The sequence below is a fragment of the Clavelina lepadiformis genome, chromosome 1, assembly GCF_947623445.1.
Source record: "Clavelina lepadiformis chromosome 1, kaClaLepa1.1, whole genome shotgun sequence".
Lineage (NCBI taxonomy): Eukaryota > Metazoa > Chordata > Ascidiacea > Aplousobranchia > Clavelinidae > Clavelina > Clavelina lepadiformis.
In genome coordinates, this window is record NC_135240.1 from 27,481,050 (window position 1) to 27,588,122 (window position 107,073).

The following is a 107,073-nucleotide window of genomic DNA, read 5'->3' on the forward strand; positions in this document are numbered from 1 at the left end:
TACGATTTTGAAAAATCATCCATTTCAACTCAAAAACTTTTGCCAAAATGTAAGAGTTTGCTTTATTTAACCTAGCAAGGAAGCTAGTCAAGTTAAATAAAGATAAAACCTGCTCCATTTCTTTGAGGATTACCATGTAAATTTACAAATCGATATAAAATGATTTAATTGTGTTTTTAAAAACATCCTCAGAAATAATGCTGTGTTAGGGGAAACACCTAAGCCAAAATTCTGTAACAGATTGTTATTTTGGTCTGTTCATTACATAAAAACATTTCATGCAAAACGTTATTTTAAACGAGTAGCAATGGATAAATTCAACTCTGGAGCAATCACCTTAAAATATCTCGCATTTTTGGAAGTAATCAACTCTCAATGCTTGACCACTCCTCCCGTTTATTCGAATCTCGAGAAATCTTTTAAATCTAGAACAGCGTGGGCCAACTGCAGGCCCGCGGGCCAAAGTTGGCCCGCGAGCACCGATTTTTTGGCCCGCGAACTGATAGTCAGCTTGGATAGTCGCTATTGTCGAGGAAGAACCTCGACCGCAGATGTCATATTGATCAGCATTTAATAGCTAAATTTTGAACTATTCTAATTTCAGTTTTAATAAAAAATGAGAACTTTTTTCAGTTCTAATTTCAGTTCTAATATCAATGTCACATTGTTTTTCAGTTCGAATTTCACATTTCTTCAGTTCTAATTTAAAAACATTAGCCCGCAAGATAAAAAAAATTTCTGATTTTGGCTCGCGATGAAAAGAAGTTGGACCACGCTGATCTACAAGATCAGAAACAGTAACGGCAAGAAGGCAGAAAGGTCGTTGCGGGAACCTTGTAGAAGTTTAGCTGGAGTTGAAACAGCTGCTTTTGATTAAACGTGTCTGTGAAGTGAACATTTATTTCTTTACAAGCATGTATCGTATGTATATAGGCAGCCTTTGAGAGATAATAGTAGTACGTTTGTTTTACTTGCAAACGATCCAAAACGCTATACCACGTCTAACTAAACCCAACTAAACCCTTTATAATACCTACGAACCGTAATACAACTTTTATTACTAAACAAAGCTAAATGCATAATTGTCTACCGATTTAATGGGCATGCGGCAATTAGCAAGTGAGACGCAGTGGTGGGTAACAAAACAAAAGTTTTTCAAATGAAAGCAAAGAATAGCGTTTACTTTGCGTCCAGAAGTGCAAACAATAGGAGTGGGAAATATTTCTTTGTTCTTGGAACTATACGCTATTTCTGTTTTATTTCACCCATCTCTTTTTTGTTTCACAGGTTTCTACCCATATCAATCTTTCAATCTTTATCATGTCTCAATCTGCTGGTTCCAATGCCACATCTCCCGACTCTACCCCCACCCGTCTATACCCGACTTTAAATTTCCCTTTCAGCTACGAACAAGATGATCGTGCAGATATGCGGCCATAAGGAGAGGAGGTCTGGCTGAACAAGACCTTTGAAACTGCTATGGTTCGGTTCCAGTCTGTTATGACTAGGGCCCGCAAAAGTCAATAAAGTCAAAAATTTTTAAGGACCTCGTCTGACCATGAATCAAAGAATAAAGTTGTTTTCAGCACCTAGGGGATTGTTTCTAAGAAGTTTATAGGTCAAAATAAAGTCAAAATTTACAATAAAGTCAAAATTTTCAATAAAGTCAAAATTTGTCAAAATATGGCTTTTTACAAAGTTTTTGTGTTTCTTGAGAGTAATTCTTGTAAAAATCCTCGTGGAAGCATTGTAAATCAGGAACTGCGACACAATTTAACAATATTAACCCATAAAAGCAGGAAATAAGTCACATTGCCCACTTGGATCAGCAGTAACTTTTATCGCAAATTGTCCATTGTTTATTCATTGTTACGTATTTAAATAATTCGTATAAAACATTTCCTTTTCATAAACGTGGTATTTTCGAAGATCAACAGTTTGGATTTTAGGAATAGCCTACTGACATTCTGTAATACAAAAATGCCTAAGCAAGCTAAATCGTCTTCAGCAAAAGTTAGACAGATTTGTCGAGATTTTTCTGATGAATTTAATGCAACTCCCGGGGGTGATTTAAGGTGCAATTTTTGCGAGGTTATAGTGAAGTGCGATAAAAAGTATTTTGTTGAAAGCCACAGGAAAAGTAAACGCCATCAAGCTGGATTGGAGCAAGAACAAGCATTCCCTGTTTAATTTGCTGTTTATTAGAATTTACCATGCGGAGAAAATCGAGGCAAAGTGCCCTTTTCACAAGGACAAAATAACACAAGCTACCTAAATTTATTGCCAAAAAACACGACGCACTTTTTATAATCCATAAAACACCTTGACTTTTCGACAAAATATTACGTTTGGGTCTGAAATCGACAAAATATTATGTTTGGGTAACTGGAGGAAGAACTGTGGCCTCTACAAATAAGCAATTTCGTTAGGTCAAAATAAAGTCAAAATTTGATAAAAATAAAGTCAAAAAAAAATTTTTTTAGGTCAAAATAAAAATGGCCCTAGTTATGACGTATCTGAAGGTTAGGTAACTTACGAAGTTGTAAATGAAGCAAAGCGAAAAGCGAAGAAGAGTTGTAAATGCGAAGAAGCGAGTTGTAAATGTATTGCAACTTAACAGTAAGTTGACATTCTTATTAGACCTATGTTCCAGGCAAAAATAGGCAACTAAAAATCAGGGCAATTTATGTCTTACATTTCAAATGAACAGGAGACAAACCGCGATATCCCACCGTCGCAACAACCATTAACATCGGTACCATCGTCTCGGTCTGGGTTGCCTGCCCCCTCCCCTTCCGATGAGGCCCCCGTACCCAACCCTGCTTTCCAGTCTCAACCGCAAGCCCCTCAACCGTCTGCCGGTACTAACCACTTAAGCCTGTTTATTGTCCCGTTTCATACTCAGTCGTTAAACAGGCTGAAATATTATTACAGCCGCAGTCCCAATGGAGTCAGGTTCCTCGCAACCCAATTCGCTGCCTCCGAGTGCGGCCAGGAGCAATGTGATTGGGAGTCCCAGTCAACGTAAGTTACGACCACGCAAGAGGCGAAAATCTCCCGTTCACACGTAAGTTTTAATTCCCTGAAAACACAATTTATTCATCAGTAGTTGCTAAGAGCTTTCATTTACCAAACAACCTACAAAGCAGATGCATTTTATACGTTTTTTTTTTTTCAGACAACCAAAGCGACAAAGATATGTTCGTCCAGAGTCGCACTGCTCGTATGATAGCAGTTACGTTAATGAAACATCCAATCATGATCGTTGTGGTTTCATGACGCAACAATGCGTCCTTTATTTAAAATGTTCGTTCTTTAACCTTTCAATTTTCAGGTGTTTAGCCGCAGTTGCCCGCCCTGCTCAAGCACAGGCAGTACAAAGAGCGCCTCGACCGGAAGCTTTGTAAGAAGTATTTCAAGTTTTCATTAAAATCATTTTTAAAAAGGTTTTATTCGGCGCAGGACGGAGTCAAATTTTTTTTAAATCAGTAATCAGGCTTCAAACCATGAATCTTTTTGTCCAAGTAAAATGACAATTTTAATAAATAATGTTTAGATGCATGGTAATTGATGGTACTTAGGTTGCAATCTCACTGCGGCCGAGTTTTACAAATTAACAATCTCATCCATCAATTAACGTGAGGCATTCTATTGTTTGTAGATGTAGAGGCCATATATCGGAGAATATTTCGTTCACATATAGACGTGGCAGGACCAAGTCGTTCGATGGTGTAAGTTTGAACGAAGATAACCAGATAATTTGGTTGGCCGCCATTATTTCATTGACAAAAATCGTACGTTTGAAGCTATTAACCTGCTTTCAGCATAGCAACCTACGTGAAACGGTGAAATTGCCACACTCGATATTTCGTAGACTAAATTTCATAAATCCCAAAAAAATGTGTCGAAGGTTTGTTTCGACGTTTCAGTAAACTAGTTAATTATATGGTTTTAATTTCATATCGACACCAATCGGCGACAAACAAGGACCTCGGGAAAGATTTCTAACTCAAGTAGAAATTGTCACTGTTTGCATTGCGCGGATGGTCAGGTTTTCTATCGGGCTTTGCCTCTATCCAGATGTCCAATTCGTGACATGGCTTTAAAATGTGAATTATGACTTGAATGTTGCATGATTTTAAAAAGTTTTAAATTTATTTTTTTGGTTTTATAGGAGTTAAAACTTAAGTAACTTTCCCTGAAGTCAAAAGCTCTTAAAGAAGAGGTCTTAGACGGACTGAGCCGAAGCTCAGCAACCTACAAAGAAGGTAACCAGTAATTTCTATATATACAGTAGTTTTTGTTGGCATCTAGAGTCCTAATGACTCAAGTTTGTAACTCTACTCGGATCCTGTTTTAAAAGAGTCTTGACCAGAGTCTCTTTCACGGAAATTACAAAAATGGCGAAATTGTATTGGCTTGACTTCCTTAAACCCGATTCGAGTTACTCTTAAAGACTTGATTTTTGAATCCCTTTGAGAAACTTTAAGAATGACGACTTTTGACTAAATCGGGAAATTATTTACGAAACGGTATTTTGCTTTCAATATATGACTTGGATTCAGATAGCTACTGGGAAGGCAAACAGGCCTCATGCGGTCTGCGAAAACTTTTGCTAGCCTTCACTGTATAGTCTAGTGTAAAATTAGCTGTTAAAATACAACAGCAGACTATGTCTACTGTAATAAGCAGACAAGTCAAGACCACGATTTATGGTTTTAATTACCTTAAAATAGAACATACATCTAAAAACAAAAGCTTACCAGTTATTACACTAAGCGTACATTTGTGATCATTTATTATACACATTATTCATTTCAAATGCATCTACTAGGGATGGGATGTAGTTGAGACTACGAATGCTTTTCTGTGAAAAAGAATGAGAATAGCAGTAAACTGAATGTGATGTGAATACAGAAATATAAAGAAACTGGAAAAATTATTACATCAATTCAAAAACATTGCAAACAACAAAACTCAAAACAAAATAAGACAAACATCCTCAAATGGTTCATATTTCGTAATGTGACTTTTGCAAATGTTTAACAATAGAGCAAAACATAACAATCATTGGCATAAATAACAAATCACCAAACTAGTTTTATGTGGAAGAAAAATTAATACTAACATTACTATAACTCTGAAAGCAAACAAAGATCAAAACATTGTCACATCAACATTTTATAATAGATCTGATTAACACCTAAACTTTTATTAAAGGGGCTCTCCAGTGTGGACTTTCATATGACGTTGCAAATGGTTGTTTTGTGAAAATAATTTGAAACAAACATCGCATTGATATGGACGCTCTCCAGTATGGACTTTCATATGAGTGTGTAAATTGCTGTTTTGTGAAAATAATTTACAGCAAACATTGCATTGATGAGGGCGCTCTCCAGTGTGGACTTTCATATGCGTTCGCAAATTGCTGTTTTGCAAAAAGGATTTGAAACATATTTTGCATTGATAAGGGCGCTCTCCAGTATGGACTTTCATATGACGCTGCAAATGGTTGTTCTGCAAAAATAATTTGAAACAAACATCGCATTGATAAGGGCGCTCTCCAGTGTGGACTTTCATATGACATTGCAAATGTTTGTTTTGTGAAAATAATTTGAAACAAACATCGCATTGATATGGACGCTCTCCAGTGTGGACTGTCATATGAGTTTGTAAATTGCCGTTTTGTGAAAATGATTTGCAGCAAACATTGCACTGATAAGGGCGCTCTCCAGTGTGGACTTTCATATGACTTTGCAAATGGCTGTTTCGTGAAAAAGATTTCAAACAAACATTGCATTGATAAGCGCGCTCTCCATTGTGGACTTTCATGTGTTGCTTCAAAGTGCTGTTTTGTGAAAATGATTTGCGACAAACTTGACATTGGTATAACTCTATACTCATGTGAGTCTTTAAATGAATTTTCATGTTTGCTTTTTGTGTGAAAGATTTATCACAAACAGTGCAAGAGAATTGCTTCATTTTGTCATTTTCAACAATTCCTGAACATTTAACTTCTTCACTATTGCTCTCACGATTCGTTATGTTTTTATCAGAAAATTTTGTAGCCAATTTGTTATATTGCTCATGCGAGTTTCTTTCCTTCAAGCTTTCAGAATCAACAACTTCATCATCGGATGTTGTATTTCCTTCATTCTCTGGCTGAGGGAAAACATTATTTGACATGAGAATAAATGTGGCATCTGTCTCATTCCGGAAAATCTCAATATCCTGAAACAAAAAAGATTTTTCTTCAATAGCTTCAAGATGAGCTACAACTGATGCCTTCTCTGAATGAACTTCCTGAATACAAATGCTAGTATCAGACTCAGACTGTTTAGATGATGGTTGCAATGTTTCTTCAAATGGAATTGTATTGTTTATGGTTTCAGTTCTCTTCGTTTCTTCAAGAAGCTTTAAATCCATGTCTTCCATGTTTTCTTGCACCTTTGCAAATTCCATTTTCTTATGATATCTTGTTGCATTGATTTTAATTCTTGCAAAATAAGATCATTCAATGTTTTTAAAACAACCTCAAGTTGTATACGACCTGGTTGACATTCTGTGGTTGCATATGATACTGTTTATACTTATGACCTATACACTAAGTAAAGGAAGATAAATGTTAAAGCTTAAAAATGTAAAAATACAAAAAACGTTTTGACAAATATTGCAATCGACAATAATCAAAATAAAATGAGAAAAACAAATTCCTAAAGTTAATTCATGCAGTGTAACTGTTGTGAATGTTTAGAAATATGCCTGACAAATGTGCTTTCAACTTAAACGACTTCTCACAATGAGAACACTGGTATGGTTGCCCACTCGTGTGAATTGCCAAATAAAACTGCAAATGGCTGTTTTGTGTAAAATGATTTGTAGCAAACATCAAGTGAAAATGATTTGCAACAAATTTTGGATTGAAAAGTATGCCCTTCAGTATGAACTTCAGTGTGAATGTTTATATGATACTGCAAATTCCTGCTTAGTAAAAATGATTTGCAGCAAACATTACCCTGATGATAGCGCTCTCCAGTGCGGACAGTCATAAGTTGCTTTAAAACACTGTTACGTAAAAGCGATTTGCAACAAACTCCACATTGATGTGGCCACAAGTACACAACCGAATTTATTTTACTCACAGTTATCACCAAGATTGGAAACATCCAATTAAAATTGTTTTAAACATAAAAGCATTTCCAACAACAACAACAGCATGAATATCACAGCATAGTAAAACATTTCCATACCACCTGGATGACACTTCATACTTTACACTGTAATGAATCAAATAATATAAAAATTTGGCAACAGATTAAAGAAATGAAAAAGCTAAAAAGGATTCACAAAAATAATTTATCAGAGTGAATGACACCAGAAAAATTTTCAATTAAATAAATTCACTTAAATATTTTATCACAGAGTTTACACAAGTATGGTCTTGCAATGCTACGATTTCCATAAACCCCCCACAAATGTGATTTCAACTTCTGTCTTTTTACAACGAGAACAATTTGTGTAGTTTTATCTAGTGTGGATTCTTATGATACAGAAAGTAACAGCTTTGTAAAAATGTTTTGGAACAAACCCGTGATTGATATGGCCGCATGTCCGTGTTTAAATGAGTTTGATTATTGTGTAAAAGATATATCACAAAGAGTGATTGTCGCAAACAGTAACAAGCCGACAATGATCGAAGAATGCTCAGCCTTTTTGGTAGTATTGGTTAAATCACATTTACTATGTATTTTTCAGGAAATTCATTAGACAATAAGTTATATTCCACACATGACATCATATCTTTACCATCAAGTTGTCAGAAACAAACACTGTGTCTTTGGCTGTGGCATTTGCTTCATTCCTTAAACGAGGGTCAATATTCTCTAACATGGTAGTAGTTGTGTCATTGTTCTTGCTCTGTGATACCTCCGGATCTTGCAAATACGAAGCCTTCCAACCCTAAAATGATGATATTCCTTCATCAGTAGCTTTAAGCCGAAGAAAAAGTGATACTTTCTTTTAAAGAACTTTCTGAACAAGTGTCAATGTTAAATTCTGCATCTGATGTCAATGTTACTTCAATTGGCGTTGAATTATTTATGATTTCAGTTTTCTCGGTTTCATCTTCATCTTCATCTTCATAACTTATCAAGCATACTTTAATTCTTGTGAAATCAGATCACTGATTGCTTTTAATACAACGTCAACCAATCAGCAATCTGATTGACACTCCATAGCTGATACATGGTGTGGTTTAGACTACGACTTATTTTCTAAAAAAAGAATGAGAATAGCAGGAAACTGCATTTGATGTGAATACAGAAATATAAAGAAACTGGAAAAATTATTACATCAATTCAAAACATTGCAAACAACAAAATTCAAAACAAAACAAGACAAACATCCTTAAATGGTTCATATTTCGTAACAGGACTTTTGCAAATGTATAAAAATGAAACAAGATTTTTACGGCGCAAAACACAACAATCATTGGCATAAATAACAAATCACCAAACTAGCTTTATGTTGAAAAAATATTAATACTAACATTACTGCAACTCTGAAAGCAAACAAACATCAAAACATTGCCACATCAATATTTTATAATAGATCTGATTAACACGTAAACTTCCATTAAAGGCGCTCTCTAGTGTGGACTTTCATATGACGTTGCAAATGGCAGTTTTGTGAAAATAATTTGAAACAAATATCGCATTGATATGGACGCTCTCCAGTATGGACTTTCATATGACGCTTCAAAGTGCTGTTTTGTGAAAATAATTTACAGCAAACATTACATTGATAAGGACGCTCTCCAGTGTGGACTTTCATATGACTTTGCAAATAGCTGTTTCGTGAAAAAGATTTCAAACAAATTTTGCATTGATAAGGACGCTCTCCAGTGTGGACTTTCATATGACTTTGCAAATGGCTGTTTCGTGAAAAAGATTTCAAACAAACATTACATTGATAAGGACGCTCTCCAGTATGAATTTTCATATGAAGCTGTAAATTGCTGCTTCGTGAAAATGCTTTACAGCAAAAATCGCATTGATATGCACGCTCTCCAGTATGCACTTTCATATGCGTTTGCAAATAGCTGTTTCGTGAAAAAGACTTCAAACAAACATTGCATTGATAAGGGCGCTCTTCAGTATGGACTTTCATATGACTTTGCAAATAGCTGTTTCGTGAAAAAGACTTCAAACAAACATTGCATTGATAAGGACGCTCTCCAGTGTGGACTTTCATATGACTTTGCAAAGTACTGTTTCGTGAAAATGATTGACAGCAAACATTGCATGGATAAGGGCGCTCTCCAGTGTGGACTTTCATATGTTTCTCCAAATCGCTGTTTTGCGAAAATGATTTGCAACAAACATCGCATTGATAAGGGTGCTCTCCAGTGTGGACTTTCATATGTTGCTTCAAAGTGCTGTTTTGCGAAAATGATTTGCAACAAATTTTGCATTGATAAGGGCGCTCTCCAGTGTGGACTTTCATATGTTGGTTCAAACCGCTGTTTTGTGAAAATGATTTGCAACAAACATCGCATTGATATGCACGCTCTCCAGTGTGGACTTTTATATGTTGCTTCAAAGTGCTGTTTCGTGAAAATGATTTGGAACAAATTTTGCATTGATAAGGGCGCTCTCCAGTGTGGACTTTCATATGTTTCTTCAAACCACTGTTTTGTGAAAATGATTTGCAACAAATATCGCATTGATATGCACGCTCTCCAGTGTGGACTTTCATATGTTGCTTCAAAGTGCTGTTTTGCGAAAATGATTTGCAACAAACTTTACATTGATAACGGCGCTCTCCAGTGTGGACTTTCATATGACTTTGCAAATGGCTGTTTTGTGAAAATGATTTACAGCAAACATCACATTGATAACGGCGCTCTCCAGTGTGGACTTTCATATGTTGCTTCAAAGTGCTGTTTCGTGAAAATGATTTGCAACAAACTCGACATTGATACAACTCTATACTCATGTGAGTCTTTAAATGAATTTTCATATTTGCTTTCTTTCTGAAAGATTTATCACAAACAGTGCAACAGAAATGTTTTATTTTGTTATTTCCAACAGTTCCTGAACATTTATCTTCTCTATTATCGCTCTCACGATGAGCTACAGCTGATGCCTTCTCTGAATGAACTTCCTGAATACTAATGGTAGTATCAGATTCAGACTGTATAGCTGATGGTTGCAAAGTTTCTTCAAATGGCATCGTATTGTTCATGGTTTCAGTTCTCTTTGTTTCTTCAAGAAGCTTTAAATACATGTCTTCCATGTTTTCTTGCACCTTTGCAAAATCTATTCTTTATGATACCTTGTGGTGAAGATTTTAATCCTTGCAAAATAAGATCATTCAATGTTTTTAAAACAACCTCAAGTTGTATATGACCTGGTTGACAGTTTGTAGTTGATTATGAAACTGTTTATACTTATGACCTATATGTTAAGTAAAGGAAGATAAATGTTAAAGCTTAAAAATGTAGAAATACAAAAAACGTTTTGACAGATAATGCAATCGACAATAATCAAAATAAAATGAGAAAAACAAATTCCTAAAGTTAATTCATGCAGTGTAACTGTTGTGAATGTTTAGAAATATGCTCTGACAAATGTGCTTTCTACTTAAACAACTTCTCACAATGAGAACACTGGTATGGTTGCCCACTCGTGTGAATTGTCATATAAAACTGCAAATGGCTGTTTTGTGGAAAATGATTTGTAGCAAACATCAAGTGAAAATGATTTGCGACAAATTTTGGATTGAAAAGGACGCCCTTCAGTATAAACTTCAGTGTGAATGTTTATATGATACTGCAAATTCCTGCTAAGTAAAAATGATTTGCAGCAAACATTACCCTGATGATAGCGATCTCCAGTGTGGACAGTCATAAGTTGCTTTAAAACACTGTTACGTAAAAGCGATTTGCTACAAACTCTACATTGATATGGCCACATGCCCACAGCTGAGATTATTTTACTCACAGTTATCACCAAGATTGGAAACATCCAATTAAAATTGTTTTAAACATAAAAGCATTTCCAACAACAACAACAACAGCATGAATATCACAGCATAGTAAAACATTTCCATAACACCTGGATGACACTTCACACTTTACACTATAATGAATCAAATAGGCCTAATATAAAAATTTGGCAACAGATTAAAAATATGAAAAAGCTAAAAAGGATTCACAAAAATAATTTATCAGAATGAATGACACCAGAAAAATTTTCAATTAAATAAATTCACTTAAATATTTTATCACAGAGTTTACACAAGTATGGTCTTGCAATGCTACGATTTCCATAAACCCCCCACAAATGTGATTTCAACTTCTGTCTTTTTACAACGAGAACAATTTGTGTAGTTTTATCTAGTGTGGATTCTTATGATACAGAAAGTAACAGCTTTGTAAAAATGTTTTGGAACAAACCCGTGATTGATATGGCCGCATGTCCGTGTTTAAATGAGTTTGATTATTGTGTAAAAGATATATCACAAAGAGTGATTGTCGCAAACAGTAACAAGCCGACAATGATCGAAGAATGCTCAGCCTTTTTGGTAGTATTGGTTAAATCACATTTACTATGTATTTTTCAGGAAATTCATTAGACAATAAGTTATATTCCACACATGACATCACATCTTTACAATCAAGATGTCAGCATAAAAAACTGTGTCTTTTAATGTGGAACTTGCTTCATTCTCTGACCGAGGGACAATATTCTCTAACATGGTAGTAGTTGTGTCGTTGTTCTTAGACTGTGATATCTCTGGATCCTGAAAATACGAAGCCTTCCAATCCTGAAATGATGATATTCCTTCATCGGTAGCTTTAAGCCGAAGAAAAAGTGATACTTTCTTCAAATAAACTTCTTGAATACAAGTGTCAATGTTAAAATCTGCATGTGATGTCAATGTTAACGTAAACAAAACCTACATAAACCGCACAGGGTGGTCTTTTTGCCTTGGGAAGACAAAATTTTTGCAACGTTACAATCATCTTTCAATACAAAATCGTAAAACAAAGTTTTGCACAACAGCTCGAATTACAACGTCAACCAACAGTGCTTATTCAGAAATGAGACAGTTAAGGGTATTTTTGGTTCAGCACTGAGTGGCCAAAGCCCAGGAATAAAACGCGAAGAAATTCTAATCAACAGGGAAGCTGGCGGCACCGCTCTTACGCGTAGAAAAATCTGATAATAAGTTTACAATTTCATTTGAAAAAAAAAGAAAACTTTCCACAGTTAGACCAGTGGTTCCCAAACTTTATCTACTCGCGTACCATTTTTATGGTTCATGTAGCGTTCGCGTACCACCTACATTGTAGGTGGTCCGACAAAACTCCAGAATTCACAAATAAAAAATGATAAGCAAAATGTTTACTAAAGGCTCGTGAATATTAAACAAAAATTAGTCGAACTTTTACTGCCCTCGCTACAGTGCCACAGCATAACTAACCTATTACAAAAACTAACTTCAAGGATTTGTTATGTAGTAATAAACGACGTTCTATTTCGTCTTAAAGAAACCCTGTTTTACAATCCAATGCGTCAATACCCTAAAAAATTAGTATTCAGTAGGGAACATGGCATGAAATTTCACGCTCTACCTAATTTATGTGAATTAAATTAATGTCGACGACACTAAAAGATCTTTTGTGATCGTTTAGTGTGAATTTGATAAGTTGCTCGCATACCACCTGGAAGACCTTCATGTACCACTAGTGGTACGCGTACCATAGTTTGGGAACCACTGAGTTAGACAAACTCAATTTAAGTGAATTATAAGTCGCCAAATATGTTTAATTATCTTAGCAATCCCTATCGTACTTTGTATCTTTTGGTATATGATGTCATAATGTTTAACATCTTAGGTTTTAAGATCATAATCTTTATCATATGACTGAAGCTAACTTGGAATTATTACTTTAGGAAACAACTTTATCAGTAGCACAGACATAACAGTCATTAGGCAGAATGAACACAACAGCCAGAACAATAGAAGTAAAAAATTGTTTAAATATATTTACTGTGGTTCTAGTTCTTGTGTTCGTATTGCGTTGTATATTTTACACTTCATTTAATGATGATTGAGGCGATTGTGACTCACAGTATTGCACTTTTGAAAAATGCTCTTTGGTACCTTCACATTGCTTATTCATACAATAGGTTATTAGGACGCAGATTAGCTTAACCGCTCGTCCATTCTTTTCGATTTTAATTATTTCGACATAATTCCGCTATCTGTTACTGATCATAATTTACGTAATAGGTACTGTTAATATCGCTACTCTCGGGATATTATTAATTGATCTCAGTCGATAAGACGTTCGGCAGAATCTCTTGTAATTTAGAAAGCCATGAACATGAACGTAATCCTCTACAGTCTACACCAATGTTCCCTCTAATTTTTCACGAGTCTGAGCAAACGAAATTTTTGACCTAAAAATTGAAAATTTTGACGTATAAAGAACTCAAGTAGTTAAATTACGCATTATTTGTACAAAAATTTAAAATTTATTGTAGTAAAGAAGGTCAAAAATCTGAACACAGACCTAGTCTATTCTGAAAAGGGAATTGAGCTAATTACAAATCACTGCCAAAAAACTGCAGCTAAGACACAACAAAAACTGTTCAATACATTTTAAATTTCAAAACACAATTTCAAAAATCCCCAAAAAATCCCTAGATCATCAAAATACCAAGACTTGTCCCTAAAAGGGGTTAAAAGTTCCAATTTGGAACAAAATCGCTAAAAGTGAGAGCGCTTCATGGCGGTAGCATGGCCAACATAGAAATGTTAACAAGTACTTCATACCTGTCAACAGTTACGGTATTATACGTCTTTATCAATGAAACTTGGTAACTTTAATTTCCATTTGCAATAAAACAAATGAACGTAAACAATACAAATAAGTATTGAACAACAACAATTTGTTGACAACAGTTGAAACTGAAATTGATGCACAAAACGATGCATGCAGAACCCAGGGCGGCGAAACTACCTAGGACGGCCGGCAGCTCTCCTAAGATCCCTCATTAAATTACAAAACCAGAGAAAACTGAATTAAAGATATAAATTTTAATCATGTTATATAAACCGTATTTCTCTGAGCGTGTAGGCTATTTATGGGTTCTCTGTCCGAAAAAAGTCGACAGTAATTCGGGATTATGAAAAATCATACATACAAAGAATTTTGTTAAAACTTTAATGTTTGCTTCATTTGACCAAGCAAGCAAGCTAGTCAAGTTAAATAAAGATAAAACCTTCTCGATTTCTTGGAGGATCCAGTCTATTAAAAGGCTTTAACAAGATTTAGTTTATTATCATGTTAAGTTCCAAATCGACATAAAATTATTTAATTAAAAGTGTTTCAAAAAAGCATCCGAAGTAATACTACGTTACGGGAAACACCCAAACAAAAAGGGTCTAGGGCAGAAGTGCACAACGACAAGATACATTTGTATACTATTCCTCAATCCTCAGCGACTCAAGTTGAGATGTCATTTACTTTTGCACTATACCCAAAAAGGCTATCTCACTTTTTTATTTATCTTATACAAGTAATTTCTGATGTTAGAAAAATAGCAAAATCTGATTGAAGACTTCCGTAGGCTAGGCCTAGTTGTTTGCTTGGTGTAAGCCTATAGTCCTAGAATTTCATTGCACCAGGCTGACTTGTGTTTGAGCTCAATTTGCTGCAGTTAGGATAAAATCCCGGGTGTGCCAGATTGCAGACTATGACAGAAACACACCCGAGATTTTTTTGTTGAAACTGTATAGGCTAACTCCCCACTCACCAGGAGAAGAGTGATCCATGAGTTCCAGTGTAAAATTAGTTCCATTCAATTAATTCTTCGAGATTGATAACGTTTTATACTTTTCTGCCCATAAATACAACGTCTAATATTAATTAAAAAAAAACTTGTTTATGTTTAATTCAAAAATGAAAACTTGTATTTATTGTCATGAACACCTATTTTAACACTAGAAGGACGGGGCGCGTCAATTGACACATTTTCAACATAAGTGCATATATAACTTTTAAGTGGTGCATCGCACAACCGTGATATTTCCTGACTTTTCCTATATTAGTGTTAGGTAACTAACCCATGAATATGAAGTTTTTATTTTACCAGTAGAGATAATTAACGTGGTCACTACCTAGAAGGACGGGGTGCGTCAATTGACGCATTGTTACTTCACACTACAAAAACCAGTTCTCGCAATAGAGATTAGAGAGCATTGTTTTCTTTCTGCTGATAATTACAGATTTATCGAATTAGGTCACAGCTGCCAGCACAGAGGTGTGACAAACGTGTCGAAATACTATGCAATTCAACTTTTCCGCAAAACAGAGTAGTTTCATCACAAGCGCAGCCTAATATCGGAATTTTTGAAGTTTATCGAAGCGTAAATGTAGTAAGAGTTTCTTAGTTAGATAAATTTGTCGGCTTGGTGGTTGCTCGTGGCGTGATAGGAGGGCGCAACTTTCCTGTGAAGAGTTTGTGGGGATGTTCGATGTTTTCCCAAACCATGGCAAGAGACAGGTTTCTGGAGTTCATACAATTCCTTCGCTTCGATCTGAAGACGGAAAGGCGTAGGAATCTATTGCATGATAAATTTGCACTCGCTTCAAAACTTTGGAACAGTTTTATATCAAACTGCCAAAAAGCATTCATTCCACAGTGGAAGATAACTGTGGATGAGCAACTATTGCCGTGTAAGGCACGCTGCAAGTTCATCCAATATATGGCCAATAAACCAGACAAGTTTGGTCTAAAGTTCTGGCTGGCAGTTGACGTTGAAAACAAATATTTATTCAACGGTTTTGCTTACGTTGGAAAAAATGACGCAATGAGCCCCCACGTGAGTGTGCCCACCGACGTTGTATTGAAACTCATGGCTCCGCTTTTTCAAGGAGGTTACAACGTCACTTGCGATAATTTTTTCACCTCACTTGACTTGGCGTTGCGACTTGCGGAAAAGAAGTGCAACCTCGTAGGGACAATGCGCCAGAACAGGAGAGAAGTCCCGGAAGAGTGCAAAAAGAAAAAGGAGTTACGTGAAACGGAAGTGTTTAGGCATGACGACTTGTATTTTCAATGCGATTGCTTTTGTTAATTAAAATGCACAAAGCGGACATGCGATAGAAGTAGTTTTTTCGGAGCAACAGCACAGTTTTCTCAACAAAAAACGTTAGATTTGGGCCGTTTCGACCTTTTGCGTCAATTGATGCACTCCGTCCTTCAGTATACGAAATTTGCCGTCCTTCTAGTGTTAAGCTCACGTTATGTTTATATCCCCATTAGAAATTTTGCTTATGGTGCACCTGACAGGCTAAGTATGCTAATGATTGTAATGCCAAAGTTCGCGACCGCTAACGTAATATTTACAATTACTATAGAACATAAGGTAAAACGGCAACTCTCTGTCAGAAAATTGGCTCATAAGCCAACTTCGGCTTATACCATGCAAACTATCCAGTTGAGTTTTTGTCTTATAAATGAAACACATTTCACCAACCTCGATAGATTTAGACAACTTAACAAGACTTGTAAAAGCTTTTGCCTATGACTGTGTGAAAAGCTGAAACATTACGATTATCCAGAGCAAGGAGCAAATCTTTTTCCTGAAATGGCGAGGAGCCGTTGCTGAATGTTGAGGAAAGTTGCATGCTACGATTTTTTTCAGGATGGACATACCATTGTTCAGAGCTGGACACAAGCGAACTCGATTGAGTGCACGCTCGTTTTTTGTGAGCGGTCGCATGGACAACACTGAAATCACGTTTGCGAATGCACCCAAATTTATTTTTTTTACGCTCGCACTCGGTTACTCGTCACAAAATGCGCTGTGAGCACCATTTGCAGCTTACAAATTATCGATTTCTATTTATTGATCTGACAGTAGTTGTAATTTTCGGGTGATGGTGGTGTAAAAACTGAGACAGTGACGTATGACACGGAATTAGTCTATTTAAGTTGACTTTTTCAAACATGATCTAGATATGAACGACACTGATGTATGTAAAAAACTTGTTTGTATATATGATGTCTATAATCCAGTATTGTAAATAAAATGAAAATTAATTCCAATAAAAATACTATAATTCCAATAAGATTTCCTGGATGTAGGACGATTCACTACCGCGTCAATAACTTGCTCATGCTGCCCCTGGAAATATCAAATTTGTTTTAATGTTATGATGACAACTTACAAATGAAACAAGTCCTGCATTAGAAAATGCAATGGAATTGTTTAGCGAAAATATCCAGAAGAGACTACATAGCTTTTACCATAAAGAATAGGAGCTCGTTTGTGTCTTTTTTGTGGGTGCTTAATTTTTCATTCAAGAACGTGAGTGGAAGCGACTCTCGATTTTTCTAAATTATTGATGTCTCTGGATACTATTCGCTTGATGTCTACAGACTGAGTTTGAGTTTTTTTTAAAAAAAACATTGGCTTAAATTATAATTCATCTACAGAATTGTGATGTAATAATGGTTATGGCAAAAGACCTGTTTGGCTTCACTTTAAACGATTTTAAATCATGGAAAACTTTTGCCACCCTTCTTCACCAAGCAAGAGATCCATCTATTCTTGCTTATACTCGAATTGCATTTGGTAAGGCTGATTTTGCAACGAAGTTTTATCTAAATAATAACTGCGTGAACCAGCTCAAAAATGAAACATATTAAACTTTCATCTTTATCGTAGTTGCAGTGATTAAGCACAATAGTTTGTAATAATATTGCACAATTTTCACTGAAACTTATGATAATAATTAAACATATATTTTGTGTTCAAATTAATTGGATGAGACTTTTTAGGACTTTTAATGATCATTGACATCCCACAAGAAAGAGGAATGACTTCAGCCGACATCAATTATGGAGAGGATGGAGAAGAATTTTGTCGATTTCCTTTTTTCTCCTTCCTAAAACCACTCCCTGCCGACTTCATGATTTTGTTGTATTTCTTTATGTTTCTTGGTAAGACATCATCCTCATCTGTTCCAAAGCCTGGTAGATATTATGATGATCAAACATTGTTCTTATGAACATATGAACTAAATGGATATTTTTCTATGAATGTCAACATCACGATTCAAAAGCAATGAGCAGATAACCTCTTGCATTGTCACATGAATATGAATTAGTCAACCAGCTCACTTACAATTGACGAAGCGATTCAGAGTTTATGAAAGTTGACATATCAGTAAAAATCGCCCGAGCTGGTTGTCCACATCCTATTTGTTCTTTGTTTAACAATAGGTGTTTTTAGGAGCGCTTGGGATTATGTTGGGTTGCTGTTACAGGCTTAGTTGTCTCGTGTTTACTCTCGTTTACTGGTATTTCTTCCTGCTTGACAAATCAACTTGGAACAACCATTCTTATCTATACGGGCTTCTCGGATTTCTATTTCTCGTTACTGATTGCCACAGATATGCGTAAGTGTTTGGGCCTAGTTGTTGTTTACTCAGGTTTGTCATGATTTTATCGACATGAAAAAATGTTTCAGATCCGTGGATGGCTTGCTCAGGAAAGAACTGAGAGATAGCCATGTGCCACTGTGGAATTATGCATTATTCCGCTTTCAGGTATTCTAAGATTGGCTTGCTTACACTCTACACAAAGGATAATTGTATCTTTGAATCAGTCAATTACAGTCAATTATTGTAAACAGCAGTTGAGTTGTCACAAGTATCACGTGATCGATCACTTACATTTTAATCTCTTTTCTCTTTCAGATATTTCTGGTTTATTTTTATGCCGGCTTGAAAAAGACTAACTTTGATTGGTTGAGTGGTTATTCAATGCACCGCCTTTCCCGTCACTGGGTCTTCGACCCAATGAGGTAACATTCTGTGACTAGAACGCCCAAACCTTTGACAGCTGTTCCATTGCCTGCTTATTAATTTAGTTTGTTGATGTAATTGTGTCAAGTAATAAACCTTTGTCGATACAGAATCTTCTTAGATGATGCCAACATGGACTTCATCATTGTTCATCTCGGGGGATTCACCCTTGACATATCGGCCGGTTTCTTACTCTTCTTTGATCGGACAAGATACATTGGTTTTCTGCTCTGTGGGATGTTTCATGCCATGAACTCACAATTGTTCAACATTGGTACGCTTGTGCCGGTTGTAACGTCATCTTATTACAACAACGGGACGGATTATTATTTATTCTTGTTCATGTTGTTATTGCTATTAGAGTCATGTGACCTCTTGTCTGTAAAATACGTCACGAATTATGGAATATATTGAAATATGGAATCTGGTTCCTTTGCGCGAAGTACATTAACCAGTTTCTTGGCATTTGCAACTTTGTCAACGAGGCGTCGTGTTATTTTCTGTGCTATTTTCTCCTAGGTATGTTCCCTTACGCGATGATAGCGACCATGTTCTCGTTCTGTCCTCACAACTCATTCAAGGTGATGATGTCACGGTTGCCTGGCAACCATCACACCTCCCCTGCCCAAAAGAATGAAAACTGTATCTATGAAGACTCAACGAAAAAGAAAACGAAGATTATCAACATAAGGTGCAAAATGGTTTGTGACCTTTGATCTAAAATTTCATTTCTTAGTTAACAGTGTTGTATTAATCGTCAGAAAAGGCATTGGTGTTTGGTAGAAGATGCTTTTAAGGTGCTATTTATTTTCTTTAAGCTGGAAGCAAAGTTTTGCAGCAATTTTCACTTCACTGTACATCATTGAGCAACTTTTCTTGCCATACTCACATTTTGTCACCAAGGTGAGCCGAAACCTTCTGTGGATGAGCTCAGCTTAACACTTAGTCAGGTTAACGTACAATGGCAGCTATTCAGCTGGTTTTTCCTTCCAGGGGTACAATGGTTGGACGGAAGGTCCATATGGTTATAGCTGGGACATGATGATACATTCATTTCAAAACCAACACACCAAGATAAGATACGTCGATGGGTTTGGTGAAGAGGGCTACTTGAAGCCCGGGGTGAGTTTATTTAGTCGCATCCGTGATTTGTTAGAGCTGTTGTTAGTTGTCTATTCTTTTGCGTTGAACTTCCTGGAGGTATTTGAAAACTCAAAAGATATCATCAGAAGGTTGGATTTCATGAAAGCTCTAGAGGAAGCCTTTCAACGAGCCATCTGCTGACATGAACGCAGCATTTTGGTGCTGATATAACGTAGCTGGGCTTTGCCATGCTAATGAATGATATTTCACAAAAATAAAATGATTCCATAATTTATTTTTTAAAACGTTCATCGTCAGCTCAAACTTCCTTCATACTTTTGACAAACTCAAATAATTACCTGCACATGCTTGTGATGACCAGACATTGCTCAATTTTTCGCGATTTTTTTTGGGTTTATTTGGTCACAAACAAGCCAAATTCAATTAACTTGTGACGAAATCGTCGTCTTTTTCAGGCCTTTCTTAACGCGGGTCGCAGGAGGTGGTCCGCCCACCCTGATATGACAGTGCAGTACGCGAGATGTCTCAAAGATAGACTGGCTGGGATTGGGATCGAGAACGCTTCGATTTACTTCGACATCTGGAAGTCGATGAATGGAAGGTTCCAACAGAGGTCAAGTTCAAAACCAAAAAGTTCAAATAAGTGCAATTGAAATACTTTCGATATCGGTTGACTCGTTTAGGATGAACACCAAGTCTGAGGCTTCGATCTTGATATCTTGTTACAAATGTTGTCAATGTTTGTTGAATTTACCACAATATACCTCTTGATTTTATAAATTTCTATTTTCTGTTTTGTTAGGGTTGTCGATCCGCGTGTAGACGTGGCGAGTTATGATTGGTCCCCGTTCAAGACGGCGACTTTCGTGCTTCCGGTTCTCACGGAACTATCAAACTGGAGAGAGAAACTGAAGTCGATTCGAAGCGAACACAAAAACCAGACACTGAGTGTGGTGTTTGTAGCAGACTTTCCAGGTACGTCTGCTTATAAGTCAAACATTTCTCTTCAAACGTGGTAGTTGTTGTTCTTATTCCAAGGCATGGAATTGGAGAATTTTGTCCACGAGGATTTCAAGAACACCACTGTGGAAGTATTGAAGGGAAGAATCTCGGTTCATCTTGATTCGGACAAATCGAACTTGACACTGTCAGAGGGCAAGAGGTTTAAGGTTAAGCAGATACCTTTATTTTATGACAAGTTGATGTATCCGTGTTCACTTTACTGGTATAGTACATGCAGTAGCAGCATGCCGTAGCACTTCAAAGCTTTGGTTTGTTCAACCATTTGCGAGCTTGAACTTGTTAAAGTTTAACAATAGGAAGACCTCCAAGTCATTGTCATTAATATTTTCCTGCACGTTTTAAGCTTTTCTGGCTGTGACCATTTTTCCCGTGCGTTGATGCATGCTGATAGCAACAGGCTTTGATTTTTGTCCAGCGCGCCGATGGCCAAAAATAAAGAATGACGATGATAAAATCTCATTCAAATTAACGAGCTACCTCATTCTACTTGTGATTGATGTTTATAGATTGAAACAATCGCAACAGCCGACTTATGACGTATGTCGTATAACATCATCGTGATTGTTGCAGGTTCCCGGTGGTGATTATCACGTCATTAGAACAACGTCATCATCTACGTCATGCTACGTGTACGTGTACCACAACTCGACCGACGTTGAGATACATGGAAAGGTGGAAGAATATAGGAAAAGGATCAGCCAATCAGAGAACGGTGAGAAGGTTTCGTCATCACAGTCAGAACTTCATTTTAATGATGTCACAATTCTTTAACTGACTGTTTTTGACGTAATTAGATTTCTGGTTAACTCAGTCAATGGCAGACGACGAAGACCAAATGTAAGTAAACTTTTGCTTATGGTCTCATGCGCTTGCAGCTTGGTCCTGTTCAATATCTTCGTTTAAAACACTGCCGCAGGGTGTCGCAAGAGAGCTACTTATAGTAACAGAATTTTCTGTAAACGCCACTATACGACTTGTTGCCAATTCTTCCGCTAATAGGCGATGGTGTTCACAATTATGTAATCACTAGCACTATGGAGGAACTAGACCGTAGACAGACTTCTTCATTGACCGAAACTAACGTTGTAAAACAATCTGTTTCGGTTGCGTTATGTGGCGGCCTACCCGAGCTGAAATTTTCTCAATTTTTCCCCAGGATAGTTGAATTGTATTTGCGGGAAGAAGCGAAGAAAAATTCCCGAAAAATTAGTTTCTACAACCGAAGTGTTCGGTTTGTCCTTAAGAAATGCGCCATTTTCAGACGAAGGTGAAAGTCTACTGAGATGTATCATCAGGTTAACGCGTGTGTTATCTATTTCGGGCATTAAATGACGTTTTTTTATTGTTTTCTATTTTCAGTTTCCTTCTGTCAATTTACAGCGTCAGGAATATCTTGTTTGGAAGACCAAATCAACAGCAATTAAGTTTGGAAGTCGAACACCTCGATCGCTGGTTTTCACAAACGCAAGTTTCTACTTTTTATAATTGTTTAATCGTCGTCGTGTCGGTGATGACGTCATTTCACACACTATCTTTGTGCTTGTTGTTCAAAACAATGGCGAAATAGAGATATACGAATCGTTTATGTACATTGTGTCACAACCTGAAATCTTTCCAGGTATGCTCGTTTCAAGCCCGCGAAAGAAGAATCGGCGAAACCGAGTGACCGAGAAAATTTGAAAACCGAGCTGTGAATTTTTTTGCAAAATGTTGAAATTATCCTGATTGCCTGAAAAGATTTCAAGATACTTTGCATAGAATCGATCAACTATCTCAGGTTATTTTGCCGAGAAATTGATGTTTGGTTGGTTCGGAATATTTTCCTCAAGCAACAAACTTCTCACTTTCTTACCTTGGCCATACTTAGTGTCTCTGTGTAAGTGCGTCGCAGAAACTAAGTTTTGTAGCTTTGCCAAGATTCTGCCTCGTTTTACAGTTCTTTTATTTTCGTTTTTTTTTGCCAAATCAACACATGTCGTTTTCATTGTTTTTGGTTTATAGTGTTTTTAGAATATGTGCTACGGTTGTTGCGATTTTGGAATTTCACAAATCACTTGAAAACTTTTCAGTTTTGAATGTTTCGTTTTCTTTTATCTGCCGATTTTCTGCTGTCGCATAAGTATGAATTTTAACAGTTCGTTGAATAAACCTAAGAGACCGTTTCGGTTCCCAAAAGAATATTTGCTGTCGTAAAAAATTTGAACTGCTTTGTTTCACTAGTTAAGAATTTTACAGCGATGCCTCATAGTAATAGCATGTGACGAAATAATCAAATGGGAGAAATGGTCGGTGAAGTTCAAATACCAGACGTTGTTACGTAATATTTCACTTTGTTCTGCCTTTCCGGTTATTTTTTAGAGGGAATTTAAAAAAACTTTGGCCCCAGTTTCTGTTATATGAGCATGCGTCACAAAACTCAACATGAGAACAATATCACGTTGTTTCTCTTCTCAGTTATTAGAGGTAAGCTTTAAGGGGATTTCCCAGCATACAATGAACCAGGTGAGCCTTCTCAGCTGTTGTCGTGAAAGTGATAGCGAAGGAATACGTGGAAGTGGAAAATATTGATTTGGGTTCCAAAAACGCCACAAACAGCAACATAAAAACGAAAAACATGGTGAAACAAAAGACAATATTTTCGGTTTAGATCCCAAAGTATACTGGACTATGGTGCAGCGTCATCTCGTATACTGCTATTGATTTTCTGGTGGAAAATCGCGCAATGAACTGTTGTCACAATCATGCACGTCATAGGTGAAGAAATATAAAACAACTATTGCTGATAACCAATGTTCCCTCTAAGCTGCGCGCGTGCGCAAATGCGCACTGCTGACACGGTCTCCGCGCACAGAAAATCTGTGCTGCGCACAAGAAAAAAATCCAACCTGAATTGAAAATAAAATAAACGCATAATAATGGCCACAGTGCGCACGTGGAACGTTTGATGTTGCTCACAGTGGTCCAACGGACCGCTCAGGGAGTTAGTGTGTTTGCTCAGACTCGTGAAAAATTAGAGGGAACATTGCTGATAACGCAACTGGTGCCAATATTGCACCAACTTTTAATAGTTGTTTTAATAAAAACTTATTTCTCAGGAACTATTTCTTGTTACTATAACTTTGCTAACGGTAAATAGCTCCCGAAGCATTCCTGTGCAGTTGTTACGCATGATCTAGCAAAATGGGTTTATTGGTGTCACGGCATGAGTGCGCATTTCTTTTACACTTTGAAAATCTCAAAACAAATTGTATGACTTTTGTTTTTTTTGACCATGTTTTGCGTTCGAAACAAATCAATAAAAGCAACGTTTACGACTTCCATAACCTACACAGGGCTGGAAATATTTGCAGAACAAACATACAGCAAGTTAAGTGTTAAGACAAACAAAGCTCGACTTTTTACTTCTCGAATCGATTGACGCGCTTGATTGTTGACATCTAGTGACGGAATGATCAATTTACTAGAATTTAGTCTAGTTACACATATAGACTATTTACGTCAAAACTTTTCTGGGAACAAACTGCTTTCGTCAGCAGATATATAATAAACAAACACAGAAGACTTTCTCCCAAGCCCAGGAACCTTCCTATGTTGCGAAACCAAGGCCCTGAACTTTCACCTTCTTAAACTAGGAATGTCATAATCCGGCTTATAAAATGTTAGTGGCCGTGGATGGTCACGTTCCGTCTGGATCATACAGATTCTTATTTGTTAATTGATTGAAAGTATTTCCTCGACTTTGCTAATTAAAGGACAAAAATAAAAACGCCATCATAGTGCAAATTTGTTGACGCCATCAGCATAAACCGATCTTACCACCTGAGGCCGAACCACGAGACGCAAATTATGAGACAATGTTGTTTGATCCTCACTTCAATAGTTTGAAACAATTTGCCTTCGATTGTGAAGAAAATGTAGGATGTGCTTCTTTACTAAACACATTCGTGATAAAAATTTGAATCAAACTACGATGACAGACTCAGACATTATCAACTGCACAGCTGGTAGCGGATGTCACTACCGAAGCAGGCAAACCGATGCTATATGAGTGGGATGTATATTGTACCGCTGCATGTCTAGGCTATACAGTATATGAGCCTACAGTACAGGAATTGTGGTCAGATGTGAGGGACAACTCGGTCGATTGTTAACGCTTTCAATTAAAAATATGTGATAGATATTTTGTGAAATGTATAAAAAGAACTTATGACTTCATACATGTGCATTGCTGTATATACGTCCTGTAAAGTTTGTACAACTCTTACGTCTAGTCATCAGCTAACAAGGGAATTTTACCAAGTTTGGAAGACTATAGGAACACCATCTTACATCGTACAATATAACCTACGCATACGATTTAGGCTACATCATGTGAGAGAAAGTGCAACTTGCTAAGTTCAGACCCAAACAAGGTCGGATAACGACGTGTTTCGGTAAAAAGCTACTCCCAGTCCAAGACAATCTTGTTTGGTTTGCGTTATTCGTCAACATCATGTTTAACGAAAATGTTAAGCCAGTTCGTGTGTGTTAAGTTTATTTTATTTAACATGCTGATGCACCGCGACTACGAGTCACTTTTTCACGGGTTATTTTTACTACAATCTACAACTAATTTCTACAAACTGTAGATATTTCATACTGCTATGTAATCGTTGTGTGCCCACTGCGTATTTCTATTATACATTAGTTATATAATGACGTAGGTGTCTATTCCAACCTTTTATAAACTGTGCACCTTGTTTGTTTATGACTTTGTTCAACTTGTAAACAGTTTGCAGGTTACGTCATCAAACGTAAAGCGACTAGCAACTGCTCAAGCTTCCATCTCGAGAAGTTAATTTAGACTCGTTTTAAAAGCATTAGGCCAGGAGGAAGTTTAACAGTATCTGTCACCAAGAGGGAAGATAAAATTCTTCGCACACGTCCTAAAGCTTTTGTAAATGCCCCGCTACCGTTGTGACGTATAAGGGAAATTGTTTTCAACAAGACTGCCGTTGAATAAATACTGTATAAACTCATTTTATCGCACAGCGCACAAAATCCACTCTGCGCAGTACCTATCGAATTACCGATGACGCATTACAAATTCTTCGTAACATAACCTGATTCACTTAGGTACTTAATAACACACTTGTAATCATGTTTTCCCTTTCAGCACCCATTGCACTTTCTTGATAGCGACTCATATTTGCCTAATTATGCTATTCTGCCGCAAAGAGAGAAATATACAGTGTGAGGTAATTTTAAAAACTACCTTAAAGTAAACTTCTCTCGTCAACTAGTGGTTAGTCTTGATAAGAACCTACTTTCTTACTACACGGTATCTTGGCCCGGCATCATTAACCCGTTTTTATAGAGCTTAAGAGTGGGTGCTGATGTAGCCTACCGAGGATTATTAAGCTGTTTCATGCATGATGCAGTAATTGAATTAAAAAAGTTAGCTTCGAGTTAATGTAATGTTAAGTTCAACTAATTATTACAGCAGTTTACTTGGACTTACTTGCTCGCTATAAATAACCACTCAATACTCGAAGCGGTCGTGAATGAAAGAGTTCAGTGAAACACGCCGAAGGCGAGAACCTTCTTTCTTTCCACAATTTCTCGCGAGTTCTCTCGTTTTATTCAATGACCTTCTTTGTAAAGTTAACAGGGGCTTATATAAGCCAAAGACGAACTGAAACAACATTCCATTCAAAAGTATCTGCCTCAAATCTGCAGCCCGCATCAGTGAAAGTTAATCAAGTGAAGTTTTATTCGAAGATTAGAAAATGTCAGATAGCGGATGTCAAACTCAGCTTGCAGGGATAGAATGCGATGGAAGAATGATAAGTATGGCAAGAGACCCACCAGGTCAAAGAAGCGTTTACATTCCACCAGGTAAGTTTGATTGTGAATGTTACATTACATATATCGTTTGGTAGTAGTAATGGACAGTAGAAGGTATTCAAAGGTGGAAAATAAATTATTTGGCAGCGAAGCAGACAATCACCAAAAATTTGTTAAAATAACTTTTGTTTCTTCGTTTAATTGTTTAAAACCGCTGCGCAATGCTCGCCATGTTGTAGTCAGTGCTTTCGAATCAGACTTAATTTTGTTAAATCGTTAAAGATATCACGAGATATGTCTATGAAACTTTATTCAGCTTTCGTCACAAATAAAATTGAGTGTCGTAATAATGTGAATACAACAAAGTTAGCTTTTGTTGTAAACTACCGGTTTTTTTGTGCGGAAAGCTTATTTTGTAGGGATAGGTTTCCTTTGCGCTTTGTGTCGTCCCCATTGTCAATTGCTTTTTTAACGAGATTGAATGAAAGGAGTCGATCAATCGGAACCAAAGGGTTCCCCATCACCTAATTTCTATGCTTAAGTCGATTTTTAGTTTTATCAATTTTTTTTTCTTTCCAGGGGATCCTCATCGAGAAACTTATCGACTCTCCACCTACAAAGACTTTCCGACAGATTGTCAGGTTGACGTCAGGAGATTGGCCAGGAATGGATTTTACTTCACTGGGTTCAAGGACCGCGTCAAATGCTTCAGGCGAGTAAAGTTCATAGACAACATTTCTTCATCACGAATCTTTTACAAATATGGAAAACTCAGAACAATTAAGTATCAAAGTCACTTCATAACCTCCTCTTATTATGTAATAATATTACAGTTGCGGTCAGTGCGTCCAAGACTGGACAATCAGTGACAATCCTGACGACCCCGGTTGGCACAGACACGATTGCCAACATGCACGAGGTCAAGATACGTCAAACGTTCCAATACGTAAGTGATATTTCCTTCAATTCCTTGTGTGGTAAATATAAATGTATCAGGGTTGTAGTTTCAATGAATAAGTCATGAGAGCGACAGTTTGGCGACGTCTATGTAAGGAATTCGTCTGTACCGAATTACTTCCCTGTATTGTGCTGAACAAACGAGAGTGTATTTCTTACTCTGTATCTCGTAGCCAGATTGCTTCCTCCTATTAAGTATGAAGGAGGTTTTTGACCTCAAGTACAAACTATTATAGTACGAAGAAACATACGACAAGCATACGGATTAGCATGGTTACTATGACGTACGAAACTTTCTTAAACGAAAAATTTCCACGTCTCTGGATATTTTTCTCGTTTTTCATAAACTCGATAAACTTATTTATTTTTATTTCACAGTTTCAATCATTCAACGGTTTGGTCAAACGGAAGGTGCCAAGCCCCAACCCCAGTCACTTCATAACAGACCACCCACACGTCCCAGCCATCCCAGCGCCGGGGAGATTCTAACCCATGGGTTGGATTTTACCGATGAACCTGTAGAAGTGAACACAACTAGCGCTTACCAGACCGCAACGGTTGCCCAGGCAACCAGGGTACCGCCACCTAGTGTGGTTGTTGCAACCAGGGCAGCTGAGAGAAATCCACCTGATCACGTGATAAACTCTACGTTGGGAGAAATCGAAAGATCGCGACCGACGACGAATTCTTTGTTTCCGTGTTCGAATTCTGTGAATCCCCACATGAGGAGCGAGGAATCTCGTCTTCAAACTTTCCTGGATCACTCATCATCGTGGCCTGCTCATAGGATTCGGGCAACTCCCAGACAAATTGCAAAGGCAGGAATGTATTACTTGGGTGAGTGGATCTGATGATGTACTGGCTCGATAATATAATGTAGTGTAATGTATGGGTTATGATATTTTAAACAAGACTTAACAGATAAAGTAGAATTTGTTTGTTAATGCTACATTTACTTACTTTTTGTATAAAGTTCTCTGTGTACTTCTCCAGGTGTAAGAGATCGAGTAAAATGTTGGTATTGCAACGGAGGATTACAAAATTGGGAGAGAGATGACGATCCATGGGAAGAGCACGCCAAATGGTTTCCAATGTAAGTTGAACGCTAAGTTCGAAATACAAAAATTTCGTTTAAAACTGTTGATATGTTGATGTTGATATAATGTTGATATAAACCGACGTTGTTGATATAAAAAATGATTATTATAATGTTGATATAAAAAAATGTTGATATAAACCGACTTTTTCTTCGCAATAAATTTAACCTCAAGTTGTTTTCATCTCAGGTGCGAGTTTGTTCTTCAAAGGAAAGGAGTTGATTTTGTTCACAACATCGTGTCCAGGTTTCCTAATCTAAGGAGACCGATGATACGAAATCCATCCAACATCGCTCAAATAAACAGGATAAGAAGAGCGCTGGATATACCTAAGTAAGTAGAATTTATGACTTATGTGGTCTTCAATTAACGATATTTTGCTTGTTTGACTGTAACAGTTTATTGTAGTCATCATATATCTTTACCAAATATATTTCATGAACTAATACAACAAATATCTTGCAGTGTCCAGCAATCTCCATTCCACTGTCAAAGGCTGCAAACGAGTGGTCCTGTGATCATTGATCCTCGCGAGGAACAAAGAGAGCGGAACAGAAAAATTGATGAGATGATGACAACATCCGAAGTTGTGTCCAACGCAAAGCAAATGGGATTTGAAGAGAAAACCATCAGAGCTGCGTTGAGGAAGTGAGTTTTAAGGAAAATTACTTGGTAAAAGTTTACTGACGCAATCAATATTCCATTGTGATCTAATAATGATATTATAATTCAGACGACTGGAAAGTTGCAACTTGCCGTTTTCAACTTTGGAAAACTTGGTTGATGCGATCCTTGCTCTCGATAGTTCAAATCTTCCTGAAGATGTAGATTCCACAGAACCCGAGCCTGAACCCGGAATAGAAGCTTCTCCATCGGTCAGCAACATCACCCGGACACAAGGAGTTCGGGAGATTCGTCGTTTGGAGGAGGCGAGGATGTGCAAGAGTTGTCACCACGACCAAGCTAACATGGTCTTCATGCCTTGCGGCCACCTCGCATGCTGTACATCGTGTGGAGGAAGTTTGGAGAACTGTCCGGTGTGCCATTCAACTGTTCGGGAAAGAGTGAGATCTTACATCGTATAATGGGTCAAGAGTTCTTAACACTAGAAGGACGGGACGCGTCAATTGACGCATTTTCAACCTAAGTGCATCTATAACTTTTAAGTGGTGCATCGCACAACCGTGATATTTCCTGACTTTTCCTACATTAGTGTTAGGTAACTAACCCATGAATATGAAGTTTTTATTTTACCGGTAGAGATAATTAACGTGGTCACTACCTAGAAGGACGGGGCGCGTCAATTGACGCTTTGTTACTTCACACTACAAAAACCAGTTCTCGCGATAGAGAGCATTGTTTTTTTCTGCTGATAATTACAGGTTTATCGAATTAGGTCACAGCTGCCAGCACAGAAGTGTAACAAACGTGTTGACAAACTATGCAAGTCGACTTTTGCGCAAAACAGAGTAGTTTCGTCACAAGCGCAACCTAATATCAGAATTTTTGAAGTTTATCGAAGCGTAAGTGTAGTAAGAGTTTCTTAGTTAGATAAATTAGATGAATTAGATAAATTCGTCGGGTCGGTGGTTGCTCGTGGCGTGACAGGAGGACGCAATTTCCCTGTGAAGTGTTTGTGGGGGAATTCGTGGGGATGTCCGATGTTTTCCCAAACCATGGCAAGAGACAGGTTTCTGGAGCTCATACGATTCCTTCGCTTCGATCTGAAGACGGAAAGGCGTAGGAATCTATTGCATGATAAATTTGCACTCGCTTCACAAATTTGGAACAGTTTTATATCAATCTGCCAAAAAGCACTCATTCCACAGTGGAAGATAACTGTGGATGAGCAACTATTGCCGTGTAAGGCACGCTGCAAGCTCATCCAATATATGGCCAATAAACCAGTCAAGTTTGGTCTAAAGTTCTGGCTGACAGTTGACGTCGAAAACAAATGTTTATTCAACGGTTTTCCTTACGTTGGAAAAGATGACGCAAGGAGCCCCCAAGGGAGTGTGCCCACCGACGTTGTACTGAAACTCATGGCGCCGCTTTTTCAAGGAGGTTACAACGTCACTTGCGATAATTTTTTCACCTCACTTGACCTGGCGTTGCGACTTGCGGAAAAGAAGCGCAGCCTCGTAGGGACAATGCGCCAGAACAGGAGAGAATTCCCGAAAGAGTGCAAAAAGAAAAAGGAGTTACGTGAAACAGAAGTGTTTAGGCACGACGGCTTGTATTTTCAATGCGATTGCTTTTGTTAATTAAAATGGACATAGCGGACATGCGATAGAAGTAGTTTTTTCGAAGCAACAGCACAGTTTTCTCAACAAAAAACGTTAGATTTGCGCCGTTTTGACCTTTTGCGTCAATTGACGCACTCCGTCCTTCTAGGTATACGAAAATTGCCGTCCTTCTAGTGTTAATTCGAATTCTTAATCTTGATATTTTAGCAATGCATTCATTTTTTAATTGTTGTCAAGTTCCAATGCAGTTAAATCCATACTACCTGGTGCATTTTGCGCAAATCAATCGTGGAAATCTTGTTTTTGTGGTGCCCAGTGCTATATCTTTGCAGTGTTAACTGTTACACGATGCTATTAAATTACCTGTATACGTGCGCTTCGCTTTAAATAATGTTGAACAATCTTTTGTGTGAATGAGAAATACGAAGCAAAATAATGTTATACATTACCGTGTGTTTTTTTATCAAAGTTGATTGATTTATTACGTTTCGAAAAGTCTATTTTTATATCATATAATATTTATTTAGCTATATTTTTTGTATTTGTCGACTTACATTTTATTTATTTGTTTTTTTTGTAATATTTAACCGTTTTTAAAAGGATTTAAATCCTAGGTTTTTTACTTTATCGGCTCGACAGCAAATACTTCGTTGCTTCATGTCAATACGTTTTATTTGTCGTAATAAAGTCTAACATAGAAAACTAACATTAACTGGATTGAGTGAATTTTGTTGCTAGAAACAATATTTGAAAACAAAGTTGATGAACAACATAAAAGGTTAAAAGGGGAAATAATTCTCAAACACATCACCATAACAACCGTTTTGCTTGATTTTTCCATGGTCTATAGAATTTCACAGCAAGTTTAAAATGTCAATATATAAGTCGACAGCAGTTCTCCACCAAAATCCCAGTTTGAAAGGTTTTGGAAGGCGAATGGTTGAACAAATAAAACAGTTTGAACAAAGCCATCGTCGGATCATAAAAGCAGCAAAAACGTTAAAAATTGTGTATCTGTGAAATGGAAGACAAGTTTAAAACTTTAAATACTGAGTTAAATTGGGCAGAAAATGCGACAATAACATTCGCAACGCTTGGTCAGTGAATAATGCATAATTCTAAAAGATGACTCTTAATTTGTCCCACTCAGACTCAAGATAACATCCATTTCTGCAATGATCTCGTCGCAAGCGGCATTAGCACTTCCCGAATACAACTCTCAGGAAACGAACTGCTGGACAATTTCCTGTTTCCATTCTCGCAGTGCGTCATCGTGTTTGCTTCTTGGTCGCATTCTCTGAACTGTAGCGCAAGTACACTAGACTTGAGATCTTCCATTTCAAACCAGAACATGCAGATTGGTATATTGTTGGCACGCTTGACTTGACATTGTCACCAAGGATTCTAAAAACCTCAATCTGGTTTTGGGCGATGCTTTTAAGATTGATGCAAATCGCTTCGGTTGAAGATTGGTTGATTGACTCAAAGCACTCTACCCATGAACCTAAGTCTTGATGACGATCATTACTGAGATGCTTCTCCTAAAAAACGTTCTAGTCCTGAAATTTGTTCACACTGGAAAGTCGCATGGAACATGTTTTATTTAGAAGTTTCATCTTGAAAAAATTCGTGTCATTCAGTGACGGGTTTTATACTTTTATGTCAATTAGAACAAAACAGCATCATCAGGGGAACATGTTCGCGTTTCTTTTCTTAATACGGTCTTGGTCTTATCACATCTGCTATTAGTTTTATCCCAATAACATGGATTTTGATCTGTGTTGTTCTTATTCGTTCCATGAAATAGATATATGGACGCCAACGACAACATATTTTTTAGCTTTTGATTTTTGGTCTGACTCTGTCGCTTAATACAGTAAACAAATGATGTAATGAAATGTCGATAATATTTATCAATCTCGTAACAGCGTATGATAATCTCACGAGATTAAATACAAAACATTTGCAGCAAATATAATAATGAAATAAAATACGTACCGAACAATAAAAAGGGAAATGACGCAACATAGCCCACACAAACTGTTACGATGCAAATAAATGGTTCATCATTATCATTTCCTTGTGAAGTATTGCAATTTATGACCAGAACGAAGCTAATAAACGTGATGCCAGCCTTCAAGCGTTTGTGCGAGTTTCCTTTTTAAGACTTTGATAATGTGTTTGTTATTCTTGATAAACTGCCGATTACCTTGTAAGGAAATTATGACGTGTACTAGTCGCAGCGTTTACCGAAACCAGTTTTATAAACCATTGCATTGCAGCACGAGTGTTGAATATGTTTCCAAATATGCTGTTAGCATCGTTTGAGCTGAACATATCCGAATAAACTGTTATACACTGGGCCCGAGAGTGAAAGCAAATATTTGCCGAATTAAACACAAAGTAAACAAATCAAACTGAACTGGGCAATAGTCCAAGTAAGGATGATAACGCAGTTGTATTGACGTCCTGTGACTGGCACTTCCTGTAAAATCAATTCTTGTAACAACATTTTATCGGTTGGATAATTATCTATTAGAACATTTTCTCCACACAAATTACAGGAAAAACAGAGCATAATCAACGTAAAAAGTTACACTTACAAATAAGGACGTGATGTAATGTTTTAGAATAAAAAACGCTGATCAAGTTATTTCTATTATATGTTACTTTGATATTTACTAAACGGTACCACTTTGTATTTCGTCAACAATATGCTCAAACTGTGGGGCCTTTTGTTTAGTTCCTATGCTCTGGGGCACTAAAGAAATATGCGATGAAAAGTTGGTCAGATGAAAAGAAAAATCGGTCACGAGTATTTGCAGATTAGTGAAGCGATGTTGTAGAAACAAAGGATTCCAATCAAATCCACTTTGGGGAATTTTTTATTTCCCTACAATTTCGGTGACTTTATGAGTTTTAACGTGTTTCCATCCCTTTATTCATGAACGAAACTGTAGACAACGTTCAACGTTGCTGCGAAAGGTCGATCTACTTTTTGGAAGCTTTAACAAAACAAGAACTTTGACGTCATTTAAATCAAGTTGCTTATAACTTTTGTAAATATTTTAAGTGGATATTGAGATCACACAAAATTAATTTTAGGTAAAACTTTGTAAATTGGAGAGCAATCACCATTCTGCAGAGTAATTCAATTTTGTCGGTGCCTCGATTTTAAATGGATTAAGATAGATAAATTTGGTATAGATTCGGTTTTTTTCTGTCTGAGTTCATCGATGCAATTTTTAAATTCCTGTCGTGTAGTTAAAAACAACACTATCTACACCTTTTACCACAGCAGCCAAATCGTGGCCAGCTAAGTTCAGACACAACCAATATGAGAAAATAATGAGGTAACTTGCTAACTGCGCATTAAAATGTGAACGTTTGATAAAAACTTGGTTGATGCGATCCTTGCTCTCGATAGTTCAAATCTTCCCGAAGACGTAGATATCACAGAGCCCGAGCCTGAACCCGGAACAGAAGCTTCTCCATCGGTCAGCAACATCGTTCGGACACAAGAAGTTTGGGAGATTCGTCGTTTGGAGGAGGCGAGGATGTGCAAGAGTTGTCATCACGACCAAGCTAACATGGTGTTCATGCCACTTGCGGTGGTGTTCATTGCGGCCACCTCGCATGCTGTACATCGTGTGGAGGAAGTTTGGAGAACTGTCCGGTGTGTCATTCAACTGTTCGGGAAAGAGTCAGATCTTACATTGCGTAAATCAGTAATGCTAAATCACGCCAGTATGTTTTATTAATTGCCCTGATTTTTTGGTTAATGATTTTGTAACCGTCAATTGCATAACAAACATGCGAGAAAAGTTGTGTATTGTCGATTTGTACTTTTGAAATTTGCGAATATTTTTTGCATCATTTTCTATACAAATTTGATTAAATTGTTGCCACTTTCCAAAATTTTTTAAATTTACCTCATTGTTTCTTATTTATTTGCTTTTTCCTTTGTTTTTTTACTGATATATTTTTAGCTTTGAATTAAATCGTTTTATTTATTTAAAAATATATTTGTTTATTTATTCCAATTTTTATATTATAAGCGAATCATATCATCGTTCACGCCCATAGCTTCGCAGTAATAGAAAAAATAAACGAAATAAAACCGAATTATGGTGTCATTTTTTTTTTATAAAATGCTATTTAGCCTATCTCCGTATAAGCTAATTTTCTTGTAACACATCCTGCTTATTTTACAAACTTGGTATTATTTTTAAATATCTTGTTTTATGACACAAGTCTTGCAATACAGCGACGACCGAGTTTAAGTTTGTTTAAATTTTCACGTCTGTGCAAAGTGTTTCCCTAGTTCAAGCGATTTCTATATATGGAAGATGTCACTTGTCTGAATTGCACGATAATGATAACCAAAGAAATATATTCATTAATTTTTCACCAATTAATCATCGAAAATAAAAGCATGATGTTGCCGAATTGCTTTAAACATTCAAATTTTAACGACGCAAAAATGTATTGTTATTCAAGATACCAGTATTGTGACGTGGCAATATAGCATAAAAGTAAAACTTTCTGACTTTGCTTCTGTATTTTCTGAAATTGAAATACTTATGAATCGGAGAAACTGTTTTTACGAGCAACGTCACAGATGAATCAGGGAATTTGTCATAAGTATTTCCAGTAACTCTACGTCATTGGAGGGAGATTGTTCGGGGACCAGGAAAATACCCAACTGACGCCTGATCTTTAGGTAATTGTGTTTAGTGCGATAAGATACGATGTTTCTCGTATCTTATTGCTTTTAGAACTCTCAGGGTAACCCCCTCGATAAATCCCCTGCCGTAAATAGGTTTCCATATTTTCTGAATGAATCACTTGCTTGCTGTTTCCTTAACGAATTAACTAGGCAAATGACGTATGACAAACATTGATCGGGAATCAACGATGCGTAAACAGCAAAACAAAATGAATAACAAAGGAGAATAATTTCGACTCAAATTGACGTAAAATTACGACAATCCCATCATTTGTGGGTTTTGTTGCAACATTAAATCATCATTTATAATAATTATTTCAATATAATGGCAAATTATCTTGATTCTTTCATACATAGAGACAGCTTACTCATGTATGAAACCAATAAACATTGACCACGCTGACGCATTTCGTGGCGAACAAACACTTAACAGTTTGTTGATTTTCTCGCCGAACCTTTCCGCATTGCAAAGTGCAAACTCAAGTATAACGGGTTCGTTTGCTGTCTTGATATTCCACATTACACTGGTCACTGTGGGAGCGAAAACATGGTGCCAACTATGCTAAAAAAAACGCTGACATCAAAGGGTAAGCGGTAAATAACAAAAAGGGGAAAAGTAGAAAAGGATAAAAAATCTTTATTACAACGGTTCTGTAACAAATGTATTATAATTAGAAATAAATTCATTGAAAAAATAAGACAAAAATACGAATTGTTTCTTGACTTGAAATAAATGAGTTTGGTTAAGTTAAGTCGCCCTCAGTTTGCGTCGAAAAGAAAGAGATATTTGATATTTACTGTACAAAGGTTTGTTGAACAAACAAAGATTCGCCGAACAAAGACTTGCGAGAAATACGGTTGAGACTAATGATCACAACACGGCTGATTGACGCAAATGCATTGTCTCTTTAACCAAAGCTGTAGACGTCAACTGGATAAAGAAAAATATTTACTTGACAAAGTTTAAAAATGCCAAACTTTGTCATTTTAATTTCCTAAACTAAAAAGGGATATTATGAAAAGCATATGTAACTTGTATATTGTGTGTATATTACATATAACTTGTGTATATATTGTGTATATATTACATATAACTTGTGTTGCTCGCACAAACCACAAGCCAAGTTAGCTTCCGAAGTTCTCTGACTATTTACGGCACTTAGTCAACCAGAATTTGCATTAAAATTCCTATTTGTATTCTTTGCTTCGTTAAAAATGGTAAACTCTGGCAAAAATCAAAATCATAAAATAAAACACCTTTGGATTTATGCTTCAGCGCTTCGCTGCATATGATATTTCGCTTCGACGACCTTCTTCAACGTATAAGTTTCAATACTACCGAGATTTGTCTCACTTTGAAAACACAAGTAGCCTACGTCGTCAATGATCCGTTAACTCCATGAACTTTTCCAGCATTATAAACCACATGAGCAACTACAATGTACGTGATATCCACAACTTAAGTACATTGTACAGGTATAACAAGATCGTCATAATGTATTTATTATGCTATATTTTCCACATTGATTCGTTGGGGATAATGACGTAGTTATATAAAGCTTTTAAATATTTGTCTTTTTGCCCTTCATTGCATGGAACTTATTTAAAGCTTTTTAGTCAGGAATTAGATAATTTGAAGTGACAAATGTTTTCCTGTTTGTTTGTGCTTCACAGAAATAAAGTGCAAAATAAAATCCACATCATGCAGTCTTCGTGACTAAGGCGCAATTGCGTTAAGGAAGCGGATGTGACGTTTTACCCTTAATTTATGCATTGGTCATAATAAACTTATGTGACTTTAATACCGTCAAAGATTAGGTAACAAAAGCTATAAGCATCGCAACAAACGGTGATGTAACGAAGCGAGCATAGAATGGCAACTGTATATATCTTCTGTTCTTGCTCCATGCACTCACCGAGAGCATTGTGCAAAGCAACGTGTTTAATTGGAAGCTTTGGTCAAGGCAGTTAAAGACCAAATATAATAAATAGCAAACATATTTGAGGCCGAATTTATTCAGTGATGAGTCTAAGGATGGCTAAAGTTAGTCGGCTTTAGAATGAGAATGCAATGAACGAAATGCGCGAGTTAAAACTATAACAAAAAATTTGGAATTTGTGACGTCGTTCGAAGCCTAGGTGCTGACCATCCCCTTCGAAACGGAGAAGATGATTTTACCGAGCTAGCCCTTGTGCAAGTTCCAATTGTTACATATTTTTTATTTGTTTTTTAGATTATTTCAATCTTATTGCACAAATTTAGAACTGCCCATTGAAAAAGAGCATCTGTTTCGTTGATGCTTTGCTCAGGAGCATTACAACGGTAACGCGATTGTATATAGAACACGAGCCGCATTAATGCGATTCCAGCGCTCTGTGTGGTTCTCACTCTGAGGAACGCATACCACTTGCGGCACACGAGCTTTTCAAGTGGCATTTCAGTAGCTTTCAGAACATGCCAAGCTTTTTGTCGAATGATTTTTGGGAAGTTTATTGTTGCAACTAAAATACTTTTAATAACGTATTTATAATAATAAGTAACAATGGTAATACAGTGGTAGTAGCAATAATAAGTACAATTAAGCAAATTAAGGTTATATAGAACCAGTTAGCACACAGCGTAGTAAAAACACAAGCGGTACGTCGATAGTAATGAGAAAAACTTTGCGGAAACACTGGCCTTGGTGAAGAACAGAAACGTTCGACAAGTTGATTTAACTTAATTAACAAAGATGGCTAGCAAACATGGCAACATGGTTTTAGGCTTTAACGCCGCTTACAATGGTATGCTACAGGTTATTGTTGTCAATACATTATTTTTTCTTTAAATCTGTTTGAGTGTGGATGTGATCACCCGGTCACTGAACAAGAGTAGCTTTGTATTGTGTGACCGTATTTTGCATGTTTTTTCTCTTCCTCGGCACCTTGCACACGTGATAATTAATCAGCGAATCAACTCCTTGACCAGCTGCATGCTTAAAATAGACAGAAACAAACCGAGAAACGAAATCGCGGCTTGTAATCGTACTTGTGATTGGCAGCTGGGTGTCATGTAGCAATTTAATGAACCAAAACGCTTAAAGGGATACATCTTTTGACATCTAATTTCAACTTTTATTCTGAGGTAACTATCAATTTCAAGGACGTGATTTGGCGAAACTATTTTGACAAATAAAGTAAAAACCGACCAGAAATGTCCGCGGCCGGAGTGAGCAACAGAGGTTGCCATACCAACCGATGATGACGACGATGACCATCACAATTTGCGTCAAAGATCGCCTAATAGAAACACTAAACGCGAGCGATATTGGTATCCAGCAACTTTACAACCTTAACATGAAGGGCGAGCGCCCAGAAAACTCGATCTCAAACCAAAGAATAATTGTCTGCAAATATACCGGAAAAGAAATTTTTCGTTAATATTAAATGATTAAGCAATTATTGCCGAAAATGCATTGCAAATTTACGGCTGTTTATGACGGAGGTAGCAACGATAACGACGTCACCATAGGATTCAAGACGCTTGAATGCAGGCGTTAAATGAAGCTAGTGTTTGAACGCCGAACGTGTTTTGGATGGAATACGACCACGAACTTAAGGGACAGAGATGATCGGAGTCCGGTTTTTAGATCCTGCTCCGGTAAATCATAGCAACACCCGATCCTACTCTTCCTTGAATTAGATGTTCATCAAAGAACTCTTTGGCAATAAAACTGAGAACACGGACTTTTTGCAAAACAACAAACATTTGCGGAACCAGATAACTAGCACCTGCCAACATATCAATCAGCCAAATACCTTAGGCCCTGATAAAAACGTGCAAATTCCAACCAGAGTCACATTTGGTAATTTAGCTCCGTGTTTAACTCTGGTAGGCGATAAGCTGCAGTTGATGTTTATATTTAGCATAGAAATGTCGCAGATGATAGCGCTCTGTGCTATGGTGAAGCATTCGTGTCTTTACCGCAATTACCGGAACCGAACCTAAATGTTCTTCACCATGAATAATTAGGCCCAATTTTCTGCAAATTAGGAAATATACCTTCTTTACAGCAATGGCCACTTTATAAAACTCAATAGTTTTAGTAACACAAATGACATCCATTTAAAATAATGAGAAGGATTAGACAGACCAAACCCTCGGTTGTTTTGGTTTTGACCAAGTTAAAATTTCAAGTCCAAATTTGTAAGACTCTGGCCGTAGTACACAGAGTTTTTTGTGTAAACTTTAAGTGCGTGAACCTCGTAAACACAAGCGCTGTATAAATATAGAAGAGAAAGCCGAACTTTGATCTGAAGGGAGCAACAAATGAATGTTCGAGTAATACGAGAACCTTCTTCTCGCCTTTCTCTCTTTTTCTAAACGCTTTTGCGTCAACAAGCCCCGGTACTTATATACGCTTTGCTCACTAGACCGCCATACAGAGGAAACAGCTGCAAATAAACTACAAGCCATATAAGGAAAATTTGTTTAACTGAATTCTGCAAACAAAGTTTTATTCGAAGATTAGAAAATGTCAGATAGCGGATGTCAAACTCAGCTTGCAGGGATAGAATGCGATGGAAGAATGATAAGTATGGCAAGAGACCCACCAGGTCAAAGAAGCGTTTACATTCCACCGGGTAAGTTTGTATCAGTTTCATGAGTTTTGCTACATGCTATACAACATGTGCAAATAAAGATTTAAATTGCTATCATATTAAGTTTTTGCTTTTGCCTTTCCCGAAAGCAATAGACAAACAATCTAAAAACAACATTTGATTTGCAAGTTGTGATGCTAACTGCAATATAAACGCAAGCACATAAAAACCTCGTATGAACCACTGTATTTCTGGCTTGGTATTGATCGTTTGTGAAATTAACGAAGCACCAACGCTTGTTCTCTGCTCGAGTTCTATAATTAACTAATTTCTATGTTTAAGTCGATTTTTAGTTTTATCAATCTTTACTTTCCAGGGGATCCTCATCGAGAAACTTATCGACTCTCAACCTACAAAGACTTTCCGACAGATTGTCAGGTTGACGTCAGGAGATTGGCCAGGAATGGATTTTACTTCACTGGGTTCAAGGATCGCGTCAAATGCTTCAGGTGAGTAAAGTTCATAGACAACAGAAAGGAACCGACTTTGTGTTCATGAATATTTTATGTTGTGCGCTTGAATAAAAGTGCGCTATATTCTTACAAAGCGGAGTCATCAGCTCTGCAAAGTTTTCATTTTCCAACTTTCACTTTTTATAGTTGCGGTCAGTGCGTCCAAGACTGGACAATCAGTGACAATCCTGACGACCCCGGTTGGCACAGACACGATTGCCAACATGCACGAGGTCAAGATGCTTCAAACGTTCCATTACGTAAGTTATATTTCTTTTTCATTCTGACGTATTGGTGCAATTGTCATACAAGAAAATTTGTTTCAATAATTAATGAAAGAAATGTTGGAAATGTCCAGCAGAAAGCAGTCTAAGCTTGCAAAGTGTGTTCAAACTACACCGTAGCGTTACAACAACCCATTTATAGCATCTCCTTTATATCACGTTTAGCAAACGGTAGTAATACAACATACGGGAGTGCTATAGGATATATTTAATGATCTTCATATTGCTAATAACTAAATATCGCGAAGTAAATTGAAGTTCTGTTATTTCACTTAACAAAACGAAGAAGCAATTCTAAACCAATATGACGACAGAGTTGTTTAATATTTGTCATTCATTTTCCATCTATTATTTTGTACCTTGCGCTTCTTTCACAGTTTCAATCATTCAACGATTTGATCAAAGAAGAAATGTGACACCCAAGCCCCATTCGTCCCATAACGGCCCCATGCAACGTAGCAGCCCTCCCAGCGCTGGAGAGATTCTAACCCAAGGACTAGACTTTATGGAAGAAACCGGACAACCGAACACATCCACCTATCAGACTGCGTCGGTTGCCCAGGCAACCAGAGTACCGCCACCTAGTGTGGTCGCTGCAACCAGGGCAGCTGAGAGAAATCCTCCTGCTCACGTGACAAACTCTACGTTGGGAGAAATCGAAAGATTGCGACCGACGACGAATTCTTTGTTTCCATGTTCGAATTCAGTGAATCCCCACATGAGGAGCGAGGAATCTCGTCTTCAAACTTTCCTGGATCACTCCTCATCGTGGCCTGCTCATAGGATTCGGGCAACTCCCAGACAAATTGCAAACGCAGGAATGTATTACTTGGGTGAGTTGATCTGATCATGCACTGGCTCATATTTTCAAGCTAAAGATTCAGGCATTAAAGGCAAATATTTGTGACTTTTCTAACTTTTTTCCTTTCTTTTTTCCCAGGTGTAAGAGATCGAGTAAAATGTTGGTATTGCAACGGAGGATTACAAAATTGGGAGAGAGATGACGATCCATGGGAAGAGCACGCCAAATGGTTTCCAATGTAAGTTGAACGCTAAGTTCAAAATACAAAAATTTCGTTTAAAACTTACTTAAATGTTGATATAAACCGACTTTTCTTCGCAATAAATATAACCCTAAGTTGTTTTCATCTCAGGTGCGAGTTTGTTCTTCAAAGGAAAGGAGTTGATTTCGTTCACAACATCGTGTCCAGGTTTCCTAATCTAAGGAGACCGATGATACGAAATCCATCCAACATCGCTCAAATAAACAGAACAATTTTCAGAGGAGCGGGGAATGGATCAAAGTGAGACTTTTTTGCATGCAGTGTTGTTGAGTTTTGTTGCTATTTCGATTGTATTTGGTATGACTGCTGTTACAGTACATTTCTTTCAAATTGATTTTCCTAAATTAATAAAAAAATTGTCTTGCAGTGTCCAGCGATCTCCATTCAACTGTCAAAGGCTGCAAACGAGTGGTCCTGTGATCATTGATCCTCGCGAGGAACAAAGAGAGCGGAAGAGAAAAATTGATGAGATGATGACAACATCCGAAGTTGTGTCCAACGCAAAGCAAATGGGATTTGAAGAGAAAACCATCAGAGCTGCGTTGAGGAAGTGAGTTTTAATTGCAGATTTACGTCTCGAAATGATTAACCACAAAATCAACTTTTGACCGGTTTCTAACGACTTATCATTGTTTCAGACGACTGGAAAGTTGCAACCAACCGTTTACAACTTTGGAGAACTTGGTTGATGCGATCCTCGCTCTCGATAGTTCAAATCTTCCTGAAGATGTAGATACCACAGAACTCGAGCTTGAACCCGGAACAGAAGCTTCTCCATCAATCAGCAACATCACCCGGACACAAGGAGTTCGGGAGATTCGTCGTTTGGAGGAGGCGAGGATGTGCAAGAGTTGTCATCACGACCAAGCTAACATGGTTTTCATGCCTTGCGGCCACCTCGCATGCTGTACATCGTGTGGAGGAAGTCTGGAGAACTGTCCGGTGTGTCATTCAACTGTTCGGGAAAGAGTGAGGTCGTACATCGTATAATAACACGTACAAAACCACTTTGAAAACGAGTTTCAAGTCACGTATAACTCTGTAATATTTGTCTGGTTGTCTGTAATTGTGGAACGTCAAGTGCGTCTGTAATTATTGTATGGTGCAATGTTGTTCTTGAAGAGTCGTAATTGTTTTTGTTCAGGCGTCTATGCTATGCTGCCACGTTTGTTTATACACTGCCTGGTGATTTACAAAATATATAAATGAAGTGTTTTAGCTGTTTTACCTTTTTGTAGAGCAATGTTACCGTCACTGTGTACGCTGTTAGTGGTTGTTTGTTCTATTGTTGTTCATCATCAATTACACGACACGTGCAGTTCTTTTGTTAACTGCACGATTTTTATTGAGTTTTAATTAACAGAATTAACTTTTATTGTTCACTGCATTGTATAATGAAATATATTTTTATATCGTGTTCTTTATATATAGTTTTATTTATTGAGGTGTTGTATTTATTTCATGCTTAATATTAACAAATATTGTGCTTCGCGTCTTGTGATGGTGATGTCTTTGATGTTTAACTTGACTGGTATTTACTCGACATAAACCTTCTTAACGAAATAAGCAGTTTAAAGCAGCTGGTAATTCGAGATCACTCTTTGTTTGATTTTTTAATGATGTCATCAATTACGTCATGCTGATGCATAAGCAAAATAGTACGTGACCACACGTAGTAAGGGTATTTTCGTACGTTGGCTACAGCACAATAAAAGATTTGATGTTAGAACGAAACTGTCACGTGGTACGATACGCTGTTTCTAAATCTTTCTCAGTAATAACCAAGTAAGTCTTGTTGATTTCGATTTGCAACATTTCATTTATGACGTTCGAGCTATTTCTGATAATGTTGCCGACAACAACAAGTTTATCAAGAAAAACCGTTGCGGACGAATTTCGCACAATGTACAACCCAAGTGCCTTTGAACTAGGGCTGTTGAACAATTACTTTATGACGCACATTCACTTCCAGGAAAACTCGCGTTACTCTCTCTTTGTTGACAACGACGTCACAGCGAAACCGCACACACATGTCTGGACGTGATTGACGTCATGCGTTGAACAACAAAGCAACAAAACAGAGCTGTGTGTTCGTGAGGGGAGGGCTGAGTGTTTATATCAAGTATTAACGTCTCGTGGGAAAATGAAATGGGGGTTTGTGTACAACGGTTCGTTCAACCTAAGTCTGTTGTTTAAACTGGGGTTATGTGGAAGGTTGTCAGCCCGTGGGTCGCTTTCACAAAACCGAGGTTTGATAAATAAAAATATCTCGCATAACACAAACGTGAAAACGTTGATCCCACAAAAATCCCCAAGTTGATCCGATGCTTATGGTTGGAAATACCTTTGTAGTCGGGACTTTATCATCGGGAAAAGTGTTTCAGGAATGGTTGCGGTGCATTAGCCCATTAATTTAATGTAAAGCCATACGTCTGGAAATTTTCTTGTCAATTTATATTTTCGATAACTTCACCATGGCGTCATATTACGCCCAAGTAATCGCCAAAGTGGAGCGCGCCCATTTAAATATTTAACCAAATTAGGCTTAAATCTCGCTGAAATGGCCCCGATTAGTTTTGGTGCTACTCTTACAGAAGTTCTGTGACTGCAGTCTTAAAGTAAAGCTATTGACGCGAATTGTCTAATTGGCTAACTTGTTGGCCCTTATACCGTATGAAAAAAAATCAAAATCGTCTAAACGCACTCACCAAAAATATCACAAAAGGTTGCCTCAAATACAATAAGTTTATGAAAGATTTGCCAAATATTGCCAAAAGTGTCCATTAATTTTAACATCAGACAAATCGCTCAATATGGGTGGTTTCAAGTTAAAATTGACTGTTTTATCTGCGCTGTATTTCATTGCACAACACTTTCTGAAAATGTTTTGTCTCATTTCTGCATCTGAACAGCAAAAAACTTATCAATATGCGATCAAAAGTGGACAGTGATGACGTTCCACTGTGAAAACGTTTTCCAAGTTGAAAGTATTCACAGTATTTTAAGTTGAAAGTATTCGCAGTATTTTAAGTTGAAAGTATTCACAGTATTCTAAGTGTACAGCAAAATTTGCAATCCCATTCGTCAGACGCATTGATAATTTTCTTTTCTTAAAACAGGTTATATGGCTAAAATGGCCAATAAAACGCTTTTGCATGAGCTCAACCAATCAAGACCGTCCTTTGCCCAGTCAGCCGTACGTAGAATGATCTCATCCAATCACTATTCCCATCTTGACACGTGACACGGCAAAGCAACCAACGGGTGGAAAACGAGGTAAAAAGTTAGATTCTAACCAGTGATTACTCGTGCAAGCAAACATAAAAAATTCTAAACTGGAGCAGAAATCAAATACAACGCAAACGTCAACTCACTATGATGCAGAGTATAAGTGCAATAAAAAGAAGCAAGAAATGCGATTGGGCAAAACAAGCAAATAATATTAAGTTATGTGACGTAGCCTTATTTTTGTTGATCAAGCTAAAAAGGTGCAGTTGGCTTATTGTAGAAATTAAAATAAGAAAATAAGCGATAAAACAACGCTAAAACCGAAATTACCGACCTATGATATGATAAAGATAAAATTAAAATATCTCGTTACAGGAGTATACATCAGTATCTGAACATTACTGGAACCATTATAACCAAACATTTTCTTAACCAGGAAACTTCCCGCTTGACAGCTAGTCAATTAGCTCTTTTGCCTCACTAACTTTTAATAACATATTCATCGATAAAAACACCCATCTTACTTCTATAAAACCAAAAGGTAACTGAAATCAATAGTCGACCAGCACTTCCCAGCCGAAGGCAACACCACACCAAAACAAATTCCACGCAATGAGACAATCAACGTGGGACGCTAAATACTAATTAGGCCCTCGGGGTAGCCCCCATTTCTGGCCCACGATTTATAACGCATGATTGTATGACGTCTTAATCTCCGCCGATCATGTCACTATGGACATCAAGCTTATAGTAAGCTTTTTTGTCAAATGCCGAGATAATTCTGCAACCGCACTCTTTGATACTAAATGAGGTGTTTTTTTTTTCACAAAGTCCACTGGAGTTTTACTTCGACAAAAGTATCCTTCGACTTGTTTTGCTTCACTGAGCACAAATTTCTGAGGCGGATCATAATACTGATAACCATAGAAATGTTAACTTGTTGTTCATATTCGAATCAATTAACTTTCTTGTATGATGTGACATGTAACATGTATACACACATAGGTACATAGATACATATATATGATGTATAGATGTATACGATTTGAGTTTGTTTTAAACCGAGTTGTAGCCTATCCTGAGTAAATTCCGATTTAACAGTTTTTAGCCAAGAAAATAACTAAACTGGAGATGGCAGCAAAGTTCTTGTTACATAACAATGCAACTTTGTACGCATTCTATGTCGCATTTCAAATCAACGCAACAACTGATCATTCAAGTGACGACCACTTTCACTTGGCTCCATACAAATACTTCTAAGCTTTTCGGAAAGAAAGCTTTCACATATTTTTTATAAAATATTATTAACAAAAGAAGTAGGCTGTCGCTATTTCACCGAAAACATCGTACGTTCGAAGCTGATTTTCACAGTTTCTTGTTAATCCAATTTAATTGTTATAACATAGCTATCAAAAATCTACCTCCTAGTTTAAAGCTCACTTGAATAAAACCTTAAATAGCTAAAATCAAGTTTTTTTCATTTTCCCGTCTCGTTTTCCTAACAACCTTACCTGACCTCTTTATCTTTAACAAAAGGTTGTGTGACCTACTTACCGTAGAATAGTTACTTTCAGCGCCTTCAATAGCACCTTCTCACTATTGAACACATCGCGTGCAATGGAATGTCGAATATGTAACTTGAGATTTTTTGGGTTACACAACACCGGTATGAAAACTTTCCTTTTGTAAAGAAATTGTTTGTTTTTGTTGTTTACATTATGACCAAACAAAGCAGGACAAAGGTGAAAGAGGTGACGCAACAATTTCCCAGATACTTATTACAAACTTATGGACCAATACTTTGTACTGTATTTTCTGATAAAATTCATAATGCACGTGATTGATGAATTTATTTATAGAATTTTGATTTCTGGGGTCACCAGTGCTAACATTTTGTTGCAAACAAACGATGATGTTAAAACCAGCTATAGCGGCTATAAGAAAAATTACTGAGTTGGTTTCGTGACGTGTAAAATGTGCGATGCACATTGGTTATTGTTTTAACATGAGGAAACTGGTCTACAGTATACGTCAAATAAAACGATGAGGCAATTGTAATTATAATCACCCACTGCAGTGTGCTTAGCACAGAGATATAGTCGCTTCTCTAAGAGTGAGTATACACCATGCATATTCATCAACGACAAAATTATGTAAGTGCCTGCGCATATATATAAGTCTATATTTATCATTTAACGTGCGCGGTCATTAGTCATATGAAAATATGCGCGGCATAAATTGATGGCTGTGTTACGCACTTGTGTTGCAATGACGCAGGAAAAAACTCGTGTGGTATAAACCTGACAACATGTTGAGGATTGACGCCACTTCTAGTCGGTAGTGATGTGAAAGGTTGAATGTCTTGTATTGAGAATGACGTAAATCTTCTGAAGAATGTGGTGCCAGATGGGAGGTTGGTGAGGAACGGGAGGGATCCTCCAGGACAGAGAAGCGTTTATGTATTGCCAGGTTAGCAAAAAGCAACTAGATTGTAAACTAAATCTGTTTTATGTCATTTGGAGTTCCTTCTGAAAAAGTTGGTGAAAGGAATTATTGGTTAAAACGATAAGAAAGTAGCAATTGCGTAAAATAACTGCGTTTTACAGGAGACACAGAACGCGAGACTTACAGACTAGCAACGTTTAAAGACTTTGCGAGCAATGTCCCGGTGGATGTTAGAAGGTTGGCATCGAGAGGATTCTACTTTACTGGTTACAAAGATCGAGTCAAGTGCTTCAGGTACAAGTTAATTTGTTAAGTTTTTGAAAAGTTATCACCTACCAAGTTAATATAAATTAAATTTATAAAGGATTCTAATGTCAGCTAATCTTTTCAGTTGTGGCCAGTGCGTGGAAGATTGGAATGTAGAAGACGACCCTACGTCACACGTTTGGCATAAACCTGATTGTGACCTCATAACTGGGAGAGATGAAAGAAATATTCCAATTGGTAATTAATTAAATTAAACTTTAACAATAATTCGAGTAACTTGGCTTCTAATGATGCTCATTATAATGAGTGATTGATTCATTTTGCAATATCATTAAGTGTCTCGTTAATTTGTCTCATTATACTTCCGTTTATGCTGTCATAATAGAACGAGTTACGTGGGTGATTAGCAATTACCTGTTCATATGACGTCACATCAACCGCATTGTAAATATTGGTAAATTCTAGATTCCTTTATTCGTCAACTTGGGCTTACGTCACCCCATGGCCATCGAAACGCGACAAGTCCAGCAACACGACCTCCAACATCTGGGGATCCACAGGCTTCAGAAGATCAAAGAAGACAAATCACAGCAGGAGAAGTCATTACAAATGGCATTGGCATCAGATCAAATTCACCAAACGCCACGCCGGCAGCATTGTTTCAAACAGCAACATTTAGGAATAGTTCGTGCACCACACCTCCACCTAGTGTGGTTGCATCAACCATAGCAAACTCACATAGAAATCTTGCAACTAATTTGGGACACAGGAACTTGTTCCCATGTTCGAATCCGGTGAATCCTCACATGAGGAGCGAGGAATCTCGTCTTCAAACTTTCCTAGATCACTCCTCATCGTGGCCTTCTCATAGGATTCGGGCAACTCCCAGACAAATTGCAAACGCAGGAATGTATTACTTGGGTGAGTTGATCTGATCATGGTCTGGCTCGTATTTTCAAGCTTAAGATTCAGGCATCAAAGGCAGATATTTGTGACTTCTCTAACTTTTTTCCTTTATTGCCCAGGTGTAAGAGATCGAGTAAAATGTTGGTATTGCAACGGAGGATTACAAAATTGGGAGAGAGATGACGATCCATGGGAAGAGCACGCCAAATGGTTTCCATTGTAAGTGGAATTTTCTGTCTCAATGAAAGGATTTCTCAGATTTTGCGTTTTATGATATCTATGTTTAACAAACTTCTATCTTTTGTCCGCAGGTGCGAGTTCGTTCTTCAGCAAAAAAGTCCAGATTATGTTCATGGGATCGTTTCTCGATTCCCTAATCTAAGAAGACCGATAATTCGGAATCCAGCAAATCCGCTTCAACTCAGGAATGTTCAATCAGGACCATTGTAAGCTTTGTTAAAAAGCATCTAGAAATTTTTCTTATTTCAATTAAGAATTTTTAAACTTTTGAAGCATTTACACTTGTTTTATTTGTAATGGTTTTCTCAATTTATTTGGTACTTTAAGTTTAAGTTGGTTCATCTTGAAACATGTCCGTTTGAACGTTCGTCTTTTAACACAAAATAGACCCCGAAATGCATCTCCACCAATCATTGACCCAAGAGAGGAGGCAAGAATACGAGAGAGGAAAATTGATGAGGAGATGTCTTCATCACCGCTGGTGGAGCAAGCAAAGTTGATGGGATTCGACGAACGAGAGATAAGAACTGCTCTTAAAAAGTTAGTTTCTAATCCTCTATATACGGCGGATGATGAAATATTTTGCACCATATTTGCTTAAAAATGTTTTGCACTACCTGATGAATTTCAAAATATGGTGACACTGTTATAAGACATACTTTTTTGTTTTTGCAGGAAATACGAAACCACCGATCGGGGTTTCCCCAATTTCGAAAGCTTGATTGATGGAATTCTAGCAGCCACAACATGTCAAGAACATGAGCCCATAACGTCTTCCATGAGTTCTTCTGCATCAACCAGCAATCTATCTACAACATCCGGACTTCAAGAGATTCGTCGTTTACAGGAGGAAAGATTGTGTAAAGTGTGTGGCAATGAACAAGTGAGTGTTGTGCTTATTCCATGCGGACATATTGCTTGTTGTGTTGGTTGCGCTGAAAATGCATCGACTTGTCCCATTTGTCGATCGAGTGTTCGCGAAAGAATCCGATCTTTTATTGTTTGAGTTTCAGAAATAGCAGTAAAAACACAACGACAAAACATCCCAAAAATGTTGAAGATTTGTAGCATTGGCTGTTGCTAAAATGTTTTGTTTTGAAATTTATTTTAAAAACAAATTTTTATAGTATTGAAATTGTTTTGACAATTTTATATATCTTCCAGTGTTAATGATTTAAGTCTTTTGTCTTTATTCTTCAATAATTGCACATTGTTTTATTCCCTATGTTATTCTATTTCACTGCAATGCATTAGCATGAAAATCGCAGTTACCGTATTTTACGGACCATAAGGCGCAATCTAAATCTTTTTTTTCCTTAAAAGTTGATCGTGCGCCTTATAAGCCGGTGCGCCTAATGTATGGATCATAATGCGTATGCGCATGCGTGCGCATGCGTGCAACGTATTTTAATGAGCTTTATACGGTAACCCATACTCCTTATAATCGGGTGCGCCTTATGTATGGACAAAAAACTAATCAAAGCAATTTATTGGCAGTGCGCCTTATGGTCCGTAAAATACGGTAATGTGTTTGTAAATTATTTCAGTTTTAAAAATAAACGCATTTTAACTTTTAACGTTAAAAACCCAAGTTAATTTCTGTGCTTTATTTTGTTATATTCTACTTCTTGTTTCGTTTTGTTTCGCAACTTGTTTTTGTATTGTTGAATGCCGTGTTATTCCCGACGCTATATTTCTATTAGTTAACAATTTGTAACGTTATTTAAAGCTAATTAACTTATATTGCTTTCTTGTACAGACATGTTTTTCGTTTGTTTGGTTTTGAATGCCAGAATGTGGGAAAATGGTAATTCCTCAACATTCCTCAACGACGAGTCACTATCACGGAACAAGAGTCACATGACAATTTTATCATCGTTTTTATTGGAAGGACAAAACATTTCAACTAACATTGAAATTATAACAGGCGTGATAATAAAATACATCCAGTAAATTACTTTCAACGCGTTAAGGAGTCACTTCCCAATAAGAAGTGGGAATAAAATTTTAGGAGTATTTGTCGTAATATTTTAAGCTCAAAACTTGCTGTAAAGTTTAGAATGTTGTTATAGAAATTTGAGTACAAGGATTCTATCCAAATTAAGACTGTAGGCAGTCCTAGCCTAAATCTCGTAGAAAGCCAAAATTCAGGGGAAGTTTGAGATGTGGTTTTGCGATAGTAGTTTCTTGATTTAATGTACTTTGCATTGAAAAGCCTATCGCTTTGTATTGGGTCATGACCTCTCATGCTATATTAAAAAAACTTCAATTTTTTCATTACTCACAAAATATATCGTACAATAAATTCAAAACTTAATCCACAATTCCAATTAAAACATTTCGCTTTCATCAAGTTTTGAGCAATAAAAACAAAGGCATGACTTAATATATTAAAATATCTCAAAACTTACATAAAAATATTCCGAACAATAAAAAAAATTATTTTGAAATAAAGTACAACCTACGTCAAAATTGTAGTTTCTTCAAAACTAAGATTAGAGCAATGATAGAAGTAACTGTTTCCACGTTAAAATTTACGGCTTTTCTATTCTTGCCGGACAACTTACTGAAACATCAAAGCTCTTGATTGTTACATGACAAGTAACATCAGGTTTGTCGCAACCTACAAGACTTCGTCGCAAGCACGAGCACCTTTTTCCCTTCACACATTTTTCTTTCTTTTTCTTCCATTAACGGCCGGTTACAAACGTTGAAGTACCACTGTGTTACAAGTCTATTGTGCGCTGAATACTTTCATGTCGACCCTTAAAGTTTTCACTACACACGTGTTCCTAAGAACGGTGCTTGCGCTCATAGTTTTATTTGTATTCGTTTCTCTGTTCAAATTAATGAAAATTGATAATTTTATCTGTTGCGTCATAGTAGAATAACAATACAATATATAGTAATGTGTAAAGTACGTGTGGGAGTAATAGTGGTCGTAGCCGACGTAGCGGATAGCTCGTATTGAATTAAGCATATGAATAATCTCTCGATTAAATATAAGTATTCATTCATTCCTTTAAATTCAATTCACAAAGAAATACGTAAACATTTGTCAAGTTTCTGGTTTCAAGTTTATCGGCATTCTAATAGTTACGTAATAAAACAAACTAAATCGTCATCAAAAAATCAAAGCTATCTTTGCTAAAGCGCAAATAACAAAACGACACTTCTAGGTTTTTACGTGAGTGAGATTTGTTGCTGTACTCTTCTGCTTCTATGTCTAACATTATCCCTACCTGCAGCCTAATGCTGTAGAGTGTAGAACATGTAAAAAAATACAGTGATTGCAATAGATTGAATAGATCGATGGTTGATTTGTAATTTTCTATTGCTATTGTTGTGTATATTGAATCAACTATTGGTGATAATTAATAATTGTTAAGAATTCACCAAACACATGAGTTCACAAAAGCCGCTAAATTCAAGCTTCGTGTATAACCTGGAGGTATCGAGGCTTCCTGGTTAATAAAAATACTCCACATCTGTAACTTTCGATTTAACCCGTTTAATTTGTGACGTAATACAAAATTCTAATAAATCCACGGACAACATTTCTATTGATAAGAAAGTTCTTCCAGATGTTACAGATTTTCATATGCCAGGTACGTTTTCTACCGCTTTCACGGCCCACTCAAAACCAACGAACGTTGTGCAATGCAGCTTCATTGTATTCTCATGAGAGATTAAAACTCATTTCCGTTTGGGACTTAAAGTTACGAACAGACATGTAAGATAAGTTGGTAAAATATAATAAAAACAGCAACAGCCGAGCCGCGAGACCAAAAAAGAACAGGTCCTCGCTCTGAACACTCGAACATAGACTGACTCCGCCACTGTTTGAAGCAAATGCGGGACGCCAATCGAAAAAGGACACGCAATGATTACGCGTTCAACCACATCGAAACACTGAGGCGCCAAAAAGAACAAAATCAAATAAGACATTGGACAAAATATATCAAGGTGATACAACATTAACAAAATAAAAGCTTGGGAAAACACACGAAAAACAAATAAACAACGGTGCGAAACATTATTTTGCCACACAGAAAAAACGAAAACATCAAGGACTCTGCCATATAACATTACCCTGGAATGACGCAATACCTGTTACACACACGGCCTGGGGCGGATGTATCTTGTTTTCGTTATGACGTCAAAAGGTCATTCATCGTAGCAGCAACAACAAACTCTTCGTGTGACGTGCACAATGAAAACACTGAAATGTAAACCGGATGTCGCTCACTCTAGCTTGCATTTATATAACCTACACACAGCCTAATCATAGCCTACATATGGCGGATGTTGTTCTTGTCAACACTTAAAGCTGAGTACCCATGTGGTGTGTAAGTTATTTTTCTCATGACAAAAATAACTTCTTTTCAGGTTGTGGACGATAACGATCATTTTGGCCTGGTCATTGTAAATGTTGCGTGAGTTCAAATCATTTGGAGAGCTCTTTCTTCTTCTTGTACAACCATTCCTTCACCTCAGAAGAGATGTTTAAAAGAGGGCTTCCTTCAATGTTAAAGCATGTTAACCAAATAAAATTCTTCTAGAAACCCCGTCTGGAAAGTTGTAATGTCAAGACTTGATGTAATGAAACAATGACCGCATGTCTTGGAACACTTCCACACGACGTCATTCTATGCATGATGGTAGCCTGTCAACTACAAATGCTTTGAAGGTTATCAATCATTCATTTTATTGTTCGTCAAAAGTGCGGTGGGGACGAAAAATCAAGCCAGTTATTACTAACACGCGCCAATGAACAGGAAAAAGTGACAAAGCCGAAAAGGCTTAAAACGTGCTCAAGAGAAATAACGTTGGTATTTGCTGGTAACAACTAGCACGGCCACTAAGCCTATAATTAGTTAAATCCATAAAACATAAGTTTTACGACCGAAGCTGTTTTGTTCACTACAGAAAAAAGGCGATCTGCGTGTGTGAAAAAAGGCTTTAACCTCGTCATATCACATCAGCCTGTTCATTTCCAGAACGATGTTGAACGCGATGTTCCTTTTTTTATTTCACCCAATGCCCAATGTGCCCTGTGGTTTGCCAAGCAAGTCGGATTAACGTTGAGACTGACGGAAGGCGGATAACTCAGGAAGGGGATCCCCCTGGACAGAGAAGTGTTTATATTTTACCAGGTAAGTTGGGTTAGCAATGTCCTGCTGTTAATTTATAGGAATATGCGCACGAGCGCTTAAACATTCTTTGCATATTTTCGAACAGACTTAGTCGTGTGCTGATATTGGCGGCCGTACACGGCATCGCGTAGAATCGTGCTGCTATTTGCAGATACGTGCAGCTGTGTGCAAATGCAGATCTTATATCTGGGCACGTCTGAACACGTCTATAATTATAAGCGTTATTACTATAACGTAAGTTCCTCTTTCGATGCGATCGCAGCAACTTCTAACAAGACAATTCCAGATAAAGTGAAGCGAAAGTACACGCCTCAGTAGTTTGGTGAAATGCTGCAGACTTAAACATCTTATTAAGAGGCGTTTAAGAGCTCAACGGGTTACTTTCCGTCACCGAGCGTTTGTTTTGATTGCAACGACCAATAGGGTTGCAGAGTTGTGTTTGCAGACTTCCGGGCTTTGTGTTGAGCTGGAGCTGTAAAAGACTCTGCTTTTGTTCAATTTTGAATAGAAGCATTGAAAACAATTTTGAATTGTTCTTAAACGACTTGGGTCGTACAGTGGTGTAATAAAGAGAAACGTTACGCAACAACGCGCACTTGTTATGAGGTGAATTATGGCTTATTGCGAGCTGAGCTTTATGCAATGCTAGCTGCTTTAAACGTCGTTCATTTGGAACAAAGAATTTGTATGCCTGCCTAAAAAACCTGCTTTTTACTGCACCAGTATGTCGCGATGTTGACTTATTCTGCTCCAGCTCATGTTACATAAGAGCTCATCACATGACCACAGTAAAATTACAAGTCATTGACATTTATGGTAAAAGTCATCCGTGCTAAGCAACATGTTTCTTGTGCAACCTGGCAGCCACTTTCCCTATATCAGTTACATGGATCTAAATGTATGTCGTCTCTATGTGCGGGAAGTGTAGCAATGTCGCAATTCATGTTATTATGAGTTCACAGACATTCATTTCATTTCACGATTTTCAGGCAACAGCGCGCGTGAGACTTATCGGCTTTCGACATTTCAACACTTTCCTTCCACTGCTCCGGTAGATGCCCGTAGACTGGCAGCTCATGGATTTTATTACACGGGCTACAGGGATAGGGTGAAATGTTTCAGGTAAAATAATTTAGTTCGTACAAAACGCGTTTTAACCGAGTATTTACAGTACAAGATGCATCTTTATTTTAGCTGCGGGCAGTGCGTAGAACAATGGATGGAAAATGATGATCCGACATTAGTTCATTGGCACCAGAACGATTGTCAGCTTGCTAATGAAACGGATGAGACAAACATACCAATAAGTATGCGGTAATTTTTGTAAGATGTTGCAACGACAATTATTGCAAAAATATAATTCCTATTTACCGATTTCAGTGTCGATATTGGAACGAAGAGGTGTGGCCCCCGATTCTTTGACTCGAAATCAACACGTGAGTCAGCCAACTTTATCATCAAGCCAATTTGAAAACACTCAAAACCGAACAACACACCAGCCTTCCACACACCCATTGTATGACGAAACCAGTCAACAAAACAACCCAGTTCTGTCACCGAGTGGGCACTTTACATTCCAAGGAAGCCGTCACAACGTGGCGCAAGCCTCACAGCAACAGTTACGCACTGCTCAAACGCCAAGGTACAGGAATTTGTTTCCGTGTTCGAATCCGGTGAATCCCCACATGAGGAGCGAGGAATCTCGTCTTCAAACTTTCCTGGATCACTCTTCATCGTGGCCTGCTCATAGGATTCGGGCAACTCCTAGACAGATTGCAAACGCAGGAATGTATTACTTGGGTGAGTTGGTTTGAAGCAGTATTCTACAATTAAGATTCAATTTTGAAGCCTGCTTAAAGGCCAAAAACAGTAACTCCATCCTTCTTTATAAAATCGACGTCCAGGTGTAAGAGATCGAGTAAAATGTTGGTATTGCAACGGAGGACTACAAAATTGGGAGAGAAATGACGATCCATGGGAAGAGCACGCCAAATGGTTTCCACTGTAAGTCGAATCTTCCGATTTATTATAATCTTTCTTACTGTTATAAAATTTTAATGATTTTCTTATTTCCAGGTGTGAATTTACTCTTCAGCAAAGAGGTCCGGATTTTGTTCATTCGATGGTTTCGCGTTTCCCAAATCTGAGAAGACCGATTCTCCGGAATCCAGCCAATCCGCTTCAACTGAGAAGATCCATTGAGAAGTATGAGAATTCATAATTGATGTTGACTCAAGTTGTTAACACTAAGATTAAAAAATTACTTATTCCGACTTTCATTTGCGCTACGTCCCAAAGCAATACAAGAGGTCCGGAAATAATTGATCCAAGGAATGAGGCAAGATCTCTAGAGAGGAAAATTGATGAGGAGATGTCTTCATCTGAGTTGGTTGAGCAAGCAAGGTTGATGGGATTTGATGAAAGAATGATAAGAACTTCTCTAAAAAGGTGAAATCCTGAAAAAAATTGATGTTTCTTTAAACAAGTCGCCTTTTTAGTCGTAACTAGCTCAGCTTTTAAGTATTCATGTTGGTTGTCATATTAAAGTTACTTTTACAGAAAATACGAAACCACTTGCAATGGATTTTCAAGGCTGGAAACTCTTGTTGAGTCCATTCTTGCCATGGAGGAAATATCTGCTTCGAATAGATGCGAAGAAGGAGGATCAGCATTCGCAACCAATGAAGCAACTCCGTCAACATCAACCAGCAATTTATCCACAACATCCGGACTTCAAGAGATTCGTCGTTTACAGGAAGAAAGAATGTGTAAAGTTTGTGGCAATGAACAAGCGAGTGTTGTGCTTATTCCATGCGGACATATTGCTTGTTGTGTTGGTTGCGCAGAAAATGCATCGATTTGTCCCATTTGTCGTTTGCGGGTTCGCGAAAAAATTAGATCTTTTATTGTTTGAGTTTTTTCTTTGTAAAATAAAAGATCTATCACAGATGTATCTATCACAGATGTTGCGAAACATTTGTTAAATTAAGTTTAACGTAACACAAATCTGATGGATGAAACAACGCACTGTTTTTGCGAAGAAAGTTAAAATGATACATCAGACATGTTGTATGGATTCAGGGATACTGAGCATCGAATGCATCTGCAAGTGGTTACAGTACAAGCATAATAATGCAACTTGTACTTTGTGCAATAAAGCGATGAGACATTATGTTCAAGACAATGCCAATCCATCGTCACTTGCATGTCACACCAACGCTTGTTTCGTGATATAGCCTAACATTGAAAAGATTGCAACCTTTGGTAAGCAGTTTGAGCTACACTTTGGGGAATCCATACCTGAATCCTAAAAGGTTTATCTACAGCGTAAAAGCGCTGTTATTGCTGCTTTGAACATAACGTATGTCATTGCCCGGGCCCAGGAAGTTTGTCGTCAGGAGAATCAACGCTTGTTTAACAGGCCACAAGGCGTCGCTCTTGACCAAATTACAGGCACTTTTTAACTCAACTTGTCGGTTTCGTGTCAAAAATTTCCAATTATAGTTACGGCATGACTCAGCGTTTTTCCGCTCGTAAACTTCCGAAATTGCCCTCGAGTTCAGGAAAAGCTCACAGGGTTCCAATTTAATATAAAAACAAGTAATTTATAAACATCACATACGGAAACACAAGGTTTTAGATTGAAAAAATTGCGATAAGTCATGCAACATTTTTACGTCACAATGACCGGAACAAATTTGACTCAAAACCGGAAAACCAATCAAACAATTCTGTGGTCGATCAACGGATAACTGCTGGCAGGTCGCCACGCATCGAGTTCTCAATCTTTTCCTTTCCGCAAAAGGTTCCTTTGTTTATTGGGAAATCCACTGGGAATCTGTTATAGCTCCACTGGGTAGTTAACATTTTACACGTTTTAAACCATCCAGTCTTTGCCGTATGAGAATATATTCGTTTTACTGTAAAGGTCATCACCTTCTTTTTTGCTCCGTTCAGTCAACAGCACAAACTAAACAATACGAACTCGAGAGTCATCGCTCTTTATGGCGAGTATAAAGAACCAGCTTAAAGAGCTTGCCGCCGGCGACGTTTTTGCCGCCGTTGATGCGTTTATGATTCCGCGGCGAAATACAAGTGAACAAAATCAAAGGACAAGATTTAACGCTGATTTCTACCACTCTGATTGCTCATTATTTATGTCTGTGTGGCTCCTCTCAGGCACAAAGAAAAGCCAATTTTGATTTTGTATTTGAGTAAATAGCTCGGTATCACTTGTTATTCTATTTCAGGCCGCGCACTTTCAGTTACTGCCATTGGATCACTTGTCATCTTGAATTGAAACTGAACAGATAATGAAATGAAGATAATGACAATAACAATGACTGGCAAGATTGTTTTTCACAAGGATAAAGATTAATTGAGCAATCAACATGCACATACAGAGAAACAGTTACATCAGAGGCAAGAAAAAGTTGCTAAATAATTTATTATTGGGCCACAAACAGGATCGCTTAGCAGCCAATTTCATCTGTCATAAAACAGTTTTAGCAACTTGTATACATGTCCTACGATATTTTAATAACTGAAATATGATTTTGAACAAATGAACACTTCCTCAAACAACAATTCATCTTCATAAATGAATGGAACGGAGATCAAACAAATTTCAAACTACACCGGTGTTTGTGGTACCCGTCCGCATTAAATGTATATTTTGATTTAAAAAGAAAAGTTAAAAAACTTAAACGTATCTTGGCCGTAACGAGGAACGTAAAACGTAAAAAACACAAAACGTAAAAAACGTAAACGTAAAGAAGAAAAGTAAAAAGCACGAAACAAATGTCACAATTCACATTAAAGCAAGAACAAAACGAGAAAGTAAAAAATACGGTTTATGCTTCATTAACAGAGAGATAAAATGTCAAGCAGCGTGGGTCTCAGCACGTGGTCAAACATAATAAAGACCAGAAGTAACCTCCCTTTACTTAGAATTTCACGTCACAATTGACTTTTAAAGGAACAGGAAGGCGAACGCACCATCGGTCATCAGTGAAGTTCTTAGAACACCAAAAAACCACCGCACTGCTTACTTCGAAACAACCTCGTCGAGTTCCAAATCCTGTTTGCTCGCTACACAATATTACGTCAAAGATTTTGTTGAAGTAAAGTTAACTTAACGCGACGCTTACAACTATAACTATCATTACAAAGTGCATAGCCTATGTATAATTTATGATCGTATTTTAGATAAGAAAGGTTCCTAGATTTTAGCAATTCTGTGATTCATTAAGTATAGTACAGTATATACAGTAAAACGATATCTCAATTTTACTACCGGTAACGATCACTTAACATAACACTGTTGCCATAAGTCACCAGGGGTTGAAATTTGATTGATTGCAGTTTTTAAGACCTTCTCCCAATACGTTTGTGATCTCACCACATCACGTCCCAGGTTTTATTTTTTAATTAATCCGTGTCTAAAGTATTTTGCCCTTCACCGCCTACGTTCATTCTTGTTCCTTGTCTATTTCCAATCCAATCTGATTCTCTGTTTAATAAATCTAAGCTTTGTATTGAAATTTAAATAATTGTGGTTGTTGACTAAGACCCTGAACAATTAAATTCATCGAGCGCCACAATAGTCACTGCTCATGGGAGGAGTTTTCAAAAAAAGTGAAAATAATTTCCAGGAAGCCAGAAGAGATTGTGTGCACAAAAGTTTTTATTAGCATGGGTTACATACCACAGCTTGATGCAATACCGCATGGTCAAAGGTTGAAGTTGGATGATTTACGTCACACTTGCGCAATACTATCACTTTATGTAATTAACTGATCTACTTTCTGCTTTATGAATAGAATGCTTTTGTATTTCATGGCGCCGATGTTAATAAGTTTGTGAACAAACAGCGATGTTGAAATCTATTACTTCATAAACAATATGAACTTGCTTTTGAGTCTTGCCGCGTGTTGGTACGGTTTGAAAAGGGTCACAACTGCTGCCTTATTATGCATAAACTTGTAGATATCCACTACAACGGTTTAAACCACGCAGGTGAAATCAACCGTTTCATTTCATGCATCATGTAAAAGCCATTCATGAGATTAATGAACCACTACTATAACTATATGATATGATTTCTGGTTTATGATACGATACAGATTTATTTACATGCATTTGTGAAAGTGAGTAATTCAAAATGGACATATTAGACAATCAACAAGAAATAAACGTATCGTACTCTATGCGCATCAACAAGTGAAAACTGCAAGTAGATATATACAAGTCTTTGTTAATAAAAGTAGTTTCTATACGTAACACTGCGCATGCGTCGAAATCACAACGTAAGCTGCTAATTCAATGAGTCGACAAATATTGCGCCATGTAAATACAACAAAAGCAATAATGCGATTCAACACCGTACAAATAGTGACCTGACACAGCCCATTGCACCACTTCTGCTTGGTACAGTGGCCTGTGAAGTAGGTTAAATGGCTTGTTCTGAGAATGATGTGGATCTTCCGAAGAACGTGGCGCCTCGTGAGAGGCTGAAGAGCACGATCAGGGATCCTCCTGGCCAGAGTAGCATTTATATATTGCCAGGTTAGACATTTACTGGTTAGAGTTTAATGGACTTAAACGATTAGAGAGGAGAATAATCAACTTTTCTGCAAAATATTTTCGACGACATTTTAAAACGTCGAATTTAATAAAACAAGGTTGAACGTTTACAGGAGACACAGAACGCGAAACTTACAGACTGGCAACTTTTAAAGACTTCCCGAGCAATGTCCCGGTTGATGTTAGAAGGTTGGCATCGAGAGGATTCTACTTCACAGGTTACAAAGATCGAGTCAAATGCTTCAGGTACAAGTCATTTTGTTAAGGTTTTGAATCAACTTCAGTGGCAAAGCTAAAAACTTTAGCCTGACACAATTATTGAGATAAGCGGTTGTAAAACTGTTCAAATAATTTTATTTTCATCTTTTGTTCAAGTTGCGGCCAATGTGTGGAAGATTGGAATGAGCAAGACGATCTTACGTCACAAACTTGGCATAGAATGAATTGCGATCACATGTCAGGAAGAGATGAGAGAAATATTCCGATTAGTAAATATGCTGAGAAATGAAAAAATAATTTTAATTTGAACATTTGCCATAAAACTTCATTCATTGACTGCATCATTCTTTGTTCTATGAAGATCATTGTCTGTCAAAGGTGTTCATTCTGCTTTGGCTGCAACATCAGCACAAAATAATAATCAACGAAATAGCCACAGTGCATAACGTGGTGAAATTTGATTTTAAGATTCCATTATTCATCAATTCGGCATTGCATCAACCTATGGCAAACAGAACGTGTCATGTGCAACAACGCAACCTTCAATGGCTGGGAATTTCCAGACTCTCAAAAATGGAGCAAGAAAAATTGCGGCTGGAGAAGTGGTTGCAATTGGCGCTGGCATCAAATCAGATTTTGTAAACTCCACGGCGGCAACAGCGTTTCAAACAGCTACATTTACAAGTTATTCATGCTCCACACCGCCACCGAGTGTGGTTGCATCAACCAGAGCAAACTTACACCAACATCTAATAAAATCTCAAGGAAACAAGAATTTGTTTCCGGGTTCGAATCCGGTGAATCCCCATATGAAGAGCGAGGAATCTCGTCTTCAAACTTTCCTTGATCACTCCTCATCGTGGCCTGCTCATAGGATTCGGGCAACTCCCAGACAAATTGCAAACGCAGGAATGTATTACTTAGGTGAGTGGATCTGATAAAGTACTGGCTTATTTTTTCAAGCTTAAGATTCAGGCATCAAACGCAGATATTTGTGACTTCTTTAACTTTTTTCCTTTATTGTCCAGGTGTAAGAGATCGAGTAAAATGTTGGTATTGCAACGGAGGATTGCAAAATTGGGAGAGAGATGACGATCCATGGGAAGAGCACGCCAAATGGTTTCCCCAGTAAGCCAAAATTTAATTTTGATAAAAAATTGCATATGTACATGAACATGACTTTTATATGATGCTTTAATGATTTATGATTTCTATGTTTAACAAACTTCTATCTTTTGTCCGCAGGTGCGAGTTCGTTCTTCAGCAAAAAGGTCCAGATTATGTTCATGGACTGGTTTCTCGATTCCCCAATCTAAAAAGACCGATAATTAGGAATCCAGCAAATCCGACTGCGCAGCTCAGAAATTTTCAATCAGGATCAAAGTAAATCTCCTAACATTAAAAATATCCGAAGGTCATTTTTCATGCCGAAGAAGCAGAGCTTATGTCTTCATTTCCATCCAGCACATCCAGTGGATACCTCAATACTCCTCCTCTAATCATTGATCCCAGGGAAGAGACAAGATCTCTAGAGAGGAAAATTGATGAGGAGATGTCTTCATCTGAGTTGGTTGAGCAAGCAAAATTGATAGGGTTCGAGGAGGCATTGATAAAAACTGCTTTGATAAAGTAAGTCAGCTAAAGCTATCATGAAACTAAAATGCAACATCCTGGTTTTCAAATGCTAGTCAAGTCATTTCAAAACATAATGATAAAATGTTTTTAACAGAAAGTTTGAAACTACCGATCAAGGATTCTCCAATTTCGAAAGTCTTGTTGACGCAGTTCTGACAGAATCTAGTCGTTGTCAGGAAGAGCTTTCGACATCTTCTACTAATTCCCCTGCATCTACCAACAGTCTATCTGGAACATCCGGACTTCAAGAGATTCGTCGTTTACAGGAGGAAAGATTGTGTAAAGTTTGTGGCAACGAACAAGCGAGTGTTGTGCTTATTCCATGCGGACATATTGCTTGTTGTGTTGGTTGCGCTGAAAATGCATCAACTTGTCCCATTTGTCGTTTGAACGTTCGCGAAAAAATTAGATCTTTTATTGTTTGAGTTTTAAGAGTATCACCATAAAAACCAAATTAAGATTTATTTAGCTGATTTTTAATATTCATAATTTTAAGTACTATGAATAGGAATAAATTGAGTGACTTCGATTAATCCGAACGTATAATGTACACAGATAAAGCAACATATTTCTTTTAAATGTAACAGTAGATTACCGGTTTTAAAACTGTTCGCATTGACATGATGTGCTAGCCAGATTGTAAAGCAACATTCCATGGGTCTTGCAGCTGAAATAACTGGCAAGTTTTTGTTCAGCCAACTGCACACAAAACAGAATCATTATCGGTGTACCTGGTTACTTTTATTACAGTATATTAACGTCATATGATACTTTTCACGAAAACGATGGATATAAATCCCGCCATTAATTCATATTTTCTTATTAATAGCTATAGTTTGCTTATTATTGTCGATACCTGCCTCTTCATCCCATAGAAAATTCTTCTTGTAATTCGTTCACCGCAAGAAAGCGTCATTTTCAGGCACACTGATCTCTCTATGACGTCATCATGTTTGAAGAGCGTGTAATAGCTGCGACATACTTTCTGGAAGTTATTATTTTACCGTTTGTATGTCACAGAGCCCATTGTTAAAGAAAGGCGGTTAGGTTAAAAGAATGGGTTCGCAAAAAGTTTATTGGAGTTAGAATAAGATTAGAAGGTTGGGTTTGGTTAATTTTTAGTTTGTACATTGCAACATTTAAGTTAGGTTAGTTAGGTTACAAGAAACTGTGAAAAAATGCTTTAAACCTACATAATTTTCCGGTGAAATAGCGGAAGTCTTATTTGTGTGCTCTATAGTCCTCCAAAGCGCTTAACATCAGGGTTGCCATATTGGCTTTTTTGACGCCAGATTCTTCGAAACTGGCTTTTTTTATTACTGTTTGGCTTACAAAATTTTTTTTGGCTTTTTTAATGAAAATTGAATTTAATTGCACAAATAATAATCCCTAGTTTAGGAAGTGTGAAATAAATAATTATGTTATTATTTATAATATTCTTATTGGTTATTTCTTTAGTAGCCAATTAATATTTTCAAACCTATCATAACAAACTTTACAACAATTTGGTTTTTTGATTTTAATATAGGTTTTACAGATGTTGAGAGTATAGTGTTAGAGATGATGTACAGTTGACTCTATAGTGTTAGGTGTATATTTTGGCTTTGGAATTCATTATTTCTTGCTTTTAAACCCATCATCATGCCAAAGTGGAAACCATCATACGATAGCAACCGAAAATGTAACATTGGATGGGAAAAAACATTTGTGTGTCTCAGTAAATCAACTGATGGCTTGAATTTAGCATATTGTAAACTGTGTAGATGCACTATTGTGCCAAGACTTTCAAATCTAACTAAACATGAGGTAACAGAAAAACACAGAAAGAATAATCCATCTTCTTCCCAAAAAACACTCTCAGTGATAAAAAGGAGTTCAAAAACTGATGATAAAATTAAAACAGCCGAGCTACAAATTGCTGTTAGCATGTCTTGCCATAGTGCCATACGCACCATTGATCACATGAGTGAAATAATGGTAGCCCATGGAATTGGCAGCACCCTTGGTCAGATAAAATTGCACAGGACAAAATGTATAGCACTAATTAAAAATGTTATTTCACCAGAAATAAAATCTGATTTAATTCAAGATCTTCAAAACAAGAAGTACACACTTATCGTTGATGAATCTACTGACGTTTCAACTCAAAAATATTTGTGTATTTTAGTTAGGTACCTCAGTGATTAGTGGTTAGTAAAATTATTTGGCTTTTTTTGGCTTTTATTTTTTCTCGTCTTGGCTTTATTTGATCACTGGGATCTGGCAACCCTGCTTAACAAATGCGGCATGGACACGTTCTAAGATAGTTCTAAGATAGTTCTAAGAGCATAACACGAATATAAGCTCAGGAAAAGCAGCGATAATTAGTCGGCATTGATAAAAAGCTTAGGGCTGACAAACGAAGGAGCTTTTCAATGACTTCTTGAAAGCATTTGGACTGCTCGCGTTGCGCGCGTCCTGTAGTAGATTGTTGCACCTCCTGGAAGCAGGCGCGGAAAATATTCTGTCGTCGTACATCGCGATGCGATAAGGTAAGACTCGCAAGTCTATGACGTAAAACCAACTTAAGTGTACACCGTGGCAGACTATATATAACTTAGATTTACCATACAGTAATTTCAGTTTAGAACACTTGAACTAACTAAAGTGCTATCACTTAGTTTGTGCATTTTGCCTATAATGTAATTGTTCGATAATATAAAAGATTACCCGGAGGTATTTAGAAACCATCACAATGCGACAATATTACTGTACAAGTAACTTTCCAGTGCTTCATATTATTCATGAGACCATGTTGACGTATAGCTACGTAACAAAGGGTTGTGTTCTTGTTGTTTACTCTTTATGGTTGTGACATAAACTTTTATTTGTCTCCAGTTTCATCGCTCATAGTCTCTTTTTTCTCTTGGTCCACTTTCTCTGTTTCTATTATTTCTATTTGTTTCTCTATTTCTACTTTGTATTTTATCATACGTCATTCACAGCGAAATAAATCCCTAAAGGGAAAGTGCCTGACGGGAAGTTATCGTGCTACGTTGAAAATCAATCACATCAATACAGCAGCGATGAAATAACATCGTAATGGACTTAAACACGAGCTGTCGCTGTTTCACCGGAAAACATCGCGCGGCCAACGCCATTTTTCATAGTTTCTTGTTAACTACTAACTTAAGTTTTATGACATAGTGACTTGAACCTCACTTGATCCATCTTCTAACCTAAATCTAACTTCAATAAAGCCTTAAATAGCTAAAATAGACATTTTGCGCACCCATGTTCTTGTAAGATTATGGGTTTGAAAGAATTTCACGTCGCAATTCCGCTTCTGTGACGAAAGTTTGCAAGTTTACTTCGAGCAAGTTTACTTAGAATACTGTATAAGTCTGCTAAAATACTTTTATGGCTAAGTGAGTGTGCTCTGCTCCGTATATGTCCGGTCACTAAGTATTTATGTTGTCACTGATTAATCTTTACTTCACGTTCACTTCTATTTTAAAAGAAACAACTATTATTATTAGACACACTATTTCAAAAGATTTAGATTATGACAAAGTTTTCGTTCTAAACTGACGAATAATTATTGGTGAATATACAAATCACATTGATGATTAATTAATTGGGTATCACGAATCATTCTTAGCGACTTAACTGTAGTAACTCTAGTAGTAACACGTGTAGCTCCACTAAATTTGGCAATTTTTGTAGAGTTGCGTGTAAAATTCCGCAAGTTTTTCAATTCTTCCGTAAGTGTATAAACTCGTGATTTACGTCACGTCACTGACGATTTACGTCACGCTTGATTGCTCTTCTCTTTTTCTCTATTTGGATCTTACGTAACCTCTCTCAAGTTTTATTTGTATGGTCTCTCTACGAGATTGATTTTGTAAAGTAAATTGATTTTTTTACAGATCAAACTGTCAATGGCTTTACAGGATCACAATGGGAACCACAAACAAAAGGTAAGCCAAACCCCGGTAAAGTCGAACTAGTAACTGTAAATCTATTGGATAATTGTCCTATAAGTTACATCAGTTATTAAATGCGCGCTTTCGATATAAAATCTTTCGTAAAGTTTTCCGTCTTTAATTGAAAAGCGAGAATCTGTGAAACTCCCAAGAGTCAAATTGTTCGTGAAAAAAGTTACTTTTGCTTTAATTTTATTCTTTTTTGTTTTCAGAAATCTTGGATTTCGTGGTTTTGATGAGGTTCAGTAAAATATTAACAACTTAACTTTAACTACAAGTACGACAACATCGGAAGCAAACTGATATTTTTAATTAAATGTTTGTTGTTTCATTATTGTAAAATTCTTTCAAACGCAATGGACCGAAGCAACATTGTTACGTTAGAATTCTCTCAGGTCTTCTACCACTAACGGCGTCACATCAACCAAGTCATCATCATCATCAAGTCATCATCAAGTCACCATCATAAGTCACATCAACCAAAATGCATTAAAACCAAATTTATTCACCGACAAAGAACGTCATAACAAAGACCTCGCTCGGGCTCCAAACCCAGACCAATAACTTGATCATCATTGAATCATTTTTCTACAGCGAGTCAAAAAGCGCTGCGTTCCATGTTTAGGGAGCGCAGCTTCAAATAAGTACAAACAACACGACACAAAAAACCTAAAATTTGAAATACTAAAATTATCTAAAACATACAAAACGGTACACGACATGACGTATATCTATATGTGTATCGGCAGCGTGTTACAAGTTTTTTAATTGTGCGTAACTTTAACAACGCAATATACAGCCTATAAGCGTAGTGCAGTGAAGTTAAACTATCGCTTCGTCTCATTCGTATCAAGACTCGGCGCAAAGGTTGAGCAAGTTTTATGCAATCTCCGGAAACTGACCTTGGAACGTGCTGGTATCGGGTTTCCAATGTAGGTGTTTGTGCTCAGACTAAGAATCACGAGACTTCAGCAATAAAAGGGAATAAAAAAAAAAAATTTTACCGCATTATTGCATCATGTATGACATCACTGCGAAATCGGTGCCAGTCAAAACAAACTTGCTTGATTGAGATCAGTCATTGTACGACCGAATACAAGTTTTAAGGTAAGCAAGCAACAACAGTTACAGTTAAATGAGGACGAATGAAAGCGGTACCAAATAAAACACAGGCACGGAAGGTTAGATTTAAAAATAGACGACGAATGATGAACGCGAGCATTTAGCGCAAAGAGCGATGGAAGAAATATACTTATGAGCAATGTTCTATATGAACTTTTCTCGATTTATAAACAATTTATTAAGTCGTTAACAAATTTAATTTCTTCTTAAAACATACTTTTTCTACTGCGATAAGTAACTTATATAGTAGAGCAAATATCAACGCTGTACCAACTTCCGCTCTATACCCTTGGCTTGACACGTGCATTCGAACACGCACTGCGCACCGAGTTAGTTTCCTTGGAAGGAATTTCATTTTGAATCACTTTGACATAAAATCTTCGGCCGCAAGTATGACATCAACTTTTCGAAAATGATCTATATTAACCTTATCATGTTGTTACATATTTTCACTGTCTCGGTCATTTGTCTTCCTGTGACCCATCCACTGATTATAGTTCTTGAACAATATGCTGATATTCCAATACAGTTACTTCACTTTTGTGACGTGATAGAAGACCAGCAACAGCTCAAAGTCAACCGAGCAAACAAACACTTTCTCCCACGTTCGAATGGGACGAGATGTAGGTCACAGTTCAAAGACCTGGCAGCTGTCTCGTGAGCGCTCACGAGGTGACGAAGAAGAAAAGCCTTTTTACGTCGTTATGTCACATGCGTCGTCATGACGTAAACGCACGCCTAAGTCTAGAAATTGTTCCTATAGAGAAGATTACAATTAAGAATTATTAAGAAATTTACAAAGCATTTTGTTTTGTAAACTATATTGGTGTTGATGCTTTAATTGTTTTAAAGAATTCCTACGTCTATGTAACAGCTTACACGCGCAATAGTGTTCTTAAATATTTTAAGGACAAAGTTTTCTGTTTAAACATGGACAACTTTGCTTAAAATACATGGTATTTGTACGATGGTAAGAAAAAAGTCATGATTTTAATAAATAATTTGTTCTTGGCTTATCCGAACTCGTAACTTCTCTGCAGATAACTAATCAAAGCTAAATTATCTTTTGTTAACCGGCAATAATTGAAGACATAAAGCTTGTGACGCTGAAATTGTACAAACGCTATTTTTGGAACTGATCAATAGAGATGGATGAAACACAAGTTAACGGAAAATCCGGAAAGAGACTTTTTGTAAGTTTCCGTAGTAGTTTACTCTCTCATTGAGCCTTCTTCCTTTTATTGTCAACGTCGGATGTGTGCCTGTATATACAGCGCGTGCGTCAAATGCTCAGTTCATGTCTTTCGCCGCCCACAGCTAGCGGCGTGAAAATTTTTACTTCGGCTTACAATGTAGATGAATATCGAAACAATTTTAAGTAGAGTGAAGTTCAGCAATTCTTTCATTGAGGCAACACAATGTCGTCCGTCAAAATGTTGTTATCAGATAACATAACTGAAGAAGTTAGTGAAAGCGAACAGTCGGGTGAGAATGTGTGCAAATTTCTTCAAGCGTGATCTCAATCACGTATGTAAACAATGGAGATTCCTTTCCACCGTAAGATTTTGTCAGTCATTCTTTTACGCAAAGTATGACGTTGGAAATTTTAAAAAGATTTGAAAGGTATCGGATAGTTACTACGTCAGTAAAACGCATGAATGTCTAAATATATTCTGGCTTTGCGGTATAGTAAAGCACGTGCCTTCATTCAATAATTATAAGAATGTCGCGAATCATGAGACTAATTCATTAAGACAATCGTACTCAGCGCAATTGCTGACCTAAATTAGCCCGTTTCAAGGCGCCTTGTACCTGCGTAGAAAGGTAAGGACCTGAGTTGTAATGATTAAAATATCACGTGATATCCTGCCAGTTGCGACCCTAGAAAGTATCAGGAACATATTGCTCGTGGGAATTTCTGCCTGATTCGTCAGCTTGAGGGAAGACTTGGCAAGGTCATTTCCGTAATAGGTCGAATGTATGGGGCTTTCAAGGCAACTGGGAAACAAAATGACGCCACATGTATTCAAAATAGCTTGTTACAACTTCCTGCGAAAACACCTGACAACGCGCAACATGAGAGAAAGCGGAAACTACAGTAGCTTTGATCAACCTCGCCTCAATATAAGTCGAGCAAAGAAGACGAAATAGCAGCATAAAACAAGACAGGCTTTGGTGTTACTACCTCTGCTATTAATTATTGAGTTTTCCGATCAGAGAGTTTACAATTCACGTCAAAACGAGCGACCAAGTCAGTTATTTTGATCCAAATGACGTGGAAGTTTGTAAGAGAGGAAATGTCGCTTGAAATATCTAAGCAAGAATAACTTTTCTAGTCCGCGCCCAATTGAAGGTGCGGCTCTGTGTGTATGGTGTTGATCTACGAATACGGTCTTCGATGTTAAGTTACACCTGTGATGTCGTGCTATAAATACGTATATCTTACGTCACAATGACTACCTCATATTGCGCTTTAAGCTGAATCCAGGTGATCGTTTAAAATAATCTTTTAAATTTAAAAGAGCTCGGTTAGTCGACAGGACTAAGAATATCGCTGCGCAAGTCGCCAATACTAAGCATCGGCGATATATAGAATAAAAAATATTTCAAATATTTTCACTAAATAAAGTTAAAACTAAATTGTTGTTAGAAGTTAAAAATAGGAAAATCATCACGTAATGCACGTACAATCGTGTATGAGAGCACGTGGCCATTGCGTAAGAAATGTTCTTAATGGTAAACAAGTAAAAAACGCTTAGTCATTGTCACAAGCGAGGCTTCGGAAAGTCCAGAAGTTTCTAGGTGAAAGTTCATTTTTTTATCAGTCAAAGTATAAAGGTCAGTTGTTATCAGAAACAAGACCACATAGTCACCGAGCAACTTTAGCGAAACATTCATAGAATTCCCACAAAAGCATTGGAGGGTTTCATTCATAAAAAGTCGTGGGAAGTTAGCGCGTAAACGTGACAGCGAAGCATTTATTGTGACGTATCAATGTGAAGCCAGGTTATGGTAGAAGAGCCTAGAAAGGAGATAGGAGAGATTCGCCGTTGACACAAGCAGGAGCGATTATAGAGTGAACAAAATAATTATTTTTCTACCTCCCTTTCATCAAAGAAGAGACTAAAATGAAAGGTTGTTCGTCTGTCTACGTTAAACCCGTTTTCTCCTAAAGAACAGATTGACTCAAACCCAGTCAGTCATTTAATAGGTTGATACAAATATACATGTATTTTGTTAGCCAGCGCCGTCTGTGTCTATAAATAATGACGCTAATCTGCTAACGTACGTAGGCAGCATACGTACTTACCTCAAAGTAGGACGTGACTCTTTTATGTCGACACGTCTTCAGTCATTCATAAAAGGGCGACCATATCGGCGGCGTCTATTTTTACGTACAATGGCGTCTACGCCTTGATATCAGGTTCCTTTGTTACGTTTTAAAAGACATTCTTCTTTTCAGTCCGTAGCAAGCTTTCTCCTTAAGGTTGTTACAAAAAGAAGAAATGTATTTGAACCAAAGGGCACAATAGTTTCCAGAATAAAATACAAATTTACCACCATTTACCTTATACAAAAAACAGTACAAAAATAACGCGTTGTATGATTTCTTAAACCCTTAAACAGAAAAAGTGACATTTATATTTGAAGTTAAACTCCGTTATGTTTTTGTTCTCAAAAAATACATCTATTTATATTTTAGCAAACACTGTAATCTATTTTCGCAGATATTAACATTTATCAGGAAATTAATCACTGCCAAAATAATAACACTGCCCTTGTGAAAATTAAATTCGATTAATATAAGTTATTTTTTAATTAAATGCAAACGGACCAACTTATCGTGGATTTCCCAGATCTAGAAAGTGACGGGAGATTGTTGACGCAAGTTAGGGACCCACCAGGACAACGAAGCCATTACATACCACCCGGTAGGTTGGAAAATCATGCTTGTGAATCAAGTTTCGAAAACACGTAGATTTTGAATACGTCATAATCCTATTTCGGTTACTGCAGGAGATCCAATACGCGAGACCTATCGTCTTTCAACTTTCAAACTATTTCCCAGAGAAGTTCAGGTCGATGTTCGTAAGTTGGCTTCTGCTGGTTTTTATTTCACTGGTTTTAAAGACAGGACCAAGTGCTTCAGGTAGCTTCTTGTTCTTTTAAAGTAATACTGTAAAAAAATTATTTAAACTAAGACTGGACACATAAAATACGGGCCTTACTGATCAAACCAACACATTAATACAAGTCGCGTGAGTAGTTTTACGTTCAAGAACATCACAATAAAATTAATCTCAACTTAAATCCAGTTGCGGCCAATCTGTCCAAGAGTGGGAAGCCGAAGATGACCCAAAGTTACCCCGATGGCATAGATCTAATTGTGACATCATTAGCGGAACGGACACAAGAAACATACCAATCGGTTAGTTATGACGAAGATTTATATTGAGTCACTTAGAAAAAGATAAGCATTAAATCAATCTAAACTATATTATCTGTAATATGAACAATCCATAAAGATGGATCGATGCTTAATATGTCTCAAAAGCGTTAATTAACAGAACTAATTGTTGATAAAGCGTGTAGTTAATCAGGTAATTAACAATTCATCTAATAATACAATGATTACATAATAGCTGACGTAATATAGCAAGATGATTGCCTTTACACAAGATCTGCTTCAAATGAGAATAAGACCGGAAATTGTTATAGAATAATGACGTCATAATTCATGAGGTAAAAACTTAAAATTTTATCCGGTCGGTCTTATTCTTATTCTCCTCTTGGCAACTTTGTAATCCGTCTTCCTTTAACAGCTTCATTCATCAAAAGGCCGATTACGGCGTCAAACTCCGCCGGACACTCATCCCACCGACTCACTGCGGGAGAAGTCCTGACGTCATATGTTGACCATTCTGAACAACGTGATAACGTCACCCATAATGACGTTAGAATTCAAAACGGAAACACGTCATCATCTGCAGCAACAGAGAGGCTACGAATTACGGAAGAAATAACCACCAATCAGAACTTGACACGTTTGTTTCCGTGTTCGAATCCGGTGAATACCCACATGAGGAGCGAGGAATCTCGTCTTCAAACTTTCCTGGATCACTCCTCATCGTGGCCTGCTCATAGGATTCGGGCAACTCCCAGACAAATTGCAAACGCAGGAATGTATTACTTAGGTGAGTGGATCTGATAAAGTACTGGCTCATATTTTCAAGCTTAAGATTCATGCATCACAAGCAGATATTTGTGACTTCTCTAACTTTTTTCCTTTATTGTCCAGGTGTAAGAGATCGAGTAAAATGTTGGTATTGTAACGGAGGATTACAAAATTGGGAGAGAGATGACGATCCATGGGAAGAGCACGCCAAATGGTTTCCAATGTAAGTGGAATTTTCCGTCTCAATGAAAGGATTTCCCAGATTATGCGTTTTATGATTTCTATGTTTAACAAACTTCTATCTTTTGTCCGCAGGTGCGAGTTCGTTCTTCAACGAAAAGGTCCAGATTATGTTCATGGACTGGTTTCTCGATTCCCCAATCTAAGAAGACCGATAATTCGAAATCCAGCAAATCCGCAACTCAGGAATGTTCAATCAGGACCAATGTAAGCTTCGTGAAGTCGTGTTCTTGATTGTAAACTTGGTTTGTTATTTGTTATAATCTGCAGTATTTACTCATTTACATTTAGTTTACAAAACAGACATCGAAATGGTGGTCCAGAAATCATCGATCCCAGGGAAGAGACAAGATCTCTAGAAAGGAAAGTTGATGAGGAGATGTCTTCATCTGAGTTGGTGGAACAAGCAAAATTAATGGGTTTCGACGAAAGAATGATAAAAACTGCTTTCAAAAGGTAAAACTTTGTAGCTGATTTATTTTTTTGTCAAGAAACTTGTCCTATTCATTTGTGACTAAGGTTTTTAAAACTTTTTATTGGATCAAATCTATTAATAAATTTAAAAAACGATCTTTCTACAGGAAATACGAAGCCACTGGCAACGGATTTTCAAGGCTTGAAACTTTTGTTGAATCCATTCTTGTGATTGAGGAAGAATCTGCTTCCAACAGATCTGAAGAAAGAAGATCGTCCGCAACAGCTCAAGAAACTCCGTCACCATCAACTAGCAATCTATCTACAATATCCGGATTTCAAGAGATTCGTCGTTTACAGGAGGAAAGAATGTGTAAAGTTTGTGGCAATGAACAAGCGAGTGTTGTGCTTATTCCATGCGGACATATTGCTTGTTGCGTTGGTTGCGCTGAAAATGCATCGACTTGTCCCATTTGTCGTTTGCGGGTTCGAGAAAAAGTTCGATCTTTTATCGTTTGATCAGTTGAAAAAATTGTGAGATTTTGTTTTATAAATACATTTTAATATTGTTAGTTTTTGTATTTTAGTTTTACCATTAAATTATATTTTTTATTAGTTTTTACTTTAGTTTTATATAACTGAATTTTTATCATGTTTTTAAGCTGCCATTCACGATGTTTCATTTAATTGATAATGATCAACAATTATGTTTTATAATAATAATAATCATCAGGGTATCTTTGCTGTACTTTTCGAGTGTTTATATAATATATCGCAATATATATGTGAGACATGTTTTAAAAAGAAATTTTAATTTGCAGAATCGTTTTCCCGGTAGTTTATAGAAAATCGTATGATTTGCTTACCAAAAGACAAAATAGAGTTGAAAGTTCACATTGTAATGAATCGTTTATACATTTTAAATAATGCAAACATATTAACCTATATGTATTTTTGTTTTCGTGCACTTATTTATCTATTCATTTATTTATTTATATCTTTACACGAAAATTAATATTTTGCTGCTTCTGTTTGCTGAGATTTCTTGTTATTTAAGTTTTGTATTTTTACAATGTGCAACTTTCACTGTAACATCTGCTGAGTATATGAATAAATTCTACAACTTTAATTACTTTAATGTGTGGACTCCTGAAAGTATGTCGAAGTAGAACAAATAATAAAATGAAAAAAAGAAATATGTTACCGGAAACACAAAGCAAAAACAATCAAACGAACCAAAACCATACAAAAGCACAAATAAAAGAAAAATTTAAGGAACTACTGGAATTTAGGTGACAAACACTGATCAGCGATTGATTTACTCCTGCACATAACGAAATGTTTATTGGCGTGAATTCTTTTTGTCCTTTGCGGCTGTACGTAACACATACGTCATATTTGTCGCATGTTCCAACGCTTATCTAACCGTACGATTATCGATGTTGTTTTAAGAGACGTTTTATACCTTGGTGTCTTGTTGTTTCGTTTTCTGTTGGTAAACTTCAACTCATTTTACCGGTGGTTCTTGCAGCACAAAATTTGAACAGCAGTAAGAAAAACATAACTTCGTATCGATAACGCGTCACCAAAATCAAATATGAGGACAAAGTCTGCAAGTATCATCACATCAAATATTTAAACGACAAACATCTCATGATAGGAAGATGTCCTAAGGAAACGTTTACCACAGTAACACACCATTGATTTGACAAAATATAAAAACATGTAATAATCAATACGTCGGGGCCAACGTACAATTAACCAGGTCAAGCATAAATAACCAGGTCATAAGTCAAGGATGAAAAACTTCGCTTCTTGAAAGCCTTCAAGAATGTGACAGTTTTGGACAGTGGTGCGTCATTTAAGCTTAGAGGGTAATTTGCAAACGGGGATGCACCTGCAGATGACGCATTCATTCACAATGAATTGCCAGTTCTAAATCATGCTATAAGTGGAATTTTTTATAATGGGAGTCATTTTCTTACAACTAACGATGGAAAACCCGTAATGGTTGAAAATAAATCGACAAAAATACTGATCAATTGTGGATAATAGTGACGAAGCATAAATTCACCAAAACGGGAGTTTTCGGGATTTTTAAGTATTTGCTTCCTCATTAAAAAACGTCGGTTCTAAAAATTCTGTTGATTTAAATTTCATTTTCACAAAGAATTCGGTAAGAGTTAAAATAACTTTGAGACAACTTTTTGTTAGCAAATTAGATAAAAGAAAACTCTTCTTTGTGAAGTTGCGGTGAATAAATCTGCATAAAGTTTGGCAAAAAGTTTTTATTTATTTCAAGGGGCCTAAATATTATCAAGTTTTCTTTACATTATAGTGACATTCACAAAGTGTTTGTTGTAGCTAACTCGAACAGTTTTTCAGCTGTTTGATTTTAGTGTTGTAAATCTGATTGCATTTCAACGATAAGACTTGAAGACAACCAGCATTCTTCTATGAAAGGCCAGCATGTCCACGCATGTCCACTTTTAATATTTTTTCACTCTGCTAAATTTATCTTCACTCTCATGTCACGTTTCCACTTCAAATACAAATAACTTGTGACGTTCCGATCACGTGGTGGACCTTGGACCGAACCTGGCCTGAACGTGGTTGATTACGTAATATTGCGAGCCATTGAACAAATAATTCAATTCAAGACAACGTTTTAATTGCGATAAAGACTGGAAGTTATAATCTCATTCACAAGTGCTGGTTGTTTTATAACCTGTGATAAATTTGAAGTCGATTATTTTTGCCACTTTATTGTTTATGTGACTCACCCAACAACAATGTTACGTAATACGCCTCTCATGTGCATTTGGTTGAATTAAAATATCGAAAATGTATTTTTGGAAACAAAAAGAATTTCCGCCCCGACTTCTGCAATTAACTTATAGCTGAATATTGAGTAGTTATTTAAACGATTCTTGTCATCATATATATCATTCATCATTTTATATAATTTCTTCATTATAAGTTACGTAACTAAAACTTTTCATCGTAGTGTAGTGTCAATGTTTCATGTGAAACAAAAACACAAACAAAGAGAAATGTTTTATTTGAGGTCTCGTGATCATGTGCGTTCGACCGATTTACTTGAGGATTGATTTATGTGTTGCATTACAAGGTTGCTTTATTCTCCTTATCTTGATTATTGTTTGTTGTTCCTCGACAAGGGTTACATCATTTACTTATAGAAATCGCTTATGTATAAGCAGTAAAATATTTAAAACAGAAGCGAAAACAAGACGCCCTGTTCCACGGCTTTATCGATGAACTCAACCGAGTGAGCAGACGCGTACACCTCAGGTCACCTTAGGTCATGTCACGGTTCAGCAATCACGATGTTGTCGTGATCACGAAGAGAGTACGAGATGACAGACTGTGTTCTATTTAAAGTCGATTGTCAGAGAGATATTTTGATTTCCATGACGTAAAGCTATAGCTGTTTTTGTTACGTAAACAAAATAGTCGGTATTGAATTTGTTGTCAAGGGTTGCGTCATTATGTACTGTCTTCAGGCCGGTGGACGGGGAGTTAGGGTGGGCCACTTGACAACTTTTAATGGGGCTTTCTATCTGCAAATCAAATTCCTTGCCGCGCCTCCATTAAAGAAGCATGCATAGAAATGACAAAAAAATTAAAATCTGTTCTCTAAAATGTATTAACTTTTGTGCATTTATCGATTATATTTTAACAACGTCACGACCAAGTATCTCTTTGTGCCTATGTGGGCGAGATGCGGCTTCTCCAATTGTTTTGATAATAACGACACACGTGAAAAGAACGTTCTTCTTCCAAAAACTTATAAAACATTTTCAATATTAATATTTAGCCGACCAACTTTAGTTTTCAACAAGAAAATGTAAGAATTTGTGATTGTTTACGCTATTTTAACTTACGCTTTAGAATAAACGCGTTTTGATTAATACGAGTATGTGCATAGGCTAGTCCGCTAGTGAGTAAATTTAGCCACAGGCCTCAGAAATTACAAGGATATATACTTTTCACGGGGCTCCAAATTTACCTTCTGGCCCTGGCCCATATTGCGCTAGGTATAAAGAAACAAATTCAAAGACTAAAGTTTAAGTTGTCAAACTGGCTTATTACAAATGGTATATTTTTTGTAACCTCAAAGTAGAATTGAAACAGAGCAGATTTCCTATCATTATGAAAAACTAATGTTAAGTTCGATATTTTCTTATAAAAAAAACCAAAAATATGGTAGTATTTCAGGAGTTAAAGTTTATTAACTTAAACATGAAGTTTTGTAAGCAGAAGCTTGCCTTATCAAGCCAACTAAAAGTTCATATCAAAGATATTTTTGCGACCGAGGTATATATAGAGCCTTCTTTTATTTAAAGAATACATTCGTGATGTCATTCTCTCATTCAACCTTTTTTCTCCACGCACGTATCACTATAAAAACACCTGAACGTCAAACTTAATACGCAGACTGCTTTTGTTTACCAGTCGTCATTGTTTCATCGGAAACAGTGATAAAAATTTTGCTTCTGAAGAGTGAAAGCTTCAGGTTTGAGCATGAGAATGATTTGAGTAGTACATAAAAGATTTTAAGAAAAAGGTTTTTAAATTAAGTGAATATATCAGGAGAAAAGTTTCGTCACGCTTCAGCAGTTTTGTTACCAAACCAAGATGACTTTCGTTTTGGCCTTTATGAGTAAAGTCCTGTCCAATTTCTTTGCGCTTTTTTAAAGCGACCCTAAACTATTGTTGCCAACAAAGTAATGGCGATACTTTGAAAAAAAAGATACAACTGGTAATAAAATTTTGTTTCCTTGGCAATATTTTATCACTTCGAATAAACTTGGTGGGTTATCGTGGCTAAATGTGAAATCGAACCATTGTTATGATGATGTCACTGGTTAATCGACTGATTTCGTACGAGCATAACTCTCATGAAAATGACATAAAATGATCTAAAGCACTCATTTTTATGGTTGATCATCATTTTTAAGAAAATAATTAACAAAAGCAAAGTAACGTGTTACTTGTTATCATTACCAATGACGTAACAAAGAAAATTAAAGAAATATCGGCTGAAAGAAGGTAACTAAATAATTTCTTTTATCTATACCAAAGCGGTTTTAAAAACATTAAGTGCACTAATTGCTTTGATATTTTAGAGAAACACTTTAACCAGCACAAAGGTTCAAAAGTCGAAAACCAACGGCTGCTTTGACGTTTTAAAGAGCAATTGTACTGCGGTACATAGACGTAATGGAGTAAACTGGTACTGCAACAATCAAACAGCGTTAAGTATAAGATCAGATCGTATACGTCACATAAGCTCTTTACATGTAAATCACCCGAGTGTTATATAATTTTGTAAGCTTTGTTGGGATTATTTGTGCCACGTGCTTTTCGTAATAGTCACAAGACTGTCACGTGTCATATGACTCAGCATGAAATGACCAAACATGAATGACAAGTGTCAAAATCACAAGTTACTGACCTACTTTATCAACAACATCAAGTCAAAGCATGTGGCCAAAGTAGTTGCTTCGGACAAGATTCTGTTTCAATGCCATGGTTTTACTTGCTGTTGCTGTGCTATTGTTCCAGTCCGGCGTGAAGCCGGTTACCGCTTCTACCTGGTTACTTATTTAATATCCATAAATATTTTTATTTAAGAATGAATTTAATCAATATAAGTAACTACGTAGCCTGTAACCAGCTCCATCTGCAAACGAGTAGCTGAATAAAAGAAACTACGTCACTGGTAACCAAGTTCATGTTTTAATTGAGTAACCAACGCACCTATTTGTACAAACCAACATCACAATGGTTTGTTACGATTTGTACAAATAGCATCTTGTCACGTGTTATCAGTGACGTAACAAGCAAAGTAAATACTGAGAGCCGGTTTTTTCCGGTACTTTACGCTGTGATTCCTCGATAAAGTTTCTACCGAAATGTTTGTATTTCGCTTTGTTATTTTCGCATAACTATTAGTAATGACGTCATATGTTCTCAGAACTATAACTGTCACAAAACTTTCCGGAGTAAAGTGACTTGACTGTGTGACTTTCTGGAGAAAAAAATTTCGAATTCTTCAGTCAACTATAAGAAAGGTTCAAGTTAAAAAGAGTTAAATACAAAGCAAGGGTAGAAAAGACAGAAAAGACGTTTTGGCAATTACGCAAATGTTCTACGTTACCAGTTACCATTAATTGAAGGACAAACATTAATTGTGAGATACAAGAGATGCGGTGGTTTCTAGAAAAACGTTTACGCAATAAAATATTGCTTGAATGATCAAACAAGAGACTAATTATCCCGGTAGCTGCAGAATTTAAACGCACGGTTCAAGGCTTCGATCTGAATAAATTTATTATGAAACCGTGATTTGAACTTGACAAGTTTTGAAATAAAGTAAATAGAGACAAGTAAATATGCATCAGAACGACTTTCTGAGATTTATTGTGTCAATTATTTTGGTTGCTCTGTGGCGGCTTGGCTCGCTTTTGTAAAATCCTTACGTCTTTCGTAGAAATGTGTTTTCCAGAACAATTGGAGTTTTTAAACTTTCAGTCCCGCCACATCATTCTTATGAAAGAGTTTTCCAGCTAGTAAATGGAGTTTAAAACTTGCCTTTTCAGAACACTGCAAACTACCGTTGGTATATTTGAAAACTTGCTACGAATAACTTCGTGTGAAAGCTCCTTATTTAGTACGTTACCAGGTCGCTTCCAAGTAACTGTTTCCAACTTAACCAAATTTAATTTGCATTGCAAACACACCGATTTTCACGTTCACACGCTTTGAAATGTTCATGCCTTTTTTGTCATATATTTCCGCCACATCGCAGCACGTTTTATAAGCTTGAACTTTTGTGTGAGACTCCCCCTGAGCCTCAGAACCTCAGTCACAGACGCGAAGTTATAGACATATGTAATACCGTACTACTGTAGTTGTGGTGATTGAATCAGTAGACATCGTGTAAGCAGTCACATGACTTGTGTTCTCGGTTATTTGTAATATTGAGAAAGTGTACAGCACCTACAATAAAAGCCTTTTCTGGCAAACGGTATTTGTTATAATATAATACGAACGTTCGGCTATCAGAAAGGTTAGAGAATTCTAACCGCACGCAACAATAGAGTCAGATACTAATGTAGTAGGTTAACTAAGTCAATAACGTAACGTAAGCTAAGACCGATAAACTCTGCATCTGTATCTGCATCTGTCGGCATCAACCTCTACATCCTAAAACGACTCCAACCTCTACATTTCTGATGACCCCGACGTTCTAGTGACCACCGACATTTCTGGTGACAACCCGACGTTCCGACATTTCTGGTGACAACCCGACGTTCTACTGACAACCCGACGCTTCGACGTTCTAATAAACCACCGACGTTCTAGTGATCACTGACGATCTTGTGTCAAAAACGACGCGTTTCAATTCTCACACTCTCGCAATTCGCACAACCGTTCTTCACTGGTAAGTGGATTTTTCACTTTTTATACAACTACTTGCAACCATAGCTTGTAAATGCATGCTCATCGGCTTGTACCTTATTAAATTAGCTTAAGCTATTCTTATTGTGCTGCATTGTGCTGCAGTTTGAAATAAAAGTTTCTTGTTGTAAAGTATTTTTTGGTTCAATTGTGAACAATTTTTGCGGTGCGCCGCCTAAAACATTTTCTATCGGTTTTGATAAATGTCACAACCTGTGCCGACACAACGAAAAGTTACTTCGGTGCCTGGCAAAGCTAAGACAGAATACCACATGAGCACACGATCAACCGACCGTTCCAACGAGTCAATTAATAATACAACTATGTCGAACGAAAACGGGGAGGGATCTGCAAATACTCCCGATAATGGCATTGCTGGTCCGTCTGGTCTGGGTACTAGTAACCAATTACCAACAAACGCGCAACCACAGAACAATACTTTACGAAACGATTTGTTTTCACACGTTAAACTTCCTACCTTTTGGAAATTTAATCCCGAAGCGTGGATTTCTCACCTTGAACATAAATTTTCTCTTTATCAAATCACTTCTCAAACTAATCGTTACTTGTTGGCGGTAGAGGCAATTCCTGCGAAAGACCTCGCGCTCCTTCGGTTACCTTCTGCGTCGGCACAGAACTGCTACGACATATTGATTAATGAAATCTTGAGAAACTTTGATAAACGTGAGGACCATTTAGATTTTTTGTTGGCGGACCTGACGCTGCACGATCAGTCCCCGAAACATTTAATGCGCGAATTAATGAGCGCAGTAGGTCAAGAGAATCTTACTCCGCCAGTCGTCAAACTAATTCGTGCTAAATTCCTTAAAGCGTTACCACCAGACGTCGCAATTGCGTTAGCCAGCGTGGAACATCACGATCTCCAGAACCTTGCAAGCAGAGCCCACGAAATCTTGCTGCTTAAACAACCAAAAACTTCTTCGCACAACCTTTCCCTTGCCATCACTGATACGGATGACATTGACTACCCAATGCAACCGCAAATACAGCAAATTCAATTGTCTAAACCACCGCGCTATACACGATCTAACGCTAACAACGAATCTAAGAGTTCCGGGCAAAGAAATACGAATTTCACAAATCAAAATACGCCAAACCAACGCAATTCATTTAACTCAGCATGGCAACAACGATCACCACGCACAAACAATGGACAGTTTCACAAATCATACAGCAACAACGGGTTTAATCGAGATAATCGCCGACAAAATGGTTCTTCTTTTGCAAACCAACGCAAATATAATTTTTTACATTCATCCCCCACATTTCAGAAACCAGACTACCAACGTAGCAATTACCCTTGCGCGTCTGATGCTTCTAATGGCTTATGTTATTACCACGCCCGCTTCGGTAGGGATGCGCGCCGCTGTCACCCAAGTTGTAGCATGTGGGAGAACCAATCCCGCCCAACAAAAAACGCGTGGCGATCGACGCAACATTAACCCCGTCAGTCCCGTCGATCGCATCAACAATAAAAAGAGGCTGCCCCTTGTTAACTGTATATGATCACGCCAATAGTATTCACTTTTATGTAGATAGCGCGGCAGCAACTTCTCTTTTGTCCGCTAGTTTAGCTGACGTATCAAACCGCAAACCGCAAACACCGCTTTTCGCTGCTAACAGCACGCCAATTACTACGTATGGCACTACACGACTTAATGTTTCCCTTCATCCTCGTTTTTCTTATCCCTTTGAATTTGTGCTTGCGGACACACCTTTTTGCATATTGGGGCTGGATTTCCTCACTGAATACAACTTTGTTTTGGATCTTAAAGCCAAGCATCTGATAGATGTACCGAACCAACAGCAATATACGTTAGAGCCTGTTGAAAGTGATCCTGTTCGCATATCCATTCTCAGCCAGATAGATCCTGTTGCAGACCTTTTACATCAATTTCCAGACTTGCAAAAACCCATGTCAGCTGTTAAACCAGTGAAGCATTCCATCGTTCACCACATCCATACCACAGGTTCTCCTGTACGTGCACGTCCACGTCGATATAGCCCAGAAACAATGCAGATCTTGAAGAAAGAAATTGACAGCTTGCTGGAGCGAGAAATTATCCGATACAGTGATTCTCCTTATGGAAGTCCGGCCTTGCTCGTTCCTAAAGGCTCTTCTGGCAATAAATATCGTCTTGTCGTTGATTATAAATTAGTCAACAAACAAACAATCGACAGCTGTTACCCTCTTCCGTTCTTACATAGTTTTTCCGAGGTTTTGTATGGTAAAACTGTCTTCTCTAAATGCGATCTCCAAAACGCCTTTCATCAAATAAAAGTGGCTCCAGAAGATGTCCATAAAACGGCGTTTGTTTGCCCCTTAGGACAATTCGAATACACAAGACTCCCATTCGGTTTGTCCGGCGCCCCACGGACCTTTTCCAGACTAATAGGGGAAGTAGTACGTCCCCTTCAGCACCTTGGAATCTTTGCTTACCTCGATGATATCATCATTGGAAGTAGTAACCTATCAGAACATCTTGAACACCTTAAGTTGCTTTTTCAACGACTTGAGGAATTTGGCTTAACGCTCAATTTAGACAAAAGTGAATTCAACCGCGAGTCTCTTGACTACCTTGGCCATCACATAAATTCTGAGGGTATACGACCAACTCAAGAAAAAGTGCAGGCCATTCTTGATTACCCACAGCCACAAACCTGCAAACAGCTGAAACGTTACTTGGGAATTTATTGCTATTATTTTCGCTTTCTGAAGCATTGTTCCACAACCTTACAACCGCTTTACAAGCTAGTTCCGAACAGTCGCAGCAAACGCGCGGCCCCTTTAACATGGAATGTCGAAGCCGAATGCGCCTTCGCCAGCAGCAAACAAGCTATTGCAAATGCTAGCACTTTAGCGTTTCCGAAACTCCATGCTCCAACTTATCTAACAGTAGACGCTTCATTGACCGGTATTGGAGCGACATTAGAGCAATTGCAAGGAAATCAACTTGTTCCTTTGGCCTTCTTTTCAAGACAGCTGAACGCTACTCAACGTAAATACAGTTGCTTTGACCGAGAGCTGTTGGCCGCTTACAAGTCAATACGTCATTTCCGCTACTTCTTGACAGGCCGACAATTCACTTTGCGTACAGACCATCTCCCTCTGGTTTCAAGTCTCAGTAAGCTCTCCGAACATTACTCTCCAAGACAGTTCCGTCAATTGTTGTTTGTTTCAGAATATACAACAACCATTGAGCACATCAAAGGCTCTGCCAATGTTGTGGCGGACCTCTTGTCAAGGTCTCAACCTTCGGCACCCAACATTAATACTCTTTCGGACGTTCCGCCTCCTTTAGAGTATGAGAAAATAGCACAAGCACAAGCCAATGATCCTGCTATTCAAAGACTACGCACCGCAACAACATCACTCAAACTCCAGGACTGCAAGCTGCCCAATAAGGACCTTACCATCCTTTGTGACGTGTCCACTGACACAGAGCGTGTTCTAGTTCCTTCCTCCTTCCAACGTCAAGTATTCCTGCACTTACATAATTTATCGCATCCTGGAAAAAAAGCCACAATTAAGCTCATCAAGGAAAGATTTATATGGATAGGGATGTGTAAACAAATCGCTACCTGGGTTCAACAATGCCCAAACTGCCAGGAAGGAAAAATTTTCCGCCACACTAAAACCGCACCGGGGAAATTTAAAATTCCCTACGGACGATTTTCTGATGTTGCAATTGACTTGATTGGACCACTACCAACCTCCCATGGTTACAAATACATCCTTACGTGTATTGACCGTTATACGCGTTTCGTTCAAGCCATACCAATCCCTGATGCCACCACGGAAACCGTCGCCGCTTACTTTGTAAATCACTGGTGTTCCTTGGTCGGTGTTCCAATCATCCTCACAAGTGATCGTGGACCATGTTTCATCAGTTCCGCTTGGGCAGAAATTATGCGCTCGCTTGGTATTCAACACAATCTGACTACAGCTTACCACCCCACTTCCAATGGAATTACAGAACGCGCAAATGCAGAGATCAAGCGCGCCATCAAGTGTTCAGACGAACCTGAACGTTGGTTTCACAAATTAGGTTTTATTGTCTTGGCTCTGCGTAATCGCTATCTCCAGGATTTGAAATGTACACCTGCTGAGTTAGCTTTTGGACACACCTTACGGCTCCCAGGTGGTTTCTTTTCTGATTCCAAGCTTGCCTCTGCAGTTCCTACATCCAGCTACCTCGGTGCCTACCGAGACTTCATCAACGACCTTCAGTTTACTCCAACGACCGCTCATACAAAATTCATGCAGTCCTACGTGCATCCGGATTTGAAACATTGTGACCGCGTTTATGTTAGATGCGATCATGTCAAACGTGCGTTAGAACGCCCTTATGTTGGTCCTTTTCCAGTATTGGAAAGATACGAAAAATATTTTGTAATATCCCGTCATGGCAAACCGGATCGCGTCTCACTCGACCGTCTCAAACCTAGCTATACAATTGATATTGATGCTCCCTCACCATCATCCTCCTCGCATCAACAAAATTTTTCTTTGCAGACTCGACATCCTGCTCCTCAGTCAGTCTCCGCTACTTCAGCGAAACAGCAAACGACACCACCTACTGTCACTGCTCCTGCTTATATAAAACCGCCTGAAGTTGTAAAGACTTCTCGGACTGGTCGCAAAATCATTCCACCGAAACGGTTCTCTGACTAAACAACACAACATGTTCGTTTGTCTGCTGCTTACATGTTTCTTTTTGTTCACATCCGCCGCTCAGACGAATCTTCATCCGGATACACAGAAATTTCTGTTATGTCAGCGTTCGCATTCTCTCGGGTTATATACCTTTGATGACGACATACATTGTCAAACGCAGACACCCTTCTCCATACACAACTGCTCTGCTACCGTGTTTGCTCCTGATCTGCATCTCCAGAAGATTCCTGCAACAGTTTGCACTTCACAGATTACTTCCTGGAGCACTACTTACTTCTTTTTTGGGAGTTATCAAAAATCGGCCAACACCTTTGACGCACACCCACCGTACAACCCAGAATGTTCGTCGTGGAATAAAACCAACGTTTCATCACATGGACCGCTGATCCTGTCTAATCCTGCGGCGTACTCAACACGCAATGCAGTCCATTATAAGTTTGTCTGGCCGACTTCAGCTTCTGGAACAGTAACAAACGACTTCTTGTTTCACACTACAATTTACTACGATTACGTCACGGACACAATGACGTCGTCTCTTGGATCTCTTGCATCGTGCTCAATCGGGCGTGGATACTGCTTAACGGGCAATCGTATGTTTATATGGCGAGTACCTTCGCATATCAACTGCCCACCAACCAAGCCTCTCGGGACTCACAAGATGCTCCTCCATTACAACTCTACGTCCTTATATAGAGTTTCCTTACCTGATCTCGGGATCTCGGTACATCACTGGAGGAAATGCTCCTCTCGTGCGAAAAACTGCTATGGCAAACATATTCACTGCGACAACAACAACTTTATCTTTCGCTACCAACAATGTACAGAGCTCGACAGACTCGCTCTTTTTCGTCCTAACCGGCTAAGGCGTGCCCCTTTTCGAACGCCATACTCTCAATTCGAGCGACTTTTTGCAACCTTCGACACACAACAGGACGACCTTATTTCAGAAGTTCTCACTACCTTCAACGAAGAGAACAAGTTCCTACATTGCCAACTCACGAAGCTAATTGGCACACTCTACAAAGCAATTGGGAAGATCTTCCCTACTGAGATACTCACTACTACTCTTGGACATCAAACCATGGGTTCCAGCCTTGGAGATTTTATGTCCAGAGCAGCATGTCACTCTATCAACGGTACCGTCTTACCGTCACTTGCGTACCGAAACGCATTCAGCCAACGTCCTCTCATCAAAAATCGCGATCAAAACGGCCACAGTCAATACGGCCAACTCATTTCAGACAACATTGTCCTACCGGGAGTGCACCTGCTGGAATCGTATCGACCAGCAAGAAGTTTTGTCTTCCGAGTTCTGGGACACACTGTCCTGTATCACAACTATACTTTATCGCACGAACATGTACAGGTGCATCAACTCAACTTACCTTTGTCGCCTATACACGTCAACTACAAGGCACCCGACTACGAGAAAATTCTCAACGAGCTACCTGACTCTGACTCGTTTACTGATCTTCAATCGCTGCTCAGCTCTATGTCTGAAGCCAACCTTCTCAAGGAACAGATGCGACATGTCATGACAAGCCTTACTACTACTGATGAAACTATGATCAACGGATCCTACGTCGCAGACACATTCGCACACGCCGCGAAACAAACGCTACTCCTTGCTCTGTCGCAAATTACGAATCCATTTCTCTCAGCCCTTATATTCATCCTGCAACTCCTTGCCATGATGTGGGCCCTCTTCCATACCATCGGGTTTATCCGATCGTCTCCGCACCATTTGCAGTATGCCAGATCCCTTGTATCCCGTGTCCGCGCTTGGCGCCACCAACAGCAGGCGCCAGTTGCAAGACCACAACTACCACAACCGCTGCCCTTGCCTCGGCGTTCTCGTGATGAACCGTCTCCGTCTGGATCTTCTGATGACGCACCGCCCGCTTCATCTTCTCGTGATAATTTCGCGAGCACCCACACACTTTAAGTTTCACTATGTGTATCACCTTGCTTCAATACCGATAATGTCCTTTGCATGTACAATTTTGCCGTTTTCCCTTGTCGCCGCTTTCGATTTTGTAACCGTTTTGCTTCGTTGCATGCTTAGTAGCTTATTCTTGTGCTAGTATCGTTTTCACTTTTCCCGCCTTATTGCATGCTAACTATTCCTGTGCATGAGTTTAGCTGTTTCAACCCACCTCAATAGGGGGAGGTGCAGTTGCAAAAAAATTTACCCTCTACCCCTTTAGTTTCTCCACAGACTTTGCTGCCACTACCATTGCTGCCAAAACCACTTCAGTATGTCGACGGTATCTGATTCCTCCGCTGACGTTCAAATTGACGAAATCACTTCAGTTACTGAGATGATTCCCGACTCACCCGATTCACCGGTTCAACAATCATCTCCCGCGCCGTATGTGCCGATCGTCAGACCTGGGGAGCAAGGCGCTCCTGCCCCCATGCCCCAGAGCGCTGATCTAGCAGATATACAAGCTACGGTGTTACAACCAGTACATAGACTATTTCGGCCGTTTAAAACAACCGTTACAATGCCGACCCTTGCGGTTCCTGCGCCGCCAACCACTTCGGCTGAGGATCTACTACTTTGGTTCCAGCAGCTGGATGAACTGTTCCAGCTGGTTCCTGATTTTGAGTTTATGAGCAAAATCCTTACCATGGTAGCAGCCACACCTGCTTTCCACATGGCCCCCTTGATGAAGTATATATCCAACGGGGTTACGGACAAAACCCTGGAATACGAACAGTTCAAACAATTTTTGCATGCCCGGTTAATCTTGGAGATACCCTCCAACATGTAGCTATATTACCATCAGTTATTTTAAGCATATGTTACAGTTCATTCATTTGTATATAACTTCAGTTTTTTGTTTGTGCTTGCTCGCCATTGCCACCTTCAGTACGTTACATGTTAATTGTCATCTTTTTCCTTCCGTAGCGGGGGAGGAATGTGGCGGCTTGGCTCGCTTTTGTAAAATCCTTACGTCTTTCGTAGAAATGTGTTTTCCAGAACAATTGGAGTTTTTAAACTTTCAGTCCCGCCACATCATTCTTATGAAAGAGTTTTCCAGCTAGTAAATGGAGTTTAAAACTTGCCTTTTCAGAACACTGCAAACTACCGTTGGTATATTTGAAAACTTGCTACGAATAACTTCGTGTGAAAGCTCCTTATTTAGTACGTTACCAGGTCGCTTCCAAGTAACTGTTTCCAACTTAACCAAATTTAATTTGCATTGCAAACACACCGATTTTCACGTTCACACGCTTTGAAATGTTCATGCCTTTTTTGTCATATATTTCCGCCACATCGCAGCACGTTTTATAAGCTTGAACTTTTGTGTGAGACTCCCCCTGAGCCTCAGAACCTCAGTCACAGACGCGAAGTTATAGACATATGTAATACCGTACTACTGTAGTTGTGGTGATTGAATCAGTAGACATCGTGTAAGCAGTCACATGACTTGTGTTCTCGGTTATTTGTAATATTGAGAAAGTGTACAGCACCTACAATAAAAGCCTTTTCTGGCAAACGGTATTTGTTATAATATAATACGAACGTTCGGCTATCAGAAAGGTTAGAGAATTCTAACCGCACGCAACAATAGAGTCAGATACTAATGTAGTAGGTTAACTAAGTCAATAACGTAACGTAAGCTAAGACCGATAAACTCTGCATCTGTATCTGCATCTGTCGGCATCAACCTCTACATCCTAAAACGACCCCAACCTCTACAGCTCTCTACAATTTATAAGGTCAACAACATGAAAAGCATATTTCGCTGCTTATAATATTTTTATTGTAAATTATTTTATTATAAGGGGCTTTTGTATATTTATGTTTATGTCATATGTTGCCAGGGCCATGCAGGCGATTGGTGAAAGTTAGCGGTTATGATTGCATTGGATTAATTAGCATTGCGATTGGTGCTCTATTTATTGACCAAGAAGCATGCTGACAGGTTTTACATTATCAAGTATCATTTTACAGCAGCCCGCACTTAACAATGCCGATATTTTACAACACCACGCGTTTTACTACACATTTAAAACCAATCAACAAAAGATTACAAGTTTGTGTTCAGAGCTTAAAGGTGAATTAAAATAGGCAAGTTTTTGAAGGATTAATTATCGAGAGCAGAACTGCGCTGAACACAAATCGATCCCAAGCCTTTGCTTTTCCTCCAACTCAGCCTGCTGTAACCCACTCAACATTCCATTCCTACCAGATAACTTGAAATGTTGCATCAGGACTTGCAAGTATTTTCGATAAAGTAAATCTTTCTTCGATAAAGTAAAGTAAAATCTTTCTTTCTTTCTTCGATAAAGTAGATCTTTCGAAGACTAAAGGACTATGCCTCAATGATTTTTAGTTTGCTTTAAAAGACATGCAACGTTGAGCTTCATCACAGCGTGAGCTTATCCTCAGTATCTTGAACTTGTAAAATGTTTCTTTCCGTTGTTCGAAATGACAATACGTTCAATCGAACCAGAAAATGGACATTAAACAAGCTTTGTCAAACGTTGCTGAGATTCGATGTTTAGACAAAATATCACCTTTAGCTCAGCTAAAGTGGAGGTTGAGATATAACTTCGTGAATCAGCGCAATAAAGAACCTTTTAGATCAGTGAAATATCAAATAATTTTCCACAAAGATGACGCAATCCTTTCAGGTAACTGCGCTTCGTTGATCACGTGTTATATCACATTCGCAAAACTTCCAGAATGTGATATAAGAAAATTTGCTTAGTGACCTTAGGCTTATATAAACGAATTAGTTTCAAAAACCGCCCAAACATTGGTTAGGGGTAATACAGCTGCCTTACTCAGCAAACAATATTGAACTATAGTTGTTGACACAATAAATATAATTGTGTTATCTTTAAGCGGTTGATCATAAGATACTTATTGAAGATATAAAGCAGATAGTAAGTACACAGAGTGAAAGAGGAAGACACACAGAGAGAGAGAGAGAGAGAGAGAGAGAGAAAGAGAAAGAGGAGATAAGAGGAAATATTGAAAGAAAATGATCAGATTTTAAAAAAAGAGAAAGCGCACTTAATTTAAATCACAATAAAATATAAATAGAGGTGGGAAGCTATAGTAACGCCTACAAACATGACGTAAAAACACACACGCCTTTGTTTATGCGTCGAATGTTGTTTCCCTTAGCAACTAAACAGACGTAGAAAACGTTGGTTTCTACGTATAATAGTTTTACTGTTGTTATACTTTACTTTTATTAATGGCCGTTCTTTTGGAAACGTTAAAAATATTGCAAAGAGCCCTTTCTTCTTGATGATACTTTGAACAAAAGGACAAAATTTGTCACTTGTCAATCAAGTGACGTGTATGTGTCACGGAATTATTTTTATGCACCGGTTTTAGAGCCATCACATCGTACACTGTTTGTTCGCATCACTCTCATAGATTGATTTAGTCAAATGTGTGGGTCAACTTCTGTTTTTATTTGCATTGTGTCACTTGTATGCATGCTCGTCAGGTTTTCTTATGTTTGCTCACGTGTTGTCGTATTTTACCTATTCATATGTACACATGTTTCCTGGCTAAGAAAAAGTTTGGTTACAAATGCGCTTGAACAGAAGATAATGATAGTAACACACTGTGCCGCAAACACCACAGTCAACAAAGTGAAAATTTAGCTTTACATGTTATATAATATTTATCATAAAGCAAATAATAAATAACCATTCTTTCAGATATATTGCAACTGCCAGTACAACTTTTAGATAGTTACTACCTTAACGTGATAAAGTAGGTTGCCTTTCCAAAACAAAACATTAAAATCTTCAAACATAATTTATAATTAAATGCAAACAGATTATTTGAACAGGGAATTCCCGGAACTGGAAAGTGACGGGAGATTGTTGACGCAAGTTAGGGACCCACCAGGACAACGAAGCCATTACATACCACCCGGTAGGTTGGAAAATCATGTTTGTGAATCAAGTTCCGAAAACACGTAGATTTTGAATACGTCATAATCTTATTTCTGTTACTGCAGGTGACCCAGCACGCGAGACCTATCGTCTTTCAACTTTCAAACTATTTCCCAGAGAAGTACAGGTCGATGTTCGTAAGTTGGCTTCTGCTGGTTTTTATTTCACTGGTTTTAAAGACAGGACCAAGTGCTTCAGGTAGATTCTTAATACGTAACTAGATAAATTCAAACTTGAATAACTTTTATATTAAAGAATATAATAATTTGTAGAATGGCAACTTTTGTGTCTTCAGATTTTATCCTAGCATCTAAACTGAAGTATAATTATATAATTTACAAACAATCATTTCTATTAATAATCTAGTATAAAAAAATGTGCAAGAAATTCTAACAAACTATGAAAGAGAAAGCTATAGTCAGTGAGTGAAGCAACAATCCAAAGGTAAATTTTTAATTTCTTTCTAGTTGCGGCCAACCTGTCCAAGAATGGGAAGCTAGAGATGACCCGAAGTTACCCCAGTGGCATAGGTCTAATTGTGACATCACAAATGGATCGGACAAATCTAACATACCAATCGGTGAGTAAGACATATATATGATAATGTGTTAGCAAAGTTTTGGCAACTAAAATAATGTGGAATAATTGATCTTTAAATTTAAATTCCGTTTTAGTTAGAGATGTAGCTGATTTATTTATTTTGAAAGAGGATTTTGGTTTAAAAAGCTCAATTAAAAGTGCAATTATTGTCATAAAAACTGCAGAGGCTTCTCTTTGCAGAACTAAGAAATTTTATGCTTAGAATGGAAGTATCTAAAAATATTCATTGTCGTTTCTTACAATTCTTTCAATATACACAGTAGAGTGCAGTGTAGTGCTGGTTTTAAATGTGAAAAGGCATGAAAAGGTCAAACGTTGAAAAAATTTTAAGTTACAAAAGTTGAGACAAAGTTAAAGAAAACGACTGGTTACGTTATAGTTCTGAAGGCTCCTACATTTTACTATAGAAATAATTTCCTTCATATAAACATTAGGAAAAATATCGTCAAATCGTCGTCTGTTTTTATAATTTTATGACGTAATCCATAACCTCCTGTTTTCAAAGCTTCTTTCATCAACCAATCCACTACGTCATCGAACTCAACCGGACTATCGTCCACTCAAACGACTGCAAGGGAGGTCCAAACGTCATATGTCGACCATTGTCAGCAACGTGATAACGTCACCCATAATGACGTTAAAAGTCAAAACGGAAGCACGTCATCATGTGCAGCAACAGAGAGGCCACGAATTACGGAAGAAAGAACCACCAATCAGAATTTGACACGTTTGTTTCCGTGTTCGAATCCGGTGAATCCTCACATGATGAGCGAGGAATCTCGTCTTCAAACTTTCCTGGATCACTCCTCATCGTGGCCTGCTCATAGGATTCGGGCAACTCCCAGACAAATTGCAAACGCAGGAATGTATTACTTGGGTGAGTGGATCTGATAAAGTACTGGCTCATATTTTCAAGCTTAGGTCTCATGCATAACATAAAAAATAAAATTTGGTAAGTTCTATAATTACAAAGTCAAATATTCTCCAGGTGTAAGAGATCGAGTAAAATGTTGGTACTGCAACGGAGGATTACAAAATTGGGAGAGAGATGACGATCCATGGGAAGAGCACGCCAAGTGGTTTCCTATGTAAGTGGAATTTTGCGTCTCAATGAAAGGATTTCCCAGATTTTGCGTTTTATGATTTCTATGTTTAACAAACTTGTATCTTTTGTCCGCAGGTGCGAGTTTGTTCTTCAACGAAAAGGTCCAGATTATGTTCATGGGATCGTTTCCCGATTCCCCAATCTAAGAAGACCGATAATTCGGAATCCAGCAAATCCGCTTCAACTCAGGAATGTTCAATCAGGACCAATGTAAGCTTCGTGAATCCACGTGATTATAACCTTGGTTTGTTATTTGTTTTATTCTATTTACTCATTTAGTTTACAAAATGAAAATCGAAATGTTTGTCCCGAAATCATTGATTCAAGGGAAGAGACAAGATCTCTAGAGAGGAAAGTTGATGAGGAGATGTCTTCATCTGAGTTGGTGGAACAAGTAAAATTTATGGGTTTCGATGAGAGAATGATAAAAACCGCTTTCAAAAGGTGCAATTTTGTAACTGATTTATGTTTCTGTCAAGAAACTTGTCCTATTCATTTGTGACTAAGGTTTTTAAAATTTCTACTGGATCAAATCTATTAATAAATTAAAAAACCGATCTTTCTACAGGAAATACGAAGGCACTGGCAATGGATTTTCAAGGCTTGAAATTCTCGTTGAATCCATTCTTGCGATGGAAGAAGAATCTGCTTCCAACAGATCTAAAGAAGGAAGATCAACGTTTGCAACAGCTCAAGCAACTCCGTCAACATCAGCCAGCAATCTGTTTACAACATCCGGACTTCAAGAGATTCGTTGTTTACAGGAGGAAAGAATGTGTAAAGTTTGTGGCAATGAACAAGCGAGTGTTGTGCTTATTCCATGCGGACATATTGCTTGTTGTGTTGGTTGCGCTGAAAATGCATCGACTTGTCCCATTTGTCGTTTGCGGGTTCGCGAAAAAATTAGATCTTTTATTGTTTAAAGCAGAAGTTTGTGGAATTTAAGTAACTCTTTCATGAGTTCATTTCATGCTTTTTTAATGACATTTCAGTGTAAACTATTTTAGAAGATCTTAATTTTTTGTCGAATTTATTGTTATTATATTAGATTTTATGATAAATTTATCAACATACGTTTTGCAATACATTTTCTTTGCTTGTTTGAAATTGTGTTTAGCTTTTCTGGGTTCTTTTTTTCTGGCACTTTAAATATTTCCAAAAAAACAAAACTTACTCTACTCTTGTGACGTGCCATGTTCATATCGAGCTGAATTATCTACGTTTAAGCGATAAAATTTTTACCAAGCTTGTATTTTTGGATTGGTTTTATTATTTTTTTTATAACGTTGCTTGTGCCATTGTTACTAATCGTTGCTATGACGTATACACTAATTACTTACTACATATAATCCAGGTGTAAGCTATACTATACACTATTTTCACAGGTGTTTTAATAGTGACGTTTTGTGTGCTATTTGTTTGATTTTGCACTTACAGTGACTTACATACTTTTCCAATCAAACATTTTTGTCCTAATCAGAGATTCTTGTGGTTCGACTTATATTGCTATGCAGATGAGATACCTCCGGTTTTGTTTCTTTTGAAATAGATCAGAACATTTTGTATAGTCGTGTTACTGCTAATCAACGCTTTTGAATTGCTTTTTACGTTTTTTTATTACGTTTAAAGTCATGATGGCAAATTGTGTTTCTGTTTAAGATACGTCCTTAGGCAATCAAATAAATGAACTTTGATAACTTCAGTTTTTTAAATGAATTTGTGGAAGAAAGACGAAGCACCAATAAACGAAACACAGAAAAACCACCTTCCCTAGATGTCGAATAAATGGTTGGAAAACTGAGCATTTAAAATACGATGAACAAATAGAGAGAGACAAAAAGCATTTTAGAAAACCAGATTCCGATGAAAAACCATTGGAAAAAAATAAATACATGAAATTGACTACGTGTAATACATTTTTACGTGACGTAGTTTGTAAAAAGTGATTTCAAATGAATGCGAGTGAATATAAAGACAGACTGACATCTAAAGAGGTTGCGCAATGACGGTTAAAACTTAAAACGTACATTTAATTTATATGATTTAGTAGAAACGTCATTTATTATGTTTGAAAAATATTTAACTAGAGCAGAGAAAGTTAAATCACAGTCTTAAAACATTTAGTTATTATATTTGCTAAATAAGTCATGCTTTACAAACGTCATCAGCAATTTGCCATAAACATCATAATGAAACATCGGAGAAAGTAATGATGGAGGTTGCTAGGACAACAAACACAAGCGAAGGCACAGACTGACAGTTCATTAGAGAGATTGGAAGAAGCTTAAATGGGCAAACAAAATAAAACGTAGCCTACGTAAATGATGAAAAGCTCGCGATGAATAATATAATAAATTTGTCGCGTTATTCACCTTGATAAGTAGATTGTCTTGTCTAGGAAATAAAACAACAGGATAAAAAGAATGGAACTTTGTTTTGAGAAAATCCACATCGAAATATAGAAACGTCGGTGAGTAGTGTCAGTGGTGATTACGTCATTTGTCTCGACTGCAAAGGCGACGCTCGTATATAGTCGAAGGTCAAAGGCATTTATTTACACAGAAACAAATATTTAAATATCTTGTTTGTTTTACGAAGACACACATTTATTCTGCTGTCTACTTCGTCTAGACTTTAGAGTAAAGCTCTTATCAATCCTGACACCCCCGATAAGTGAAGCATACGCTAGGCCAAGTATGGAGACAGGTTACGGTACTATGCTATATATAGGCAATCTCCGAACATAAACAATAAAATGTAGCAAATATTGAAAGAAATGTTTTATTCAGTGGCGATATAAAACCTTTTTATCGTTTCTATTTTATCGCTTTAGGCGTTTCACAACTTGTGTTATATCTTTGAATTGCTTGGCCGTGTAAGTCTTGTCCAAGTTAGTTTGCATTTTGCCGTTATGTAAAGCATTTGCCATTTGTTCAGGGTGTCGGTTTCAATTAGTTTGTACTCGCTTGCTACTGTGTGAAGAACAAAGCATGGGATATGTTGCCTGGAACTCTGAAAGTTTGGTTGCTGTAGCGGTTCACCTACACCGTACCATAAGACCAGGCTTGAACTAAAGCGGAAAGTTTTTCCAATTACATGACGATACTTGCTTTATACAGTCACTATCACCATAATCATCATGATGTTCATTTCGCGCTATAAAACCTAACCATGCCTCAAACACATTGCATTTATTGCCATCGGCGATAAAGTATTGAGAGATCAACCGCTTAAGTTTGCCACCATTCGCCTTTCTCTGTTTCTCTACGTCCGCGGTCAAACGCTTCTCCTCTCTGCGTCAGTCACGTGGAGAAACGTTTAGCCAAGAATCACATTTGGCCGCGCCGATAGACAAGGAAAAACGGCGGCGAAAGCGTCAAGTTTAATGGGGTTGGTCTCTCACTTCTTTAAACGCTTCTCGACATGAATAACACTGACAAACGGCTTGAATAGACAATTGATAGTTCTGCCGGCAAGCAACGGTCCTGGTTTCACCAATGGGGACTTCCCCTTTTCTGATCTGTTAAACTGGTTAGACACGGCAACACTTAAAACAGCCGTTTATCATATACGCCTCGATGACATCAAACAGGTTACTCACAATGTCGGTGGCAGGTTTTTGCGATTCTTAACTTTATGAGTTCGTTCGTCCACTTGTAAGAACTAGAATCAAACGCAAGAATTCTGTGCAGAAAACTTCCTGCAGTATGTAGTTCTTTGGTGACACCTAGCGGCAGAAAAGCTTTCGGATAAAAAGCATTTTTTTAAGAAATAGCTCCTTCACGAGAAAATTGGTTAACAGCATGTAAAAGAGGCGTAGTTAAGAAAATGTAATTTTATGTTTTCGCTGAAACATACATCACAACAAAAGGAACATAATTTTTTTTCGACTTTCAACTTATTCCTGGGTACGCAGCACAGACAAACACTTCGCGAAAATGCATTCGAAAACACAGCACAGACAATTATCTGAATGAAAATGATCGTTGGAGTTTGACATTGAAGTCGGACGTGGGTTTCAGTTGGTTGAGTATTTTTTAAAAGACGTTCAGAGTGGAGCGAATACCAGACAAAGGAACAGTGTCACGCAATTGTCAGAAATGCTTTTCTTCATATGGTGATATCTACTAAAGAAAAAAGATAACAGAAGTTTAACTGTTCTTAACTCGGAATCATCCTTCATTGCTGACGTAAGCGATTGCGCAAAATATTTATCAAAAAAAAACAAACAGGATTTTACAATGCGGTTCGCGAGAAGTTTCATGAAACCTCAAAATGACTTACACGAAACTGGTGTTTCTTGTTGTTCAAGCCATAAAAGCAACCGACAGATGATTTAACTTTTATCTCTTGAGCCCCATATTACGTCATAGTTCCCATAACTATAGCTTTTAAGTGTTTGTGAGGAATTCTTAAGCCGCGCTCAACTTACGTCATCCTTACGATAATTTTAAAGGAACAACAGTTGGGAGAAATAAAACTTGTAAATGTGTTTTTTGCAACATGTACGTAATGAATTCGAGGCAGATTCATTTTTCTTTAAATATAATACCGCGAACATTCAAGTTTCTTATCTGAACAAGTCACCATAACTGTGCTAAATACTTTATCAAAACTATATAGATCAGCAACACAAAAATGATTATTCTACGTAATACGAAAACTACAGTAACCTGTTTTAAATGTAACACAGTTCGTCGTCGAATTACCGATTGGCAATAACAAAGCTTTCAAGCGTCACAATTAACATTCACTACCACCCGCGCAATGGCGCTGAGGGGTTTGTCCACAAACACGTTGACCGTCTACAAAAAAGTAGCTGCAAGTAAGTACAATTTCCCAGTGAATTTGTTTTAAACATGTAGTGGTTAAGCAGTTATTGGCAAGAATATGACGTAACTTGGGCGCTAATTATGACATCGTAGCCTACGTGCTGAAAATTATGACAGCACAATGTAAAACCAAGGTGCATAACGTTGGTGTTTGGATCAAGTATGAACAGAATATTGCGTAGGCGATGAAAACATAGATGTAGTTAAAGTCCATAACATGAATGGCTTGCTTTACGCCGAACTTAGCTTGCAATGTATTTACTTTGGTGAAATTATACTGTAAATACAGTCCACTGAGTTCAGTGTTACTGCTACAGTGTTGTCTAGTCTAGACAAGAGTCTAGTTCAGCAGGTAAGATTAACAGCGCTTAAGACAGGAATAGCGATAGGCTACTGCCGTAAACACAGTATATGTACTGTCAACTGTGGCATTTCTTTGATGTCAACAACTATTAAATAAGTGTGTTTGAATAAGTAATCGCCTACTTGTATTTCAACCAAATAGCTTAGCCACAATATTATCACTACCATACTTGATTCAAGCACCAGCTATCAATTGCTTTCCCCGTGTGATGTCATAATCTCCTATACTTCCTATAACAAGCAACAACTGCTTTTAAACTTACTGCTTTTCTGCAACTTTTATCGACAACTATTCTTTGATCTAAGGTCAGGTTGGTTTTAGAGTTAGACTAGCCCCTGATTCTAACACAAAAGTCAATGCATAGGCTCTAATAAAACAAATACGCTCCATACAGTGACTTTAAGTTTGTGTTTCAGCTGGGAAAACCCTTTTGCAGTAAATATAATCGAACTCTACGCAACTTCTGCCTTCTCGTTATCTCAACATACGAGACAATGAAAACAAACACCAACGCTAGGCAACGATAGATATATCAAGACAATGTGCAATGAAAGGGAACGAGCATTGAGGTAACAAATGCAAGCAGCTTATGATTGCAAGTCTTTGAAGTCCCTTTCAACTGTTTCAACACTTGACTTCGTGATTTAACTTTACGTACATTTTTCAGCAAAAGATTTTCCTTGCGGCAAACACGTAAGTCGGAAATTATCAGCTGTGAAAAAAATAGAAAAAATGGCGCCAAATAGTTCAGAGCGAGAGGAATTGGCGCCAATTCACTTTGGCTAGCACGAGGCAGCGAACTACTGGTGAGGTTTGGATGAATCGTTCACATGGAAGCGACCTAACTGTGGTTTCTGATGGTCGCTCTATCAACCAAAACAGAGATCCGCCCGGGCAAAGAAGTGTTTATATTCCACCAGGTTCATATAGCTTCTGTTGCACCTAGTTGGTATTAGTAGGATGCTGGTTTTTAATGAACATGCTAATTGCTTGAAACTTAGGCCAACCAGAACGCGAGACTTACAGACTGTCAACTTTTAAAGACTTCCCGAGCAATGTCCCGGTTGATGTTAGAAGGTTGGCATCGAGAGGATTCTACTTCACAGGTTACAAAGATCGAGTCAAATGCTTCAGGTCGGAAACTACGCACAAACGCATGCTTTCTGTACATAGACATCAAAAGTCAATTTATAAGATTTTGATTGCTAACCTTATAGTTGCGGTCAATGTTTACAAGACTGGACAGTTGATGACAATCCCGGGTCAGATGATTGGCATAGATCCGATTGTGAATTGATAAGGGGAACCGACACAACGAACGTTCCATTACGTAAGTTTTTTTGAAGTTATATTGAAAGTGGATGACTCTGCTTTCACTTCAGCAGGCTTTTACTTTCACTTTTGGGAATTTTACCGTAGGTGAAAGTTGTTTTCCACCAATATTAAGCTACATAGTAATAAGTACTTTTGAGAGGAACAAACGGATCCTATCGTTCGTTTGATACATAAATCTAGAATTAGTGTATAAACGACGCCGGTGTCAACATAAATAATGAACTGTTTCTTTTGACGAAACAACGCGTTGGACAGTTGTCGTTAAAAAGATAACACAAGACAAATTTCAAAAAATCACATAATCGTCTTTTTCTTACTATTCAACACAACGGGAAGGCGAACAAATGAACACAATCAACTTTCGTAAACCGTAACTGTGTCAAAACTTTTGTTTTCTAGAATCTTTCCTACACAGACTGGGTTTAGGAGTTAACCCTCAAACTCAACCTTCCACGTCACAAAGATGGAACACAACGAATACAGTCACATCATCAGCAGAAGTAAACACATTGGCAAGGGCGTCTAGCGATACCACTGTTACTTCACAACCAGTAACCTCCCACACTTCTAACATAGGACTTACAACAACTGAATTCAACTCGAATGTAACAATTCAAGCAAACGTCACCATAACAACGAGTTCTCAATCAGCATCTTTTACCAGTTTACCGAGATCTACATCGCCACCTAGCGTAATTGCTGCAACCAGAGCAAACCAAGTTTCACATAGAAATGTAGGCATCTTACAAGCCAACATGAACTTGTTTCCGTGTTCGAATCCGGTGAATCCCCATATGAGGAGCGAGGAATCTCGTCTTCAAACTTTCCTGGATCACTCCTCATCGTGGCCTGCTCATAGGATCCGGGCAACTCCCAGACAGATTTCAAACGCAGGAATGTATTACTTGGGTGAGTTGGTTTGAAGCAGTAGAAAATACTACAATTACGAATCAATTTTTAAGCCTGCTTAAAGGCCAAAATCAGTAACTCCATCCTCCTTTAAAAATACCATGTCCAGGTGTAAGAGATCGAGTAAAATGTTGGTATTGCAACGGAGGATTACAAAATTGGGAGAGAGATGACGATCCATGGGAAGAGCACGCCAAATGGTTTCCACTGTAAGTAGACATTGGTGAGTTTAAAATTCAAAAATTTCCTTTAAAACTGACCGAAACCCCACACTTTCAGGTATTTTTCTGTCACTGGAAACATCTTGCGATTGTTTTTTTTTTTTTTTTACGTCCAGGTGTGAATTTACTCTTCAGCAAAGAGGTCCAGATTTTGTTCATTCGATGGTTTCGCGCTTCCCAAATCTGAGAAGACCGATCCTCCGGAATCCAGCCAATCCGCTCCCGCTTAGAAGATCCAATCAGGAGTAATTGATTGACTAACCACAGTTGTTCCTTGTTTGTTAACTTATCAACCTATCAAAAATTAATCATTGGGGTAAATATTCGTGCTGTCTTTCATAGAAATATAAGAGGTCCGGAGATCATTGATCCAAGAGAAGAGGTAAGAAATCTAGAGAGAAAAATTGATGAGGAGATGTCTTCATCTGAGTTGGTGGAGCAGGCAAAGTTGATGGGGTTCGATGAACGAATGATAAGAGCTGTATTTAAAAGGTAAATGTCTTTGCCGTTTGAAAAGACGTTCTAATTAATCATTCCGATATGTGTTAAACATTTTCCACTTTCCTTACTGAGTTTTGAGATATCTTTATACACTTTACCTTAATAGAAAATACGAAGCCACTGGCAATGGGTTTTCAAGGTTTGAAACTCTTGTTGAATCCATTCTTGCGATTGAGGAAGAATCTGTTTCCAACAGATCTGAAGAAGGAAGATCAACGTCCGCAACAGCTCAAGCGACTCCGTCAACATCAACCAGCAATCTATCTACAACATCCGGACTTCAAGAGATTCGTCGTTTACAGGAGGAAAGAATGTGTAAAGTTTGTGGCAATGAACAAGCGAGTGTTGTGCTTATTCCATGCGGACATATTGCTTGTTGTGTTGGTTGCGCTGAAAATGCATCGACTTGTCCCATTTGTCGTTTGCGGGTTCGCGAAAAAGTCCGATCGTTTATTGTGTAATAAATGGATCACTTTAAGCTAGCGAACTCAGCGGATAATGTAAAGCTGCTAACACATACCACATATAGCGTGAGAAAATAGCCCATAAAATTCATGTTTCCGTTTATACAAGCAACGGCATAGGTTTCGAGAGACATAAACCTCATAACATATCCGTTCACATACAGACCTGCTTGTGTGGGAAATGGTGGAAAGGTCCTATTAATAGTGCTTTATAGAGCCAGTTTCATTAAATGACGATTTCAAAATATTTTTGTTTAACACCGATTCAGGAACAACCATACATACAATAGGGGTAAATATGTAATATGGCGGTAAATATAATCGCTTGTGTACAAATCACTCACATGTTCATATGATTATCAATCACCACACGATAAGCTGGTTACAACCCTGCAGCGATAAACGTAAAATTACCGCTGGGACAATTAATATGTATGATAACAAAGACAACTTCAAAGTTAAATTTGGCATGTTAATTTTATTTTCCCCGGTTGGTGGAATATTATTGTTTCACTTAAGCAAATACTTTTAGCTGTATTGGTTGATTGCTAATAAGCCGCAGTTAACTAGTTGAAGGCTGCGTTGTGCTAAAGGTAGTCAACAATGGAGGTCAGTGAACTCATTTTCGGTGACGTCATTCCTTGTACTTCGTCTGGAATTGTTTGGCTTATTGGAGCAAACATGTGTTTCTCCAAATTATTTCAGAGAATTCTGCATCCTGTTACGTCTGAAACCTAATACAGTGTCGGTCTGGATACAAAGTATTGTACATTCATCTTTCTAACTTAAAAATCTAAGTACACTGAATATAAACTGTACATGTTTATATTTATTTATTTATATTGTTTCATAAATGTGTAAGCAGAAATAATTATGTTCAATCGCGCACATGTAGTGATTATGTGTAGCATGACTGGAGTCCGAAAAACATTTTACCTGACGATCGCCAGCTGCAAGCTGATACGTTCAAATTCAAAGCAAAGTGTGTCTTATTTCAAGGCAACACAAAGCGGGGAGAATCACCCAAAGTGATAACCAAGTTCAGATTATACGTCACATGTGAAATATGGCCGGTGAGAATTTGTTTCTATCAATCATTCATGTTGTCTGAAATGTGAGTTCATTGTGATCTGAAGTTCAGTTTGAAACGTGACCTCGAAGCCACCAAACGACAATTAAAAAAAAACTTTCCCGTGAGACTTTTTTTAGCCTTCCTCGTGATGGTTTGTGATCCTATCAGATGGGAATTCCCATTTCATTCCTTGGAATTTCATATCTAATCATATCCTACTTTTCATGGAATGCTATGTCATATCTTATCATGTCATATGACGTCGCTGTATGAAATACGCAGATGTCTATGGTGTTGTAGGATGAGTAGCTGATGGTAGCACACCTCGGGTACAGTACATCACATATAAAACAATTCATAGTTTACAAATTCATGGTTCAAATGCGAGTAGCTTTCAATACTGTAATAATCTTTTTATGTCACTCAGTTCTACACAAGATTGGTAAAAGCTTCTAAGACATTTTATTTCAAGACCTACTACTTTTAAGCGTGTTCACTACAAAAATTCCATATACGGCTTCACAGGGGTTTGGAAACAACGAACGCAAATACAACATCTTACACTAAGCACATGTATACCGTTACATCCTGACCAAACACGCCAATGACAGAAAGTTTCACTTCTGCTACAATTGTTTGGCAAAGTTATTTATATGGAGGACTTAGTATGTAAAGCATCGCCTTTCATAGTCCTTGTGGCCACTTTCTCACGACCGATGCTTCCGCTTTCCTCATTCCTGACACATACTTTCGGCCTTGAGTTGTGTTGCAATGATGGCATTGACTTTGATATTGACCTCCAGTGACATATTTACAACCGCCTTAGTAAGGGTGGGGGCAAATATTTTGCGCTTTTACGCTTCATAAACAATTGAAAACTGGAACATCCCATGCTGTGTTCCATAATAATATAATCAGCTCATTATCTTTTTAACTGTACGGTTATTTCGTTATAACGATGCTGTCGGGAGTTTTCGTAGTAGGTCATGTTACAAAGGTTAAAGCCGATAACGATTTGCAAATCGTAAAGATAATGAGTCGCAAAGAGAAAGAGACATAAAGACATTAAAAAATGGAGGACCTTTTTTGTTGAATTTGCTATGTTCAATGGCTTATCTTTTCGTGATGTCTCCTCGGTCTGAAACTTTACAAACGCTTAGTGATAATGACTTATGGAACGGAATGGAGTGCTACCATATGTATTAATTTTGTCATAATCAGCTACATGTACGGCAACGTGGTTTTTCAAATTCTGAAGCTGTTGATCTGCTTCATAGACTCCAAGGTTTTGCTCTTTTCTTTGGGTGTTTTCATGCAGCACATGGATGTGTGTGCAATGCAAGACACCGCTACAACCTGCTCCAAACCCGTTTGTGCTCAAACAGACTTGCACGCAATGAAGGAACAATACAATGAGAACAATGCAAGTAGCTCTGTAGTTTTAACTATGAAAAACAAAGGCAAAAACAAAGCAAGGTTCTGCTTAAAATTGTTCTTTTCATTTCACCGACTTTAAATGGTTTAGAAGACGAAATTTTCTGAAAACCACCGAATCAAAGGATTCAATGAAACATGTATTCAAATTAATGGCAACGTTCATAGGAATCGTTTGCTCTCGAATTGAATGCAAATCAGAAAACGTATATGCAAATGAAATGCAAATAAGGACCATCAAGCAAATAAAATAAGAACAAGGAAGACAGGGGTTTTCAGAAGTAACGACACTACAAGTTTCGAAAGCCGTTTAATGTTTTTAAATTTAGATCTTTAAAATTACGACATGTTTGTCAAATATTTCACCACCACGAAAAAACACTTGTCGCAATTATTGCTGCAAATATTTGTATTGCCATGATAACAAGTATGTGCCACAATCGACAAGAATTGCCTGGAGTGACGTCAATGATCTGTGATAGAATTACGGAGTTGCAATGAAGTGTTTAAGTTTTATTTGATCATGTGAACCATCCCGCATTCTAAGCCGGTCAAGCAGAAGCTTGCGTGACACCGATAAGAATTTGGAAGAAAATGAAGCGTTGGAAACCTTTGGTTATTAACCGAGGAAATGCAACAAAACCATAAACAACCAAACTGTACCGAACTTAGACGCTTTACCGAAAATGATCAGAGCTAATTCAAAAACCACTTTAGTTAATATTAAAGAGCATAATTAATTGAATGAATTGGTGAACGAGATTTCAATCTTGCAGTTGTTAGGAATTGGATAGTTGGGCATTAACTTAATAATTCCGGTTCGCCTGTAGTGCTGTACACTGTTGTAGGCTACTGTATCCCATTGCATGAATATGCTCATTGCTCTATGCTACACGTCTCACAAAGACAATCGGGCATCGTTTATCATATAGCGGGTGTGTTAATCAATTAGTTTTTCAATGAAAGCCTTTGATAAGGAATGTGATTTAGGATTTGGATGTGTCCATTAAAGAGAGTCAGCATTGGTGAATGAACTCTAATTTGGTGGCATCAAGTTTTTGTTAATTAACGACCCATTTCTTGTAAAAATTTTGCTTGGAAGGATTAAATAAAATGTGAGGCTTAAATTCCAGAAAGTGGCTTATTAAAAAAATAAACAAAAAAAAACTTTACAAATCATGAAAATGTTCCTTTTCGGGCGGCCTTGCATCTGAGGAACCAACTCTAGCGTCCTCTCCATGTCGCGGTCGATCATCAACCACCATCTTAACCACAGATCTTCCTCACGTTTTCTAGGACACAGCAGATGCGACGCAGCACTGTATGCTTCGCAAGAACGAAACCGCTATCTTATTATTATTAATATTAATATAAATATTAATAAATTTATTGATCTGACGGCTGGCTACCGATAGTGATAAAATCAGCAGATAAAGCGAGGAAGCCACGGTATTGTTGGTGAACAGCCACTTGACAAACCACGTTTCACGTGTCGTGTTAGTCAAGCGTTTCAAGAGTGAAAGATGTTTATGTCAGACTCGCAGCAACAGTTGAATGTTTTTTAACAAAAATACCTTTTTGTGCACTTGTATGAATTTTCACATTGTGTTCGTTGTCATAGCAATAGTTGTCATGGGATGGGATAAATTCCAATTTCAACAAGACATGACTAAATTAACACACGGTCCTTTCAACAATGGTTGGAGTTGTTAAAATGAGACAGCGGCATGGAAATTATTATTTAAAATTTAGGTCATTTCTCACTAAGCTGAGCACGTGGTAGTTTTCATATTGAAATGCTTTGAACGTTGTTAAGACACCAAGATCCATTTAAGAAAATCACACATAATTACATCATTATATAGAATTATACTAAATAATGGCCCATAAATCGTCATTTCCCAACATTATATTCATTTCAAACTTGTTAAAAGGAATTTTGTTCCAGCCTTATTTACACCGTGGTGACGTTCCCCCATTTCATCGTAATATTTCGCAAGCTTGCTTGGAACTTAATCTCGTAAATCGTTCCTTCCATCCTCCCTTAATCGCGAAAACTTGATGTCGATAATCGGTAATTTCCGTGCGGTCGTTTCCTCTTTCTCAAATATGAAACCAGTCGCGACCTCAGGGGATAGAAGATTGCGGAAAATTCAGTCTACGCTTATAACGTTGTGCAGAAGCGTAAAACATCAATATCGT

At 37.6% G+C, this 107,073-nt stretch overlaps 8 protein-coding genes and 1 long non-coding RNA gene across 22 annotated transcripts; 7 read left to right on the plus strand and 2 right to left on the minus strand.

Annotated features, from left to right (window-relative positions):
• The first annotated feature begins 2,933 nt into the window (after nucleotides 1-2,933).
• LOC143444970 (uncharacterized) lies at nucleotides 2,934-3,499 on the plus strand. 3 transcript variants are annotated; one of them, XR_013113783.1, is made up of 3 exons: nucleotides 2,934-3,024; nucleotides 3,179-3,234; nucleotides 3,335-3,364. It is a non-coding gene; the product is annotated as an uncharacterized LOC143444970 (long non-coding RNA). The 3 variants fall into 3 exon arrangements; XR_013113782.1 differs by having other exon boundaries at nucleotides 2,940-3,024; nucleotides 3,179-3,200; nucleotides 3,335-3,499; XR_013113781.1 differs by having other exon boundaries at nucleotides 2,940-3,024; nucleotides 3,179-3,499.
• Nucleotides 3,500-4,702: 1,203 nt separating this feature from the next.
• LOC143444885 (uncharacterized) lies at nucleotides 4,703-8,606 on the minus strand. Its single transcript, XM_076943682.1, has one exon. The coding sequence runs from the start codon at nucleotides 6,460-6,462 to the stop codon at nucleotides 5,215-5,217; it is 1,248 nt and encodes a 415-aa protein (XP_076799797.1). The 5' UTR covers nucleotides 6,463-8,606; the 3' UTR covers nucleotides 4,703-5,214.
• Nucleotides 6,605-14,065, minus strand: LOC143444741 (uncharacterized). The gene has a single exon (XM_076943596.1). It carries the CDS (start codon nucleotides 10,294-10,296, stop codon nucleotides 8,635-8,637), a length of 1,662 nt encoding a protein of 553 aa, XP_076799711.1. The 5' UTR covers nucleotides 10,297-14,065; the 3' UTR covers nucleotides 6,605-8,634.
• A 3,458-nt stretch (nucleotides 14,066-17,523) lies between these two features.
• Nucleotides 17,524-23,197, plus strand: LOC143444692 (vitamin K-dependent gamma-carboxylase-like). The gene is made up of 17 exons (XM_076943593.1): nucleotides 17,524-17,658; nucleotides 17,865-18,026; nucleotides 18,319-18,484; nucleotides 18,556-18,634; nucleotides 18,785-18,891; nucleotides 19,003-19,166; nucleotides 19,412-19,583; nucleotides 19,711-19,795; nucleotides 19,886-20,014; nucleotides 20,452-20,609; nucleotides 20,799-20,971; nucleotides 21,035-21,165; nucleotides 21,590-21,731; nucleotides 21,814-21,856; nucleotides 22,176-22,286; nucleotides 22,379-22,483; nucleotides 22,638-23,197. The coding sequence occupies exons 1-17, from the start codon at nucleotides 17,535-17,537 to the stop codon at nucleotides 22,711-22,713; spliced, it is 2,127 nt and encodes a 708-aa protein (XP_076799708.1). The 5' UTR covers nucleotides 17,524-17,534; the 3' UTR covers nucleotides 22,714-23,197.
• Nucleotides 23,198-24,919: 1,722 nt separating this feature from the next.
• Nucleotides 24,920-31,851, plus strand: LOC143444757 (baculoviral IAP repeat-containing protein 7-like). 2 transcript variants are annotated; one of them, XM_076943599.1, is made up of 8 exons: nucleotides 24,920-26,896; nucleotides 27,425-27,557; nucleotides 27,679-27,791; nucleotides 28,214-28,639; nucleotides 28,796-28,895; nucleotides 29,089-29,232; nucleotides 29,365-29,547; nucleotides 29,633-31,851. In XM_076943599.1, exons 1-8 carry the CDS (start codon nucleotides 26,788-26,790, stop codon nucleotides 29,982-29,984), a joined length of 1,560 nt encoding a protein of 519 aa, XP_076799714.1. In that variant the 5' UTR covers nucleotides 24,920-26,787; the 3' UTR covers nucleotides 29,985-31,851. The 2 variants fall into 2 exon arrangements, with proteins under 2 accessions (XP_076799714.1, XP_076799712.1); XM_076943597.1 differs by having other exon boundaries at nucleotides 24,921-26,896; nucleotides 28,181-28,639.
• Nucleotides 31,852-40,273: 8,422 nt separating this feature from the next.
• On the plus strand, nucleotides 40,274-43,808 carry LOC143445000 (baculoviral IAP repeat-containing protein 7-like). Its single transcript, XM_076943792.1, has 8 exons — nucleotides 40,274-40,497; nucleotides 40,832-40,964; nucleotides 41,115-41,227; nucleotides 41,629-42,084; nucleotides 42,192-42,291; nucleotides 42,406-42,555; nucleotides 42,683-42,865; nucleotides 42,954-43,808. The coding sequence occupies exons 1-8, from the start codon at nucleotides 40,389-40,391 to the stop codon at nucleotides 43,303-43,305; spliced, it is 1,596 nt and encodes a 531-aa protein (XP_076799907.1). The 5' UTR covers nucleotides 40,274-40,388; the 3' UTR covers nucleotides 43,306-43,808.
• Nucleotides 43,809-47,851: 4,043 nt separating this feature from the next.
• On the plus strand, nucleotides 47,852-95,503 carry LOC143445025 (baculoviral IAP repeat-containing protein 7-like). 10 transcript variants are annotated; one of them, XM_076943820.1, is made up of 9 exons: nucleotides 47,852-48,012; nucleotides 48,150-48,282; nucleotides 48,380-48,492; nucleotides 48,721-49,176; nucleotides 49,281-49,380; nucleotides 62,607-62,632; nucleotides 93,841-93,949; nucleotides 94,019-94,183; nucleotides 94,308-95,503. In XM_076943820.1, exons 1-9 carry the CDS (start codon nucleotides 47,901-47,903, stop codon nucleotides 94,660-94,662), a joined length of 1,569 nt encoding a protein of 522 aa, XP_076799935.1. In that variant the 5' UTR covers nucleotides 47,852-47,900; the 3' UTR covers nucleotides 94,663-95,503. The 10 variants fall into 10 exon arrangements, with proteins under 10 accessions (XP_076799935.1, XP_076799944.1, XP_076799953.1 ...); XM_076943829.1 differs by lacking the exons at nucleotides 62,607-62,632; nucleotides 93,841-93,949; nucleotides 94,019-94,183 and adding exons at nucleotides 49,473-49,607; nucleotides 73,803-73,955; XM_076943838.1 differs by lacking the exons at nucleotides 62,607-62,632; nucleotides 93,841-93,949; nucleotides 94,019-94,183; nucleotides 94,308-95,503 and adding exons at nucleotides 49,473-49,607; nucleotides 73,803-73,955; nucleotides 74,081-75,045.
• Nucleotides 78,382-88,221, plus strand: LOC143444989 (uncharacterized). Its single transcript, XM_076943784.1, has 2 exons — nucleotides 78,382-81,384; nucleotides 85,939-88,221. The coding sequence occupies exon 2, from the start codon at nucleotides 86,108-86,110 to the stop codon at nucleotides 88,043-88,045; it is 1,938 nt and encodes a 645-aa protein (XP_076799899.1). The 5' UTR covers nucleotides 78,382-81,384; nucleotides 85,939-86,107; the 3' UTR covers nucleotides 88,046-88,221.
• Nucleotides 95,504-99,692: 4,189 nt separating the features above from the next.
• On the plus strand, nucleotides 99,693-102,383 carry LOC143445007 (baculoviral IAP repeat-containing protein 7-like). Of its 2 annotated transcripts, none has more exons than XM_076943809.1 (8): nucleotides 99,693-99,855; nucleotides 99,979-100,069; nucleotides 100,153-100,265; nucleotides 100,670-101,179; nucleotides 101,289-101,388; nucleotides 101,517-101,645; nucleotides 101,743-101,892; nucleotides 102,008-102,383. In XM_076943809.1, exons 1-8 carry the CDS (start codon nucleotides 99,753-99,755, stop codon nucleotides 102,360-102,362), a joined length of 1,551 nt encoding a protein of 516 aa, XP_076799924.1. In that variant the 5' UTR covers nucleotides 99,693-99,752; the 3' UTR covers nucleotides 102,363-102,383. The 2 variants fall into 2 exon arrangements, with proteins under 2 accessions (XP_076799924.1, XP_076799916.1); XM_076943801.1 differs by having other exon boundaries at nucleotides 99,695-99,855; nucleotides 99,937-100,069.
• Nucleotides 102,384-107,073: the final 4,690 nt, after the last annotated feature.

What these genes read in the sequence shown, in the direction of transcription:
- LOC143444885 (XM_076943682.1), bottom strand. Translation starts at nt 6,462, where the DNA reads ATGGAATTTGCAAAGGTGCAAGAAAACATGGAAGACATGGATTTAAAG.
- LOC143444741 (XM_076943596.1), bottom strand. Translation starts at nt 10,296, where the DNA reads ATGGAAGACATGTATTTAAAGCTTCTTGAAGAAACAAAGAGAACTGAA.
- LOC143444692 (XM_076943593.1), top strand. Translation starts at nt 17,535, where the DNA reads ATGGTTATGGCAAAAGACCTGTTTGGCTTCACTTTAAACGATTTTAAA. An exon ending in ATGCATTATTCCGCTTTCAG is followed by an intron (nt 18,635 to 18,784) that starts GTATTCTAAGAT and finishes TTTCTCTTTCAG; the next exon opens with ATATTTCTGGTTTATTTTTA. An exon ending in GATCGCTGGTTTTCACAAAC is followed by an intron (nt 22,484 to 22,637) that starts GCAAGTTTCTAC and finishes AAATCTTTCCAG; the next exon opens with GTATGCTCGTTTCAAGCCCG.
- LOC143444757 (XM_076943597.1), top strand. Translation starts at nt 26,788, where the DNA reads ATGTCAGATAGCGGATGTCAAACTCAGCTTGCAGGGATAGAATGCGAT. An exon ending in GACCGCGTCAAATGCTTCAG is followed by an intron (nt 27,558 to 27,678) that starts GCGAGTAAAGTT and finishes ATAATATTACAG; the next exon opens with TTGCGGTCAGTGCGTCCAAG. An exon ending in TACGTCAAACGTTCCAATAC is followed by an intron (nt 27,792 to 28,180) that starts GTAAGTGATATT and finishes TTTATTTCACAG; the next exon opens with TTTCAATCATTCAACGGTTT.
- LOC143445000 (XM_076943792.1), top strand. Translation starts at nt 40,389, where the DNA reads ATGTCAGATAGCGGATGTCAAACTCAGCTTGCAGGGATAGAATGCGAT. An exon ending in TGCTTCAAACGTTCCATTAC is followed by an intron (nt 41,228 to 41,628) that starts GTAAGTTATATT and finishes CTTCTTTCACAG; the next exon opens with TTTCAATCATTCAACGATTT. An exon ending in ATCAGAGCTGCGTTGAGGAA is followed by an intron (nt 42,866 to 42,953) that starts GTGAGTTTTAAT and finishes TCATTGTTTCAG; the next exon opens with ACGACTGGAAAGTTGCAACC.
- LOC143445025 (XM_076943820.1), top strand. Translation starts at nt 47,901, where the DNA reads ATGTCTTGTATTGAGAATGACGTAAATCTTCTGAAGAATGTGGTGCCA. An exon ending in AATGTTCAATCAGGACCAAT is followed by an intron (nt 93,950 to 94,018) that starts GTAAGCTTCGTG and finishes TTACTCATTTAG; the next exon opens with TTTACAAAATGAAAATCGAA. An exon ending in ATAAAAACCGCTTTCAAAAG is followed by an intron (nt 94,184 to 94,307) that starts GTGCAATTTTGT and finishes ATCTTTCTACAG; the next exon opens with GAAATACGAAGGCACTGGCA.
- LOC143444989 (XM_076943784.1), top strand. Translation starts at nt 86,108, where the DNA reads ATGTTCGTTTGTCTGCTGCTTACATGTTTCTTTTTGTTCACATCCGCC.
- LOC143445007 (XM_076943801.1), top strand. Translation starts at nt 99,753, where the DNA reads ATGAATCGTTCACATGGAAGCGACCTAACTGTGGTTTCTGATGGTCGC. An exon ending in AAGTGTTTATATTCCACCAG is followed by an intron (nt 99,856 to 99,936) that starts GTTCATATAGCT and finishes CTTGAAACTTAG; the next exon opens with GCCAACCAGAACGCGAGACT. An exon ending in CGCAGGAATGTATTACTTGG is followed by an intron (nt 101,180 to 101,288) that starts GTGAGTTGGTTT and finishes TACCATGTCCAG; the next exon opens with GTGTAAGAGATCGAGTAAAA.